General features: G+C 55.2%; 2 protein-coding genes across 6 annotated transcripts; both read left to right on the top strand.

Moving 5' to 3' along the window:
- Positions 1–10502: 10502 nt before the first annotated feature.
- On the top strand, positions 10503–15987 carry DRC10 (dynein regulatory complex subunit 10; the record flags this gene model as incomplete). The annotated part of the gene is made up of 4 exons (XM_082293139.1): positions 10503–11137; positions 12346–12579; positions 14742–14813; positions 15715–15987. The coding sequence occupies exons 1-4, from the start codon at positions 10550–10552 to the stop codon at positions 15985–15987; spliced, it is 1167 nt and encodes a 388-aa protein (XP_082149265.1). The 5' UTR covers positions 10503–10549.
- Positions 15988–17819: 1832 nt separating this feature from the next.
- Positions 17820–114135, top strand: OSBP2 (oxysterol binding protein 2). 5 transcript variants are annotated; one of them, XM_082293108.1, is made up of 15 exons: positions 17820–18131; positions 25662–25739; positions 45764–45972; positions 84157–84407; positions 98402–98600; positions 100969–101086; positions 101976–102042; positions 102380–102547; positions 105240–105485; positions 107742–107862; positions 108557–108660; positions 108942–109037; positions 109366–109550; positions 110481–110701; positions 111132–114135. In XM_082293108.1, the coding sequence occupies exons 1-15, from the start codon at positions 17866–17868 to the stop codon at positions 111272–111274; spliced, it is 2472 nt and encodes an 823-aa protein (XP_082149234.1). In that variant the 5' UTR covers positions 17820–17865; the 3' UTR covers positions 111275–114135. The 5 variants fall into 5 exon arrangements, with proteins under 5 accessions (XP_082149234.1, XP_082149233.1, XP_082149236.1 ...); XM_082293107.1 differs by having other exon boundaries at positions 100966–101086; XM_082293110.1 differs by lacking the exon at positions 25662–25739 and having other exon boundaries at positions 111132–114134.
- The last annotated feature ends 5353 nt before the right edge of the window (positions 114136–119488 follow it).

Below are 119488 nucleotides of genomic sequence, written 5' to 3'. Positions count from 1 at the left end.
AGCAGGGACAAACACTTGCTAAGCTGGGCAGCCTGAGCCAGGAAATTATATCATGGGCTGTGCTCTTAAACTTACCACATCCCAGTCCTCAAATAGTGTCAGGGACTGTCCCGGGTATGGAGCTGGAATTTTGGCAAAGCCTTTTTTAGGGTAGATGTAGGAAGATTGCATTTTTCCTGGTAGGACAGCCTGGCCCAGAGAGCTGAGGACATTTGAAGCTGCTCAAATGAGACTGGAGGCCAAGAGATGGACAGGATGACCCCTCAGACTTTGTTCTAACCCCACAGTCTCTGTTCCAGCACCCAAAAATCCCCTCCAGGCTTTGTCCTTAACCATTTGGTGGCTTCACTGCTGGCTTCACTGCTGGCTGTCTGTGTCACAGGCTCCTGCCCTGCACTGAGCAGGCTCTTGGCTGAGTAGCTGAGCTTCTAAAAGATTAAATCACAGGAGCTTAAAGACATTATTAAAGTCATAGAATCAGAGAATCATGGAATGCTTAAGGTTGGAAAAGCTCTCTAAGACCACTGAGTGTTCTGTTGCCCCAGCACTGCCAAGGTCAGCACTAACCCATGTCCCCAGGTGCCACATCCACACACTTTTTGAACATTTACAGGGATGGGGACTTCACCCTGGGCAGCCTGTTCCAATGCCTTACCACTCTTTCTGTGAAGAATTTTCCCCTAATATCCAACCTAAATGTCCCCTGGTGTAACTTGAGACCATCTCCCTTGTCCTGTCTCTTGTCCCCTGGGAGAAGAGCCTGACCCCCATCTGGCTCCAACCCCTCACATCTGTTGGGGCTGTGGGACCCCACCAAGGAATGGGGTTCTTCACAAGCAAGGAGCAGCTTGCTCAAATCATAAGACATGGAATGATTTGGGTTGGAAGGGACCTTAAAGTTCATCTCATTCCAACATCCTGCCATGGGCAGGGACAATAACCATGGATCTCCCAAGGCATCTCCTGAAAAACAGTTGTGGCAATCAGGTGAGGTAAGAGAAAGGGTTGTGACATCTTTGGGTCTCTCCCAACCAGAGATGCCAGAGCTTGTGCTCTTCCTTCCCTCTCTGGAAGGCAGCAGATGACGGGACTTTGAGTTGCTGTCTCAAATCCCATAGCTGTATCCCAGTTAGGAAAAACAAGTGTTGGTGACATTCCAAGTCTCCTGACTCACAGCAAGTTGCTGTCCTGCCTCAGCAGCACAGTTTGTGCTGGAATAAAACAACACTCCCTGAGCACGTGGTGACCCCAGAGTCCCTGTCAGGGCCCTGGTACAAATGAGATGTGAAAGCTGTGCTGATTTTATTGATAGCAAAATTTACTACTTGCTGGGCTATCTCAAATCCTCTGTACTTTCAGCAGCACAGACTTCATGTTCCAGCTCCTCAGATGTGAGTTTATTTTCAGTGCTCCAGCATGGATCTGGAAGAACTGCTGCTGGCTTTCCCTGGATTTCTTGCCAAGAGGTCACAACAGCTCGTTTGTACTCAGAGCAGCAGCGTTTCTCCTACTTCATTTCCATCAACATGGGCCACCATCCCGGCTGGAGAGCTGAGCATCCGGATCTGCTGATGCTGATCTTTGCACTGGCCTGACCTTGCTGCCAGGAGCTGCTGTTGGGCTTACTGATGGGATGGCAGGATTTGACCTCGGAGAAAGCCACCGTGTGCTGGGCTGATCCCCAGCGTGGGCGGCAGGGGAGGGGGGATTCTGCCCCTCTGCCCTGCTCAGGTGAGACCCCACCTGCAGAGCTGCCCCAGCCCTGGGGCCCAGCACAGGAAAGACCTGGAGCTGCTGGAGAGAGTCCAGAGGAGGCACCAAGATGATCAGAGGGATGGAGCAGCTCTGCTGTGAGAGAATTGGGGTAGCTCAGTCTGGAGAAGAGAAGGCTTTAGGGTGACCTAATTACAGCCTTCCAGTACCTGAAGGGAGCCAGCAAGAAAGATGGAGAGAGAAAGAAAGATGAAGAGAGGCTTTGCACAAGGACCTAGAGGGACAGGACAAGGAAAAATGGCTTCAAACTGAAGGAGAGTAGGTTTTGATTGGATATTTTGAAGAAATTATTCTCTGTGAGGGTGGGGAGGCCCTGGCACAGGGTGCCCAGAGAAGCTGTGGCTGCCTGCACATGCCTGGCAATGTTCCAGGCCAGGTTGGACATTGGGGCTTGGAGCAGCCTGGGCTAGTGGGAGGTGTCCCTGCCCATGGCAGGGGTGGAACAAGATGAGCTTTAAGGTCCCTTTCAACCCAAACCATTCCATGATTCCATGATTCCATGATTCCATTATTCTATTCCCACTGGGGAGAGGGAGCGGTGCTCCATCAGGCCAAGCAGCCATAGGGACTGGCTCATCCCTGTGTGTCCCCACGCTGTGGATCCCGGCTGTCACTGAGCCCAGCAGCTGGAGATGCAGGCGGTGGGGGTGTCCATCATGGTGACATGCAGGTGCTCCATGTCAGGGCAGAGGGTGGTCACTACTGCAGGCAGACATCGAGGACGATGCTGGTGCACTGGGTGAAGGGCAGGAGCAGCTGTTGGGACCACTGTGTCACTGAGGTAGAGTTTGGAGGTGACATCTGACAGTCCACCTGTCAAGGTCACCATGACGACAACTGACCACCACCAGCAGAGACAGGGGGTCATGGAGGAGCAGGGCCAAACACGGCCTCGCATCACCATCTTCGCACCGCCCCAGAGCCAGCAGATCGTCAGGCCCCGGTGCAGGGCTGGGGGACCCTCACACTGCCCTGGGGCTGGGGAACCCTCACACTGCCCTGGGGCTGGGGAACCCTCACACCAGGCTGGGGGATCCTCATACAGGGCTGGGGGCCCCTCACACTCTGGGAGCAGGTCTGTGGGCCTCTGACACAAAGCCTTTTCTTGACCAGAGCAGCCCTGCAGACTGGGACCTGGACTTGGACTACCCCCTGCCCACCTTAAGTGGCTCCACCTGTGCCCATAAGCTGCACGTCCTGGAAGAGAAGGTGAGGTCTCCTCTCTGCAGGACAAGGCTCATGGCCCCTTGTAGCACAAGGTGGCCTTTAGGACTTCAGCCTGCTGGATCAGGACGAGGTGCCAAGGCTCTTTCCAATGGTTGGGAAAGGCAATTGTTGGATTTGGGCCACCTCTGACATGAGTGGTTGTGTCTCCATCCTAACCTCAGGACACAGCTGTCATATCCTATCTCCAAGTCATCTGTGGTTTGGAATAAGCTACAGGCATCATTGGCCATGGACTTAATCTGGACTCAGATGTTGTTCCAATGATATCCTGGAAGAGAATACGTTTAGATGGGATATTGGGAAGAGATTCTTCCCTGTGAGGGTGGGGAGGGCCTGGCACAGGTTGCCCAGAGAAGCTGTGGCTGCCCCTGGATCCCTGGAAGTGTTCCAGGCCAGGCTGGATGGGGCTTGGAACAACTTGGTCAGGTGGAAGGTGTCCCTGTGGATTGAAGCAAGATGAGCTTTAAGTTCCCTTCCAGCCCAAACCATTCCATGATTCTGTGATTATGCATACTGGAGCTTTTTGCTTGGAGATCACCTTGGGCATGGTGAGGGATTTGGTGGGATGTGTCTCTTCCCGAAGACAAGCACCACTTTGGAATTCTTTATTTCATGGTTGAAGAGTGGCAATAAGATCTCATGTTTGCTCTCACAAAGGTAAAAAGTTTTGATGAGGCCAAAAAGAAAACTCATCGTCTCCACAAACACTTAAAGCAACAGTTTTTGAAAGAACAGGAGAGAAAGATGGCGTTGAGGAAGAAGACAGAGGAACACTTTAGGAAGTGCCTGGAAGTGTTTGATCGCAGGAATGGGAACGTGCCGGCTCCCACCTCGCGTTTGCCTGCGGATGAAGTGAAGCCTTCGGAACAGACGGGAGCTGCCGACAAAAAAGCAACCAAGAGACACGGCCAGAGAGCTCCTCCTGCAGGCCGTGCCCCGGCTCCGGCCGCGGCTTCCAGCACACAGAAACTTTAGGAAGTCAAGGCTGCTTTTACAGCAATAAACCAGCGCGATCATTCTGGTGTTGCTGCCCTTTTAAATCGACGGGAACGGGGTGGTTGGAGAGCCTGGGATGGGAGGGAGCAGTGACGCAGCTGCAGGAATGAAACACCTCTTCAAAGGACTGCTTTCCTGTGAGGCAGTGGGAAAGCGATGTGAAAGGGATGGAGTTTTTCCTTGGCACTGGCCCAGGCTCCCCAGGGAATGGGCACGGTCCCGAGGCTGCCAGAGCTCCAGGAGCGTTTGGACAGCGCTGCCAGGGATGCCCAGGGTGGGGTTGTTGGGGTGTCTGGGCAGGGCCAGGGGCTGGACTCGATGACCCTTGTGGGTCCCCTGTGTATTCCATGACACTGTGTCCCGGTTTTCCAGCCACCATGAGTGTTGGATTTCATAACATAAACCTTGTCTGCTTGAAATGAAGCTGCTTATTTTTCATGCTTCCCAGTGACCTTGAGGGAATAATTGGACCTTGGAAGATTGTTGTCACATCCTCAGTCAAGTGTTTCCTTCATTGAATTGAAAAATGCTTGGTACCTTCAAGCTGTGCCCCTTAGCTGTGATTTCTGAAGGGGATTCTCAAAACTGATGGGAAAGGTGTAGCTCAGGCACCAGGACAGCACAGGCAAGTCACACCTCAGTGCTCAAAAATCAGGAGCCATCAGGCCTTGGCAATGAATACTCCATTTACTGTTAAGACTATTATTTAAAGAAACACCAAACTTTCCCCTAACCTCTCCATAGATACAATTCAGGTGCTGCAAGGCTCTAGAAACACTCCATGGAAAATCAGAGTTTGGCACCTGAATTGGCTTCAAACCACAGATCTATCAAGTCTTGCTTCTCCTGAGTATTTAAGGCACCTTCTTGTTGTCTCTCATCCTCCCACCTGTGATAAATCTGCCCTGCATCCTTTCCTCTCCATGGACAGACTCTTCCTTCTTGCTCTCAGTTTTTGCCTGCTGGGTTTGTCCAGGAAAATGGGGATTTGCTGTTCACCAGGTGAACTGGATGATCTCTTCCAACCCAAACCATTCCATGATTCACTGTGACAGCTGCTGGACAGGGCAGGCAGGGAACATCTCTGGTCATGCAGGCACCAGTGCCAGGCTGGTGTCCACCTACACCAGCTGGCTTGGTGACTGAAACCCAAGAAGAGATGTATTGAGATGAATAACAACAAAATGGCAAAAAGCAAATAATGCCAGAAGTTTTCAGAGAGGAGCCTGGAGGTTGTCACCCAGGGGTGACCCATGCTGGCCACACCTGGGGTTTTCCTTGTGGGAAGATGCTGTGGGAAAAGCACTGGTTTAGAACCAAGCAGGACCCACCCTGCACACCAGGGGAGTCCCTGAGTGGTTCCTGGCATGCAGCAGCACCCCAGGGGGAGCAGGAGATGGGTCCCCCTTCTTGCTGTGGAAGCAGAGGGGCTGCAGGGCTCTAACGGAGCTCCTCTGTTGTGGAGGTTACAGAGCCCAGCCCCTCTGAGCCCCTCCCCGTGCTCCCCGTGCTGGGAGAAGCCTGTCACCAGTTTCTCCGGTCCCCCAGCTCGGTGCTGTCCTTGATCCCAGCATTCCCATGGCAGTCAGCCCTGGTACGCAGCAGCACCCCTGGGATGAAGAGCCCCAAGCCTGGGTGATGCCTGTCCCCCTTCGCCATCTCCTTGCTGCCTCCCCAGCCTTGTGGCCTTGAAGCCCCTGGAGCTGCTGGAGCTGGACCGTTCCCCAGGGCAGGCTGTGGGTATTGGCACACCCCGGGCCCGGCTCTGCAGGGCCGGGTGTCGGTGCTGATCGAGCCCCGTGTGTTCCCACTCGGCAGAGCCAGGAAGCAGCTGGCTTTTGCCTAGGAGATGGAGGTTGTGACTTGCTGCTCATGGAATCACAGAATCATTAAATTTGGAAAAGCCCTCTGAGATCCTCAAGTCCAACTATTCCCCAGCATTTCCAAGGCCACCACTGACCCCTGTCCCCAAGTGCCACATCCACGTGGCTGTTAAATCACTGCAGGGATGGGGACTCCACCATTGCCCTGGGCAGCCCTTTCCTATGCCTGAGCACCCTTTCCATGAGGAAATGTTCCCAATGTCCAACCAGACCCTCCCCAGCCCAGCCTGAGGCCGTTCCCTCTCCTCCTGTCCCTGTTCCCTGCGAGCAGAGCCCGACCCCCCCGGCTGCCCCCTCCTGTCAGGGACTTGTGCAGAGCCACAAGGTCCCTCCTGAGCCTCCTTTGCTCCAGGCTGAGCCCCTTTCCCAGCTCCCTCAGCCGCTCCTGGGGCTCCAGCCCCTTCCCAGCTCCGTTCCCTTCCCTGGACATGCTCCAGCCCCTCCAAGTCCCTTGTCAGGAGGGTCCCAGAACTGGACACAGGATTTGAGGTTTGGCCTCAACAGACAGATTAGGACCAAACTCACACACTTTGGTCTCAGTGGCCTAACAGCCCCAAGGACATTTTCCTGTGCCACAGCTGCCCAAAGCTCTGTGTCCCTCTGCACTCCTGCTCCTGCCACCCAGCTCCAGCCTGGTGCTCTCAGAGCCAGCCCAGCACCTCCAGCCCTCCTGTTTTCCTTGTTGGGTCCTTTAGCTCAGAGCTTACACCAAGCCCACTACACTCATCCCTTCAGCAAACTCTGTACTTCAGGGACTCCCTGGTTTCTCTGTGCCCTGCTTGGGCCTTTCTGACAGGCTCTGGGGGACAGGGCAGTGCAAACTCCTTCCCACCTGTTCAGGATATGGATGCAGTCATCCCACTGACAGCATGACATGGGAATGAGGGAACAGCAGCCAAAGCTGCAGGCAGGATGTGGTCAGGGATCAGTTGGCCCTGTGGATTCCTCCAGGGCTTGGTGTGGTGCCAGCTCCATGTTCCCAGCAGAGCACAATGCAAGGCCGCAGCCAAAGGACGGTGGCAGGAGGGGACTGTCCCTGCAGTGGCAGGTTGGGGTGCTGTTGCCTGCAGCAAGGCTTCATTGTGTGCTTCTGCTCTTTCACCATCATTTTGCAACCACTTTAAATTATCCCCCTCCTTGATGTCCCTTCCCAGGTCCCACGCAGGGGTGGGTGGTAGCAGGAACAGGGAGATTATTTGGGCAAACCAAGCTGGGGTGGATCATGGTTTTCCAAGAGGATTGGCCAGCCAGCTCCCACGCTCTGAGCTGTGCTTCCCTTTGCTGCAGAGGAGCGGGATTCAGCACCTGGAGAGGAATTTGGATGGTGGGTGAAGCCAGCTGGGGCCAGGGAAGTCTCTGGTGTTCAGGTATCTGTCACAAAGTCCTGCTGTTGGAACGCAGCTGGATTCAAACTGTGGGGGACGGTGTACCCAGGCTCTACCAGGGGCTCCCGGCTCTCCCTTCCCCGCTCAGACGTGCCCCACATACTTTGGACTCTTGGGCACCTCTGGCTCAGGCAGTGATGCAGTCTGGTGGGTTTGGGTGCAGGGAATTGTTTGAGGATGGATCTGAGGTTTTTCTACATCCTGGATGAGGTGGGATTGACGCAGGTTCGGTGATGTTTCATCCAGCTCCCAAACTGACCTGGTTTTCTTCCTGGCTGAAGAGCTGCTGCTGGCCTGGAGCAGTGTGTGGAGCTGCAGGACAAGTCGGGGCTGCTCTGAACGTGTGTCATCACCCCATCTCCTCCTGCAAGATGGGAATGCCTGTAATTACCCAGATCCAGGAGGGAGCAGCAGTGATCCACAGTCTTCCCTACTTTAGAGGAGGTTTGGATGCGACCCATGGCTCCACCCTTTTCCTCCTCTCTCCCTGGATGTCCTAAGGACTTGCTGTCCCTTTGAGCAGGCTGTGCACACTGGGACACAGGGGACTCTGGTGACAGTCGCTGGCCAGTGGATCCCATCTCCAGGTCGTGGCTGTCAGGAATTCCCAGTCTGCATTTCTTGGAGAGCAGTGGCACATTTCAGACAAAGCAATCAGGACACTCCTCAACTTTGGAAATAAAAAGACATTCTTTTCATGATGGATTTCATTGCCAAAATATCTGCAGGGCATGTGGCAGCCTTTCAGGGAGGTCAGGGATCCCTTCTGATGTCCTTGTCAGGAAAAGCAGCAGTTCTCCATGTCTCAAGGGCTGTTCTCTGTGCTACGATGAGCTCTGTGAGGGACATATCCAACGGACAGCACATCCCTTTGTAACCTCAAATCACAGCTCTGCTGTGCTTAAATCCCATGACTCTCAATCACAGTGCAGCCAGGAAATCACGAATCTTCTGGATTTAGATCCAGTGTGGTCCCAGTTGCCAAATTAGAGCCTGAGAAGTTGTTCCTGGGCAGGTCAGTGCTTTCCCTGGAGGCTACGGGACAGCCTGGCCCAGACTTGCAGTTTCAGCTGCTCCTTCGTCCCACAGTGGGCTGGACATGTCCCACCTTGGGGTGGACCCAAACCAAGACTCACCATCACACTCAATCCCGGTGTTGATTCCAATCAGTCCTTTGGCTGAGCCACTCAGGGCAGGAGGGAACCCACATGCAGGTCATGCTCCAGCTAATGAGCCTGGAGGAAAATGACCTGGGGGTGCTGGAGATGGTACCAGATATGCCCAGGTGGGCAGGAAGGCCAAGTGTCCCCTCATTCATCCTCACCAGTGCCAGGCCAGAAAGCCCTGCCCTGGTGGTCCCACTGCATCTCCCACCCACCACCAGCCCTCATTTGCTTTGTGTAGGGAAGCAGCTGGGAATGTGTGAGCAGTGGGCACTGCAGATTAATTCATGGACTTGGACACTCCCTGCACAGAAGTAAAGGTGCTGCTCAGGCCAGGAAAGGCTGGGACACAGGACAAGGCTGTCCGTGAGGGCACAGCCACCCCACCATTGCTCTGTGCCAGCTCCTGCCAGGGACAGAGCTGGCATCACTGTGAGCACGGGCTGGCATTCAGCATTTTGCCATGTTTCCTGCTGTAAACCAAATCCTCCTCTCCCGAGGGCATCCATGTCACTGCCTGGGCAGAGGGTGAGGGCATGGCTACACTGCAGCGTTCAGGGGGCCATCATGTACTTCGCAGACGTCATTAACTCACAGGTAACCAATTAACTCAGCCTGTGCAACATCACATCTTCATCAGCTGAGCTTCATTATCACTTTTATGGCCCTGTAAAACCAGTCACGTTAACAGTGCGCCTTAGGGGAACTCTCCTGCGTTCTGATGTTTCAGAACAGCTCCTTCGGGGCTCCTGGACACCCACTGGGCTGACCAGCGACTGGCAGACATGACCTCGGGGGGGGTAAAGTTTATTCCTCGGGTTATTTGTCCTGCTCTCAGGAATACAGGGCAGGGGAGCCCTGAGCGAACGAGTCGCCTCCTCTCTCTCACCCCCACCCCTCACAGCCCCCCCGGCCACCATGACAGCCCCTCCCGTAGCAGTCGCCGCCGCGGGACTCCTCATTGGACAGCGACGCTGCCAATCAAGCGATGGGGCGGGGCCACCGTCGCTGGCCGTAAACTGCCGGGAAAGGCCCCGCCCCCTCTGGTCGCCTGGCAACGGGAGGCGCTGACGGCGGGACCGGGCTCGGGACCGGGCTCGGGACCGGGTTCGGCCTCGGGATCGGGATCGGGATCGGGATCGGGATCGGGATCGGGATCGGGACCGGAATCGGAACTGAGTGCGCTGCAGGGGGTGGAGGTCACCCGGAGCCGGCATCTCCCAGTAGTCGACTCCTGAGACACCCCATCCCACCCCCGGGATGTCCCAGGGCCGCTGGTCCCATAGGCCCCCCGGATCCTCCCGCACCGGCCCCCGAGCTGCCCGCCCCTCACACGGGGGTCCTCCCCACCGGGAATCACCCCTCAGACGGGGGCCCTGGGCCTTCCCGCTGTCCCAAACCCACACCGAGGGGACCCTTCACTTCCTTTAAACTCCCTGTCGGGCCCCCCCGTTACAGCTGTCCCCATCTCCTCCCTCTCTCCTCCTCTTCCCCTGTCCCTGCCAGTCTTGCCAGATCCCCTCTCCCACCTCATCCCTCTGGCAGGGACAGGCCTGGAAGGGTAGAGGTTTCCCATAGAGGTTTCCCACTGGGAACCCTCCCCTTCCCTCCCAGGTGGCCCCAGGGCTGTCCAAGCCCCTCTCCAGACCCCTCTGGGGACTGCAGAGCTGCAGCTTGTGCTGCTCCACCTCAGCTGCTACTCAGAAGCTGTTGGGAGCTTCCTCCCCACCACCCTTTAAAGCCAGGAATCCATCACCCCCTTCCCATGGGTGTTTGACAGCTACTGTGGGACAGAGACCATCTCTAATCCACAACCCGATGTCCTGACCCCCTGCCCAGACCCAGAGAGAACTCCAGCATAACCTCGAACTCTCATGTTTTCCCAATTTACATTGTTTCTCTAATGCTGTCCCCGTGTTTTCCTTTTAGAGAGAAGGGAGATTACGTGACAGCAGCAGCACAGGGACCTTGATTTTCTTCCAGTCTCACCTTGTGTAAGAGCTGCTGTGTCTTTTCTAAACCTCAAACCACCCAGCCCACTGGTGTTTAACTGAATCCATGGCAACAGGGATCCAGCTGCATTCCAAGCATCCTCGTGAAGCAAAGAACCTTGGTGAAGGTCATGGCAACTCCAAGGAAGGCAGGGATCCCATTAAGTGTCATGAAGGTGTTAGATCCACGCCAGTTAAAGCCTGATAGCACAGAGACAGAAAGAATCCTAACTGTTTTTGATGAGGCCATTGTCAAGCTGGAGATCACCAGGTTGATCCCACGGATTATTGGCTCCCTGGAGAGGTTTGCTAGGATGCTGGGACCTGAGATCACAAGCAGCCTTTTGGAGCTTCAGAAGCTTTCAGTGGAAATACAGGACCTGCTCACCAGCCCTGGAGATGAGGAGAGAAGGAGAGCTGTGGAGCAACGCCTGAAATGTTCCCTGAGAAACACCCTGAGGCTCTTCCTGGCCAACCCCTTGCTTTACCATGGACTGAAATACGAAGTTTGGGTGAGACAGTCACCAGCTGATGTGTTTATCAAAGCTTTTAAGGAGTTCCGGGATTTCACACTTGAGAGGCTCCTGACTAGTCCTGATGAAGAGAAGGAAAAGATTCAATTCATGGAAGACATTTCCCTCCGGATTGAGAAAAACACAGAAACTATCTCAGCTCTACAGGCAGAGCTGGAAGCAGCCATCCAGACTCGAGATGAGGAGGTATGATCTTGTGGGAATGTGTTTTCCAACAGTGTTACTGGAGCAAAACTTTGGTAACTAAAACCTGATCCCTTTATTGCAGTTCCCAAAGAGCAAGTTTCAGAAATCCTTTCTAAACCAGATCTTAAACTCAAAATTAATATTTTTCTTGCAAAATATAATGAAAAGGGCTTATTGCATGCTTGATTTTTTAAAAAACTCGAATTTGGCATGTTTTGAACCTGTTGTCACCAGCCACCTTAAACAACGTAAGTCCCTGAGTTCCAGAGGAGTGTCAGGACAGGCACAAACTGCTGTGGTGGTATCCTGGCAGGGTGAGAGTCCCAGCTGCTTCATTCCCTGCTGCTGGAAGAATGAAAAGTCATTACGGGGAGGGATTGCTCTGATTAAAATCCATTTTTAATATCTGCTCTGTCTTCACTCTTGCTTAAAATCAACATTTCTGTGACTCCCAACTCTAACAGCTGCCTTGGAGCATTTGTGATTAATCAGTGATTACATGAATTACATGAATCTTTAATTTTATCTGCAGCTGAGGTGCAGATAATTGACTGGGTACTTCCCAGGCACTTTCCCAGCCTGTGGGCTGTGCCAAGCCCAGAGCTCCTGACAACAATCCTTTGTTTTCTGCCTGTGCTTCTCTTTCTCTTCCCTGCAAGAGAAGGTTGGCTGAGAAGGTTTTGTCCTGCACTCACTGCTGGCAGAGCCAAGGGCCTGCTTTCTCCTTTCCCTCTGCTCCTTGGAGTTCTAGGAATTGAGACGCTTGAGATTTTTATGTGCAATTTGGCAGCTTGTCCAGGACATGGTGAATAAATCTGTTTCACTGATCCCAGCTGGGGATCTCCCTCTCTGAGCTGTGTCCCCCAGACAGTCACTTGGAGCCCAGCCCTCGAGGGAGCTACAGGGCTGCTCCAGGGAATCTGTTTTGGCTGTGCCTCAGGTGGCAGTGCCAGTGGGGCTCGGGGTGGTTTGTTCACTCTGTGCCTTTACTAACAGGTTTCCAGAGGAGCCAGGGGAACATTTCCAAAGCTCCTGTGTAAATCTAACTCTTCCCTCAGCTGGCAGTGGCAGTTCCTTGGTGCTACCTGAGCAGGCTCCTGAGGGTTCCTTCTTGGATCTCCTCTGCCTTTACAAGGTTCTTTCTTCTCCTGCCCACCTTATGCCTCAGGAGCAGTTCCCAAAGGTATTCCTCTTGTTTTCTGGTCTAGATTAACAGCAAGGACAAAAAGATTGAAAACCTCAAAAGCAGCATGGAAAATCTGACCAAGGAGTGCAAGGCTGACATCCAGCAGATCACAAAGGAAGGGGAAAAGCAGCAAAAAGAGGATGAGAAAGCCTCCCAGGACATGTGTGCCAGGCTGGAGCAGGATGTTCTGCGCCTGAGAGCACAGTTCAAAGCACTGGTGCTGGAGCATCGAGCCTCAGAGCTGGTTCTCAGGAAGGTAAAGGGGAGGAAAGCTCTGGGACAGGAGGTTTAAGCCTGTTTGCAGAGCTGTCAGCTCTGGCTGCTGGCTGCTGCAAGGAGTTCCTTGGTCCCTGCTCGTTCCTGGCAGGGTGCACACGGTGTTTGTCAGAGCACACCCGCCCTGTCCTCATGCTCTGCTGATTCCAGTGGAAAGCAGCCCTGCAGCGACAGCAGGGACAGAGCCTGTCACAGGTCCTGCTCCTGCTGGCTGCCTTGGCTCTGGGAACACCTTCACACTGTGCTGTGACACTGGGCAGAGTTCAGGGCAGCAAGGCTGGAGCAGGACAGGTGTGGGATAGTGAGAAACCAGGGATCTGCTGTAGGGGGAGCAGAGCAAACACAATATGGCCTTGGTAGAAAGGCATCTTTTAGAGCTGATTCAGTGTTCAAGGTGGAAAGGGGCTGATGCTGAGGGCTCAGCAGGTCCTGCTCTGCCCAGCTTGGCAGAATAGACAAGCCAAGGAGTCAGGTTGGGCTAAAAGAGGGGGAAATGTGATTTCATAGAATCATCCCAGAATAGTTTGGGTGGGAAGGGACCTTAAAGCCCATCCCATTCCACCCTCCTTCCATGGGCAGGGACACCTCCCACTATCCCAGGCTGCTCCAAGCCCTGTCCAACCTGACCTGGAACCCTTCCAGGGATCCAGGGGCAGCCACAGCTGCTCTGGGCACCCTGTGCCAGGGCCTCTCCACCCTCCTCCCTCCTCCTATTGGGAACAATTCCTTCCCAATATCCCATCCATCCCTGCCCTCTGGCACTGGGAAGCCATTCCCTGTGTCCTGTCCCTCCATGCCTTGTCCCAAGTCCCTCTCCAGCTCTCCTGGAGCCCCTTTAGGCCCTGCAAGGGGCTCTGAGCTCTCCCTGGAGCCTTCTCCTCTCCAGGTGAGCACCCCCAGCTCTCCCAGCCTGGCTCCAGAGCAGAGGGGCTCCAGTCCTGGGAGCATCTCTGTGGCCTCCTCTGGACTCCTCCAGCAGCTCCAGGTGCTTCCTGTGCTGGGCCCCAGGGCTGGGGCAGCTCTGCAGATGGGGCAGAATCCCCCCTCCCCTGCTTCCCAGGGCTTAGGAGATTTCAGGGTTGAGGCATAGCCAGCTCTCAGCCACCAGCACTCCAAAGTCCTTGTCCCCAGGGCTGAGCAGATACAAGAGGAGGAATGGGAGCAGCAGGCCCTGAGCAGAATGTGCTGGTGACACAGAGAACTGAGAACTGGAAAAAGGGGACTTTTCTTCTAATTTTGCTCATCCTGGGTACTCTCTCCAAACCAGCACAACCTCCCATGGGCAGGAAGCCCATGTGGTGATGGGGCATCCGTCACTCTTGCATTGGGTGGTACAGCATGGAGGGCTGGGCACTGGCAAAGCATCAAACCCAAGGTAGAGCTGCGGTACAACCCCCAGAATCTTTGGCAGAGTGGGTGTGTGAGGCAGCTCCTGCTGCAGTTCCTGCCACAGCAGGGCTGCCTGTGGAGAGCTCAGCTCATTCCAGCACTTGGACAGATGCATTTGCTGACCACAGAGGCCTCCTTTCCTCAGCAAGTACAAGTTGTACTTGTGGTCTAAATAGGTCAGGTGGGACCTCATGATGGCCTGGGAGCCCTTGGGACATCCTGGGGCAGTGCCGCACAGGAAATGGAGCAGGAATGATTCCACAGAGCACACATCCAGAGCTGGAGGTAAACTGCCCCAGGTTATACAGCAGTACAGCCACTGCTCAACTGTTTTACAGCCAGAAATATCTCTTTATTTTAAAAGACACCATCTTCTGAGTACTTTCTGTCCCACATTCATGTTTTGCAGTTCTCTCTTGCTTCAGTTTCAGGCTGGTTGCCTCAATTTGTTGATGACTTGCCACATTCCATCAGACACGTTCATTTCCTCCTGCAGAAAGCAACTTCCCAGTGCTGTTCAGCCCCCCAGCTCCATGCTGTAAACCAAATAAAACCCTTTGGGAATGTCCCAGGAGAATCCTCAAACCAGGGCAAACCACATATGTGTCAGCTGAGGGAAGCTTGTCACGGGAGGAGGTGTAATACTCAGATATAAATGATGCTGGGGGTCAAAGCTTCCCTGTTTTCTCACTCAGGATACTTCTTACCAGGCCTCAGATGTCTGCAAGGATCTGATCTTGTTTTGTGTTTCAGAAAAAGTACAAAACAGAGAGGGAAACTGAGAAATGGGTCCAGAAATATGACACAGACATGGCAGAAAAACAGGTATTGGCTTTAAGTGCTTTGCTCTGCCATGAGGTGATTTGCTCAGGTAGATTTCTGTCCAAAGGGACACCTGGCTCTTACCCAGGAGGCCATGGAAATGAGAGGCAGTTCTGCATCCAGATGAACTACAGGAAAGGGATCTTTGTCCTGCCTGCATGTCCAGGAGTCCTCTGCTGCTTTGGCTTTAGGAAAAGTTACATCCTCTGCTAAATCCCACAGTATCTGAGGGCAAATGGGTCACCATATTCTGCCAGTGATGTCCACCTGATGCCAGGAAATGGGTTTTTCAGTTTTGCTCCATTCCTCAATCCCTGTGGTCCTACCTGGTGTCCAAATCCTGCTCTTGTTCCTGCTGGATCCTTGGGGGATGAGCTGGGTGTTAAGGAACCCAACAGCCTGCACCCAGCTGAGCCGTAACAGGCTGAGGGTCACATCAGCACCCCCAAAACTTGTGGCTTTCCTGTTCTTCTAGTATTTATGGGGTTGGATGAAAGCTGCTGGATTCCTAACAGAGCAAAATGCAGGGAAGGGCCTGAAAGCTGCTGCTAATTGTAAGGAATGATCCCCCTGTCAAATGTTTAATAATGGGATTATTTTCATTTCCTTCTCTGTGGAGAAGCAGAAGCCCCATGTTTGGGGCAGAATTTGTCAAGGCAGACCCACCCCCACACTCCTGGTTCCCCAAATCTTCCATTGTGGGAGCATTTTTCAGGGGAGCATCAAGGGACCCAGCACCTCATGAAACTCCCTGGGTACTGGGCACATGCCTTCCTTTTGAATCCCTTCGGAAAGGCTCCAACCAGTTGAGGTTCCATGGCTTTGGGATGGGTTTCAGGACCCTCAGCTGGGAATGTGGGGAGGAGCTGCTACCTGCTGTCCCTGATCCCTGCTGTCCTGCCAGGCCACGTATGAGGAGGTGGAGGCTGTCTACAACAAGGAGAAGGCCCAGCTGGCCCTGCTGATGGAGAAACACGCTCTGCTGCTCCAGGAGTATACTGAGATTGAGGAGGAGCGCAGGATGCTTAAGGAGAAGGCAGAGGAAGCTGCACGGGAAGCTGCCAGGAGGAACGATGCTGCCACCTACATCCAGGCCTTCTGGAAAGGCTACTTGGTGCGATCCATCTACAAGTCAAAACTGAAGAAGGGCAAGGGCAAGGGCAGGGGCAAGAAATAAAGCCCTAAATCTTTTCTCTCCCTGGCAAAACTGCTGTGTCTGAGCTCTTCCAGATAAAAGCATTGAATTTTTAAGGTTGGAAAAGACCTTTAAGATCATCGAGTCAAGCCAGTACCACCATGTTCACCACCAACCCAATTCCTCAAGTGCCACATCCACGTGTTTTATGAACGCTTCCAGGGATGGTGACTCTACCACTTCCCCTGGCAGTCTGTCCCAGGGCTTTAGGACCCTTTCCATGAAAAAAGCTTTGTTAATATTTAATATAAACCTCCCTTGGTACAACCTGGGGCCATTTCCCCATATCCTGTCAAGTCCTGCTTATGTGGATTTGACAGCCCACTCCTGACTTTAAGGCCCTTTCTTGCAGCCTCCCTTCCCAGGAGAGAGCAGAGGCCCCTCTCCCCTCAGATATGCCCAAGGAAGGTGTGTTCCCTTCTTGGCAGCCACAAGAAATGCCAGGATCTGTGAGACGTTGAGAAGTTGGTACCCATGTGGATAGTTTGGAGTGTAGTTACATCAAGAAGGACATTGCCTGTCCAGGTAGACTTCAGTTTCCAAACACCAACAGCCTCCAGGGAGATCTTAAAGCCCCTTACAGTGCCTAAAGGGGCTCCAGGAGAGTGGGAGAGGGACTTGGGACAAGGGCCTGGAGAGACAGGACACAGGGGGAATGGCTTCCCACTGCCAGAGGGCAGGGCTGGATGGGATACTGGGAAGAAATTGTTCCCCCTGTGAGGGTGGAGAGGCCCTGGCACAGGGTGCCCAGAGAAGCTGTGGCTGCCCCTGGATCCCTGGAAGAGTTCCAGGCCATGTTGGATGGGGCTTGGAGCAGCCTGGAATAGTGGAAGATGTCCCTGCCCATGGCAGTGGGTAGAACTGGGATGGGCTCTCTGAAAAACAGTCTTTGGAGTTCAAAGCACTCTCAGGCTGTTGCAGACCCCATGCAGGACTGGCCCCATAGGCTGCCTCAGTGTCCCTAGTGCTCCTGGCTGAAGGACTCTCCAGGGAGGAATGGCTCACCCAGCTCCAGAGGGGCAGGAGCTCAGCCCAGAGCAGCGCATGGGGTATCCTTCACCCTCGGAGCTGCCTAGCCCAGATCCTGAGGCTTGGAGTGCAGTGCCCTCTCTGGAGAATTCCCAGGGCTGGGGGAGCCCCCTGAGCCCCTGGCACGGCTGGGACAGTGTGTGAAGGTGATGGATAAGGATAATGGGATCAGGGGAATCAGAGCGGATCAGGCAGATGAGTGAGACATGATCTATGATGGGGGGGGTGGGAATGAAGGGGAGAGGATAAAGGGGGAAGAAGGAAAGGCAGAGGGAAAAGGGAAGAGGGAATGGGGAAGGGAAAAAATGCCTGTGAAGAGAAAGGGGAACAAGGAAAGGGAAGAACCCTCAGCAGATATGGGGACATCTGGCCGGGCAGCACCTGCCACAGGCCCACAGGCCTCCACAGTGCCCTGTGGAGAGGGTCCGCATCAGGCACAAATCCAGGCCCGTGTGCAGGTGGAGGGAGCAGGTGAGCAGGACAGTAGGATGGGGCTTTACTTCCAAGCAGGGCAGGCAGCACCCACGAGGATTTTTTACGGGAAGATTTATATGGAATAATTTTCAATCCTCTGTCCCCCCCCCTCCTCAGCCCCCCTGCATGAAATGGCGGCGGGGGGTCAAAATGGCGGGGGGGGGGGGTGAGGGAGGGGGAGGGCGGGGGCGGCGCGCGCCCCCCGGCGGCGGGGCGGGAACAGCGCGCGCCGCCCCCGCCCTCACCCCCCCTCCCTCCCCGTGGCGGTCACGTGGCGGCGGCGCCGCCCCCGGTCGGTGCGGACGGGCCGGGGCCGCCCCGGGAGCGGCGGAGCCTCGGCCGGGCCCCGCGGGGTCTATGGGGAAGGCGGCCGCGCTCTGCGGCGGCGGCACCCGCGGGCTGGTCTCGCTCCTCAGCGCCGTCCCCTGCCTGGCCTGCCACGAGCTGCCGGCCATGAGCGGCGAGCCGGGCGGCCGCGGCGGCGGGGGCCCGGCTGGGGGGCCGCCCGCCGCTCCCCCGGGCTCCGACACCTACAAGGGGTGGCTCTTCAAGTGGACCAACTACCTGAAGGGCTACCAGCGCCGCTGGTTCGTGCTCAGCAATGGGCTGCTCAGCTACTACAGGTACCGAGGCCGGGGGCCGGGCAGGGGCCGCCGGGAGGGGGGGACGAACCGCGGGGGCTGCGCTGCTGCACATCGAAAATCGCCTCGTATTGCTTAGTTTGGGCTTTTTTTCCTCTTTTAAAGCCAAACTCGGGTTTTGATCCTGCAGAGCCGTGGCGGGGTCCGGTGCGGGGCAGCGGGGCCCCGGGATCGAGCGCCCTGGATCTCCCATCCCTGTATCTCTCCATCCCTCCCCTCCTGCTGCAGCAGCTGCGGCTGCTACAACTGCCCAAATCGCAACCTTCAGCCAAACAAGCCGAACCCTCCTCCCTTAGCTGTGTAACCTGCTCCTGCTGCTGCTGTTTCCCTGCCAGAGCCTGGGAATCCTTCCCCCAGCAGTGCCAGTGGCTGCGAGCGCTGCGGTGGCGGTGGAAGGATGGCCTGGGATGTGCTGGGAATGTTGGGCTTGGGAAGTCAGCCCAGGCTGGGGGCTGCGTTTCTGGAGGACGAAGGAAGCTCCAGCAGTGATTCCGAGCTGTGCCTGGCTCCCTGCGCTGTCTGACGCGGTGGGTTTGTGCAGACGGGCTGTGGGCTCAGCGAGGAGCGTGTCAGACACCCCGAGGCTGCGAGGCTGAATCCAAAGCAGTGTCAGCTTTGTAGGTTCTCTTGTGCTTGTCTCACTTGAGTGGTGAAAATACAAACGTGGATGTTGGTGTTTTAATGCTCTAGAAAGGTGTCCCTGTGCATGGCAGGGAGGTGGAATGAAAGGAGCTTTAAGGTCCCTTCCCACCCAAACCATTCAAAGATTCTGTGATTTGGATCATGTTTATTGTCACTTGGAACACAAATGCTCTGTCACCCTCCGTGTTGTGGAGCAGATGCTGTCTGCTCCTTGTACTTGTTCCTTGTACTTCAGGACAAGGAAACAATCTTGGATATTAGAGATGGTTGAGCTCCATAAAATAATAAGTCTTTAAAGGGCCAAACCCCCTGAGACAGGAATTCTCTGTAAAGGTTATGCCAAAGCTGTTTTCCTCCCGATGTAAAGTTCATCAGCTGATTTCCTCTCAGCTCCAGCTGCTGACACGTAGCCTGAAGCAGATCCCAGAGCTCCAGCTCCATGTCAGGTGTGAATATAAACTCTTCCAGCTCTAAGAGAGACCGGGAACCTGGGTTCTGGGGTTAACCACAGCAGGTAACAGTGCAGAAGGTAAATGATGTGTTTATCTACTTGAAGTTGTTGAAAACCCTCAAAGAACTTAAGCCAGATAACCTCCCCTCCCCCCAAAAATGTAGTTGCCTCTCAGTAATTCAGCTAATTTACTGTAATCCTTTCTGGAATGCTTTAACTCTGCTCTAAAAGGCTGTTGGAGTTTAACACCCCACTTGTAACCATGTCAGAATATTATTTTTATGTGTTGATGCCAAGTCTGTCACGAGCAAACAAATGGTTTTCTTCAACAATTATTTTAGATGGGAACAACCAGGTTTATTTTAAGACCATTTGATCTGTTTTAGGCTGAAACAACAAACATAAACACCCAAGGAAATTATTCTGAGCAGCATGTGAAGGAGTTGAAACTTTGTGGAGCTTTCAGGCAGGGCAGACGTTCAGCAACTGCTTGGGAAAAGGGATGCTGGAGGGTTTTGTGCTTCTTTTCATCGCTGGGCTTGATGACAACTGAGTTAATTTGGTTGTGAGTCAGGAGTACAAAAATACAGTGCAGAACACGTGGTGACATCTTTCTTAAGTGGAGAAAAACCTCCATGATACTCTTCAAAACCAGCGCTCTGAAATAATGGCTGTGTCAGCTTGAATTGCTCATCTGGGAGCGCTCCTGGGAGGCAGTCTGGGGTAAAAACTGGTATTTCTGTTCTGATATCAATTCTAGCTCCATGACAGGAGCCAGGCAGGTGTCGGGCTGCTGCCTGTTCACTGATAAAGAGCATATATCTATATTTGTTTATCTGTCTATATTCTATAGAGGTCTCTGGCATTCTGAGAGTCACGGGTCTTGCTTTCTGCTGGCTCTTTGTGCTCTTCCCAGCTTAGAAGGTCTGTGCCAGAAGTCTCCTTTCCTGCCCTTGCAGGGAAACTGCTGCGTTCTCCTTGTGTTGTCACCTTTGTAACTCTACAGCTCATCTGATTTAGCTGTGGCTGCTCGGGAGTAGCTTTGTAGAAACTTCATTTTGCTTGTCTGCTAAAATCATCTAAACTGGGAAAGCTGCCCCCTGATGCCCAAGCCGCCTCCTTGCGTGGATTGATTTCGTTCCAGGTTGAAGCTTTTTGTTCCATTTGGATTTCCTGCCACTCACTCTTTAGCTTTAAACCCCAGCCTGTCACGTTGCCTGGGAGGATTTTGGTTTGCAGAGTTGAGCTCCTGAAATCCCGGGTGTCCCCTTGGTGTCCCTGGTCGTGCTGGTGTGTGGGTGGGTGCTGTGCCATCCTTTGGAGCTGTTCTGAGGGGTTTGCTCCAGCAGCCAAGTGCAATGCCTGTTTGCTGCCCAGTTGGTTTCACGGGGACAGTTTGCTGAATTAAAGCTTCTAATTAGAGCGTTTCTCCCAAATGGAGCATTTAAAGCCTCCTGGAGCTTTGATGCATCGATGAAGACATCAGGTCTTGCTGCCAGGGAAACTTCATGTGCCTTTGCTTTGTATTCCCTGCTCTGAACCTGTGAAAAATAACAACTGCTGAGGAATTCTTGAGGAGTTCCTGTGCAGTACCCTCCTGTGGAGTGAGGTGTGTGGGTTTAGGAAGCTCCTAAATCCACATCAATACGGTTGAACTGTTTTACTTGCCCTTGATTGTTCCTCTTAGGTTGTTTTTGACCAAGTTTTTTGGCTGATTCAGTGATGCTGGCATGGGAAGGCAGTTTGGGGATGCAGGACTAGTCTGCTTGACTTGCTAATGGTCCAAACTCTCTCTCTGAACTCCTCTGGCAGGCTGCCACTCAGATGTATCATTATCTATAATTAGCGGCTCTGTACGGGAGGATTTAATCACCTTGAACAGATAAGTGTTTTCAAGGAGGATTAGAGAGGATCTTCAGGTGAGTATTAATTCATCAAAGATCGGTGTTGGGTCATGTGACCATGGATGCTTTGAGAGTGTTTTGTTCTCCCAGCAGCTCCTTGACCTTTCCAGGAGCTCTGGGATGTGTTGGCTCCTCTGTGGGATGGGCTGAAGCTGGGTACAGGTGAATTGGGGGCCTGGAGAGCCTTCAGCAGTGCTTTGTGTGGGCACGGGGTGTAATAATGAAAGCAGTGACAAATGGAGAGGGGAAAACCATGTCGTGCTGTGTGTGGTGTGGTCATTGTTGGGAAGGGAAACGCTTCTCTATCAAGCAGCATTAACTTCCCTCTTAGAGCAGTGACGGGTGCCTGGGGCACTTTAGCTGTCTTGTCTGGGTCATCCTGCAGCTCATTTCCCTGGAGAAGCCGTGTTTCCCAGAGCAGCTCTTCACCAGCTCTGTTTATCCAGCAGTTAACTCTTGGTTGGCATCGTAAGGGCTTGAGCACAACCCAGAGAGGTTTTTCTTGTTTCTTGTGCTGAGACTCCACTGAAAGCTGAGGTGGGGAGTTCAGGAAGGAGCTTGAAAACCACTGCTGATGACAGAGATGTGGGGGGATTGAGGGAGCCCAGGGGAGACCTCTGGGAGCCTCTGATCCAAGTGTTCCCCCAGCACTGCCAAGGCCACCACTAATTCATGTCCCCAGTGCCACATCCACGTGGCTTTTAAATGCCTTCAGGGATGGCAACTCAACCATTGCCCTGGGCAGCTGTGCCAGTGCCTGACCACCCTTTTCCATGAAGAAATTTTCCCAGTAGCCAACCTGAACCTTCCCTGACACAACTTGAGGCCATTCCCTCTCCTTCTATCCCTTGTTCCCTGGGAGCAGAGCTTGACCCTCTCTGGTTACACCCTCCTGTCAGAGAGCTGTGCAGAGCCAGAAGGTCCCTGTTGAGTCCCTCCAGCTCCCTCAGCTGCTCCTCATCATACTTGTGCTCCAGCCCCTGAAATCTCCAAGGTGTGAGATTGCAGAGCCTCTCCAGGCCCCTCTTCCAGTGTTGGATTACCCTTGGAGGGGAAGACTTTTCCTTATATTTAGCTTGTACATAATAGAATGAGGCAATACGCTCTCCTGGAATGATTTTTGTGACACCTTGTCCCTCTGCAGACGAGTCCTGAAGTGTTTGTTTGTCACTCTTTGGGTGCTGGAGCGCACAGGTTTCCAGGGCAGCTCTGCAGCTCCTGGTGACTTTGAGCTACTTGTTTTTAAACAGTGATGAATAATTGGTGTTCCCAGTCAGCTTGTTTTCCCACGGCACTCTCTGGATCCATATGGTGCTTTGCTGTTGCTCCTTGTTATTTGCCCATTCTGGAGGCAGCTCCTTGCTGTGCTTTGTCCCTGGGGACACAATGCTGGCACAGCTCCGTGGGGACACTGCACGTCCACGTGACACTCGAGGGGTGCTGTGGGGCTGAGTGAGTGATGCTCTTTGGGCTGCTGGTTCCAGGCTGGATTGCTCTGCTCCCAGTTTAGTGCTGTGGAGGAGATCAGGCTCTCTTGACTCCAAACAGCAACTGCTGCTGACTCTGCAGGAGCGTGTGAGACAGGGATCTTATCCTTAAGGATGTCTGCATCGTGGCTTGGTTGTTGGTGCTGGGTCAGGGGTTTTACAGCTGTTGCCTGGTTCTGTTTGCTGATTGCAAACTGCAACAAGAGCCACAAACCATCTTTCTGCTTTATTTCTATCCCTATCATCTTCATTTGGCTATATGTGGTTGATGTAATCCTTCACCCCATCCCTGCAAGTGTTCCAGGACAGGTTGGACGGGGCTTGGAGCAGCCTGGTCTAGTGGAAGGTCTCCCTGTCCATGGCAGAAGGTGGAACCTTTAAGATCCCTTCCCACCCAAACCATTCCATGATTCTATACTGGCCAAATACTTCATCTGATGGAATTGTAGAAGAAATGACTGGTTTGTCTTGTGCAGAACTAAACTTTGATGGGGCAAAGCACTCTGGATCCATGTGGAAGCACAGCAGCCTGTGCTGCTGTCTCGAGGTTGGTCTCGTGGGGATCCCTCAGGTAGCTTGGCTCACACTGCAGTTTTCACTCTTGGAGCAGTTTGCAGAGTGTTTCTCGGCCCATCTGCCTGGGTCCTTACCTGAGTGAGGTGCCTGTCACCCCTTTCTGGTGACCCCTGGTGCAGCTTCTGTTGCTGGGGCACACACTGGTGTTCTGCTTTGCTGTCCTGGGCAAGGGCAGGGAGTCGTGTCCGGTCCTGTGTCTCTCCCACATGGTGCTGGAGCTGCCTCAGCTCTGCCTTTTTCAGCAGAGGTTGGTGTGGACTGGCTCCTGCTCCAGGACATCGATGGCTGTGCTCACTCCTGGAAGACCCTCACCAGCCCTTGGTCTGTCTGCTGTCATGTTCCAGGAGCAGGATGGCTGTCCTTTGCCTCCTGAGGTGACTGGCAGCTCCCCTGCCTGTCTTTTTCCGGGGAAATACGTATTCAGCTCCGACTTGGCTTGCTCCAATTACAGGTTTAAGTTGGTGCTTGTATATCCTGTCATCCTCTGTACCCGCAGTGAGTCACCAGGGAAGAAGCTGATCCCTCTTGTCAGGAGTATTGTGAGGAACCTGCTGTGCTTTTCCATGCAGTATCCCTTGTATCCTGCCTCATTTTCCCCTGAAAAGGAGTTTGCAATCAGTGCAGTGTGCTCTGAACTCACCTCTGAAGGATGATGACATTCATTGTCTGTAGGTTGAGTTATGGTGCAGCAGGTCAGACTATTGAGCTTCTCTGTATTTCATGCTAGTGTATCAATTGTTGTAGCTGGGTAACTCAGCCCGGTAACTTCAGGTACCTGAAGTGTTATCAGTGATATCAGAGCCCTCTGCTCCCTGTAGGTCTGTTCAGCTGATGGCCAACAGCTCAGGTTGTCACCCTGCAATGTGAGTTGTCCTAGCCTGCTGTCAGGAGGGCAGGCAGCATCCTGGAGATTTATCCCTACATAAGATAGTGCTTCCAAACCTGAACTAATTGGAGGTGTTAAATATCCCTTCAGGTCCTCATTATACCATTCAATTATTGTAGCAGTTTCTACAGCACTGTGGCAGGGATCTTTCTACACTTTACATCAGCCTTTGTTTGGTTTCAATCAAAAAGCTTGTTTAATAATTAATGACATAATATTCCCCTGTCTGCCGGCTGCAGGCTGGGCAGGCAGAGCTGAAGCTGGAGGAAAACAGAGCTGGATGTGTGTGTGGTGCTGGGGCAGTGGCTGCTGACTCACAGCCGTGTGTGCAGGGCCAGTGCTGAGCCTTGGGCTGCGAACGGATCAACGCTGGAATTAAACATGCAGATGGGAAGCGTGGGACTGCGTGCCGGTGGAGCTCTGTGATGAAAGCAGAACAAATGGGAACAGATCTCCTCTTTGGTCCTCTTCCAGGCACTTGGGATTTGCTTCCCCCTCTGCAAGCCAGGGCTCCTGGCAGGGCTGTTTTGTACCTGGCCTGTGCTGTCTGCAGGTGATGCTGCCCCTCGCTGTGAGACATCGCTGTGGGGTTGGAGCTGCTCACAGGTCACATCGTGACACGGGCGCTGATGGAGCTGTTGCTGTGTCAGCACTGTTGACTGTAGCCAAACCCTCTGTCACCTGTGTTTTCCCTGCCCTTCTTTTCACACCAAACTGTGTTAGTATGCACTTTCCTGGCTTTTTTTTATTTTTATCTAACTCTTCAAGGCTATTTCTGCTTTGAATCACGACTGGATAGATGTATGTCCCTGCAGTGACTCAGGGGGAGGTGCTTCGCTCCCTAAAAATAGTCTTAATTCTCCAAATCTTTCTGGATGAGAGCACTGTCTGGGCACGCGTGGCTGTTTAAAGCAGCTTCTGCAATGCATGTGGGGGTAAATATGGTGAAGTGGGAGTCAGTGCCTTTCTCTTTTCGTTCTTTAACACAAAGCAGTGATTCTTAATCTGTTATTAATAGCTAAAGCAGGTTTTTTCGAGGAACTTTATAAGAAACAGAGCAGGAATATATTGTCCTTGGAGCCTGCTGGTTGTGTATTGCTGGTGTGAGCAAGATCCTCTCACTTCAGGCTGGCTGGTTGGCACAGACACCCGAGCTCTGTGGCTGGGTGGGCTCTCAGAGGACAGTGACCTCTCCTTCCTGTGGCACAGCCTCAGATGTGACAGCAGAGGCTGGTACTGGTAGCCTGGAAGGGAGCAAAGCTCCTTTGGGGAGTCACTTGGCCTCCTGGTGCTGGTGATGTGTTCAGGTCCATGGCTTTGTTCCCCCAGGGATGCTCCCAGAGACACGGGGCTGTGCGTGCTGTGTTCCAGCCGCGCCGTGTTGCTGTTCCCAGCTGACTTGGTGCTTTGTGCCTGTCACTCAGCCCAGCACAGAATTAGAGTATTTGTCACAGCAGCAAATATCCATGGCAACTAATTCCCCAGCTCTGGAAATCTTCACGATTTTTGAAGTTTCTCTTTTCCTGTGAAATGCACAGGGGTGGTTCCACAAACTTTTTTTTTCAGGTCTTCTGCAACTGTCAGGAGTGGTGGCTCTTCTTGGAAGCGTGTGAAAAATACACCGGTCCCAGTTCGGAAGATGGGGTGAGTTTGGGTGGATTTGGCTGGAGCATGGACATGGGTGACTGGGATGTGCTCATGGCAGTGGGACACAGACATGCCCCTCCTTTCCAGAGCTGTGCAGGAGTGGAGACCACAAGATTAAAGAAGCAGATTTTTGTCTTCAAGATGGGGAGATGCTGTGTAGCAGGTGGGGGCAGCAGCTGTACCCACAGCTCGTGAGGAGTCAATGAAGTTGTGTCAGGGGAGGTTTAGGTTGGATCTCAGGCAAAGGTTCTTCCCCCAGAGAGTGCTGGGCACTGCCCAGGCTCCCCAGGGAATGGGCACGGCCCCGAGGCTGCCAGAGCTCCAGGAGCGTTTGGGCAGCGCTGCCAGGGATGCCCAGGGTGGGGCTGTTGGGGTGTCTGGGCAGGGCCAGGAGCTGGGCTGGGTGATCCCTGTGGGTCTCTTCCTGCTCAGGAGATTCTGTGATTCTGTGTTGTTTCAGCCTTTGGTTTGAAGCCCTTTTTGGAGGGCTCTGTCTGGGAGTGCTTGGGTGATGCTTGGTGTCAGGGATGTGTTCTCCAGCAGCCCCATCCTTTGTTCTTGGAAGACTGAGACCTTCCATCCTTGCTGTTTCCAAGCATGCACGTTCCTGTGACTGATGCTGGATGCTGTTTATCCGCTGTTTGTTATTCCCAAGTTGCCACTGTGATGTTTCCCAGCAGGGCTTGTGGAGCAAAAGGCACTGCAGGTTTATAGTGTGTGGTCAGGTGGAACTATTCCATGGCTTTATTTTATCCCAGCAGAGTTTTCCGTTCCTTGTCAGCTGCGTCTCTGTGGTCTGTGCTGGGGAGAGGCTGCTATGGGCTCCCTGGCTTTGCATCTCTGCTGGGATGGAATTTTTATAAGCAGGAGGAAGAGAGTGCTCAAACTAAAAGCTGTTTTGTGATGGTACAAAGGTGACAATCATCTTAAAACTGCATAGTTTACATTTGGCACACATGGTGCACTATCAGCTCCCACTTGGAATTGTACACAGCATGCAGGACCCCCTTTGGAAGCTGGGGTGGTGGTGGTGCTCCAGGTAGCTATATCCTCTCAGGAATTGATTAGGAGTACATATAATTTGATTGGTTTTTGGTAGCTGTGATAAGATCACAGTTCATTAGTCACAGTATTTGCTGTGTAATGTGGTTATTAACGGGTGAGCACCCTCACAGCCGGGCTGCGGGTGATGCCAAGTGGAGCAGAGAGGTCACAGGTCTGGATTTCAGAGGGACCATTACAGGCTGGAGCAACACAGTGATGGGCAGCCTGTGATGTTCAGCAGAGGCAAACACCAGCCCTACCCTGGGGTTGCTGCTGGAACCAGCTTTGCAGAAGAGCCCTTGGGGACAAGAAGGTGACCAGGAGTCACCAGAGGTCAGTGGTGGCTTTGGCTGCATTAGCAGAAGTGTTAAGAGAAGGGACTGTCCCCTGTGCTCAGCGCTGGGGTGCCCTGTCTGGGCTGTGGGTCTGGTTTGGGGCCCCCCAGGATGAGGCTGGAACAGAGGAGGAGACAGGATAACTCAGGTCCTTAATATCATAGAGCACATGGGAAATCCTGCACAGACACATGGAAACGTGCTGGCTTGGGAGTGAGGACTGAATGCTGGGATAGGGCTCTGGAGAGGTGCAGGGATCTCATGACTATTCCAGCTGTGGACAGGCAGGGTCCTGAGCAACCTGATCTGGATGCAGATGCTCAGAGCAGGAGACTGGACCTGAGGCCTCCTGAGGTGCCTTCCAGACACATTTCATAGATCATTCTTTGTTTATTTGGTTTCTGACACTTTTAGTAAGTTTGCCTTCATCTCTCTGGATGCTGATGGGGGTGAGGAAAAGCCATGTCCTGGCAATGGCTTGTCCTGTCAGTGCCAGGGGAGCCCTGGTGATTCCTGTGTCTGAACCCTTCAGGCTGTTTCACAGACCATCCTCCATTTCCATTGCACTCTGAATTGAGGGAGGAACTGCCTGACACTGGGACAGCCTGAGGACTGGCAAGCCAAATTCATGGGATTAAGCTGTGCTTTACTCCTCTATCAGGCTTTTATCTGTTAAAACTTATTGTAAGTACAGTGTTTTGCTGGAATACTTGGGGAAGCAAAGACCCAGTGGTGTTTCTGATCCTTTTAGCAGTGGGATTGGCTTAGGAGCTGATGGACAGGAATTTTCCTATTTTTTTGCCTGTGCATGCTCTGGGATGTCCCAGCTGGGTGCTGCCCTGGAACTGTTTTCGCAGGAACCTGCATTTTTTTTGTGGGTCAACAGAGAGTATGCGCTGGGTGAGGCATCTGCCTCTCCCTCTCTGTCCCCTTCCTTTTCACCACAAGGAAAGCAGTAAAGGTTTCTGCTTCAAAGTGGAAAAACCTATGGATGCAAGCTTCATGGAAATTTAAATTTGAAAGTTGACTTGTAGAGGTCTAGAAATTTGTGCTTTGTTGCTCTGTAACAAGCCCATTTTTCCCTCCTTACAGCTGCAGACATCCAGCCTGGAATTATCACTTGTAAGTACCTTCAGAGGCTGCAGCTCTGTATCCCAACACGAATAAGGTCTGTAATTACTGGATTGGATTGAGTTCTGCTGCACAACTGCAGCCCTAAGGTGCCTTTGCAGTGCGGGAATGAAACCTCTGTCTGCCCATAGCTGATATTCCCTGTTTTTGGAATGTTGCAGCTTAATTTAAGCACAAAGCACATGCCATGAGAATGGGATTGATCCCATCAGGATTTGTACAATTGATTTCCAAGTGCACAACACCTGAACAGGCTTAATGGTTGTGAGAGTCACGTTCTGCCAGCAGTGGAGATGGAGAGATTTAGGGAGGAATCCCTGTGGATGCTGCGGGGAGGCAGTGATGCATTTGTAGGAAGCAGTGGGATCGTGGTGAGGAGCTTCTCTCTGTCACAAGGCTGCTGTGCTGGGCCTGGGAGTGTCACAGGGTCAGGCTGGGGGGGAACATAATCATAGAATCACGGAATGGCCTGGGTGGGAAGGGACCTTAAAGCCCATCCAGTGCCACCCCTGCCATGGGCAGGGACACCTCCCACTGTCCCAGGCTGCTCCAAGCCCTGTCCAGCCTGGCCTTGGACACTGCCAGGGATCCAGGGGCAGCCACAGCTTCTCTGGGCACCCTGTGCCAGGGCCTCCCCACCCTCCCAGGGAACAATTCCTTCCCAATATCCCATCCAGCCCTGCCCTCTGGCAGTGGGAAGCCATTCCCTGTGTCCTGTCCCTCCATGCCTTGTCCCAGTCCCTCTCCAGCTCTTCTGGAGCCCCTTTAGGCACTGGGACAGGGGTCTGGAGTTCCATGGGGCTCTGAGGTCTTCCAGGAGCCTTCTCCTCTCCAAGCTGAACAATCCTAATTCTTTCAGCCTTAATGTAGTGAGGTTTTAATGTTGGCAACTTGGTCCAAAATGTTTCCATGAAGATTTACAATTTCTGTAGTTTAAGGAAGGAATAATTTGTAAAGTAGCTAAAACACCAGTATTAAGTCTGGCATTGCCCTGAAGTGAGGCACAGAGGGAATTAGAGTTTTGTTTGACATTCCAGACATCATCCTTCAAATATTTATGCTGTTTTCCACTGGCTTTGTAAAGGACATAAGTTAAATATAGTGAGCTCTTTGTCCCATGGAGCATGTACATAAACACCACTGGCAGCATAAGGTGCAGTTTTAATTTCCAAATTCAGAATATACCATTGCTATTATACCATATAATAGACCATTATACCATTAGGTTTAGTCTTGTCTTAATTTACAGATCGGTTTATTTATGGAACTGCTGGTTTGATGTAAACCCAGCAGAGGTGCTTAAAATCCCTGTGTGGGATCAGTGCAGTGCTGTGGTGGCAGTTTGTGGGGGCACATCCTGCTGCTGCACCTTTATCCCTTAAACACAACCTCATGAGAAGCGTTTGTGCCATGCCAGGTCTCTATAAAAAGAATCTGCTCCCATGTGCAAGTGTTGGAGTCGGAACAGCTTAGCTTAAGTGAGCCTGGATGCGATGTGATCCCGCTCCCTTGCTTGGGAAAAGGGCATCGTGCTGCTTTTCACTGCTCTGTGCTCCTTCATATCGTGGAATCCTGGAATGTCCTGAGTTGGGAGGGACCCACAAGGATCATCTAAGTCCAGCTCCCGGAGTATGTTCATATGGGAGGATTCCCTACAGCCTGGCTTCTGTCTCTTCTTACAGCATTTTTAAAAATCTCTGATAACATAAAAATAGATACAAAAGTGAAGGTTTAAACATGCTTTTCTTCCTGCAGAAGACTAAAGAAATAAAAATAGGTAGAGAAGGTAAGAAAAATGAGTTTTCAAGCAGTTTGGTGGATCTTGGGAAGAAAGGAGGAGGATGGTCACAGCTTTATTTGTCCCCTTCATGAAATCGTGCTCTGGAAACCAGCTGAGCTCTTCCTTCTCTCTTGGGACACTTCCCGTGTCCTCCCTTGCATGCTTTGGGCTCCTTTGGTGGAATCCTTCCAGCTGCTGAACCTGCCAGGGTGAGACCCCCAGGGCTGAGGGTCCTTCTGCTGGAGAGAGGGGCCATGAGTCACTTCAAGGAGCACATGAATGCAGAGAGTGGCTTCTAGGCCAAACTTGGCCTTTTATCTGTTTAAATATTTGTATAAACAGGTGCTCTTCACCACATGAGAGTTTAAAACTGGAGAGCAACATTCATCTCCCTGCTGTTGGCTGGAGAAGATGAAAAGCTTTGGAAAAGCTCTGGAGAGCTGGTTGCCTTGTGGTGCTGGCTGCACTTCTGGTGTTTGTTTGTTGTCTCACACCTCACTGGGAGCATGGATCACTGCACGGATCCTGCTGGGATGTGTGGTAAATCTCTCTGCTTCTCCTGGTTTCCCTGTTTTCCTGCACTGGCAAAGCACCCAGCCTGTGTGTGGTACCTCTCTGCTTCCTTCCTCGGGTGGGATTTATCCTGATGAGCAGCCAGAACCCTCCATTCTGTCCCAACAGTCTGGTTTTGCAGTTGTTGGAGAGGCAGGGGAAGAGGTGTTCTGTGGAAGGGACTGTTGGATGCGGCTCCTACGGAAATGAAAGCTGCTGAGGGCTAAAAATAAACCATTCCCAGCACTGTCCCTGTGGCGGGAACTGGGAACTGCTGGACACGAGCTCTTGGGGTCGGATGGTTTTAATGTCCTCTATGAAGGGCCTGGGTTGCAGTGGGATTTTGGGACCTCCTGGCACAATGCTGCTGCTTCCCAGGAGCCTGAGCAGCTGAGGGGGTTGTGGAGTTGTCTGGCCAAGCAACGTGTAAAATTGGGGATTTTCTCATGAAAAAACAACAGCTAAAGGGTCTCCAGGAGAGCTGGAGAGGAGGGAGTGCAAGGGCCTGGAGTGACAGGACATGAGGGAATGGCTTAAAGCTGGAAGAGAGTAGATTTAGATTGGATATTAAAAGGAAATGGTTCCCTGTGAGGGTGAGGAGGCCCTGGCACAGGGTGCCCAGAGCAGCTGTGGCTGTCCCTGGATCCCTGGCAGTGCCCAAGGCCAGGTTGGACATTGGGGCTTGGAGCAGCCTGGGACAGTGGGAGGTGACCCTGCCCATGGCAGAGGTGGCACTGGATGGGCTTTAAGATCCCTTCCCGCCCAAACCATTCCATGATTCTGTCAATTGCTTATTTGCCTTTGTGCATCCAGCAGGCTGCTTTGGAAGCCCTTTGACTTCCCAGAGTGGCTGCTGGAATGGGAAGGAGTGACTTTGGATAAAGTGCTGATGCTGCTTTTGTGGATGTGAACCTTTCCTGCGTGGAGGAAAGGGGTGGGATGGCAGCTGTGTGTTCCTGGGAGCTGTGAAGGTGTCCTGTGCAGGGGGATTATGGCCAGGCTTGGCTGCAGCCAGGGGAGCACGAAGGGGGTGGGAGTGAAGGGCAGGACTCAGATTGTGCTGAAACAACTCAAATATTTCTGCATTAAAACCTCTGAGCATTTATTGCACCATGCAAGTTGTCTTGCAACACAGTGCACTGAAATAACACTGAGAGTCTGGTCTGAGCATTGGGAAATTGGCTGAAAGCTGCAACTCATCCTTGTCTATGCGTGAGAGCCGTCCCTTGTGAAGGTCAATGACTTTCCCTTCTCTCTTGGCTGTTCCTGGTAACCCACAGTCAATATCTGTAGGGTTTTTGCAGAAAATGTGCAGCCCTGAACCCTGATCCCAGAGCATGTCTTGGATTACAGATTTATGGAATGGTTTCGATTGGAAGGGAATTGAAATAGCATCTTGTCCAACCCTGCCATGGCAGGGACACCTTCCACTGTCCCAGGCTGCTCCCAGCCCCAGTGTCCAGCCTGGCCTTGGGCACTGCCAGGGATCCAGGGGCAGCCACAGCTGCTCTGGGCACCCTGTGCCAGGGCCTGCCCACCCTCCCAGGGAACAATTCCTTCCCAATATCCCATCCAGCCCTGCCCTCTGGCAGTGGGAAGCCGTTCCCCCTTGTGCTGGCACTGAGGCTCAATGCAGAAGGACACTGGGTCTCACAGTGAAGCAGCTGGGATGTGCCAGGCCTGTCCCCACAGTGTTGGCCAAGATCACTTGGGCACCTGCAGGGTTTGATCCAAGAGCTCCCTCAGTCCCAGTCGTGGCCCAGTAAGTGGTTAACTCTTGAATTCTGTTTTAAATAAAGCTCTTGGCATCTCCAGCAGCTGGAATGCCAGCTGCCAGCATTTTTTATTTTATGGGTGGTGATGTAAGGGATGGGAAAGGTCTTGCACTGTGCCACACTGCCCCTTGGACCTGCTGCTGACAGAACTTGCTGTGCTGCTTGCATTTCCCTCCATTTCCTCAATTCTTATGGAAAACTTGCTCTTCCCAGGATTGCTGACCTCCACACTCCTCAGGAGCGTGTCCTGCAAGGACCATCTGATCGTTTCCTGGGTGGTGGAGGTCAGGGAGGCACCCTGTATGCAGTACTCAAGTTCATGCTCCCTCCTTCTGCTCTCCAGTAGCGATTTCCTGCCCACTGGAATCTGTTCTGGAAGCAGGCAGCTGCCTCCACTGACCACTGCCCCCGGGGGGGGTGACTGCTCCCAGAAGTAGGATTTCCTGATTGTAGAGCTGAGCATGGATTTGTCATGGAATAACGTTCTGGGTGGTCTCAGGAGGCTGCAGAAGCTGCTGCTCTTGGCTGGCGTTGGGTGTTTGCCTTGTGCAGAGGCAGCTGCATGTCCTGTTCAGGGAAAAGATGGAACTGGAGGAACCTCTGTCCACATCTGCACTGGACACACACCTGGAACCTGCCTCCACGCAAACCTGTAGGAAAGTGGTTGTTGAACTGAGGATTTCACAGTCAAGGGCTGAGAAGCAAGAGTTCAGATTTTAAATATGAAGTTTTATCTTTCTTCTCGTGCCTTAAAATAGAGGGAAAAAATATATTTATGCAACCATGTGGGTTTTGCATCCGGATATCTATCCTTAGGGAATACTTCATCCAGAAAGAGTTCCTGCGTCTAGATATCTATCCCTGAGAAATGCCTCATCCACACAGAGATCCTGGGCTATAATTGAGCATTGTTTGAAAGCTGGCAAAAAGTCAGGAGCGCGATGACTTTAAACTGATGTTTGAGGTCATGGACTGTAATTCATGTGCTGTCTCTGAGGGAAATTTATTGGGTACTGAAAACATTAACATTGACAGTAACTTGCAGAAGAGAGAGATGCTTGCAGCATGGAAAAATTCTTGGAAGTGAGCTGTTCTACCCACCCTCAATCTCGGAAAGATGGGATAAGTCTTGTGCTTGAAGCAAATGCATCCCTAAAGTCTGCAGTCTGGAAAACCAGGATTTTTTAGCCAGTCTGAATATTGTAAATGAGATGGGAATCGGTGGTTTAGGAATAAGAATTGAGTTTTAATGTTGACTCTCTGTGCCCTGTGTGCTATTATGTCCTTATGTGGTGGTGAGAAAAGATAAACACGAGTTGACTGTGGCTGATCTTTATGCTGATCATTTAACACAATTCCCAAGGGCTGAAGGACCAGTAAAAACTTGAAAGCAGAGGCTGTAATGAGAAAAATGACTGCTTGAGGCTCTCATCTGCTGCAGTGCATTTATTTCTTGTGCAGTAAACAGCACTTGTCAAATGAACCTTGTGTGTGGTCACGCCTTGTTCGTTCTTGCTTAAAAATGAGCCACCGAGCACGTGAGTTAGGCCTGTCCCAGGTCCTGGGTTATCCTGATGGCTGTGGAGGTGATGGGATCTGGACCAGACCTTCCATGACTGGTGTGATATCACTGGTGTGATAAACTCAGCAGCAGCTGAAAGTCTTGGTGAGTTTTTGCCCCAAAACCTTGGTGGGATTTTCCATGTCTGGATCTTTGGCATTTTAGTTTGGAAAGTAAAGAAAACAACAAACTGGGGTGACTGGGGGGCTTCCTCTGGCATTTTTGGAAACTCTGTGTGCAGAGCCCGGCTCCGTGCCCAGGATCCATCTCCCACAGCCATTCCCAGCTCCGTGCCCAGGATCCATCTCCCACAGCCATTCCCAGCTCCGTGCCCAGGATCCATCTCCCACAGCCATTCCCAGCTCCGTGCCCAGGATCCATCTCCCACAGCCATTCCCAGCTCTGTGCCCAGGATCCATCTCCCACAGCCATTCCCAGCTCCGTGCCCAGGATCCATCTCCCACAGCCATTCCCAGCTCCGTGCCCAGGATCCATCTCCCACAGCCATTCCCAGCTCCGTGCCCAGGATCCATCTCCCACAGCCATTCCCAGCTCCGTGCCCAGGATCCATCTCCCACAGCCATTCCCAGCTCTGTGCCCAGCACCCAGCTCAGCAGTGGCTCTGCTGAAGCTGCTGAGCTGGTGGTTTGGTTTCTGGGCTGTGAGGGACACCAGTGTCCCTGTGCTGGCTCAGCTGCCACCAAGGACACACTCTTAGAGCATTTCCTTCTGGTCACGTACTGAGATACTTTCCCCACGCCGAGTTCCTTTAATTCTGCTCTTGCAGGAAGGGGAGGAGTGAAAGCCCTTTTTGGGGAGCTGCAGGGTGGGAGTGAGGCCGGGGTCATTCCGTGTCACACCAGCTCAGGGAGCTGCCTGTGCCCTGCAGAGCTGAGGGATGGTGGAGCAGGTGAAGCCCCAAAGCAGTGCCTCCTGGAGCTGCCTGGATGCCCATGTTTGCAGGGCCGATATCCTTATCAGCCAGGGCCACCCCGGCCTCTCCAGAGGTGCAGAGGAGATAGCACGATGTGGTGGGAGGAGTGGGAGTGCTTGCTGGTAATTTTTTTAACATTAGTGTCATGGTTTAGCATAGTTTGGGTTTTTAGTTAAAGAGGGCTCCATCAGCCACGGAAGTGATTCTTTGCAAAGAGGTGCTTACAGCTTCCTCTAGACCCGACAGAACCTATCAACTGGCTAGTTTGAATATTGGCAACTTTTTAAAGCCACTTAAGAAGCTTGACACGCCTCTGTGGTTCACATTTAAGAACGACCAGAGGCCGGGAAAGCTCTTTTGTCTTTCGGCTTTTGGACAGGTAACTGGCGGCCCGCGGTGCGGCCCAGCAGGGCCGGGCTGGGCTCTGCTTGGTGCAGCCCGGCCGGGTCGGCTGTGGTGCGGCTTGGCTGAGATCTCAGCCACTTCTGCTCGCTGGACACCCGGCACAGCCCCTCAGTGCGGGCCGGGCCGGCCGGGAGACAGCCACCCTGGGGCCCCCGCAGCTCTGCTCCGTGCAGGCAGCCCCCGCAGCCCTGCTCCGTGCAGGCAGCCCCCGCAGCCCTGCTCCGTGCAGGCAGCCCCCGCAGCCCTGCTCCGTGCGAGCAGCCCCCACAGCCCTGCTCCGTGCAGGCAGCCCCCGCAGCCCTGCTCCCTGCGAGCAGCCCCCACAGCCCTGCTCCGTGCAGGCAGCCCCCGCAGCCCTGCTCCGTGCAGGCAGCCCCCACAGCCCTGCTCCCTGCGAGCAGCCCCCACAGCCCTGCTCCCTGCGAGCAGCCCCCACAGCCCTGCTCCGTGCAGGCAGCCCCCACAGCCCTGCTCCGTGCAGGCAGCCCCCGCAGCCCTGCTCCGTGCAGGCAGCCCCCGCAGCCCTGCTCCGTGCAGGCAGCCCCCACAGCCCTGCTCCGTGCAGGCAGCCCCCACAGCCCTGCTCCGTGCAGGCAGCCCCCGCAGCCCTGCTCCCTGCGAGCAGCCCCCACAGCCCTGCTCCGTGCAGGCAGCCCCCACAGCCCTGCTCCGTGCAGGCAGCCCCCACAGCTCTGCTCCGTGCAGGCAGCCCCCACAGCCCTGCTCCGTGCAGGCAGCCCCCACAGCCCTGCTCCGTGCAGGCAGCCCCCACAGCCCTGCTCCGTGCAGGCAGCCCCCACAGCCCTGCTCCGTGCAGGCAGCCCCCACAGCCCTGCTCCCTGCGAGCAGCCCCCACAGCTCTGCTCCGTGCAGGCAGCCCCCACAGCCCTGCTCCCTGCGAGCAGCCCCCACAGCTCTGCTCCGTGCAGGCAGCCCCCACAGCCCTGCTCCCTGCGGGCCAGCCCCCACAGCCCCGCGGCTTGGCCAGGCCCTCCCAGTGCGGCTGCTGAAATAAAATGCTACACCGAAATGAGCTCTGGCTGCCACCCGGCAGAAATTAGGTGACCAACAGCAAAAGGCAAGTTCCAGCTGTAAGGCCTGGGTGAGATGAACTCTCTTAGTGCTGTAAGATTCTCCAGAACAGATGAAGCCTGCAGACATCAATCCTCTCCTGAGCCAGAGGAGAAGGGAAGGTGAAGAACGTGAAGAAAACACCATGAAGACACCACAGTCAGTGAAGAAGGAAGAGCTGAAACCCCGAGAAAGGAGAAAGAGGAGATGCTTCAAGCTTAAAAGCTGAAATTCTGTTGTAAAGCTCTGGTGGTGATGGACTGTGATACACCAGAGTACCCGTTGTAATTTCATGAAAGCATGGAGGGTGGAGCGTTCAAACTGCAATCGTGAGCAAAAGTATCTGTGCTGAAACAAGCAAATGTTGAAGTAGCTGTGATTTGATGATAAGCTTGAACAGAGAGAGATAAAAGTGATGAGGACCCGTTTTGCTCCCAGGGAAGGAGGGCCTCTGTTCCTGGAGATGAAGATGCTCCCAGAGATGGGTGAAGAGAACCTTTGCTTCTGAACAGCTCATCTTTACAATGGTACCCCAGTAGCTCAAGACTGGACCCTTGAAAGCAGTTGTGGGGAAAGCTGCAAGCTGGGGGAAGGGACTCTCACGTGCGAGCAGAGAACCAGCCCGGGCAGCCGTCTTGCTGTGACATTGAAGCCACGAGAGAACTTCTTGTGGAGATGTCTCCATAGCATGAGCAAGAGAGACTCCTCTCCCTAAGTGAACTGAACAAGGTTATTATAGAGGTGGTAAACTGACTGAAAATCTCAGGGGTTGTCTTTTTACGTTGTCAGTGGGAGAAGGGAGAAAGGGGGGGGAGGAGAAGTGTTCTGAAGGTTTGGTCTGGCTTTTTTTCCTTTCTTTTAGGTCTGTTAATAAACTTCTTTCTATTCTTTTAAGTTTTGTGCCTGCTTTGCTGTCTCCTAATTCTTATCTCACAGAAGGAAAATAAGTAAGTAATGGGTATTTTGAACCAAACCACTACACTTAATTGGTGTTTCTGCCCGGTTTACGAACTGAACCTGCTACAATTAGTTGGGGTTTTTTTCTCTCCATAAAAACCCCAACACAAAGTCTCTTTGCCAGCCATATCTGCTGATATCTGCACTATGGCTTAGTTTATCTCTTGGCCACTGCTGAGGTTTCCTGGCAGAAGAAGAGAGGCAGAAATGTGGTATAAAAGCCAATCCTGGAGGTGTGCAGCGGGATGGGCTGATTTTAGGGTATCCTTGTGTTTGGGGTGGGAGTCTTGTCAGTGGGAGCACTGCAGAAACAACATTGAGGAATGAGGGGAAGGGAACTGTGCCTTTTGCTGTGATTCTGATTTTGGCAGGGAAAGCTTTTTGAGGTCTGTGTGCATTTGTGCAGGTTTTACGCAGATTTTTTAGGGAATGAACCCCTGTACTTGACACCCAGCTCAGATATGTTGTAATTGGGAGGCGCTTGCTCTGCTCCTCAGCCACCCAGCAGCTCTACCTCAATTTTATTTAGGAAAAGAGGTGAGGGGTAGCCTGGGTGTTGTTTTCAGAGCCCCTTCAGCTTGGCAGTGTTGGTTTTCCTGCCCACCCGTGCACTCCACCAGCAGGAAGTGTTCTGATGGAACTCTCTCCCATCGGAGATGCTTCTGACCAGGAGGTGCTGGTGTTGGCAAAACGTGCTCCTGGGATGTTGCATGGAACCTTCCTGGCAGGCAGTGCCAGGCCCTACACTGTGGCTTTAAGGGAGTTTGTCTGACAAATTTGCTGCCCTGAGCTCCTCTGGAGGCTTTTTCCCTCTCTGAAGCACAGGGAGACAAGGGCTGTTTGTAAATGATCTGGAGCAGAAGGCATCTTCCAGGTTTTCCTTTGTCCCTTCACTGGGGTGAGTATTGCAGCCAAATCAGAGTGGAAAAGCACTGGAGAAAGGAGTGGGAATTCCAGATCGCTGTGCTTATTGCTTGCTTACGGAAGAGCTCTATGGCCAAGTCTTCCTTAAATCCATGCTTGGGTGGTGTTGCTGAGGCTCTTTGGTGTTGGGTCGTAGCGTGGGCAGGGGTTTGTTCCAGAAGTCAGCTTGGGAAGCTGCTGGATAAGTGGTGGGGGAATATTCTCGTGATCTGTGGAGGTGGTGGGTACCCAAGCTGCAGACATCCCTCAGGCAGATGAGGATTGCAGCCCGGATTGCATCCCTCAGGTGGGTGAGGATTGCAGCCAGGATTGCATCCCTCAGGTGGGTGAGGATTGCAGCCAGGATTGCATCCCTCTGGTTGACAGGGATTGCAGCCCGGATTGCATCCCTCTGGCTGGTGAGGATTGCAGCCAGGATTGCGGGCTTTCCCTTAACCCTAATCATTCCCAATCCATGCCCATCCTGACTGCAGCCAGTTGCAGATTAGTTGGCCTTTAAATGGAACTAAATTGTGTGTTTTTACAGCAATCTCAGCCCAACACTTGCCATGTGCTTGTTTGGGGTCGGTTTGTGCTTCCTTGGGTTTTGGGGAAGGCAAAAAGAGGAAGGAAAGGGATTATCTGAGCTTTTTGTCACATGGAGCTTGTGGTTTGTGAGAGCCCTGCTGAACCAGCTGTGATGTGCTGAACTCACTGGGAAAACACCTCTGGAGCCACGTGCCTGCTTCCCCTTGGATATTTGAGTTCTGGGATTGAGTTGTCATAAACCCGCTTTTTCCTTGAACCTGGGGAGAGTAATAGCCCCAAGAGGGTTGGTTTCAGTGTTCTGTGCCCTGACTTCAGGCATGTGAGCTCAAATTCAAGTGCTTTTTGGGATTTCTCACGCCTTAAAGGGATGTAGAGATTTCACTGGCTTTAAACCCCCAATAACTGAACAAAGGACATGGGAAATCTCAGTTTATTGGGAAATGTGCCTTGCAGCACTTGTGCAGGTGGGCTCGTTGTATCTAATAGTTCAAGGATTGAGTGTGGGGTGGGGGTGACAGGGAATTCAAGCACCAGATGTGGGCATGGATGCTCTGGAAGCAGGAGCTGAGCCATGAGGGAGCTGTTGTGCTGCGCGGGTGACGCCGGGAGGGGATGGTGGCACAACAGCCTTTTGTTGCCAGTGAGCAATGGGGAATGCAGATCCTGTCCCTGAGCCCTGTGGAATGCTGTGAAGGATGGGAGAGCTCAACCCAACCCAGATAGCCTTGGTAGACTCTGGATTCTGCATGAATCCTTGTGCTTGGCCTGCATCCTGTGGGAAGAGTGAGCTGTGCTGCTCAGGCACAGCAGGGACTCGGGGCTGTGGCATCTCTTGTGTGCTGCCTCCCACTCTCAGGAAGGAAATAGAATACTGTCCCCAGCTACTGAATTGTCCAATTCTGCCTGGTTTGTTCCCTGTCCTTGATTTCTCTCCTTCCCTCTGCCTGCAGCAGTCCTTGCACCTGGCTCCAAAGGGCATTTCCCAGTTAGGCCACGGGTATAAATATTCCTCTATGGCTGCAGAGCCATTAATGTTACAATATTTTCCAGTATGATGAGGAAATGAAATTTATAAACTGGTTTCTACTTAGTCCATAAAAGAAACAGTAGAAAAAACAGGTCTTAATCTCTGAGTCTGGAGAGGTCAGTGGCGTAAGAAGCAGTGAGGGTGTCACAGAACCATGGAGTGGTTTGGGTTGGAAGGGGCCTTAAAGCTCCTCCAGTCCCACCCTTGCCGTGGGCAGGGACACCTCCCACTGTCCCAGGCTGCTCCAAGCCCCAATGTCCAACCTGGCCTTGGACACTGCCAGGGATCCAGGGGCAGACACAGCTGCTCTGGGCACCCTGTGCCAGGGCCTCCCCACCCTCACAAGAGAGGATTTCTTTCCAATATCCCATCTAATCCTGCCCCTCTCCAAGGGAAGCCATTCCCCCTTGTCCCTCTGGGTCCTGGTCCAAAGCCCCTCTCCGTGTGTTTTATGAAGCTGTTGGGTTTGTGCTGTGGGGAAGTGTGTTGGCTCCTGCCTATGCTTGATTGGGTTTTGGGTGTGATCTGCAGCAGTGCAGGAGCTTGGATTTGTGATTCTGTTGAGATCTGACAGCCAAAGAGTATTTCTGAGCTCCAGATACAGTGTGGTGGAGGAGCTCACTGGGGAAGTCCCTCGATGTGTCCGTTTGCCAGCTCCAGGGATGAACCTGGGATTGGTGTCCAGCTTCATCCCACATGTGTAGTGACAGTGCTGCTGTGAGGTCTCTGTACCTCACAACCAGACACTCAAAGCCCACCCCAAACAATTTCACTCTCTTCCCTGACAGTTTGTGACTTCCCCTTCTCAAACTCGTCAGATGTTTCTTATTTTCTCCTTGAATCCTTCCTGAGGGAGGAGGAGCTGGGAGCATCCCTGTTGGCTCTGCCCCGTGCTGTGTTGGCCATTCAGCTGAAGTGTGGGACCCACAGGAACGTGTCTGATTGTACAGGGGAGGCTGTTGCTGGATCTACACTCAACCCCCAAACTTGGACAGCAAAACTTCCTTGGAAAACAACTTAAATAACTATGTAAGGGAAGGAAAAAACCCCGAGATTGTGCAGCAACAGCAGGAGATTTTTCTGGAAATGCTGTTTAAATTGGGAAATATTCACTGGGTAAACAGTGCCCAGGGAGCTGAGTGGTGCCCTGCAAATGGTCTGGTGTGGCTGCTGGTGCCTCCTGCCTGTTCCAGAGCTCCCAGCAGGTCCCTGTTGGAGCACTCAGTGCTGCTTTCCCAAGGGAAGCCTGAATCAGAAGCTGCTCATGAGCCATTCTGGATCCTTCTGAGCCGTGCTGGCTCCTGGATAACGCTGGGGTGCAGTCCCTGGAGTGTGTGGTTGGACACTGGGGGGTTCAGATGCAGCCTCTGAACCCCTCAGTGCCCAGATTTCACTGGTTGTGATGTAACAGCAGAGAGTGAAAGCCCAGGTTGAAGGGAGACACTTGTGATAAGGAGGACAAAACCTCCTGAGTCTTTAGGAGTCTCTCCTGCTCACCTTGTGCTTCTCTGAGCCTGTCCTGGGGAGCTGGCTGAGTGTGAGCTCTGCAGTGACCTACATTTATGCCAGGAACCAGTGACAGGAGGGGAATTCAGCATGTGGACAGGCTGGGAGAGCTGAGGGTGTTCACCTGGAGAGGAGAAGGCTCCAGGGAGAGCTCAGAGCCCCTTGCAGGGCCTAAAGGGGCTCCAGGAGAGCTGGAGAGGGACTGGGGACAAGGCATGGAGGGACAGGACACAGGGAATGGCTTCCCACTGCCAGAGAGCAGGGCTGGATGGGATATTGGGAAGGAATTGTTCCCTGGGAGGGTGGGCAGGCCCTGGCACAGGGTGCCCAGAGCAGCTGTGGCTGCCCCTGGATCCCTGGCAGTGCCCAAGGCCAGGTTGGACATTGGGGCTTGGAGCAGCCTGGGACAGCGGGAGGTGTCCCTGCCCATGGCGGGGGGTGGAACTGGATGAGCTTTAAGGTTCCTTCCCAACCCAACCCATTCCATAATTCTGTGATGTAGAATCAGGTGTGCTGGTTTCTGAGGCTGATAGCAGAGCAATGGTTTTGAGATAATCAGGGAAATCTGTAGGACGAGAGCGTGAGTGTATTTCGGGATATAACTCAAACTGTGTTTGGATTTCCCTGTGGAGGTGCCTTAGAACAGGGCTGATACTGGAAACTGGCCTTGCCAGCTTTGAAGGGAAGCCTCAGCTCGGTGCTTGTGTAGCTCCCTGCTGGGGTTTAGGTGGATAATCCAGTTTGGAGACCTGTCCCTCACCACCCCAAGTGTTGCTGGCACCCTTGGGAAGCCGGGACAGAAGGCTACAAGGTCCCTCCAGGTGTCACACCCGCCCTGCTGAACGAGGGCAGCTGTTGAGCTGCCAGGATTGCAGGAACGCTCTGGTCCCAGGGCTGCTGGGAGCTCCCTGACCTCCTGTGGCTGCTGAGGCTGGAATTCTGCTGTGCCTGGGATGCAGGGACAGCCTCGGTTCCCTGCTGGGTTCCTCTGCCTGATCCTGTTGGAGCTGTTAGACAAGAAGTTGGGTTTTAGGAGGGACAAGACTACCCAGAATGGTGTGGAGCCTTGCTGGTGGAAAGGAAACTTGAAGAGAAATTCCGTGGTCATCCCTTGTGCTTGTTAAGTGTTGGGAGCAGAGTGTGAGCTGGGGTTGTTCATTCCTTGCTGTGTCCAGTATTAACTTCCAGCAGAGCCACACGGTTATAATTACAAATTCTGTATAAGCAGCATCTTCCCAGCATCCAGAGCTCAATCTCTGGCTGGTGGGATATCACCAAAACCACAGCTGTGGAGCTGGCAGACAAAAACCATTTTATTATCTCCTTTTTTCACCTTCTTCTCTTTGCTCTGTAGATAAACCTGTCCTGTGACCCCTTACAGGGAGATTTGTTGTTTATATCCAGGGAGATTTGGTACAGTTGTTAAAAATCGGGAGCATCTTTCTCCTGCACAGCCCTGGCATGCTGAGCAGCCTCCTGGAGCTCAAGTGTCCCTTCAGAACTGGGAAGCAGGTCTTTAACTTATAATTTGCTGCTCTTTTATGGCACTGCAGCGTGTAGCTGCTCTGTCAGGCTGCAGAATCCAAGTCACTGAAATTCAGACTCCAGGAGTTTTAGACTGAAGCCCTTTTAAGGAACTGATACTGTAAATTGTCTTGTCAAGCTCTCTGTGTTTAGATTTGTGGTGTTAAGGAGCTGAAGCAGCTTTTTCAGTTTAAAAAAAAGGGAGAAATGCTATAAATAATATTTTAAAAAGAAAATCTTTGAAGATTTTTGCAAAATCTGTCATTGTGAGGGGCTGGGATACAAGAGCTGTGCTGGGCTGGTGGGTAGGGTGGGTGATGGTGATGCCAGAATTTTCACCAGTCTGAAATTTCTATGACTGTGTTGAAATAAAAAAGGAAAATGTATATTCAGAGCAGCAACATCTGCTGGCTTGGACAAAATCCATGTGGGAATTGGGACCTGTGCATCCAGAAGAAGTTCAACAGCTGAAATAGGGTCTTGCTGGCATCGTGGTAAAGGATATCCATGGTTTTAGAGTAAGGAATCTCCTCTCTGATGATCTTAGCACATCCATAACAACCCTGGTCTTGCCACAAGCCTGATTTTGGGGAGAATCCATGACATCTGTCCATGATTCCTGGCCTGCTCTGTCTGGAGCCAGGTGCCCGGGCTGGACAGTGTTGCCTTGGGCTGATCACTCCAGGCTTCCATGGAGCATGTCCTGGTGCTTTGGGGATCTTGCTGCTGGGAGAAGGGATATATTGATGTTGATATGATGATGTTCGCTGTCCCCTGGCTGGGTGGGTGGGTGCTTTAGTCCTCCCTGTGGTATTTTGGGATATTTTTTCTTTTTGGTGTGTCCTGGCCAGGACTCTCTCCAAGGCTGTCATTCCCCCCCAGCCTCCCATGCACAGCTCTAATTCTGGCTTTCCGAGGGCGAATCCCGGCAGTTTTTGCTCCCTCGCAGAGCTAAAAAATCCCGGAGGCTCAGCTGCCTCCACCTCTGTGTGCTCCATGTCCACGTTTAACCTCTCTCAGCCAGGTGCTGTCCATTACTGCGGGAAGGGGAGAACCGGGAAATCTGTCGGGATCACCTTATGCAAGAGCCGAGTGCGAGCGGTGAATAAGCAGATGCAGCTGGCCAGGAGGGCTCTGAAGGGCACCTCTGCTTCTTTGCCTGTGTTTGGACATGGGAGATTGCAGTTGGCTCCAGGCTGGGTCAGGTGCCTGCCTTGTATGTGGGTGCTGATTGATAGGAATTGATTTCCCATGCAGATTGGCATGGGAAGGGAGCTCGGAGAGCAGCATCCCAGTCCCCTTGGGTGGGAGAGCGAGGCTGTTGGAACGTCTGCAGTTGATTTAGTGCAGTCACCTTGGAGACCTTCGCTGTGTGGAGAAGAGACGTTGATTTTAGCAGCTCTGTCAAGATGGGAAGGGATCCCTCCTGGGAACACAGCATGTGCTGCAGCATGAAAGGATGACTTGGGAATGAAAATTGGGACTTGATTCCTCTGAGGCCAACTCACCCCCCCCCACCCCCCCCGCAAAAAGTGTAACCACGCTGTGCACTGGGTCTGAACTTACCCTGTGGTGCTGAGAGACACGAACTGTAAGTCTTTAGGAGGCACCAGGAGGATTTCATGTCCGCATGTTGAGCTTGGATGTGGCTCTGGGATGAATCTGTCCCACAAAGCAGTGTCAGGGTTGAGCAGGTGAGAGATGTCCTTGAGATGTTTGGGGGCTTTGGGGATTTGAGTTCATGGTCAGGCAGAGTGGCTTCCTTCTGTGTAACAAGCAACCTCAGGAAACAGGTTGGCAGTGGGTATCCCTGGATTGCTGCCCATTCTTCCCGGGGAGGGACCATATCTCCATCCCATAATGAACTTGATCACCAACACTTTCTGAGAGCAGCTCTAGGCTGTGCCTGTAAAACCTCTCTCAGCACACCAGCAGACTCCCGTGCTGTGATGTTCTTAAGGAACTTGAGTCATGGAGGTTGGAAAAGCCCTCTGAGATCACTGAGGTCAACCATTAACCCAGCACTGCCAAGGCCACCACTGACCCCTGTCCCCAAGTGCCACATCAACACATTTTTTTGAACACTTCCAGGATGGGAACTCCAGCACTGCCGTGGGCAGTCTGTTCCAATGCTTGACCACCCTTTCCATGAAGAAATGTTCCCAACATCCGACCTGCCCCTCCCCAGCCCAGCCTGAGGCCGTTCCCTCTCCTCCTGTCCCTGTTCCCTGCCAGCAGAGCCCGACCCCCCCGGCTGCCCCCTCCTGTCAGGGACTTGTGCAGAGCCACAAGGTCCCCCCTGAGCCTCCTTTGCTCCAGGCTGAGCCCCTTTCCCAGCTCCCTCAGCCGCTCCTGGGGCTCCAGCCCCTTCCCAGCTCCGTTCCCTTCCCTGGACACGCTCCAGCCCCTCCAGGTCTCTCTTGTCAGGAGGGTCCCAGAGCTGCCCCAGCACTGGAGGTGCCCCAGCAGTGCCAGCACAGGGGATGGGCCCTGCCCTGCTCCTGCTGCCACCCCAGGGCTGGGACATGGGAGGTGTAAGCACACTTAGAAAAAAACACTGATAGAAGGGAGACGGTATAAAGAGCCACAAAATGCTGGATTCTGGAGGTGGGGCAGCTGGGAGAAGGGAGAAAAGCAGCACTGGAAATGAGATGAGAGAAGAGAGCCAGTGGTGTGTAGTTGGTAACTTTGCTTTTAGAGCAGCCAGAAGCAGTGGACACAGTGGGATGTGAATGTGTAAGGAATGATGGGGTGTTGCTCCTCCAAGGGAACAAGCTCCATCTAAACACCTCAGCCTGGCCTTGTTTCTCCGTTTGAGGACCTTGTTCAGCTTTAGTGATTTGGGCGTGAGTACTGCCAGCTCAGGATGTCTCCACAGGTCTGTGCTGTGCAGGAGGGTGCCTGGGAGGTGTTTTGGGGTCAGGTACAGGGGCACTGACACTTGCTTGTCCCTCTGTTCCCGTGCAGGACACAGGCGGAGATGGCCCACACGTGCCGGGGCACCATCAACCTGTCCACGGCCCACATCGACACCGAGGACTCGTGCAACATCGTGCTGTCCAACGGGGGCAGGACCTACCACCTGAAGGCCAACTCGGAGGTGGAGAGGCAGCGCTGGGTCACGGCCCTGGAGCTGGCCAAGGCCAAGGCCATCCGCATGCGGAACAACCAGTCAGGTACGGGGCACCTGATGTGCAGCCAGAGGCTCCCAGTTCCTCCTGGGCAGCCACTCCTCTGTGCCTGTTAAATGGTGCAGAACCCACCCAGATATGGTTTCATGCATAGCTAGAAGTTGCTGATGGTCTCCCAGGAACACAAAGGGTTGGACACAGCCCTGCTGCACCCATTGTCATCTCAGCTGCCTGGGCAGCTCTGAGCAGGTCTTTAAAGCCGTGGGAATGGCTGTAAATTGTGGAGAGCCAGTAACAATGGGCTGATGGTGCTGCTTCTGGAGGGCAGGATGATGTGTCTTTCTCCTGAAGACTTCGTGCTGGGAATGCTGCAAACGCCGTGCTCAGAGGCCTGGGAACACCACATGGGTGGTGTTCCATAGCTTGGGGAGGTTTGGTGGACGAATGACACAGATATTTAGTTGAGCTGTTTCTCTCTGTGTGCGTTGCTCCTTCTGCCCCTTTGTTGTGGTGTTTGTTGGAGTAGTTTTGGGACAGCTACACTTTGTAAAGCTGTCAGAGCCCTGTGCCTGCTCCACAGCTCCTCCCCAGAGTGACATTGTTCCTGCTCTGTAATGGGTCAGTGAGAGGCTTGACAAACAGAATGTTTTAGAAATATTTCAGTGATTCTGTGATTCTGTATTTCAATGTTTATAACTCTTCTGGGATTAACATTGGGTTTTCTTCCACAAGCAAGCACAGCTTCAAGCTGCAGTAAACAAACATCAGAAATGGAAAAGAGAAGGCTCCAGGGAGACCTTAAAGCCCCTTCCAGTGCCTGAAGGAGCTTCAAGAGAGCTGGAGAGGGACTTGGGACAAGGGCCTGGAGGGACAGGACACAGGGAGTGACTTCCCACTGCCAGAGGGCAGGGCTGGATGGGATATTGGGAAGGAATTGTTCTCTGGGAGGGTGGGCAGGCCCTGGCACAGGGTGCCCAGAGCAGCTGTGGCTGCCCCTGGATCCCTGACAGTGTCCAAGGCCAGGTTGAGTGGGGCTTGGAGGGGATAGAGAGGTTGAACTAGATGATACTTCAAAGTCCCATCCAACCCAAACCACTCTGTGATTCTAAGTGCTGTGAACTCTCTGTTCCTTAAAATTCCATCTCTGGAATATGCACGTACTGACAGGGAGCCCAGCTGACCCAGGAGAAGGTGGAACTTTCTGGGCATGCTTGTTTAGCCAGGCAGGGTGGGACACTGTGCTGGTCCCGGCTGCAGTGAGCTGGCTATGGGGGCTGTCAAGTCCTTCAGCTGGGTGGGTGTGTGGGAAAGGATCTCCTGGAAAGGGGGGTGTGTGGAGAAGGATCTCCTGGAGAGGAGGGTGTGTGGAGAAGGATCTCCTGGAAAGGGGGGTGTGTGGAGAAGGATCTCCTGGAAAGGGGGGTGTGTGAGAAAGGATCTCCTGGAGAGGGGATGTGTGGCTTTACCTTCCCTTTGGGGCCGTGGGGCTGTGGCAGCGCTGGGTCAGTGTGGAGCGGCTGTGGGGGGCTGTCAGCCACGCTGCCTCCCGAGTCAGGCACAGCTCTTTGGGTTTGTGTCTTCCCATAGAAACAGCAAATGCAGAGCCTGGCTGTCCTGAGGCTGCGGCTGCGCCGAGCTCCCAGCCCTGGCTCCAGCAGGCTCCGGGGTGAGGGCAGTGCTGCTGCCGTGGCTGTGCTGACTCAGCTCTGATCCAGGCCACGGAGCTGATGGGAGAGAAGATCCATGCCACACTCCTGCTTTTCCAGGCTTTCCTGATCTGATCAGAGAGGATAAGACCCTGTAAATGGGTGCTGAATCCTTGTGCTGTGGAGGTATAGCTGAGCACATCAGTGAATTATTTTATGCCTTGATGTTCACCTGGCTGATGGTTTGTCCCAATTAGAGATCTTTAAATTATAGTAAAGGGTGGCTGTGTGTAAGGTTTGGCTGTTTGGCTTGAATCAAAATAGAATTCCTCCAGTTGTGCCCCTGTGAGCACTGGGGTGGATGTTTACAAGTAAAGAGGAGAGGTTCTGGATTTGCTGTAGAAGTCCCCAGCCTTTCAAGTATGCTCATGTGTGGAATTGTTTGAGTTGCCTCCTCGTATCCTGAGTGATCCCCAAAACCTGTGTGTTCCCCAGGCTGCTCTGGGAGCCCAGGTGGGCTCCAGTAGGTGCAAAGGGTGGTGAGCACCTGGATGGATTTGTGCCCTCAAGGAGGAGCATCCGTGGCTCTGGGAGGCTGGAAGGTGGGAAGAGGGTTACAGAGGGCAGGTGAGGTGGGCAGAGGAGCAGGTTTATGTCTGATGCTGCCTGTCCTTCTGGGAGAGGACACAAGGATCATTCTTATGGCCATCTCTGCTCATGGACACTGCCTGCTGCCCTGCCTGCTGCAGTGGTCAGGGCCTCCCCACCCTCACTGGCAGGAGTTTCTTCCCAATATCTCATGCATCCCTGCCCTCTGGCAGTGGGAAGCCATTCCCTGTGTCCTGTCCCTCCATGCCTTGTCCCCAGTCCCTCTCCAGCTCTCCTGGAGCCCCTTTAGGCCCTGGAAGGGGCTCTGAGGTCTCCCTGGAGCCTTCTCCTCTCCAGGTGAGCACCCCCAGCTCTCCCAGCCTGGCTCCAGAGCAGAGGGGCTCCAGCCCTCAGAGCATCTCTGTGGCCTCCTCTGGACTCTCTCCAGCAGCTCCAGGTGCTTCCTGTGCTGGGCCCCAGGGCTGGGGCAGCTCTGCAGGTGGGGTCTCACCTGAGCAGGGCAGAGGGGCAGAATCCCTCCTCCCCTGCTGCCCACGCTGAAGGATCAGCCCAGGGCTTAGGGACTTTCAGAGCTGGGGCATGGCCACCCCTCAGCCATCAGCCTCGAAGTCCTTGTCCCCAGGGCTGCTCTCAAGGAGTTCTGCTCCCAGTCTGTGCTCATGGCTGGGATTGCCCTGATCAGCATGCAGGACCTGGCATTTGGACTTGTTGAACCTTGTGGGGTTCTCCTGGCCCCTCTCCAGCTTTCCACCCCCCTGGATGTTCCCATCCTTCTGTTGCGTCAACTGCACTGCTCAGCCTCGAGTCACCCAGAAACCTGCTGGAGCCTGAGCTGGGATTCTCCATTTGCTGTTTCTGCAGGAATCAGTGATCCCTCCGTGCTGTCAGGGTGTTTGAGATTCGATGGGAAATTTGATGGGTAAAAGGACTGGTAAATGGGGATAACACTGCACATATCTTCACTGCTGGGTCACCATTTTGGGGTGGATGAAAAGGGTCTTTCCCCCAGGAGTTCTCCTGAATTAAACAGCTGTGGAAGTGTTTTTAACTTGGCTGCTGGCTGGAGCTGTGCACCCCCAGGGGCCATTTCACAGGACTGCTCTTCAGGTCTGTTTTTAACAGCAAAACCTGTTCCCAGACCAGGTATGGGATGGGAGACTTTGCTGGTCTGTGTGTGAGGGAGCTCTGGTTTCCCCTCTGCCCACTGTGCAGGCAGGAATATTTTGGTAACAAGCTGTGACCTGGGATGTTGGTACTGAGAGATGTGACCTGAGCTCCCTGTCCTCATCCTGCTTCCCAGGGAGAAACCTGCCCGGGGATTCCGGGCGGATTAGCGGCAGAAAGTGAGAGCGGAGCCGAGCTGCTGGCTTAGCTCTCTCCTCAGTTACCACGTGTGCTTAATTCCTCTAAAACACTGCAGAGTGTGGCAGGAGCACAGGACAGTCCCAGACCAGACTCAGCTCAGCCAAACCTGGCATTCCTGTTTTTAGGTGGGATTGCAAAGTGTTGGTAAAGTTGTAGTAAACTCGATTTCTCCTCATCCAGTTCCATCACCTGCTTTTATCAGTGCTGGGTGTGGCCTTGTGCTGTTACCTGGCCTGAAAATCAGATTTCTGTATTCACCCTCGGTATGTGGTGACTGTGGTTGGTGGATTTTCTTTAAACAAATATAAAAATAGATATAAAACTATCCTTTCTTTTTAGAGCAGTATCATGACATCCAGGAATTGTATGAGTGCTGAATAGATGAGGATTGTTTTCTTGGCTCTGTGATAAGGGGATCTTTGGAAAAGTGTGCAAAGGAAGGGTGGAAATCTGTCCCTGGTGTTTTAAGCTCCAGGAAAACTCCCCAAAATGGACTTGGGCTGCTTGCAAAGGGAGTTAGTGACTCCTTTTGGCTCCCTGCTCGGGGATTCCTGGGAGGAGAGGGGGTGAGAGCTGTGTTGTGATTCCAGTGCTCGCCTGGTCAGAGCAGATTGCAGGCTGACAGAAGGTGATTTTGGTGTTCATGGTGCTGAAATCCAGGAGTTCACTGGAGAGGTCAGTGCTGGTGTCTGTGCCAAGAACAACCCACCTGCCAGCCACTCTCAGAGGTGTCTGGTTCCTTTGGCTGAGGCTGGAGTCAGTGCAACAGAAAAACTGGGAGTTGATAATCAGAGTGGAAAAGAGGGAATGCAGGTTTGCTCCCAGTGCTGCTGTGATCTTTTCCCTGGAGGTGCCCTGAAAACCCAAACAACCAAACAGGCACAAGATTAACCAGAGAAACAAAACCTTCTCCAACAAGGGAAGGAGGATGATGGAAAGGAAATACTTCATGGGAGAAGGACAGCTGACGGTGCCACATGGTGATGGTCAGTGGTGCAGAAAATGTGCTGCAGCCCCAGGAGTGGCTGAGGGAGCTGGGAAAGGGGCTCAGGCTGGAGCAAAGGAGGCTCAGGGGGGACCTTGTGGCTCTGCACAAGTCCCTGACAGGAGGGGGCAGCCGGGGGGGTCGGGCCCTGCTCGCAGGGAACAGGGACAGGAGGAGAGGGAACGGCCTCAGGCTGGGCTGGGGAGGGGCAGGTCGGATGTTGGGAACATTTCTTCATGGGCAGGGCTGTCCAGCCCTGGCACAGCTGCCCAGGGCAGTGCTGGAGTCCCCATCCCTGGGGGGATTTAACAGCCCTGTGGATGTGGCACTTGGGGACAGGGGTCAGTGGTAGATTGCCAGCCCTGGCAGTGCTGGATTGATGGTTGGACTTGATCTTAAAGGTCTTTTCCAACCTCAGCAATTCTGTGACTGAGTCTAGGAAAAAGTTGGGGACAAGTGCTTATAGCAAGAAGAAGGAGGGGATTAACAGGTCATAGGTTTAAATGGAGCAGGAATAATTAATATTTTGTAGAACACCCAATTAAATGGTGGCACTTGCTTCCAGGAGCCAGAAAATCCAGGGAGACTCAACAGATTTGGGCACAGTGTCATCCCTTGGGGTACAAGCTGTAACTGTCTGTGTATGCAGCGTGACCTGGGGGCTCCTCAGGCAGCACAGCTCCGAAAGTGAAGGATCAGTGCCCAGAGGAACCACTGCCTGTGCCCTGTCCCAGTATCCTGTTTCCAAAACACCAGCTGCAGTTTGCTTGCTGGGGAAGAGATGGAATTTCCTGGGTGTTTGGGCTGACCTTGTGCGACCATCCCGGGGAGGATTGACTCTGAAACCAACACCCTGTGGTGTGGGTCAGGGATCTGGGATAATGGGGTTTGACTGCTTGGGTTACCTGGTTATTCTTCCTGACTTAATCCGTTGTTTTCTTCTTGGAAAACAGAGAGCAATTGCTTTTGGGGGCTTTCTGTGGACTGCAGGAGGGTGGGAGCTCCAAGCAGGGGAAGGAGGAGGGTTGGTTGTTCTGATCCCTCTGCTGTGGTCCTGGGGTGAGTTCCTGTTGCAGCAGAGTGGAAAGGGAGAATCCAGCTCTGGAGAGGGACACTGGAGCTGTAGGGATCCCACTGCAGGGGTGGGGTGGGCAAGGGGCAGCTCAACCCAGCAGGAGTTCCCCTTCAGCATCCCAGGTCCAGCACTTATAGCAGCATTAAAAAATAGCCATAATTAATTATTCCTCAGCTTTCCCTTTAATCACTCCACTGATAATGTCACTTTTGTTGCTCTGCTCATTTTAGCTGGCTTTTGTCCTTTTTCCAAGGCAAAGGAAAAAGTTTTTTTTTGTTTGCAAAAGCCATTTTGACTTGGGCCTGTGACACTGCAAAGCATCTGGCACCTTCCCTGTCCCACCCCATGAATTATCCCCTTGTGCTCCCCCCTGGCCTCACAGAAGCTCCTGGCCAGGTGGCCTTGGCTTGTGGCTGTGCTGGGGTTGTGGCAGGACGGGACAATCCATGTCATTGTTGTCCCAGCTCATGGCTGGCTGTACCAGTCCTGCTATTCCCAGCTCTTTGACAGCAGCATTCCCTTCTCCCCTCCTCCCTGTGAGTCTCCCCGGCACTGTGAGCTGTTTTCCCTGTGCTGGAGGGCTCGTGCCTGGAGGCACCGGCTGCCAGCGCTGTCACCTTGCTCTTCTAATTGTCTTTTTATCCTTGGACTCTGGATTTTCCCAGGCTGTTGTTAACTATGCCAGGAGCTGCTGTCGTGGGAAATAGAATTGAGAGTGCTGCTGATGGAGTTGTGTGCTTGGATTTCCCACTCCTGATGATTCCTGTCTCCTCTCAGTGCCTTCTTCACTCTCTTCTGTTCCCTCCTGCAGCTGGCTCCCCAGTTTCCCATTGGATTGGGATGGGTTGGTCCACCTGCAGCCACCACTTCAGCTCCTCCTGCCACAGCCAAGGGGATGCTGGAGGGCAGGAAGGGTTTGCAGAGGGATCTGGACAGGCTGGATCCATGGGAACCTGTGCCAGGGAGAGGGACTGTGAACAAAGGGCCTGGAGTGACGGGTTAGATGGGATACTGGGAAGAAATTCCTCCCTGTAAGTGTGCTGAGGCCCTGGCACAGGGTGCCCAGAGAAGCTGTGGCTGCCCCATGCCTGGAAGTGTCCAGGGACAGGTTGGACGGGGCTTGGAGCAGCCTGGGACAGTGGGAGGTGTCTCTGCCCATGGCAGGGGGTGGGACTGGATGAGCTTTAAGGTCCCTTTCCACCCCAAACCAGTGTAGGGTTCTCTTATCTACACAGCCTCCAACTGCTCCCTTCTCCTGGCTGCTGCCTGGCGGTGCAAACACGAGGAGGAGGAGGAGAGGAATCTTTAGATTTTTTAATTTCACAAGCCAGGAACCACTTCCCTCCCCTCTCTCCCCCGCCTTGTTTTTTTCTAACCTGTTTTTAATTCCCTTGCTGCTGTTTTCCACTCCACTTGCACGTGGGGATGGAGTAACCCCAGAGCTGTGCTTCCCTCCTCTCTGTGGTGCCTCTCTTCCCGTGATTCCCAGGTACCACACCATGTTCCCTCTTGTTGTTTTGCAGATGTAATCCGTGATAATCATTCCCAGCGAAGGAACCCAGAAAACAGTACTTACATAACAGCATGAATTAAACGTTCCAGCAGGAGCTCAGAGCAGCCAGCAGTATTTAGGCCATTCCTGCTGCTCCTGCCTCATCCTCTGGAGTGAGTGAAGGAGCCGTGGCTGGTGTCCATGGTCCAGTGGAAGCTGCCCCTGCCCAGGGCAGGGGTTGGCACAAGATGAGCTTTAAGGTCCCTTCCAACCCAAACCAGTCCATGTTTCTGTGACAGGATGAGGAAGAATGGCTTCCCACTGCCAGAGGGCAGGGATGGATGGGATATTGGGAAGGAATTGTTGCCTGGGAAGGTGGGGAGGCCCTGGCACAGGGTGCCCAGAGCAGCTGGGGCTGCCCCTGGAGCCCTGGCAGTGCCCAAGGCCAGGTTGGACACTGGGGCTTGGAGCAGCCTGGGACAGTGGAAGGTGTCCCTGCCCATGGCAGGGGTGGGATGGGATGAGCTTTAAAGTCCCTTCCTGCCCATACCATTCTGGGATTCTGTGATTCAGAAGTGGGATGGGAATTGATGTCACAGCTCCTGCTGCTCTCCTGTGCTGCTCTTACCCCTGCCCAAGAGCACAGGCACATCCCCCTGCCTCCCCTGCCCTGTGCCACTGCCCAGGGAATCCTGGTGCTCCTCTCTCCGAGCAGTCCCCCTGTCCTTCCACCCTCTTGGCAGTCTCTTGGAATGTTTTAGGGCTGCTGAAATCCCTCAGCAGGGTTGGTATTCAGTTGTGTGTGGCGAGCCAGGTCCTGTGGTGGTTTCTCCATGGAGCTTCTTGGGCTCCTGTGTTTTCAGCATTCCAGGTGAAGCTGCAGCATTAACGCCCTGGAAATAAATATGGGAACGTGACAGAGCAGAGGAGTGGTGGGGGCGAGGCTCTGGGAAGGGCTGGAGCAGCAGGAGCCGAGCAGGGGTGGGCAGGAGGCTCTGTGCCCACGCCGGAGCTCGGGGAAAACGCTCCTGCAGCAGGAGGGGGGGTGGGATGTGCAGCACGAGGATTCTGGGGGAGGTTTAGATTGGATATTGAGGAAAATTCCTTCATGGAAAGGGTGGTCAGGCATTGGAATGTGCTGCCCAGATGGTGGAGTCCCCATCCCTGGGGGGATTTAACAGCTGCGTGGATGTGGCACTTGGGGACGTGGGTGGCCTTGGCAGTGCTGGGGAACAGTTGGACTCGATGATCTCAGTGGGCTTTTCCAACCTGAGTGATTCCATGATTCTCCAAACTCTGCTGGCACACCAGGCCCCTTCTTTCCTCACCAGGGTGACCTGGGACAGCTGTGGTGAAAGAAAGGGCTCTTTTTTGGCTGAGCTGATGCAGAAGGAGTTTGGTGCAGGAATACAGGGAGGAGAAATCTTTTCTGGGTCCTTGCTCAATCCTGCCTGGTGCCTGTGGGAGCTGGGAGGGTGGGCAAAACCCGAGGGCTAAAGGATCCTGTTGTAGACATTGGGCTCACTTCACCCCATCGCAAGGTGGAGAGCAGATTCTTCTCCAGCAAAAATGGGAGGGAGAGAGATAAATTCCTATGGTGAGGATTGTGCTACTGCTAGAGCTGATAAATAGCAGGGCAAAACTGGTTATAAATTGGTAAATGGATAAATACCAGGGCAGAATGGTCTCTGCTGTGCCGTGTTTGTAGGTACCACAAATCCATTCTTGTTTCCTGCAATGCTGTGGATGGTGTTACTGGTTTGTGTTTTTCCCATGCTCATCTCCTGTGTTTCTTTAAATCTGTTTTTTTCCCCTCATTTCATTATTTATGGCTCTTTCCCCCTGTGCCCTGGGCAAATACTGTGAGTGCGTGGCCTGAGTAAGGGGATTTCCATCATTCCATGTTTTCCAGCTGTTTAGAAATCAGTGTTTCCTTTCTCTAATTCTCAGTGCCTTTTTTTTTTTGTTGCTTCCACATGATCTCCTCCCTTCCACACATCTTTTTGACAAAAGAATTTCCTAAGGTCACTTGGCAAGGCTGCAAAGCCCAAACCAGTGACCCCTGGGCAGCTGTACCTGCATTTCACCTTAACTCGGGGCTAATTATTTCCCTTGGGGAATTGCAAGTGGCACTTTGTGATTTCCAGCCAAAGGGGTTGGAACAGCCTTTGCAGGGTCATAGAATCATGGAATGGATTGGGGTTGAAGGGACCTTGAAGCTCGTCTTGCCCCAAAGGCAGGGACACCTATATCCCAAGCAGGCAGAGCATTCCAATTCCCAGTGCCCGGCTGGTGCCCAGCAAGGAGGGACCATCTGCACTGAGTTCATCCCAACTCCAGCTAAAAGTTCCCAAAATGACAAACCCAGTTAATATTAGCAAGTGCAGCAGGGAAGGAACAACAAGGATCATCCTTCCCACTTCTGCACCCACGCAGGAAGGGGGATTTTTAAGATCTCAGGGAATACACAGTGCTTGCCTGGCAGGGACCCAAGAGAGACTCACCCTTGGTGCCAAGGCTTTGAGCAAGAAAACACTTTTATATACTACAAAGTTGTTCTTTTTCACAACAGGCAAAAAAATGTGGTTTCCCTAAGTACCAGTGACACACCAGGTTTAGCTCGGGAAGACTTTCAAAAATATTTGTGCTAAAAATAATATCAAAACTTTCAAGCACTTCTAGTGCTGTCTAAAATGGGAACATGGATCGTATTTATATGCTGGAAAACCTTATTCCCAAACTTAGATTCCCAGGTTTCTGGAGAAACGACACATGAAAAGGGAGTGGACACACAGATAAGGCAAAACTTTATCCACTGGGAGAACCAAAGGATGAGAGTACCTGAGGGGAGCCTACCAGAAAGATGGAATTTGGATAAGGGCTGGAGGGACAAGGGGGAATGGCTTCCCAGTGCCAGAGGGCAGGGCTGGATGGGATATTGGGAAGGAATTGTTCCCTGGGAGGGTGGGCAGGCCCTGGCACAGGGTGCCCAGAGCAGCTGTGGCTGCCCCTGGATCCCTGGCAGTGTCCAAGGCCAGGCTGGACATTGGGGCTTGGAGCAGCCTGGGACAGTGGGAGGTGTCCCTGCCCTTGGGATGAACAATTCCAGCACAGAGGATTCCCGGGAGGGTGAGAGGGTGTGGTGTCCTCATGGAGATGTGGCTGCAGAAGGGGACAAAGCCCCGCAGCAGGTCCTGCTCACCCCGGCTCTTGTGCCCTGAGCTCCCTCTCAGTGCTGGGAACAGACTCTTGTTACTGATTTTTAAGGCCAGTTCCAGCTTTAAGTAGTTTTTAATGCCGTGTTTAGCAGCACAACAGGGATTTTCATACAATTGGGAGCACCAAGGGGCAGCTTCCCAGCTCAGGGAATCAGTTCAGTATCTCACTGTTATTGTCAGTCATTTAAATTCCCACGGGCTTTTTTCTTTACCTGGCACAGAAAAAGGCTGTTGGAGGTAAATCCAGTTTGAGCTCTGGAAACAATAACAGTTCTTGCTAATTAAAAATGAGTCACTGGGTGAAAACTGATCCTTCAATGGGTCTGGCATCTCTAGAGGGTTGGGCTGGGGCAGAGGGGGAGGTGGCAGAGCTGCTGGACACAGAGGAATGAGGGACGGGCGGGAAACCTTGTGGTGTTTGTGTCTCTTGAAGCCAAACAGCTCCTGCTCCTGGCCGCAGAAGGGAAAATGGGATTTGGGCTGGTGGTGGGATACCACAGCTCTGTGCAACCCTGGCAGGGCACAGAGAGTCCCTCAGGGTTGCCCCTGCACATAAAGGAATTTGGGTTGGATGTTCATTTGTTACTCAGGGATCAGGGAATTGCTGCATCTCACAGCTTGAGGGAACAGAGTACCTGTAGAGCCACGGGTGGCTTCTGTCCCCATGGGGTTTCTGACATCCCTCTGGACAAGGTACATGGGATATCTGAGCATGCTGCACTCACAGAATCACAGAATTCTTCGGCTTGGGAAAGCTCTCCAAGATCACCCGAATCCCTCCATTCCCCAGCACTGCCAAGGCTGCCACTAATCCACATCCCCCAGTGCCACATCCACGTGGCTGTTAAATCCCTGCAGAGATGGGGACTCCAGCACTGCCCTGGGCAGCTGTGCCAGGGCTGGACAGCCCTGCCCATGGAGAAATGTTCCCAACATCCGACCTGCCCCTCCCCAGCCCAGCCTGAGGCCGTTCCCTCTCTCCTGTCCCTGTTCCCTGCCAGCAGAGCCCGACCCCCCCGGCTGCCCCCTCCTGTCAGGGACTTGTGCAGAGCCACAAGGTCCCCCCTGAGCCTCCTTTGCTCCAGGCTGAGCCCCTTTCCCAGCTCCCTCAGCCGCTCCTGGGGCTCCAGCCCCTTCCCAGCTCCGTTCCCTTCCCTGGACACGCTCCAGCCCCTCCAGGTCTCTCTTGTCAGGAGGGTCCCAGAGCTGCCCCAGCACTGGAGGTGCCCCAGCAGTGCCAGCACAGGGGACGGGCCCTGCCCTGCTCCTGCTGCCACCCCAGGGCTGCCACAGCCCAGGTGCCCTCGGCCTCTTGCCCACCTGGGCACATCGGGGCTCATGTCCAGCTGCTGTGACCAGCACCCCCAGGGCCTTTCCTGCCGGGCACTTTCCAGCCTTGCTGCTTTGCTCCCAGCTCCCGTCCCAGGCGATGCAGCAGGAGCAGGTTGCCCTCTCCTGGCACACTGCTTCCATGGATTCCTGGCTGCCCGTGCAGCTCAGTTTGCTGCGAGGTTTCCCAGCTCTTGCGTAAGCCCTGTCCTTGTGGAGAGCCCGGCCTTGAAGGCACCGGGATTATTTGCTGCCTGTGCTTGACTTTACAACTGGCCTTTAATGGATGTCTTGGAAAAGCGGGATTTGCCAGCCAGACCCTGCTCGGACACTCCAGTGCGGCAGGAGAGTCAGGGCTGCTCCTCCTCTCCCAGCATTCCAGCCCCTTTCCCAGCCCCAGGCAGAGCCCTCAGGCCGCTCACAGCATGTGGGGACCCCCAAATTCCCCCTGCACCGGCACTCCAGGCTGGAAGTGGCTCACCCAGCTGGGCTGTGCTGGCACCTTGTGGTGCCTGTGCTCCTGCAGCACCTTGGCTCCTCTCAGCGCTGGAATCTGATGCCAGCAGAGGCTCCTTTGGGGCATTTCCCCCGGCCCACCTGGGAAATTTATAATTATTGTGGAGTTTTTGGAGTCTTTAAGCTAAAATTGTCACTCTAGGGAGTGAAGATCCACTTGCAGAGGATATAATGCCGCTTTTTTTCTGCTCAGCTTTTTAATTTATTTGACGAAAATCTCTGTTGTGTAATAACTTGGAGCCTGCTCCATTGGCTCCGTCGGTGAGGGGTGGGATTCATGGAATGCTGCTCCTGCTGGGAGGTCTGCTGGAGGTCTTGGTCCTGCTGGGCTGAGGACATTTGGTTCCCCTGGGTGGGCTCAGCAGCCTCTTCTGCAGGAGCCCTGTCCTGGGATAAGTGTGAGCAGGGATCCAGCTCCAGCTTCCTCCAGGAGGCCGTGCCGGATGCAAGACACAAACTTAGCGCAGAGCCACTTCTCCGAGGATGGATGCAGCACCAGAGCCTGCCTTTTTCCATGGAAAATGACTTCTCGTGGTGCTGTAATAACATCATGTTGGCAGGGATGCTGCTCCTGGAGATGGATAACCAGGGAGTTTTGACCTCAGTTATTAGATTTGTAGCTTCAACTAAAAATTCAGCTCTTAGGAGTGTTTCCCATTTTAAATGAATCTCCTCAGGGAGCAGCTCTCCCTCCGGCAGTAACTCATTCACGAGGAACTCAAATATTCATTTACAGTTAAAGCTGGGCAAGGGAAGGGAAAACAAAAGGAGGACTGAAAGCATGACAGGATGACAAACACCCAATTTGGGATTTTCCCCCAAATGTGCTGATAGGAGCTTAAAGTGCTGCCAGAACCTCACTGAAGGGTCTGGTGGGTGTTAGATTTAGGAGCACAGTGGCAACAGCGGCACTGTGATCCCTCAGCTCCTGACAGGATGGAGGGAGGAAGAGCTGTGCAGAGCCCTTGGATGCAGACAGCAGCAGCAAGAAGGATCTGGTGGTGTAAGGTGCTGACTCTGACTTGGGAGAGGATGGAGGGACAGAAAAGCTGTTAATCCTTTTTAAACAAGGTCCTGGATGCTGTAGGAGGAGCTTTTCCAGCCATGGAGGTTGATTTATGAAGAGGAAGTTCAGCTTGGACATCAGGAAAAATTTCTCCATGGAAAGCATTGTTAAATATTGGAAGGGGCTGCCCAGGGAGGTTTGGAGTCCCCATCCCTGGAGTGTCCAGGGAAGGCCTGGATGTGGCACTCAGAGCTCTGGGCTGGGGACAAGGTGAGCATCAGGCACAGCTTGGACTCAATGGCCTTGGAAGGATTTTCCAGCCTCAGTGATCCTGGGATTGTGTGGTTCTGGGGAGGTTGGTGCTCCCAGTGCTGCCAGGTTCGGAGCTGTGACCCGCAGCCAGCCCCTGAGCACAGCCAGCAGCACCGTTCCCCTCTTCCCAGAAATGGTGCAGGGTGTGCTTGTTCCTGGCAGGATTCCCTGCTGGAGGAGGGATCCAGGGATGGAGCAGGGGTGCTGCCATCCCGGGGCACGCAGTTTCCTGGGTGCTGTGTGGGGAGCATTGGAAGAGGTCTCCTGCCTGAACGTAATTCCTGCAGACTGCAGGGAATGATGGGCTCCGTGGAGAGCGTCGGGATCTCTGTCTCTGCCTGTGGGACTGCCTCTGGAGCAGGGTGGTTTTGCTGGTGTTGTGACTCCACAGAACCAGCAATTCCCTTTCCAGTGGGACTGCATCTCCCTGCCTCAGCTCCCAGCTAACCCACCTCTCACCTCTCTTCCCTGTCATTTTAAGGCAGCTCAAGTGGCCTCTCCCTTCCTTCTCTGCCCTGGGGAGCCTGACCCAGAGGAGCATTTTCCTGCTCCCTTTCCCTCCTTGGCATCTTGTCAGTAAGCAGTGCAGAGAAAATGTGCTGGAGGGTGAATGTCTGGCTTTAAACAAGGAAAGGAATAAAAAAACCTCAAATTCCCTCCAGGTTCTGCCTCCGCTCTCCAGCCCCTGGCTGCAGGATGGAGCTCCTGGGTGAACCAAGTTCCTCCAGCAGTCTGGGAGCAGAACTCTTGGAGTGTGATGGAAAACTCACATGTGAGCTCTTCCAGCTGCCTATTTACACTAGAACAAGGATATTTTGATTATTCCACTGATTTCTGTCTCGAGGGTGAATGGTGTAACTGAAGAATCCCAGATTTCCATAGCACACTGTGGGATTCAGTGTCACCAACGTGGGGCACGTGGGGTTTCTCCCACTGCAGCAGCATTTTTAGGAGGAATACAATAAATGGAGTCAGGAGCAAACTGTAAAGAAAAAGCCAGTTGTTGGGCAGAGCTGCTGAAGAGCCTTCAGGGATCTGTTCCCCTGGAGACAACCTTGGTGGCTGGGCTTGGACCAGGTTGGATTCTGGGCGTTCCTGGGTTGAGGTTTGCAGCCTGGAGATGGCAAGAAGGGGCTTGAACTGCTCAGGATGTACAGTGGTGTTTCCTGGTGATATCCGGGGACTGGAATCCTTCTCAGTCAGGAAGGAAAACCCCGCACTATAACTTGGTTGGGTTTTTTCTTTACTTTTTACTATGTAAATAATTCTTTCTTAGATTGACTCAGAGCAACAGAGAAGATCCAACGTTCTCTCCCTGGCTGGAGAAGGTTTAAAGTGCTGAATATGTTTCCTTTTGAAAGTCCTAAGAGTTTTCTGACGATGTAGGCATGGGGAGATTGGCTTTTCCTGGGAGGGAGGAGACGAGCAGGAAGGGTTGGAGAAGAGGTCCTGGCACAGGTTGTCCAGGAAGTTTGTGGATTCCCCAGGATCCCTGGCAGTGTCCAAGGCCAAGTTGGGTGGGGTTTGGAGCAGCCTGGGACAGTGGAAGGTGTCCCTGCCCACGGCAGGGGGAGGAACTGGATGGGCTTTAAGGTCCCTTCCCACCCAAACCATTCCATGATTCCATGATATTTAAGACATGTTCACTTCACTCCTGTGTAGGTGAATTTATGTGGGTTTTTTTTGGGCACCATACTTTAAATAGCAGGAATTCGGGGAGCTGAGGGACACCCACCCCTTTAGAAAAAACCTGAAAGAATCAAATTTTATTAAATACCCCAAAAGCAGCAGAGGATGAAGATGTGTTGAGTGTTTTCCAATGCACTGAAGGTTTTTGCAGAGGGAAGTGGCCACTTCTCCGTTGTGTCTGCAGGGGGCAGAGGCAATCCCTGCAGTTGGAGCAGGGAGATCAATTGAGAGTTGGGAATAACTCCCTGCCTACAAAACACACGAATCCTAAAGCAGGAACACCTGGAATCAGCGCAGCTGCTTTATTTTGGAATATCTGGGCATTTCTGGAAAGAGTATTTCAAGGCAGTATTAGATTATATACAGTAAATTATTATATTTAATATCTTGTATTTAGTATATTATAAGGTATTTCAGTGCAGGCACAAGTCCCCAGAATTATTTTTAGGTGTTTTTTTATCATAAGATTTGAAGCAAGGACTTGAAATTGAGCAAGGAATGTCTGTGTGTCACCCTTGACATGCAGCTCTGCCCTGCTGTGCTCAGAAGAGACCCCAAAAAGGGGCTGGTTTGGGGCTTTTCCACTGGAAACTTGTAAAAGGTGAGATTTCCCGAGTTTCTGTTTTATCTGAGCCCATTTTCCATGTGCTGAGGCAGCACAGCTGCTGTGAGTGAGGTGCAGGAGAGGGAGGAGGAGGAGGAGGAAGAGGAAGAGGAGGAGGAAGAGAAGGAGGAGGAGGAGGCACTCCCAGCCCTGAGCACGGGGAATGAGAGCTGCGGAGAGGGGAAGGGAAGAAATGAGGATATGGAGCCTGCGGAGAGCATCCCGGGGGAAGGCTGGCCTGGGCTCGGGGCCGTCCGGCGCTGATCCCACACCCCCCGTCCCTGCTTCCCCTCCGGAGCGCTGGATAAGGAAGAGGTGCTGTGGGAAACGCAGTATGTAATTCCCTAAATCCAGCCTGGGAGAGGCAGGAGCTGGGCTGAGCTTTCTGGGTGCAGCGTGTGGGGCCGGGCTCCTTCCGGGTGTGCAGTGGGTTTGGAAGGGTTTGGGAGAGCCCCTGGAGTTGGTCAGACACTTGAACTGATTATAAATGGATAAAGTGATGGGTGTTCCCATATGTGAGGGGTCTCCAGAGGGTCCTGGTGTGGGGCAGCCCTTCCTCCCACCCTGCCCCGTGCTCAGGCTGGATGGGGCTTGGAGCAACCCCATGGGGCTGGAACGAGATGGGATTTAAGATCCCTTCCCACCCAACCCATTCCACAATTCTACCCAGTGCAGGGAACCTCTGAACCAGGGAGAAGTTATTGTAACTGCTCCAAATAAAGCGTTTCCAATCGATTTTAATGGATGAGCTGGAGTTTGAGGTGGTTTGGCCTCACTAATCCTGGCAGGGCTTTGTAACAATCACCTGATGTTTTTATCAGTTGGTTTGGGAGGTGGATGTAGCAGAGCTGTAAAGATGCTGGAAAATTAGGAATTATGGATGTTTTCAAGATTAACTGGATAATGATAAAGGAGATGTCAGGCTGGAGAGTGCAGCAGCGGGAGCTGGGAGTGTTGTTGGGAACGCTCAGGAATAGGAAAACAGAATTCTTGAAGTTCTCCAGTTTAGTTTGGCATTTCATCAGACTTGGAAGAGAAGTCGGACTAAACCCAGACTGCAGCCATCCTCTGACCTACCCTTGTTTTCTTTCAGGCAAAATATTTGGCAGGTAGAAGTTGCATTTTTAAATGGCTTTTTAAATTTGATACAGTTTCTGGAAGGTGAATGGTGTGGTGTTGCTGCGAGATCCGTGATCTGGGAGTGTGTTGTGGGACGCTGTGTGTGCCATGGGGAGATGGATGGTCTCCTCCTGCTTGCCCTCATTCATTGTGTTTATCCCAGCCTTTCCCAGGCCCCTCATCCAGCCCTGGGTGTTCCATACCCTCATTCCTGTTCCCACCTGAGTCACCTCCTGAGTTTCAGTTGCTCAGCAAGAAGTAACATCACGGTTCCAGCATTTCCCGTGGCAAGAAGGGAGAAAGCTCATCCTGATAGAGAGCAGCAGGGCAGGGAGCCTTTCCCAGGCACCTTCTGCTGTTCCTGGGACGGGTAACTCTTGCTTTGGAGCAGAATGAGCTCAATCCAGGAATAAACCTGCAATTTGTTGGTAAACAGGGAACTTCAGGACTGATTTCCAAATGTTCAGATGAGTGACTGGGGGTGTGACTTCAATATTGGCAGCAGGAGTTTGGGGGCAGCTGGCAGAAAAGATGCAGAGCTGTGGCGGTTTGGGAATATTATCCTGATGGGTGAGGATTTAGTTCTGTTTCCCATGATCCTGCCTTGAGTTCCTGGAGCAGGAGTGGGGCTGAGTTGTGTCTCCTCCATCCCTGCTGATCATAGGCACCCACAGGGGCTGGGATGAGGATATGACACAGAATATAAATGTGTGTGTGTACAGCCCTGGATAGATATTGGCTCTGGTCTCAGTGTCCAAACCCACATCCTGCCTCCAGCAGGTCCTTGGATCTGATAGCAGAGCTGGAAATGCTTGTTTTGAGCTAAATCCCATCAAGACCTCCCCCTCCTCTCCAATTCAAAATCCAATTTCTTGTGGTGGTCGTTTTCCCATTAAAAACTGCTGGTTCTTACCCAAACCATAATAAATATGCAAATAATTTCATAGAATCTGTGTGTGTATGTGCACTGCCAGCATTAGTTTCCCTGTCTTGAACGCACAGTGTAAAGATAGTGTGATCTTCCTGAATTTCTCCTTTTTCCACCCGGAATTCTTGCACAGTCCCTGCCTCTGTACTTAAATGTGTCCACAGAGAGTAGCTCCAACTTAAAAGCTGGAATAGAAACCTTTCCATCTTGTTGTAAAATCCTTGTAATCCATCTGGAGTGGGAAAAAAATGATCAAATGCAAACTGTTAATCCATGTGGGTCCTGGAGATTCCCAATTCCCACTCCGTGCTCTGGATCCCGCTGCATACACGCAGCAGCTCCCAGCTGCAGCTGCTGGGCTCACATTGGATTGGGATTTATGCCGCATTTTTCCTCTGGAATTACTCATTCCCTCGAGACTGGGAAAATTAAGGCTGGGAAAATCCAATGGTTTCAGAATGGAGGGGCGAGAAAATGGATCTCAGGAGGGCCAGGGCTGGAGGAGCCTCCGTGGGGGTTTGTTACGGAGCTGTTGGGATGTGAAATGTGGCCGAGTGAGTAAAATGGATAATGGACTTTCTGACTAAAAAAAAAAGGAAACTCTGATCTTTATTTTAAGCCAATGTCCTAAAAATAACCTCCAGCAGCATTTAAAGGGACAAGCTTCCAAATCTCCCCCTCCCTCCCCAAAATCAGCATCCGTTTGGGGTTTGGGGCTGGATATCCAACAGCACCGCTCCGGAGCCGGCCCATCCGAACCTCCGCGGGACGGGGCTGCTGGTGGCGTTCTCTATCCCGTTTCTTTTTGGCAGGATGAGACGGTTTTCCGGCAGGGATGGAGTTAAGGGCTGCTCCGTGGTGCATGCTGGTACGAGGCTGGTTTGATGATGGAGCCGTAGTGCCCTGCTAGCAGCATGTGCCGGGGATGGATGATGGGAAATGTGGCACTGGAATAAGGACATTTCCCTGTGCCTTTCTCTCTTCATTCCTGTGGGTTTTGCTCCATCCTAAAGCTCCCAGCCATGTAGGAGGCAGCCTCGGCGAGAGCGATCCCGCGGTGGGGATGAAGGGTAGGGGCTGCTGGGAGACAGGATCCCTCCGCTCCTTCTGCAACGCTGCCTGTCTGAATAAATTCCACAAGGGTTAGTGGCCTTCCCGGCGTTCCGGATGGATCCCCGGGGCTTCCCTGTGTGCTGGGGAGCGATGGAGGGGCTGCTCTAGTGGGGTGTCTGCCCGGGGTGGGGAGGGGGTGCTTGACCCCACACCGAGGAGTATTAGGAATGCACGTGTGGAATCTGCCCTGCAGGCATCACTGCTACAGACCTGCAGGGTTTGGTTGGAGATGGACAAAGTGTGGGGCTCGTCCTGCTTTATCAGGTGTTTAAAAAATCCAGATTGACTCAGATTTACTCAGTTTTAATACAAAAAAGAAAGTTAAATTTGCTGGTGATTTGTTCTGTTCGGGCACCTTTCGTTGCACAGGGTGTGGGTCTGTTTGTCATGGGTAAATCAGTCCCTGTGTTGGTGTCAGGATGTATTTTTTTAGTTGTAAGCCAGATTCCTTTGGAGTTGAGATGGAATGAGAGCGTTGCTGTGTCGGTCCTGCGCTGCTCCCTGCCCACGCCGTGTGAGAGGCAGAGATGTTCTCCAGGAACACTGAGCTGTGATTTAAGGTGTGCACTAAAATGTCCCATCTCTTACTGCTCCCTGCGTTGTTCCAGGTGTTTCCCAGTAGAGCTCAGTGCTGGGTGTGCAGGAGCACTGTCCTTTATGGGGCAAAGGATGCTCTTCCCAAATCTGCACTGCTTTGGGGCAGAAATGCCTGTTTTGGTGTTTTTTCCTGAGTGGGATGAAGCAGCATGGGCTAGGGGTGAGTCTTGCCTTTCAGTTCAATTTTGTGTTGCTTCATGGCAGCACAACAATTCATGGAAGTGTTCCAGGCCAGGCTGGACATGGGGGCTTGGAGCAACCTGGGACAGTGGAAGGTGTCCCTGCCCATGGTAGGGGTGGAATGGGATGAGCTTTAAGGTCATTCCCAACCCAACCCATTCCATGAGTCATCAGTGGAGGGGCCGAGCAAAATGCGGTGTCCCGCAGCGAGGGCTGGTGGTGAGAAATGAGGATTTGCAGGATGTTCTTTGCTTTCCTTCCAGACCAGAGACAGCTCCCCTGATCCTGGGCACTGGCAGCTCATCTCATCCCGTGTTTCATTTCCATCCCTGCGGTGCTCCGAGGGTGATGCCTGCAGGGAGCTGGGAGCACCGGGTGATTCACACCTCGGCCTTGTGGTGGTCAAATCCAAATGTTGCTTCTTTGATGTAGTTTGGGTTAACGGCAGGACAAGGGGGAATGGCTTCCCTCTGCCAGAGGGCAGGGATAAATGGGATATTGGGAAGGAATTGTTCCCTGGGAGGGTGGGCAGGCCCTGGCACAGGGTGCCCAGAGCAGCTGTGGCTGCCCCTGGATCCCTGGCAGTGTCCAAGGCCAGGCTGGACATTGGGGCTTGGAGCAGCCTGGGACAGTGGAAGGTGTCCCTGCCCATGGCAGGGGTGGCACTGGATGAGCTTTAAGGTCCTTTCCCACCCAACCCATTCCACGATCCCACAGTCCTGTGTCACTCTGCTCCCTCCTGTGGTCCAGCCCTGCTCTCAAGCATCACTTCACAATAAATTATTTTATCTAAATGCAACTTCCTTCCCCCAGAAAAGGGTGAGGAAGGGAGGAATGCAAATAGGTCAAATCAAAATTCAAGCAATTGAGGATTTACAGCTGGCTTCAGATGACCAAAAAACCCAATCTTTTTTATCAAATCCAGATTGTCCCCTTCCCTCTGGTTTCCTTCTCGAGCTGTTTTTCCAGCTGGGTGACGTAAGGACATGCGTGTTCCAGGAGTTCTGCACAGAGCTTTACATAACAAGGCTTCAGTGGAGAACAAAATGCCCCAAACCAGAATTACTCTCATCAAAAGCTGAAACCAGCCTTGTGTGAAAATTCAGGGGAAGGTGAGTGGTGAGCACTGGAGAAATGGGGAGTGGGCTTGGGAACTGCAGGGAAGAACCTGGGGAGATGTTTCCAAGGGTGTCTGAGGTGAGACTGGCGTGTTTCCATGGCTGGGCTGGTCTTCCTCTGCCCCCAAAGCATCTTTTTCCCATTTTATGGTGGTATTTTGGGAAAGCTTTGCAGTGACATGAAAAATTTTTCCCTGTCTGGTGGGGGAACATCCATTTCACACGTGTGGAACAAATTTGACATACCCAGAGGGTTTGGCCCTGGGACATGACAGACAAATGTTTTTCATGTTTTAACAGCAAACTGAACCCCAAAGCTGGGAAAATGTTGGCTTTTAAAAGCGATTTACTGCAAAAACTGTGATGTGCAAAGTGTGTCCCTCTGGTAAGCACATTCCCCATTGGAAGTGCAGTATTTTGGATGGGAAAATACATCCCAAGGAGGCTTTGCTTTTCATTTGGAAATCCTCATGCTGGGATTTATTTTTTCCTACCAAAATTTTGTCCTTAAATCCACTTAATCTCCTCCAGAGGAGCTGTCTGAGGTATGTTTAAAATGCTGATGACTTTTTATGAGCAGCCCAGGGAAACGCTGGGCCTGGCTCTGCTCAGCAGGAGATTCCTTGGGAACAAAAGAGCTCAGCCTGGAGGCTTTGGGTGGCTTTAGGAGTTCCTTTTGTGCTTGCAAGATAAAACTAATTATTGAATCTTTGGGTTGAATGAGTCAATATTCCTGAATGATTGGGTTGGAAGAGACCTTAAAGCTCCTGCAGTGCCACCTGGGCAGGGACACCTTCCGCTATCCCAGGGTGCTCCAAGTCCTGTCCAGCCTGGCCTGGAACACTTCCAGAGGTGGGCATGGCACAGCTTGTGCCAGTGCCCTTTTGATTAGCCAGTAACAAAGAAAGGTGAAGCTGGATTTAAGGAGATGTTTTGTTGTGTGTTTGTGTGTTAAGGGGCTGATCCAGTTCATTCAGAGCTGATGGGATCTTGGGTTCATGGACATCAGGCAAATTGAGGAGGAAGGACTGAGGTGCTGAAGTCTTTAGAGACAGAAATGCAGACACCTCACTTGCTGTGCACAGAAAGGTGCGTGGGTAGCTAACAGATAAAGATAATTAGCTTATCATTAGTTAATTATGACTATCTTAAAGCTCTTGCCCAGTAGAAGCAGTGCTGTTCCTGCTTTCAGAGGGCATTTCCATCAGGAATTTGCCTCTCCAGCTCCATGCTGTGTGTTTGGTGCTGGGCCTGGGTTTCTTACCGTGCCCAAATGCAATCTGTCGTTAATATTTGGTGGTGACATGGATGATTGTCCTCAAAGGAGTGTCAGATCCTGGGCTGCACCTGACCCATGGCTTCAGCACACAGAGGGGACCACAAAATAGATGGAAAAATGCATTTCTCTCCCTATAGACATGGCCCAGCTAGGAACCATCTAAATGAGCATTTAAAGTCTGCTCGGGAGTTATCTGGATTAAATTTCCAGGAGATCCAGGCACATGTGGCTGCTGGAGCGTTGATGATGGACAGGCTGTAGCTGTTCCCAAAGCAGAAGTGTTGGTTCAGCCTTTTTCCAGATTTATTTAGAAATTTCTTGATGTGGGGAGCTCTTTCCTGAGAGTTTTGACAGGAGGAGGTTCTGAATCCATCAGCTCCATCCTGGCTGTTCTGCTCCTGGGCTAAGAGTCTGGAGTTTGGACTGGGGCTGTGCCTGGCTGGAGCTGCTGGGGAGTTGGAGGTGTTTTGTTGTGGCTTCAGCAGTTGTGGCTGCTGATTTATTTGTGAAAAGCACTAAAAATCTCTGATCAGGGCTGTTGGATTCACCTTTTTGAAAATAAAGACTGGGTGCTCCATGTCTGAGTCATGGGTCACACAGGGTGCATTGACATGGGGCTCTGCCTGGTTTCCTTTGCTGTGGATGGTTTTTCCAGGTGAAATAGCAGTGCTGGAATGTCCGTGGAGATGTTTGGAGCTGTTTCATGCTGTGGAATCCTCGCATTTTAACCAGTGGGAGCTCAGCGTGAGCTGGCATGTCCAGAGCAGAAGTGGAAGGAAACGCTCCCCCCGCAGCTGCCCTTGACCCCCAGGGCTGGTGGAGGTGGATGTGGAGGTGTCTGTGTGCACTGGGCTGTACCAGGGGGGATTCAGGCTGGATTTTAGGGAAAGGTTCTTCCCCCAGAGGCTGCTGGGCACTGCCCAGGCTCCCCAGGGAATGGGCACGGCCCCGAGGCTGCCAGAGCTCCAGGAGCGTTTGGGCAGCGCTGCCAGGGATGCCCAGGCTGGGGTTGTTGGGGTGTCTGGGCAGGGCCGGGAGCTGGGCTGGATGGTCCCTGTGGGTCAGCTCAGGATATTCCAGGATTCTGTTCCATGATTCTGGCTGGGATGAGCTCGTAGGGCAGCAAGTGTGCGATGGGGCCCCCTCTGCCATCAGGGAATGTCGCAGTGCCCAGAGCTGGCCAAGCCCATCCTTCGCAGCAGGGAGCCCTGAACACTCAGCAAAGCAGCAGATCATGTGCTTGAGGGCAGGAAACGTTCATTTGCGTTCCAAATGATGCCCTCTCTGCCCTGTTCCCTTTCATTTTTAGCAACTGTGAAGGTGGATTCCTGCCCACATGCACATGTGGCTTGGCTGGGAGAGGATGCATCCAGAGGATACATCCCGAGGATGTGCAGGTGCCACGGACATGGTTCAGGAACACGGTTTAGGGTTGGGCTTGGCTGTGTTGGAGGTTAATGGTTGGACTCAGTGACCTTAAAGGGCTTTTCCAACCCAAATAATCCTGGGATTCTGTGACGTGGATGCACTGCCTGGGAGCTCCTGGTGCAGGCACAAGGCAGGAGCTGCTTTGCACCTCGGAGCTGATCAGCAGCAATCACTAATAACAGGAGTTTATTAGCTGTATCTTAATTACAAAGCACAGTAATTAGGGAGGAAGTGGCCATCTTGACAGCCTGGTAGTGTAATTAGAGACCAGGAACGCTCTTATAGAATTGGAAGGGAGATGAACTCCCAGCTGCATCAAATGCCTCTGCGAATAGAGGCCCTGGGTGCAGTAGGAGTGGATTTCTTTCTTTCTTTTTCCTCTCTCCCCTGACCTGGCTGCGCTGACAGCCAGCACAGCACTTCCTGGGGAGACTGTGCTGCATGCAGTGCCCTTCTCCCTCTCTGTGCCAAGCTGCTGAGCGATTCCAGGGATGGGTTGGTTGTTCCGAGGAGCTTCTGGCACTAAATCATTGACAGGACCAGCTGTGCAGGGAGCAGAGCCTCAGCCTGCCCTGCTCTGTGTCCTGCTGCTGGAGCAGCTGTCCCTGCAGGCAGTGCTGCTGTGCTGGTGCTTCCTGCAGGGATCAAACCTGGATTTACGTGTGCTCCCACAGCAGGAACTGAGCCGGCCCCAGGAGGGGGCTTGGGGCTGTCCTGGCTGTAAAGGAGGTGGGTGCCAGGCATGGGGCCCGTGGGGGATGGTCCATGGCTCAGCACAGGCAGCAGAACAGTGACTGCGTGCTCTGACTTAGGACATGTGACAGTGCCTGGGCCGTGGGGACAGCTCTGTCCCCGAGTGGCACCCATGAAATCACCTGTCCTTGCAGGGGAGGTGACCTGGGGGCGCAGGGGCTGGGAAGCTGCTGGTGGGAAAAGCCCTGATGACAGGGCTGGACAGAGCCCAGGTGGGCAAGAGGCCGAGGGCACCTGGGCTGTGGCAGCCCTGGGGGGGCAGCAGGAGCAGGGCAGGGCCCGTCCCCTGTGCTGGCACTGCTGGGGCACCTCCAGTGCTGGGGCAGCTCTGGGACCCTCCTGACAAGAGAGACCTGGAGGGGCTGGAGCGTGTCCAGGGAAGGGAACGGAGCTGGGAAGGGGCTGGAGCCCCAGGAGCGGCTGAGGGAGCTGGGAAAGGGGCTCAGCCTGGAGCAAAGGAGGCTCAGGGGGGACCTTGTGGCTCTGCACAAGTCCCTGACAGGAGGGGGCAGCCGGGGGGGTCGGGCTCTGCTCGAAGGGAACAGGGACAGGAGGAGAGGGAACGGCCTCAGGCTGGGCTGGGGAGGGGCAGGTCGGATATTGGGAAAATTCCTTCATGGAAAGGGTGAGCAGGCATTGGAAGGGGCTGCCCAGGGCAGTGCTGGAGTCACATCCCGGGAGTGACAGGACATGGCACTCAGTGCTCTGGGCTGGTGACAAGATGGGAATCGGGCACTGGTTGGACTTGCTGGGCTTGGAGGCTTTTGCTGCCTGTGGGTACTGAGGGAGCAGGATTTCAATCCAGAGGGAAAGCAGGTGTAAGCTGGATGCCTTTTTTGGGGCTGCTGCTGCCCTGCTTCTGTCCTCCCTGAGCGTGGGGGGCTGGGAGACTCCAAGGTCCTACACGTCTCTCTGGTGCCTTTGGCACATCCTGACCTTGGGGAATCAGAGGATGGTGGATAACCGACACCCCGGGTCCTCTTACCCTGGGTAAGCTGAGCCCTGGCAGCTCAGGAGGGTTTCAGTGCCCATCAGGACGTGTCTCCATCTCCGTGTCCACACTGTGGCTCAGCCTGGATGCTTCTCCAAAGCCTGGGATGAGCTGAGCTTGGGGCCTGGAGGGATGTGCTGAGCCCTGATCCCGAGGCAAGGGACACGTTAGCTGCTGGATTTGGGAGAAGAGGGGCTCAGGTGCCCTCTCTGAGCTGCTCTGGGTGGCACAGCAGCGGTTTGGGATGGGCTGCCCATCCCAGCACACCATCACTGCTCTTGTCCTGGTGCTGCTGGGTTTTGCTGTTCCCGTGTGATCCTGCACAGCCGTGGGTGTGACAGGGCCAGGGTCATCACAGCCCTGTCCCTTCCCTGCCTCCCTCTGCCTCTGCTCCCCTTCCCTGCAGTGAGGGCCCTTGTCATCTCCTTCTTGTTAACGGGGTTAGTGAGCAGGGAGAGCTGACAGCAATGGAGGAGTGTCCTTTGCACATCTCCCACTGCTTTCGTGGGCGTGAGGAAGCCTGGGGCAGGATGTGTGTTCCCTGCTGATGGGAGACTTCCAGAAAAAGAAGAAGCTCTTGGTAAAAACCATAAAATAAAACAATCCTGGGCCACATTCAGTGTGGTGAACCCCTGGGAGTGGTCCTGGATACACCAAGGATGACATTCTCCTCAGGGATGGCAGCTCCTGGGAGCTCTCCAAGGCCATCCGCTTCCCAAGTCTCCTTTCCTGAGGGATGTCAGGAGGAGAGGCCAGCCCATCTGTGAGCTCCCCTCCTCGCCCTGGTGACATTGGAGATGGACCTGGGGCTGGAAAATGTTTAAGCACCATAAAAAATGGATGTTCAGTGATGCAGGAGGAGACATCCAAGACCTGCGATGGTTTCGGTAGCAGCGTGCCAGGGTTTGCTGTTGTCTGTGGAAGAGCAGGGTGTCACCCCCCAGCTGTGACAGCGCTCCCTTCTGGGAGTTTCTGCTCTGAAAAAAACTCATTTGCTGCAAAATATTTGAATTTTAGTTGTTTCTGCCCTTTCCTGGGGTTGTTCCTGGCTAAGGAAGCTGCTTGTGCCTGGCCCAGTGTCCTGCTCCTGCCTGTCATCCCTTCCGGGACACAGGGACTTCTTGTCCCCAAGCTTGTGGTGCCAGCAGACTGTGGCAGCTGCTCCATTGCAGTGTGGGGGAGTGATGCAAATCCGTAGGAATCACTGGATACTGAAGGGTTCAGTGACTAAACCAACAGAAACCATGAATTAACAAGTTTTGTACAGTTCCTCACGTGCTTTGGACAGGAGCGAGTGACTGAATCATTTATGATGCCACTTGTGTCCATGGGCTAAATACTCACTTGGAGATATTCCTGGAGCTGCAGGTGGGGCAAGGGCTCCCTGCTGGGATGTCTTGGATCAGGTGTGGGCTGTGAATTCGGAGGGTACAGAGAAATGAGAGCAGGGCTGGTTTGGTCAAGGGCAAATGGGAGGTGTTCAGCTGGGTGTGGATCTTTCAGAGGCTCAGAAAGGGACAGGAGGTCTGTGCCTCTGTCCTGCTGATATGGATCTATGCAGGGATGAGAAATGCTTTGGGAGGGGCTGCTGGAGAGAGTAACTGGATATCCAGGCTGACTGTGCAGGATTTCGGCATGATGGGGCCTCCTGCAAGGTCACCAGAGCTCCCAGAGTCATGGAATGGCCTGGGTGGGAAGAGACCTTAAAGCCCATCCAGTGCCACCCCTGCCATGGGCAGGGACACCTTCCACTGTCCCAGGCTGCTCCCAGCCCCAATGTCCAGCCTGGCTTTGGACACTGCCAGGGATCCAGGGGCAGCCACAGCTGCTCTGGGCACCCTGTGCCAGGGCCTGCCCACCCTCCCAGGGAACAATTCCTTCCCAATATCCCATCCAGCCCTGCCCTCTGGCAGTGGGAAGCCATTCCCTGTGTCCTGTCCCTCCATGCCTTGTCCCCAGTCCCTCTCCAGCTCTGCTGGAGCCCCTTTGGGCACTGGCAGGAGCCACTGGGATCCCTGGTCACTTCTGGGCTTGCAGAGGAAATGAGGAGCTGAAGGTGATGCTGCAGGCTCTGAGGCTGAGTGCTTGCCTCCTGCCAGTGGGGCCAGTCCCGGCTTTTCCCACAGGCATTCCTGGCAGGGAAGCATTTTCCAGGTGTGACAAGAGGCAGTCACTGTCCCTGGCCCCAGCTCTGCACCCGAGCTGCTCCAGGAGTTCAGCACTTTGTGTGTCGTTGCTGTTCCGAGCTGGTGAATGAAGAAGTTACTATTTTTATCATGCCATTATTTTAAATTTTTTTTTCTAATTTTCTTTCCTGGCAATGAGCTGTGCTGCTGAGCCCCCAATTATCTGCTAATGAGCCATTATTTCCCTGTAATCACACCTTCCCCTCTGTGTTTTTGCTCATTGCCATTCACAAGGGGACAGGAGGGACATTTGGCCGTGTCCAGCAGGACGATCTGTGACTCTCCAGCGCTCCCACAAAAGCATCAGCTGGGTTTGTTTCATCTCCTCCTGCGTTCCCTGCCAGCTCTGCGCCTCAGTCTCTGAGATTCCTGTTCAGGAGGTTTCAGTGCTGGATCCATGCTTCTCCATAGGGCTTCCCAACTTCTTATCCTGTTGGAAATAGGGATCAGAGTATTGTAGTCAAAAGGCAGAGCAAAAAAACAACCACCAAGCCTGCACCTCCTCCAAAAGCCAGCAAAGTGGCATCTTGCAAAGCTCTCTTGGCTCCTCCTGAGAAGAGCTTTGGAAAGATTGGGAAGAAATCCACTGGAAAGACTTGTGGAAGCAGTGCTGATGCCTGCCTGTGTTACAGCCCACATACATATATATATATATATATAAATATGTATATAGGTATTTGTAGAATCACAGAATGGTTTTTAGGTTGGAAAAGCCCCCTGAGAACATCGAGTCCAACCATTCCCCAGCACTGCCAGGGCCACCACTGACCCTGTCCCCAAGTGCCACATCCACGGGGCTGTTAAATCCCCCCAGGGATGGGGACTCCAGCACTGCCCTGGGCAGCTGTGCCAGGGCTGGACAGCCCTGCCCATGAAGAAATGTTCCCAATATCCAACCTGAACCTCCCCAGCCCAGCCTGAGGCCGTTCCCTCTCCTCCTGTCCCTGTTCCCTGCCAGCAGAGCCCGACCCCCCCCGGCTGCCCCCTCCTGTCAGGGACTTGTGCAGAGCCACAAGGTCCCCCCTGAGCCTCCTTTGCTCCAGGCTGAGCCCCTTTCCCAGCTCCCTCAGCCGCTCCTGGGGCTCCAGCCCCTTCCCAGCTCCGTTCCCTTCCCTGGACACGCTCCAGCCCCTCCAGGTCTGTCCTGCACTGAGGGACACAGGGACACTGCTCTCCACCCCGCAGGGCTCCGTGTGCCGCAGCTGCCCCTCCGTGGCTGCTCCATTTTCCAGCTTTGTTTCCTGAGTATCTCGAGTTGTTCCTTGGGGACTGTCAGAATGTCTGCAGTTGACTTCCTCCCACTTCTGCCCAACCCTGTCCTTCCAGTCATTCTGTCCCTCTGGGATGTGTTTCCCAGCCCCGGTGCCATCAGGGGTATCCTTTCCTGGTGCACATCCTGGAAGTGCAGGATCCCAAACCAGGGATTTACTGGAAGATACCTCATGTCTCAAATTTGCCTTCTCTGTTCCTATAACCCTGAATTCATCTGCTCTTTTGGCTCACTTTTAAAAGTTCCTTTGGAATTTGCATGGATTTAGAAGCAGCCATGACCAGTGGCTCCCAGGGCTGCCTGTTGGGTTGGGTCTCTCCTCTGATGCCGTGAGGAATCTTGGATTGATCACATTCTGCATTTCATCTCCGTTTCTCCAGTGCGTCCATCCTATTTGGAGTTTAAACCCTGCCTTTTGGTGTGTTTTAAACTCAGTCTGTGACTCTGTAGCCTGAATTTCAGCTTTTTGAGGTTGTTCAGGTGTTTGGGTGTTGGGAACATCCCGTTTGTGCCAGGAAGTGTATGAGTGCAGTCCAGAGTGAGTGCAGTCTTTGCTGCTCAGGATTATTGACCAGGAGCAGCATCATTCTGTAATCTCAGCAATAAAACCTTCAATAGCCGGGCTGGGAATGCTGCAGTGATGGGAATGGAGATGCTTTGGGCTTTCCCACTGCCCAGTTTTGTATCCTGCTTATTTTCATAGAATCATGGAATGGTTTGGGTGGGAAGGGACCTTAAAGCTCATCCCATCCCACCCCTGCCATGGGCAGGGACACCTTCCACTGTCCCAGGCTGCTCCAAGCCCCAATGTCCAGCCTGGCCTTGGGCACTGCCAGAGATCCAGGGGCAGCCCCAGCTGCTCTGGGAATTCCACCCCAGCCCCTCCCCACCCTCCCAGGGAACAATTCCTTCCCAATATCCCATCCATCGCTGCCCTCTGGCACTGGGAAGCCATTCCCTGTGTCCTGTCCCTCCATGCCTTGTCCCCAGTCCCTCTCCAGCTCTCCTGGAACCCCTCTGGGCACTGGAAGGGGCTCTGAGGTCTCCCTGGAGCCTTCTCCTCTCCAGGTGAACCCCCCTAGGAGCGGTGGCCTTTGAGCTCTGGGTTTGCTCTGTGGAGCCCCATCACCAGGTGGGCGGCCCCCACCTGCTCCCACTGAATGTGACTTCAGGAAATGTCCCAGCTTGTCATGAGCAGCCAATTTTCCCTATTTTTAGGCTTCCATTTGCCTGAGCAGCTTTCCCTTTGCATTAGCAGGGAGAGGCAACAGCCCTGCCAGGTCGGTGGTAATTGCTGAGCGATCACCCGGATTTGGAATGATTTATGAATGATTATTTTCCCTACTATTTCGATGATTAATTCTCAGTGTAATTCTTTCTAACCACCAAAATTCCGCCTGTTCCTGCATCTGCAGCTGCTATAAACCTCATCCATCTCCCTGGCAGCCGGGCCAGGCTATTAAATATAGATCCCTGCTCCATTTAATATTCATAGCGATTAAAAGTGATGAAAGCAGTTGTGTCTGCCAGAGCCAGGGTGGAAATTACTCTGCTTCAGGAATGATGGGTGAGCTCTGTATCCCAGAGATCCGGATAATTCCTCACAGGAAGGGCTGGGGATTCTGAATCATACCCTTGCTTGGTGTTGGGATAAACAGGGAATCTGGAAAGGAGGTGGGATTGATTTCTGTGCATTTACTGTGAGGAGAAAGAGCTTGGAGTTTGGGCTGGGATGGCTGCAGGATTTGCTGCTGGCTGATCCTCATGGACATCTTGCACTCTGTCTGTGGGAGGAAAAAAGGCTTGTTCCCAATCTGTGGGATGTTTTTCATACTTTTAAATCCAAAAACTCCCAGACAAGTGTGGGAAAAGGCAGGAGAAAGTGTACGAGCGGTGGAACTGGGAATGGAGGCTCAATCCATGCTGTGCTGGTGGTTGGACCACCGGGGCACCTGAAGGCAGCTTGTTCCATGGATTGGGAACACCCAGCTGGGGACTCGGATGCTTCCAAGCTCAGCTCCCCCTGGCAGATGTGCAGGTCCTGCTGCCAGTAGGGAAATCAGCTGCTGAGAGACGCATTGTCACTGCTGCAATCTCTGGTGGCTTTGGGGGACCCCAGGAATGCTGCTTGAATGAAAGTCATCCACATTCCTTCTGTCCCGTCAGAGCTTTCCCTGTGGACAGCACTCAGGGATCTCTGCTCTGGCTCGACTTCACTCCTGCAGTATTGATCTGCAATTCCAACCCCCCATGAGCTCATTCCAGCTGCCTCCAGCAGAAAGCTGGGTTTAATTTCCAGCACAGGACCTGCCCTGCCTTTGGGAGGCTCCAGAGGCTCTGATGGACTGGTAGGAAAGCAGCTCAGGCTTGCAGGAGGACTGGGGAGAGATTCAAGGTGATGTAGGAAGGATGAGGACTGTTGCTGAAAATGAGGATACTTGGGAAGGGAAAGTTTTCCACTCACAGGGAGGAGGAGGAAGGTGAGGGATGGAGGATGAGGAGAGCTGTGCTGGACTTGGAGAGGAAGATAATTCGGGATGAACTGCCTGCCCCAGCCACGGTGTGGGGCTGGGGAGCTGTGGTGCTTTGGGCCAGAGACCCTGGATGCAGTTTGGGAATTTTGGAATAAAAGGTCTAATGCTGAACCTTTCAATCCCTTTGCCTCCTCCTGGTTTGTCCATGAAAAGGCTCTTCCCAGCTCTGCTCATCCAGAGGCAGCACTGAAACAGCCCAGCCATGAGCAGCAGCTCCCTGGGATTGCTCCCTGATGGTTTTGGGGTGGGAGCTCAGCGTGGCAGCGCCTCCCGTGGGATCCAGGTCCCTGGGATTCCCATGGACTGCAGTGCAAAGCCTGGGCATGTCCCCAATGTGGGGACGCTCCTCTGTTGTCCCTCCAGCCAGCAGCTTTCCCACCAGCTCCGGGGAAATTGCAGGCAATGGGAAACATTTCTCTGAAGGAGGATTTCAGGATGGAAAAAGGGGGTGGAAAGGGAGCTCTGCCTGCGTGGCTGCAGCGGGACGCTGCTCCAGGCACTGAGGTTTGTGTTCTCTGGGGCTGAGGAGCAAGTCTGAGGAGGCTTATGGCCGATGGCTGCCGATCCATTTTCCATAGATTAAATTGCATCACAGCTCCAAAAATAATCTGCCCAGCTTACGGTGAGGCTGCCTGTTCCTATAGCAACACTGCGTGCCCCTGCCCTGCAAACCAAACCCAGCCTGGATCCCGGAGCCGGTCCCGAGCCCAAACAGAGCACGAGGGGCTTGGCTTGGGGAGCGCTTAGGGAGGACTTGGGTTTGGGGTCAGAGGTGTAAAATATGAGCCTGGAATGTTCCTGGAGAGGGCATTTATGAGAAGCTGCTGTGGTTTGTGTCTCTGGGATTTGAGCCCGTGCTTGCAGATGTTCCCCGAGTGCATCGTGAGGAGAGCGGGAAGCAGCAGCTGCATTTGTGGAGCCTTCCCGGAGCGAGGGGGGAAGGAGGAGGGAAAGGAGGAGGAGGAGGAGGAGAGTGTTATGTGGGTTATTGCAGTGCCTGGGGCCGGCCCTGCTCTGCCACTCTTGTGTCGTGGCACAGGGAAGAGGGATGAGTTTGGAGTTGGGTGGCAATGGCTGCTCATGCTCTGCTCAGCCCAAATCCACCCAGGGTCCCAGAGATGTTGGCACCAAGCCCTGCACAGGGCCAGGGCAAAGCTTGGTTGCAGGATAGAGAGGGGGATGAATTCAAATCATGGATAGTCCCTCTGTGCCACTGGTGAGCACAGGGAAATCTCCAGAGCACCCTGGGAATGCAGGAAGCCTTAGGAGGATGCTGTGGAGGCTGGGCTGCCTCATCCATGGCACAGGAGCTGGAGGAACCTGGCAATTTGTTGTCAAATTTTTCCTGCCAGCCTTTCATGTTTGTTTTCTTGAGGAGCTTTTGTTCCCTGGGGACGAGTGACAGGAATTCCTACTGAATGTCTGTCTTTCATTCCGAGCACGGCTTGTGCCGAGGAGGAGCTGGGGTGAGCTGGGGTGAAGCCCCTGAGCCAGGGATGTGCTGCTTCCCCAGGGCATCCAGGGCCACCTGCATCCCAGCACGGGACTGGGAGCCCCCCTGCCACCCCCTGAGGGTTTGCTGCTTTAGGATCTTAATTCCCTGGGAGCAGATGGCAGAGCTGGAGCACCAGGAGGGATGAGGGCTGGGTGGGAGCCGCTGTCATCCTGCATGGAAAGAGGGGATCTATCACTGAGCCCTTCCCTCTGCAGGGACAGGGTGTGCTGGGGGCTGGAAACCATGGATTAAAGCACTCTTCGTGTCCTTGGAGGATATCCCCTGTGTGGAGGAGCAGGGAGGCCTTCCGGGCTCCTGCAGGGCTTCCAGGCTGTTTGCTGGTCCCAGACATGGTCCCGATCCACTTTGGGCCTGCCCTGCTGGGGAATGTTGGTTTGAGCTTTAATGGGATTTAGGAGCTGCTGGGAGCTGAGGGTCCAAAAGGAGACCAAACTGGGGGAAAGGAGCGAGGGCAGCATCTGGAGACAAGGAGCACAGAGCATTGGAATAGAATCCCAGAATCATTAAGCTGAGGTCATCGAGTCCAACCATTCCCCAGCACTGCCAGGGCCACCACTGACCCTGTCCCCAAGTGCCACATCCACGTGGCTGTTAAATCCCCCAGGGATGGGGATTCCACCACTGCCCTGGGCAGCTGTGCCAGGGCTGGACAGCCCTGCCCATGAAGAAATGTTCCCAACATCCGACCTGCCCCTCCCCAGCCCAGCCTGAGGCCGTTCCCTCTCCTCCTGTCCCTGTTCCCTGCGAGCAGAGCCCGACCCCCCCGGCTGCCCCCTCCTGTCAGGGACTTGTGCAGAGCCACAAGGTCCCCCCTGAGCCTCCTTTGCTCCAGGCTGAGCCCCTTTCCCAGCTCCCTCAGCCGCTCCTGGGGCTCCAGCCCCTTCCCAGCTCCGTTCCCTTCCCTGGACACGCTCCAGCCCCTGAGTATCCTCCCCCTCAGCCAGTCCTCACTTTCCTTGTTCTGGTTCCTTCTCATTCCCTGCATGTTTGGAACCCCCTTCAGAGCCATCACTAAAACTCCTTCTGGGCTGTGCTGGAAAATGTTTCAGTTGGGTTCTGCTGGGTGTCCCTCACCATCCCCCTGTCTGAGTTGTGTTTCCCCTCTCCCCCTCTTCCCTCTCCTAAATCCTCCCAAGCATTTAGGAATCTGTGTTTTTGCAGCTTCCAAGACGTTCTGTGACCTGGAGTGAGTGCAATTAGGAACCTCCATTCAGTTCCTAACCCAGTGCTGTGACCTTGACGGTCCCGTTGCACTTTGGCTTCTGCAAATCCCCCGTGGTCCATCCTCAAATGAGGAGCCCTGGATAGACTCTCTCTCTGTGGGTATTTCCTGACCTTCAGGGTGTTTTCCCAGCCTCAGCAAAGCCAAATCATTTTTCTCCCTGTCTGAGCTGATCCAAAAGCTGGAATAAGGGCAGGATCCCCAGACCTGTGGTGTTTGGGTGGGCTCCAAGCAAAGACCTCCAGGCAGAGGCTTGCTGCTCTTCCACCTTTCTGGATGAGTGAATCCTTCATCCTCAGCAATAGGAGAAATATTTCTGCTGCTCTCTGCTGCAGTCCTTGATGATAATCTTCAGCTGTACCTGCAGGAATTGGTGTGTCATGTGCAAAGGTCGGTCAGGGGTTGGACTCGATGGCCTTGGAGGTCTTTTCCAGCCTAAATGATCCTGTGATTCAAAGCAGCTTCCCTGAGACCAGCCCTGATGGGGGAACGAGGGGATGCCAGACCCCAGACCCCCTGTCCTGTGCTGTGTCACAGCATTCCCGTGGCAGTTTGTCCTGGTGGCAGCAAAAGCATCTGCAGAGCTGGTGGGGATGGCCTGGTGGGACCAGGGCTCCTCTGCTCGGATCTGGGGCTGCTGCTCCAAAGCTGGTGCAGATCTGAGTGGCTGCTGCTTGCTGGAGGAAACAGAAGGATTCCTGTTTCTGTGGGTTTGGGATTTGGTCAGCTTTCCCTGGAGCTCCCAGGAGAAAGATGGAAGCACCTTCAGAGCTGGTGTCAGTGCTCCACCTTGGGGGATGGATGGCAGTGAGGAGGTTTGGGTGCTCTGTGTGATCACTTCTGCTTTAACCAACTCTGATTTATTTGACTGTAGCTGTGACATTGGATTTCCTTCTTCCCAGGCTTTGATTTGAGGCAATTGCAGCAAGTTACGTTGCTTGAGATATTTTTATATAGATCTAGTATTATATAATTAATTATATATATATAAAATATATTATTAATTGGTTCCTGCTCTAGTGGAAGGTGTCCCTGCCCATGGCAAGAGGATGGATTGAGATGAGCTTTAATGCCTCTTCCAACCCAAGCCATTCCATGATTCTATGATTCCAGTTGCCCAGGCAGGAGGAGGAAGGTGGGATCCTGCTGCCCACCCCACCAGCATTCCAACATCCCACAGCAGCAGCTTTGGGACAGCAGGAGCTGCTGAGGGATGCTCAGCTCAGCCGACTCAGCTGGAATGAGCAGCATCCCTGGGCTGACCCAGGTTCCTTCCCCCTTTTCCTGGGCTTTGAGGTGTTTATATAATTCTGCACAGCGATAAAAAACTGGGCCACGCTGTGTTCCTGCCTCAAGCTGAGCACTCGGGCAGGGATTGTTCCCACAGCCTCAATCAATGGGCAGGAAATAATGTCCTGGCAAAGTGCAGAGCCCGTCCCTCTTCGTGCTCTGCCATCCCTGTGTTGGCACTGCCCAGGCTCCCCAGGGAATGGGCACGGCCCCAGGGCTGCCAGAGCTCCAGGAGCGTTTGGACAGCGCTGCCAGGGATGGGGTGGGAATGTTGGGGTGTCTGGGTGATCTTTGTGGGTCCCTCCCAGCTCAGGACATTCTGTGATTGTGTGAAAAATCCCCAGGCCGTGATCCAGGATTGCATCTGGGCAAGGTGATCCAGGCTTTGCTCTGGAAATCCCAGAGCACTGAAAGCCCATGGGAACCAGGACTTTGGGGCAGGATTTTGTGTAAGGCAGGAGGGGGGAAAAATGAGAGGGAGGGGATTGGGGGTTAAATGTTGCCTGGGGATGGGCAGAGGGAGGCTTCCTCTTGCTTGGCACAATTTTTGCACCACTTGTAAGCTGATGAAATTGTCTTAGTGAATTATTTTTGATGTCTGCAAACAGAAAATTGGGACATTAGGATTGTCCCGTGGGTTTTGCCATGTTCAGGCTCCTGTTGGCAATGACAGCGGGGTTGGCTTCTGCTCCTGGGAGCTTTATAAAACATGGGACTTTATTATAAATTGGCTATTAAAGTCCTCGTTAGTGATCAGATCCCAGAGCTGTGGAGAAGGCACTCCTGCCTTCTGGAGTGCAGGCAGCTGGCACAGCCTGGAGAGGCTGCTGGAATGCTGGTGGGAGGAGCACAGATTCTCACCTGGAGAGAGAGATGGTGAAGGAAGCCAGAGACTGCCCTGGAAAGAGCAGCCCGGTGTCCCTCTCCCAGCGAGTGTCCCGGGTGTGGAATGCTCTGTCCTTGGAAGCACCGCCTCAGGACAATATCCAAAGCCCAGGGAATGTGCCCACACTGCTGGAGACCCTTTGCGTGCCCAGCATGGAAGGCACTGTGGGAACACTTGAAACTTTTGTATCACAACGTGGACTTTGAGGAGGTTTTGGTCATTTTCTGTACTGGTAGAAAAGTGGCTTTGATTTTCTTGCCAGGTCTTTTGGAGTTGGGCTGTGATGTGAGCCCGTGCCATCGCTGTGGTGCCTCTGTGCACCCTCCTGGGATGGAGCCCTTGGAATCCCATTCTGCTTTCCCTACCAGCTGCTCTGGACACTCCCTTGGTGCTGTCCCCTGTCCAGGCTCAGCAGCTCCCCAGCCTGTCCGTGGGAGCTGCCCTGCTCCCAACACCTCAGCTGGCAGCTCACCTTCCTTGGGGAGCTCTCAGCTGGCTCCCCCAGCTGCTCTGACTGTCCTTTGTCCTTGGTGGCTGCTTCCTCTCCTGGCTCCAACAGCTGCTCCTCGTGTTTGTCAGAACTCTGAGCTGTGCATGCTCCGGGCTGGGTTGCAGAGGGACCAAATGGTGATGCTGGGAGATGCTGCTCTGGTGCTTCATGAGCCTCTTTGGGGTTTGCTCTGTGCCGCATTTCCCTCGGATTTTGTCCCGTTGTCCCTGGGCAGTGAGGTTGGTGCTGCTGTGGAGCATCAGCCCTGTCCCTGAGCTGTGCCCCCTGTCCCATCACATCCGTTCTGGGTAGGTTCACCACGAGTCCTGGTGTGACACCGAGCTGTGCTCTGCTCCTGCTCCCACTCCGGGTTGATGATCCTGTCACATTTATCCAGATCCTTGCCTTTGGATCCTGGTAATCGAAGGGTTGCTCTTCCTCTGGTTTCCTTACTGTGGATTCAATCTGAGCAGTGCCTGATCTCTCAGTACCCACAGCATTTCCAGAGCTCCTATCAATGAGCCAGGAATAGCAGCCAAACACCCACCTGCCAGGGAATCACGGGTTTCCTTCTTTCCTCGCAGCCCTGAGAGGGAATGTGCTGCTCCCCCGTTACACCAGAGCCATCCCTGAGCTCCGTGCCTGGATTGTGTGGAGAATGTTCTCACTCCCCCAACTCCCCCAGACCTGGCAGAGAAGCTGCAGGCAGGTTTTGCTGGTGCCCATCTCTCTGAAACCCAGAAATAGGTGACTGATGGAGGGGAGATAAAGGAACAGCTCCCTGCTCCGCTGCCTCAGAGGGTTTTGGGAGCACCTGCAAAACCCTTGGCTGAACTTTCGAGCATAATGATGGGGCACAGCCCCTGCCCAGGACCTGCTTCTCTCTCTTTGTATTTGCTTTGGGTGCTGCCATCTCTTGGGACCGATCACCTCCTTCCTGGGGGAGCAGTGGGATGATCAGAAATGCTGTGTTACCCTCGCTGCATGGATTTGGGTTCATTTCCTGGTTTTAAGTGTTCTGGAGTTGCAGCAATTTTTGCTGTAGCCGAGGTGCTGATCGTGGAGTTTTCTGCCCTCTGAAGACATGGTGCTGGTTTTGGGTAGCAGTGTTACTTTCCTCCGTGTCTCTGTGACCTCTCCCTTGGGTGACACAGTTTACCCTGTCCTGAGCAGAGCTGGCAGAACCCCCAGTGCAGAGGGGATCGACCCTGGTGAGCCTGGGAAGGGCAGGTTTGGTGTGTGGCACCCCCTGTGCCACCCCTCCACCCAGCCCTGAACCAGATCTCAGTCACAGCCACCGGAGCAGCCACTCAGGGCTCTGGGTGCCACCCCCACCACGCTGTGCTCGGGGGGGGGGCGGTGGGTGGCCACGACCCCCAGCCCGGCGCTGGGAGGAGGCGGGAGGTCCCTGGTCCCTGCCCGTGGCGCTGCTGGGCCGGGGGTAACCATGGAAACGCTCTTCTCTCCATCCCTCCCTTCGCAGATGACTCGGGTGACGAGGAGCCCGCCTCGCAGTCAGACAAGAGCGAGCTGCACGGCCCCCTGAAGACCCTGTCGAGTAAGCTGGAGGACCTGAGCACCTGCAATGAGCTGATCGCCAAGCACGGCGCGGCCCTGCAGCGCTCGCTCAGCGAGCTGGAGAACCTGCGCCTGCCGGCCGACAGCGGAGAGAAGATCAAGGCGGTGAACGAGCGCGCCACGCTCTTCCGCATCACCTCCAATGCTATGATCAACGTGAGTGCTGCTTCTCCTCCCCCTCCTCCTCCTCCTCCTCTTCCTCCTCCATCCCCCTGCCCTCCCTGTTTGCTCCCCGTTCCTTGGCGGGTGCCGCGGCGAGGGGATGGGAAGTTGGGAAGATGCAGCTGGGAAGAGGGCATGGATATGGACCCCACCAGGACACAGGTCTGCTGCATCCTTCCAGCCTGCTCCATGTAATGGGTCGTTTCTGGAAAGCTGGGAAATGTGGATGGTGGGAATGCTAAGGGGCTTTGTGCTGCTCCATGGGGGGAATTCTGACTGGCACAGCACTTTAGAGCCCGCTGCCCGCTGCAGGTTGAGACCCACATCCCACATCCCTCACATCCTCAGTGCTTCCATGAAGCTGCTCGTGCTCCACACGGCTGTGGGATTTAACCCCCTCAGGGTCTTGTGCCCGCTCTGCTCTCCCAGCTGGGTTGTCGGAGGTCGGGAAGTGGTGCCGGCACCGCCGCTGCTCCTGCCTTGTGCAGTCTCATGCTGCTTTCTGGTTGTTTTTTGGAGACAGCTCGTGTTTGGAGTGTGGCTCTGCCTCTATCACAGTGAGGCAGCTCTTCCTGGGGAGCCTGCTTTATCCCAGGGAGCTCTGAGAGAGAGCAAAACTGTGTAAAATATTTAAATGAAATTAAAAAAAAAACAATCCCAAAGCTTTCACGGGGCTGGAATAATGTATGAAGGCAGAGCTCAGGGAATTGTGAATGGAGCAGTGCTGTCCCAGCCCTGAGCAGAAGGAGGTTGGGTGGTGTTTGATGTGGGCTTTAAAAAATAACAATAATTCCCAGCAGGAGCCGGAGGGCACTCTGAGCCCCACGGTCGCAGCATCCTCCCCATTCCCACTCCTTGGATTCTGTAGCCACAGGGGGGAAAGGGCTTTCTGAGTCTCTCTTTTGTGTTTCAGAGCAATTTGGGGATGCTTGTGCAGTGTTCTCCCCACGGAGACTTTGTCCCAAGTTTTGAGAATGGGGTTGGCAGCGTGGTGGGAGGTGCCAGCTGACCCTTGGTGCTGCCCAGGTTTGCTGTCAGGAGGCAGAACGGCAGTGGGATGTGGGCAGGGAATTGCTGGGGAGAGGATTCTCCAGCAGCCTTTGGGAAGGGATGAGCAGAGCACTATTTGCTGTGTCCAGCCCAGACAGGAGGAGGAGGAGGAAGAGGAGGAGGAGGTTGTGGTTGTTGGACGTGATAAAAGCTTGAGCAAGGCTGTCTGGAGGGTGGGGAAATTCCACAAAAACTGTTGTGCCCGGATAAAACAGCAGGAACATGGCTTGTCCAAAATTCCAAGCAGGTAAGAGGGGCCAGGGGGGTGGCAGGGCAAGTTCTCACGTGGGTGCTGTGGATCTGTTTCTAACAGCAGCCTTTGGTACTTCGGCTCTGGATGGGCATCCTGAGGAGATGCCCGAGGGAAAGGCTGTGCCCTGGAAGGAGCAGGATGGGAGATGCCCGAGGGAAAAGCTGTGCCCTGGAAGGAGCAGGATGGGAGATGCCCGAGGGAAAAGCTGTGCCCTGGAAGGAGCAGGACTGGAAGGAGCAGGATGGCAGCAGTGTGGCAGCTCCCGGGAGGTTGTGGCTCTCCCAGCTCACCACTGAGCCCGTTGTTTGGGGAGGAGGTGACAGAGCTGTGGGCAGGGGGACACTTTGAGGGGCTGGGTTAGAAAGGCAGGAGAAGGACAAGCAGTGAGGGGGAGACCAGGAAGGAGGGGACCAGCCCGACCCCATGTCATGGGGACTGGTGGCTCCCAGCCACACCGTCACCTTTTCCAGCATGGATCCCTTTCTGTGTCTTGATTTCTCCTTTTAGATGGGGTGATGCCTTCTGGAGCTGCCAGCAGCCTCTCGTGGGGGGGTGGGGGGAGCTCTGTGCAGTGCAAAGACCCCAAAATCTTGTGTTGAACACTAAACATCACTCCAGGGAAGCACGTGGAGCTTCCTGGTGAAAATACACCTTGCTTGTGCCTACCTCCATCCCTGAGCACATCTCCTGTGGGAGCACAAGCTGCTTTCGCCAGGCCAGTTTCCTTGCAGGAGAAATTCAACTCTCCTTGCTGGCCAGACTTTTCCCGGACAGATCCCAGCTGGCAGCGCTGGGCTGGTGCTGGCACGTGGATGCTCCGTGGCCAGGCTCTGCCCTGGCTGCAGCACCAAACCTCACAGATCCACTCCATGGAAGTGGATATGGATCCGTGAGGTTTGGTGCTGTGGCTGTGAGCAGAGGGGGTTGGGTGCTCCAGGGAAGGAATGGGTGCTCCTGGAAAGAAGGGCTGGGAGCTCTGAGGAAGGGATGGATGCTCCAGTGAAGGAATGGGTGCTCCAGGGAAGGGAAGGGTGCTCCTGGGAAGGAATGGGTTCTCCTGGGAAGAAGAGAAGGGTGCTGCAGGGAAGGGAAGAGTGCTCCTGGGAAGGGAAAGGTGCTCCAGGGAAGAAGGGCTGGGAGCTCTGGGGAAGGGAGGGATGCTCCAGTGAAGGAGTGGGTGCTCCAGGGAAGGGAAGGGTGCTCCTGGGAAGGGAAGGGTGCTCCTGGGAAGAAGGGCTGGGTGCTGTGGGGAAGGGATGGATGCTCCAGTGAAGGAATGGGTGCTCCAGGGAAGGGAAAGGTGCTCCTGGGAAGAAGGGCTGGGAGCTGTGGGGCTGGCACGTGCAGTGGCCTCTGATCCGATTATGTAAATGGCCCCGGAGCCGCGGGGAGCGCAGCAGGCACAGGAAATAAATAAATAGAGATGGAAATGCAAGAGCTTTGCTGCAAAGGTGACCTTCCCTCTGTGCTCTGGGTGCTGCCACGGCCAGCACAGGGTGCTTCCCTCCAGAGGCTGGGAACATCACCTGGGCAGGTGGTGCTGGGAGTGATGGGGAAAGGCGTGGGCAGAGCCAGAGCGGGACATGCTGGGCTGTTGTGTTCCAGGTGAGGATTTCAGACGTGCAGGGACTGGCTGGTGCAGGGCTTAAATTGAAGCCCAGAGCTCTGTGAGCTTCCTGTTGGCTCTGCTCCCTGTTGGAATGTCACCAGACAGAGTCCAGGCTCGCCGGGATGGAGGAGCCCCGTGTCAGCAGGGCTGGGCAGCAGACGCACAAAGCCAATGTGCCACGGGGGAGGAGTGGGAGGTGTGTAAAAATAAGAAGCAACAAATCACCGGGATAATGAGAGGCCCAGAGGATCCGGAGCAGTGGCTGAGTTGTGTAGACTCATCCAAGGAGTGGGGAAAGCTCCGTCTCATCATTCAGCAGGAGACAGCAGGCAGGAGGGATGTGTGGATGCACTGAGGAAGCCGGTTTGGGCGTCAGGAAGAGCTCACAGGGCTGTGGGTGGTGATGGAAATAGGTTTTTAATGGGAATGGGGATGCTACGGTGGAACTCTGTGCTTCCTCGAGGAACGGGAGCGTGGGGAGCAGCAGGGCTTGGGCTTGCCTGTGTCATTCCTGGGTTAGTTTGTGTTTTTCCTTGAGGTTTTGGAGGAGCAGGGGTGCAGGAAGGCTCTGCCAGGCCAGGGCAGCCCAGACAAGGAAGGGTGAGAGGAGCAGGGGTGCAGTGCTGGGTGGGAGATGCTGCTCCATCAGGATTTGGTGAGAAGGGACCACCTGGAGCAGGCGGTCCCAGAAACAAAGGACTCAGCTGCCCCTGAGAGGCGCTGGTGGCCACCCCAGCCTGTCCTGCAGAGATGCCAGCACTTGATTTGAGGCAGGCTGATTTCCCACCCAGCTTTTTCTTTCCCATGGGAATGAACCCTCCTGGAGCAGCAGCACCTGAGACATCAGCACAGAGCACTCTCCATCCTTCAGATCTTCCAAGGGTGTGAAACACAGAGCTGGAGCCAGCGTGAGGTGGACAACAGCATGTGCTGCCTCTCCTCCAGGAAAGGGCCCAGGGGCTGTCGGTTTAAGCCTCTCCAGGACACCCAGCAGCATCCCAGAGGCTGCGTCCCCCAGTCCCAGCAGGATTTCTCCCTGTGGATCCCTCCAGGGCTGTGCTCCGGCTCAGCAGCAGTTTTGGGGTGGCCCTGTGCTACGTGCCAGTGGCTCAAGGAACTACTGGCCTCTCCCTGCAGCCGCACTGGGCTCCTGGCGACTCTGAGTGGCATCTGCCTGCTGGAGTAGGTTTAAGTGGAGCCTCTGGGTGCCTGTGCTGGAATGAGCTGTCTGGGCACAAGATGTGCTTCCCCAGGTCTGCTCCTCTGCCTCCAGCTTCCCCCTGGAGCACTGAGCCTCCCTCTGCCCCCTGGGAATGCTGCTGTGGTTGATCCATAGTCCCAAAACTGTTTCCATATTAACTCAGATGATGCTGAGCAGCCTCAGGTTGCCCAGCGCAGCGTCCAGCCCAGTGTGTGAGTTCTGGGTTTATCTAGTGGTGGATGATGGATATACCCCATGTGTGTGTGTCTGCTTGGAACACTGCTTAAAGCTGGGAGGCAACAGAGCCCCTGCCATCACCTCCCTGGGGTGACCGTGGGGCCGGGGTGATGCTGTTGGTCCATACCTTGGGCACGTCCCTGCGCTGAACTGGTTCCCAGTATAGACAGACATACGGTCTGTCCCTCAGGGTCCCCAAACCCATCATGGCACAGGCAGGATGAGGGACCTGGCATCCTCCATCTGGGCAGCAGGGAGGGACCAGCAGCCTGCTGGGCTACTCCCAGTTCACCCCAGTACAGCCAGTGGGCTGGAGGAGCTCTCCCTGTGCATCCAGGGGTTAATTCCCGCACTGCAACGAGGAAACTCCGTCTTTAACCCCCGGATTTGCTTCCTTAGGGCAGGGATTCCCTCCGTGACCCCAGGCAGCTGCTCTGCTGCCCAAAACCCCAGCCAAACCCCACAGGGGGCCAGGGCTTGCCCCCGTGCCCGTGGGAGGGTGATGGCGCAGGAGCTCTCGCTGGCATGTGGCACAGGCTGTGTTAATTATCCGTGCTGCGCTAACGACGCGCACTAATCAGCGCCTTGCAAACCATGTCACCGACCCAGAAAAGCCCCGGCAGTGGGATTAAATCCCTAGCCCAGCCCTAATCCCCCTCGGATGAGAGGGCTGCAACGAGGGCTCCGGGTGCCCTGCGTGTTCCTGCTGTGGATGCGCCGCGCTGACGAGGAAATAACTGGTGGGTGCTTTGCTCTTACTGGGGGAAGGGTGGGAGGCTGACAGTGGCCCCCTGGGGTCTGTCCCTGCCTGAGTGGGGTCGGGGGAGTGGAAATGGGGAGATGTGGAAGTGATGTAAAGATGAGATGAGGAGCCCGGGCCCTGCTCTCGGAGCTGCTGTGCCTTTCTCGGAGCATCCTGTGATGTTTTTTAAACATAGAGGTGTGAGGGTATCTCTGATCAGATCTGTTCAGACAGGCAGTGCCTTCCTCCCACTCCATCCTCATCATCATTCCCTGAGTGCTTCCAACTGGGTTTTATCAGGTGTGTGGGTGCTCAGCCCTCGTGTGTGGCCGTGGGGCCTCCATGCTGGCCAGAGCTTTCAGTGGGTGCTCACCCTGCCTTGGGGGTCTTCACCTTTCCATCTCCTCTTCTGTCTCCTCCTCCTCCTCCTCGTGTCCACCCTCCACCAGGAAGCTTCAGGCTGTCCCCGGGCTCCCCTCAGAACCTCGTGCGAGAAGAGGGAGGATGAATCTGTCCCCAGCACCCGAGGGTGCTTCTTGCAGCTCTTCCCTCCTGGATTTTTTTGGCTGAGAGGGATGATTACTTCTCCGCTGGGGAGTGTTGGGAGTGTTTGTGCCATGCTGCTGGGTCAGCAGGGCTGTGTTGGTGGGCTCAGCACAGCCCTGCACCGTCAGCAGTGCCTGGGGTTGAGCAGCAGCTCTGCTGAGCCAGGAGCCAGCCCAGGCAGGCATCACCTCTGCCATTAACCTGTCCCCAGGGATCCTCCTGGGATCCTCCTCCCTGCCTGGAGGCTCGGGCAGGATGGAGCCGCGGGGAGGGCAAATATCAAAGCATTGCTGGGTGAATCCCTTTGGGCTCACAAGGGTTGTGTTTGCCTCTTCCCTGGGCTGCTGCCCCGAGATGCTTCACTGGGGCTCCTTCCTCCAGCTTTTGTCGAAGAAAAAAAGCACTGGACTGGCAGCTCTGCTCTCCCGTGGATTTACCCAGGAAGAAGTTGTGGCACTGGGAGATGAGGGGATTGTCAGGGGCTGCTGCTGCTCCTGCAGCCCCTCTTGTACCGTGGGGAGGCTTGCACGAGGCTGAATCCGAGGGGCGATCCGAGGCAGCTTCCTGCACGTCCCGGGATTTGGAGCTGCCCTCGGGCAGTGCCAGCTGCTCCTGCCGTCCAGTGCTCGGACAGATGCTCCTCCAGCCTGGAATCTGCTCCATCAGGGCATGAGGAAAGCGGCCAGTGAGAGCCTCAGGAAATCTGTCGTCCTGGGAGCCATCAGCAGGACAGCTCTCCGGGCACACCAGCGCCGGGGTTGGGGCTCCAGGGGCCTGGAAGTGGAGACTGGCTGCTCTTGTGATGGTGTCCACCTGGGAGGGTCCCCCACTGCTGGGGTGGGTCTGGGGGCTTGGGCAAGTGAAGGACAGTGAAGGATGTGCAGCAGCCACCTGGAGGTACCTCCCTGCAGGGAAAGAGCCAGTGCCGGGAGCTTCCCAAGGAGGGGATTTTTGGCACAGGTGGCAGTGGAGAGGCCCCGCTGCTGTGCAGGCAGGTGAGAGCACCAGGACAAGGCTGAGACATGTTCATGGCTGGAGGAGAGCAGGGAAGCCCTGCAGGGACACAGTTCTGGGGTGGCCACTCTGCAGCAGGAGCTCCCAGCACAGTCTCAGCTCCCAGAGGGGTCCCAGCATGTCCTTGGCACCCTCTGGCATGGCCAGTGGAGGCTGCTGTGTGCTGCTCAGTGAGGTTTGGGATGGAAGGGTCGGTACTGCCAGCACCCTGGGGTATCCAGCAAATCCCTTAGTTGTTTTTCCACCAGAAACCAGACCCAAATCCTTCCCGTGGTGCAGCTCCGGGCTGGCATTGCCTTGGTCTGTAACCCGTGGGCAGCGTTGGCTCATTCCTGTTCCCAGAACCACACTGAACACGTCCTCCTCTCCTGCCAAGTGCCGCCGATTCCGGATCAGTCCCTGATTCCTCGTCCATGGAGGCTGTGTGGGGTTGGGATTAGAGCCTCTTAGCACAGCCAGCCCGGTGGATTTGCCACTGTTTCCCACTAATCCCCTCTTCATTGCACGGGGTGGATTCCACGGCGCTGACAGCGGCGCTGCAGGCGGGGTCTGGATGCTGTGCCGGCCCTGCAGCTTTGGGATGAGCTGTGGGATGAGCTCGGCTCTGAGGAACCCTTGGGCAGGGTGGGTCTGGTTGGAACACCGGTGTGTCCATGCTTTTAAGCAGATGGCCCAAAATAACAAGATAGGGTGGAAAAATTCCCAGAGATACAACTAGGAGGCAAGATCTGATCCCAGCACAGTGTGGATGTCTCTATTTTGGACATACCCATCCTGGACTTCTCCATCTTGGACATCTCTGTCTTGGGCATCTCCATCATGGACATCTCTGACTCCCAGGGAATCCATGGTCCCCAGAGAAAAGCAGGCTCATAAAGTGCCACATGGAATGGGACCGTCAGGGATTTTGGGTGCACCTTGTTCAGGCACTGGGGGTCTGGCTGAGCTGCTGACAGTGGCACCAACGGGTGGGCTGGAGCCTGCTCCAGTGTCTTCCGACTTCCTGTTGGGAGCACTTGGGATCTTTTCCATGTCTGTGCATTTTTGTAGCACCTGTTTTCCCTGGATGCAGAGGGAGTGGGATGATTTTGTGTTGAACTCACAGGGTTTATGCAATGTCACCTTGGTTTCTCAGGGTGTCACGACGTGCTGAGGCTCAGCCCAGCTCTCCCCTCCAGCCCTGCCCCAGGGAGGAGCAGTTCCTGGTGTTCCTGCATCCTGCTTCAGACAGCCGGGCTGCTGGCTGGGGGTCACTGCAAGGATTTGGGACAGATTTGCTGTTATTTAAGCAGGCTGTGTTGATGTGGTGCTGAGCAGCAGCCTGGCCTCGGGCCCCAGCACGGCTGTGGGTGCCATTGCTGTCGAGCAGATGACCACACTCCAGACCATGTCTCGTTGCCATCTGACTGTGTGTGGGATGATTTGGGATTCAGGTTGGCTCTGTTCTCGTGTTTCCCCTTTGCTTGTTGCTCAGAGTGTTTCTGGGGGGAGGAGGGACAAATTAACCCTCTCTCGGTGCAGTGGCAGATTGTGACTCTGTCTCACTGCTCTGAACCCAAACAGCTTCAGCCCCATCCCTGGAAGTGCTCAAGGCTGGACAGGGCTCAGAGCAACCTAATAGAAGGTGTCCCTGCCCTTGGAGGGGGTGGAACGGGATGAGCTCCAAGGTCCCTTCCCACCCAGCCCGTGGTGCTGTGATTCTCTGGTTTCGTGCTGTGCCTCGCTGTGTTCAGAGCCAAACAGAAGCTCCGCAGTCGCCCTTCCCTCCGGGGGCTGTTTTGCAGCAAGCAGCAGCCAGCTGTGTCCCAGGCTTTTGATGACTCCAGGAAGGAAGGGAGCACTTATCTCCCAGGCACTCGGAACGGCAGAGCTCTGTCCCCGCCGAGTGGAGTGACGGCTCCTGCTCTGTCATTCGCCCAAGAAGAGGAGATGATTGAGTGCATCTGGCAGTTGCCTCCTCTCGTGTCGCTCGTGGGCCATGAAGTGGTCCTTGTCCTGTGCTTGAGGAGCAGGAGGTGTTGGTCCCACGACAGCAGGCACTTCCCTGCTGGATTCTTCCTGCCCAGAGGTTGGATTTGCGGGGCTGATCCTCCGGGATGCTGGTGCAGGTGGGATTGCAGGAGTGAGTGCATTCCCTCGGCATCCATTGGCGTTGTGCTGGAGACTGGGAATGCTCAGCTGTGCTGGGGCTGCCCCAGAGGTTGTCACCCTGTGGTGACCCCAGGCAGAAATTGTTCCCTGGGAGGGTGGGCAGGCCCTGGCACAGGGTGCCCAGAGCAGCTGTGGCTGCCCCTGGATCCCTGGCAGTGCCCAAGGCCAGGCTGGACATTGGGGCTGGGAGCAGCCTGGGACAGTGGGAGGTGTCCCTGTCCATGGTAGGGGGGATGAGACAAAATGAGCTTTAAGGTCCCTTCCAGCCAAACCATTCAGTGATTCTATGAAGTCTGGCAGGCCTTGCTGTGATCATTTACCCTTTCAAGCTAATTAACCTCATCTCTTTGTTCCTTCCATCGGATTTTGACTGTTTGCTCCACTGAGGAAGCACAGATCCCCGCGGGTGTGTGACACCACCACCTTGGCAGGATGTGGTCGACCTCGGGTGATCGTTTTCTGCTGCATGAATAATCCCGGGGCTGCTAACGACGTTCCCATTAGCCAGCAACAAGCTGTGAAATCGGGATATTTGCCGTGACAAATGTGTGAAAGGTGCTAAATGTGCCCTTGGCGAAGCGGCTGCTGGGCACCGGAGGGAGCACAGAGCTGATGGCACCAAGTCTCACCTCCTTCTCCCCAGGAGGATCTCGATGGCGCTTTGCCTCTTCCTCCACGGGAATTTGCAGGAGCCTCGGTGGTATTTTTCCATTTCTTTTGGCCACCTTGGCTGTGGCTCCTTGTCTTGGCTGGGATTTACAGTTCCATTGGCCAGTGCTGGATTAGGACCTGCCACAACTTTTTCCAGCCATGGAGAGGAGGAGAAACCACCTCTGTCCCTCCTGCGACGTGGTTGCAGGTAACACTGGGGTTCCCTGGGATCTGGGACTGCACATGGATGGAACTTGCTTTTCTCTCTGGTCACTGATGCCCTGTCAGCCTGGCTGCTGCTCTCCAACCCCGTCTGTGCTGGGATGGTGCTGAGGCAGAACAGCCTTTGGGACTTTGGGATTTGATGCAGCTCTGACCCTGGGGCAAAATCCAGGTCATGTTCTGTCACCTGCTGTCCCTCTGTGAGTGGGAGGCTGCACTTTGGATGCTGTGAAGGATAAACCCAGGCTCCTGATGGGATGAGGAGCACGTGGGGATGGGCACAGCATCCTCTGCCCATTCCTCTTCTCTGCTTTCCAGAGGGGGATCCTGGGAGAGCTTTGAGGAGGGTGGTGCCTCCCGAGGCTGCACCTTCATGGCCTCGACACGTCAGCCCTACAGCTCACTCAGGATTCACTTGGCCTGCACTTTCATCCTTCAGCCTGGGCTCTGTGCTCTCCTTTGAGTGCGTTCCTCAAGGAGCCTCTTCCCGCTGTCCTGTGTCCCTGTGCCAGCCTCACGTGGATTTGTGGCAGAGTCTTGCTTACAGCCCCGAGCAAGTTCAGCTGGAACTAAATTTAGCCACCTCTCCATGAGGATTTTCTAAGCTGGATTTTGAGGTGTTGCTCCTGCTCAGTGGCTGGGATTGTTTGTACCTTGGGAACACCAAAGCAGGGGATTAATGCCACGAATGAGTGATGAGCTGGGGTATTTGTGTCTGAGATCCTCACCCCAGTGTCCTGCAGCCCTTGTTCCACACAGGGATGAGTTTTGGCTCAGGACTGAGCTCAGTTGACAGAGACTGTGAAAAACTATCCCCTGATCCCTGTTTGGTGCTGCTCCCCCCTCCATGGAGCATCCCTGAGGAATGGTGCTGTCTGACTGTAGGGAGTGTAAACCCAAATTAATCACTTTAATTTGCTTGGCTGCCACTGGAAATTGAGCTTGGCAGATCCCTCTTGCAGGATATTCTCCCCTCTCCACCCCTGGCATCGCTTCTCTCCCAAGGAGCAAACATCATCCTTGTTTGGGTTGATTCAGATCCTTTGATCCGGGTTTGGATCAAGCCATTGTCTGAATTACAGAGGAAGAGGCAGCAGAGAGGGGCCCTACAGCCTTTAAAATAAGGAATAATCCCTGCATGGATCCCAGCCAGCTCCTAAATCCACATGGACACCATTGTGGGATGCAGCCTAGACCGTGCATTGTCCTGACCTACTCCATGGAAGCTCCACAGCCCATGGTGGGATCTGTGGCCTCGTGGGGACCATCCTGCTCATCTCCCCAAAGCCTCCCCACGCTCTGCAATGCTGACAGCCATTCTCCATCACTTGGATATTTTTTATCTGGCTGTAAATGAAGCCTGTTGGTGCAGATTTCCCTTTGGGATGCAGCATGGAATCCTCTGTGAAGCTTTGGGATGGGACATTTCGAGGTGTTACCTGCTGGTTTTTATTAGGATGTTGACTCCCATCAGCTGCTGGAGCAATTTCTCCTCCCAGCTCCCAGCCTTGCCTCCCCGTGGCTCCTCTGTAATTACCTCCTTTCCCCCTAATTCCCTGTTCCACCTTCCAGCCCCTGGTTAATTGCAGTAGGATAATTACAGGTGATCTCGTTTTAAAGCGCTCAGCCCCTGAGCTGGGAGCAGCCGGCACTTCCCACCCTCGCTGCCAAACTGGGCATTCCTGTGCATGCTGCCTGTGGAGCTGGGCCTTTGGAGCAGATAATGAGCTTGGCTGGGATGGGAAGGTCAGGGCCATATCCCATTACTTGCCCTGGTTTCATCCTCTTAGCCCAGTGAGTCCATGGGACACACAGAGCCAGCAGCTGGCCCAGGGCGGTGTCCCTGGAAGGGCCAGGGTAGGGTCCTCGTGGGCTTTGGGTCGTGGGTGGCTCCCAGAGGGATTTTGGGGTGGGGAGAAGCTGAGTTGTTTCCAGAGGAGGAGGTGAAAACACGGCCCTGAGAATGTGGGGTCTGGTCTGGCCCTCTGAGAGTGTTGAGTCCAGCTATTACCCTGTGCTGCCAGGGCCACCACTGACCCCTGTCCCCAAGTGCCACATCCACGGGGCTGTTAAACCCCTCCAGGGATGGGGATCCACCACCTCCCTGGGCAGCCATGCCAGGGCTGGAAAGTCCTTTCCATGAGGAAATGTTCCCAATATCCACCCTGCCCCTCCCCAGCCCAGCCTGAGGCCGTTCCCTCTCCTCCTGTCCCTGTTCCCTGCCAGCAGAGCCCGACCCCCCCGGCTGCCCCCTCCTGTCAGGGACTTGTGCAGAGCCACAAGGTCCCCCCTGAGCCTCCTTTGCTCCAGGCTGAGCCCCTTTCCCAGCTCCCTCAGCTGCTCCTGGGGCTCCAGCCCCTTCCCAGCTCCGTTCCCTTCCCTGGACATGCTCCAGCCCCTCCAGGTCTCTCTTGTCAGGAGGGTCCCAAAACTGATCCCGGTTTTGATCTCATGTAGGATGGGAGCACAGCCAGGAATTTGGCGTGACTGGACTCGGCTCTCCCTGCCTTCAGTTGGAAAAGCAGCAAAGGGGGGATAGAGGGGGCAAACGTACGGTCTGGTCCTTCCACGTTCCAAGTGTACGTGAAGCAAAACCTTAAAGGAAAAACTTTCCCTGAATGAGTCTCAAATCCTGCTCCTATCCAAAGGAAAGGTTTGGTGAAGAACTGATTCATTAGAGCTTTTCTTGGACAAATCCTGGTAAAATCAGAGCAAGTCATGGAAGCTGAAACCCTGAACCTGCTACTTGACCAGGAGTTACCTCGATCCTGAGGTGCCACCTGCAGCCCAAATGCTGAGTAACCTGCCAAGAGCTGGATAGATCATCTGTGGAACCCTGGAATAGCTGGAAACATGGAAAACAAGCAAGTTCTGGGAATGTTGGAAGTCTGTCAGACATCCAGACTCTGGTTGTAGTACTTTGGAATAGGTTTGAGTTTTTCAGCCAGCCTTTATCCATTGGAATTCCTTGGTATGACAAGGAGCTGCATAAGCACAGTTAATTTCCCTTCGTGTTGCCCGTTGCCAGCTCCTGGAGAATTTCCATAAAAATCCTATTTTCCTACTTTGAAACATAAGAAGTTCAGTGTGTCGCATCTTGCAGAGATTTGGGCTGGGAGGAGCAGCTTTGCCTCCGTGCTCCGCTGCACGTGGCGCTGATGGCAAAGGAAGCAGCGAGGCCACGGGAACTCAGGGTTTCATCCAAGATGAAAAATAACCTAAAAATAGAGCTGTGAGGGCCAGGCTGTCCTGTGAGACCATTGTCTGGGATGAGGCAGTGTGGGACACCGGCCCTGGGCGGATGTCCTGCTCCCGGAAATCTCCCGCCGGGAATGCGGCGCAGCCGGGGCTGGGTGATGCCAGTCCTGGGGGGCTTTGGGGGAGGGTTTAGTGCCAAGGGGTTCTCCTGCCAGCCTGGGTTGTGGTGTCCCAGCTGTCCCCTGCCCAGTGGCCCAGATGGGGATGCTGTGTGTACTGCAAGGCTTCACTTGGAGCATCCCTGAGCCCTCCTTCCCTGTGCCCAGCGCACCCGTGGGGGCCCCACGGCTGGGGGGCCCCCTCGGCTCCTTGGGGAGGGAATGGGGGGTTCTGGCCATGGTGGATGTGTTGCAGGGGCCTGTGCTTGTCCTGGGCTGTGCAGCTCCGGGGAGGAGCTGGGCATCCTCCCTCTCTGCCTTCTTGGAGCATGGGGATCGCTGGCTCCTGGCTTGAGTAGCTCAGAGAAGCTATGGTTGCCCATCCCTGGAAGTGTCCAAGGCCAGGTTGGACAAGGCTTGGAGCACCCTGGGATAGTGTCCCTGGAAGGTGTCTATGCCCATGGCAAGGGATTGAAACTGGATGATCTTTAGGTCCCTTCCACCCCAAACCATTCCATGATTCTGTGATCCTCTCCTCTCCTCTCCTGTCTGTGTCTGTCACCACGGGGACCACTGTCCCATCCAGCTTCTCCTTAATTGCTGGATTTGGGGATGGAGGTGCTGCTTGAGCCAGGGCTTGGCTGAGAGCTGTGAGAGCCCAGCCTGGGCTCCTGAGGACCACAGCGGGATCAGGGATGGGGGCAGGGACAGGCTGTGGGCAGGCTCTGGCAGGCCAGGCTGCCATGGACAGTTGTCCATGTTGCAGCCATGTCCTTGGGGGTGGTTCAGCTTTGCAGGGCCGGAGCTGGGCCGTGGGTGTGGGGACTGAGCAAAGCTCCAGGAGCTGGTAAAACCACGCTCCTGGGAGAGGAGCAGGAGGGGGGTGTTGGGGAACCAGCCCCGGGATCGCCGTGCACCACGACACCTCCCAGCTGAGCTGTCCCTTCCTGCCACAGGCCTGCCGCGATTTCCTGGACTTAGCCGAGAGCCACAGCCGGAAATGGCAGCGGCTGCTGCAGCATGAGCGGGAGCAGCGGATCCGGCTGGAGGAGACCATCGAGCAGTTAGCCAAGCAGCACAACAGCTTGGAGCGCGCCTGCCGCGGGGCGCCCGGCCTGGCCTCGGGCACCGCCAGCATCTCCAGCACCACCAAGGGTGAGTGCCAGGGATTCCTGGGATGGGACAGGGCTGCTTGGGATTCCCGGGATGGGACAGGGCTGTTCCGTGATCCCCGGGATGGGACAGGGCTGCTCTGGGATCCCTGGGATGGGACAGGGCTGTTCTGGGATCCCTGGGATGGGACAGGGCTGCTCTGGGATCCCCTGGATGGGGACAGGGCTGCTCGGGCATCCCCGGGATGGGACAGGGCTGCTCTGGGATCCCTGGGATGGGGCAGGGCTGTTCCAGGATCCCTGGGATGGGACAGGGCTGTTCCGGGATCCTCAAGATGGGACAGGGCTGTTCTGGGATCCCTGGGATGGGACAGGGTTGTTCTGGGATCCCCGGGATGGGGACAGGGCTGTTCCAGGATCCCCGGGATGGGACAGGGCTGCTCTGGGATCCTGGGCATGGGACAGGGCTGTTCCGGGATCCCCTGGATGGGGACAGGGCTGCTCGGGCATCCCCTGGATGGGACAGGGCTGTTCTGGGATCCTGGGCGTGGGACAGGGCTGCTCCAGGATCAGGATGGGACAGGGTGGCTTGGAGACACCCAGGATGGGACAGGGCTGCTTTGGGATCCCCGGGATGGGGCAGGGCTGTTCTGGGACCAGGATGGGAGAGGGTGGCTTAGGGACACCCAGGATGGGATGGGGCTGCTTGGGGACCCTTGGGATGGGACCTCCAGGATGGGTCAGGGTGTTCCACTCAGGGACCCCCAGGATGGGATGGAGCTGCTCGGGGACCCTTGGGATGGGACAGGGCTGCTTGGGGATCCCCAGGATGGGATGGAGCTGCTGAAGAACTTCAGGATGGACCAGGGCATTCAACTCGGGGACCCCCAGGATGGGACAGAGCTGCTCAGGGACTCCTGGGATGTCACAGGGCTGCTCAGGGACCTCTGGGATGGACCAGGGTGTTCCACCTGGGGACCCCTGGGATGGGACAGGGCTGCTTGGGGACCCCCGGGATGGGACCGGGCTGCTCAGGGACCTCTGGGATGGACCAGGGCATTCTGCCTGGCTGTTCCCAGTGAGCTGCCAGCCATGGGAAGGATGCCCAAGGCAATGCCCTATATCCCCATGGTATTTTTTTAAATGGATCCCATTACACCATAATTATTCCAAATTGTCCTTGCTCAGGGACTTGGATGTCCCCAAGATACAGATGCGAGAGAGGGCTGTGTCCCCAGCTCGCCCCTGCTATTCCAGGCTATTTTGGGAGCTTTAACCCTTACTGGCGGGCACATCTCCGGGTGCTGGAGGGCAGCCACGGCACTGGGAAAAGGCTCAGGGTCCCCTGGCGCTGCTGAGTTGGCTGCGTGGGGGGGTGGCAGTGGAACAGCCGGGGCTCGTTTGCAATACGATCTAACAGCTTTGCAGATTCCTGCCAAATGTCCTTCCCCCAGGGAAGCAGCATTAGTTACAGCCGCAAAAACTGCTCATAGTGCTGGGTCTCCCTTTAAAGGAAATACAGACCCGAGGGAGAGAGCAGTGGCTGCTGGAGGGGGGGTGATGGTGGTGTCAGGCACTGCCCTCGTTCCTCTTATCGCCTCAAAGGGGGTTTAGTTGGGATATTGGGGAATATTTCATCATGGAAAGGGTTGTCCAGCTCTGTCCCCATCCCTGGAGGGCTTTAGCAGCCGTGTGGATGTGGTGCCTGGGGACACGGGTCAGTGGTGGCCTGAGCAGTGCTGGGGGAATGGACGGACTTGATGTTCTCAGAGGGCTTTTCCAGCCTAAACAATTCTGAGGTGCAGCTGGGGAGGGCAGGGTGGAAATGGCTGCGGGGACAGGCACAATCCATCCGCCTGAGGTGGTGGAGAGTGTGGGAATGAGGCAGGGAATGGGGTTGTCCAGGATGAGGTGGGGGGAGCAGGGAAGCTGCACCGGGACTGCTCGGTCAGCGCCTGTTCGGCAGCCATCGATCCTTCCCCCCGCAGCGGAGCAATGTTTGTAAACGCGGGGCTGGGAAACCTCTCCGAGCATCACCTGAAGCACGTGACTTTTTGTTTTCCTGCTTTAATCCAAACCGGATTTCCCGGCGGATGGGGCGGTTCGGGAGTGGAGCCACACCAAACACGGGTGGGGCGCGGGAGTGACGCGCCCGTGTCACCCTCAGGCAGCCTCGGGGCATTTTCGGGGGTGCTCCCGAGCGTGGCAGGGTGGCCTGGTGTCCCTGGCTTGGGGAGCAGGGCACTTTCAGGAGCTGGAAATCGGTACAGCATCCTTGGGGTGTGGGGTGGGTGGAGAGGAGGGGTCAGGCTGCGATGGGGACACAGTGGGGGCTGTGGGGACAGATCCTGCACGGTGGGCTCCGGAGGTGACCGGCAGCACGGGGTGTTTCTGTGCCTCTGTGCCAGCAGGGAGTGTGCAGTCTGCCAAAGGAGAGGCCAGTGATGAAGATGAGGAGACGGAGTACTTCGATGCCATGGAGGATGCACCAGCTTTTATCACTGTAACCGCGGACCCCAAGCACCACAGGTACCACCCCCGGCCTGCCTGGGAATGTGGGAAGGGCTGGGAAGAGCCGGTTTTCCTGCAGCAGCCTCTCCCATGAGGTCACTCTGTGGGCAAGTCCCCCAAAACTTTCCCAGCCTCTGTCCAGGCGTCCATCCTGTGTGCGGCTGCTCCTGCATTCCTGGAGCAAGGCTGAGGATAGCCCCAGTTGTAGTGGAGCAGGTGAGGAAGGGCAGGTGTCAGCCCATGCTGTGGGAGAGCTGAGTCCTCTGCCCCTCAGCTCATGGGAGCAGGGACTTGGAGGGAAATCCCTCGGGGTGTTGGGCAGAGGCAGGGAGCACCTTGCCTTCACAGAACCATGGAATGGTTTGGGCTTGGAAGGGGCCTTAAAGTTCCTCTCATTCCATCCCTGCCCCGGGCAGGGACACTTCCCACTGTCCCAGGCTGCTCCAAGCCCCAATGTCCAGCCTGGCCTTGGACACTGCCAGGGATCCAGGGGCAGCCCCAGCTGCTCTGGGCACCCTGTGCCAGGGCCTGCCCACCCTCCTAGGGAGCAATTCCTTCCCAATATCCCATCCATCCCTGCCCTTTGTCTGCTGTCACCTGCTCTTACTCCTCCGTGGACATCTGGGCTGGAGGAACCTGTGGTCTGACCCGTGGTCACATCACTGGGCTTGGTGACAAAAGCAGAATCTCTGTGTCCCCAGGGCTGGGGCTGAGCATCCTGTCCCCTCCTGAGCATCCTTAGAATCCCCTCCTAACACCTGTGCCCAGCCTCTGTCACCCCTTTCCTTTCCCGACAGCCCCCTGGGGTGGTGCAGGGAGCTGCTCTGGTGATGCTGCCCCAGCCCTGGCTGTTCTGTCCCTGCTCTGCCCTTTCCCGTGCTCACCAGCCTCTGTTTCCTTCCCACAGGCGCTCGGGCAGCAACCTGAGCGGGGCCAGCGAGGGCCACCCCGAGGACTGGAACCTGGAGGACAGCGTGAGTTGGCTGGGCAGAGCGGGAGGGATGGTCCTGGTGGGGTGGAACCAGGGCAGAGGGGATGTTGTGAAGGGACCCTCCAGCTGGGTCCAGGTGCTCTGTGGTGGTTCCTCTGTGAGTCACGGGTGGGGGACAGATGTCAGCAGTCATCAGCATCCTAAACATTCTCCTGAGGGAAGCAGGAAGGTGTTGGGGGGCAATTGTACCTCATTTCCCTGGAGAACAGGCTTCCAGCGATGCTCCTCAGGTGTCTCCTGAGCTGTGGTTGCTGTTCCTGGGAGCTGCTGGGTGCGGTTGGGTCCAGCTTAAACCTGAGGTCCTTCTGTTGCTTCCACAGGTCTTTGAGAGCTCAAATCAAAGCAGCTACAATGAGTCCACAGGCAAAGATCTCCTGCCGAGGAAAAGGAGACGGAGTCGCATTCCCGACAAACCCAACTACAGCCTTAACCTCTGGAGCATCATGAAGAACTGCATTGGCAAAGAGCTCTCCAAGATCCCCATGCCCGTGAGTCCCAGTGTCCCTGGCACCAGGGCTGGCACAGGGGGTGGGTTTGGGCAGCTCTTGGCTGTGCACAGGGTTTGGGGTACAGCTCTGGATGGTCCTGCTGGTGCTGTGGTGGCACAGCAGCCCCGAGCAGGGACAGGAGATTGTCACCAGGGACTGGATTCTGTGCTGGCAGAGCCCTCATGCTTACCCTGAAATTGTGGAATGGCCTGGGTGGGAAGGGACTTTAAAACCCATCCAGTGCCACCCCTGCCATGGGCAGGGACACCTCCCACTGTCCCAGGCTGCTCCAAGCCCCAATGTCCAGCCTGGCCTTGGGCACTGCCAGGGATCCAGGGGCAGCCACAGCTGCTCTGGGCACCCTGTGCCAGGGCCTGCCCACCCTCCCAGGGAACAATTCCTTCCCATCCATCCCTGCCCTCTGGCAGTGGGAAGCCATTCCCTGTGTCCTGTCCCTCCATGCCTTGTCCCCAGTCCCTCTCCAGCTCTGCTGGAGCCCCTTTAGGCCCTGCAAGGGGCTCCAAGGTTTCCCTGGAGCCTTCTCCTCCCCAGGTGAGCACCCCCAGCTCTCCCAGCCTGGCTCCAGCCCTCAGAGCACCTCCATGGCCTCCTCTGGACTGGCTCCAGCACATCCTTGCTCTAGGGCCAGCTGGAGCAGAGGGGACATTGCCTGAGTGTCCTCTACAAATCCAGCTGTTGCAGAGGCATGGAGGAAGCAGGACACCGTGAATCCCTGAGGATTTATGAAGAAGGGACCTTGTTGCTGCTGTTGTTTTCCCCAGGGGCTGGACACTCAGGGCTCAGCCCCACCTGCACCAGCCAGGGCTGGGTTCCACCCCAGGGACTCAGAGAGCCTCATTTTCCTTACAGAGAGCAGCTTTTTGGTGAAGGAGGTGCTGGGGCAAGGATTTAGGGTGCTGCTGGTTCAGCCCTGGGGGCAAAGGCTCCCTGTGATGGCCAGAAGGGGTTTGCTGGGGGAGCTGTGTGGAACAGCCCCTCACATGGGCTGCACAGAGCCTTATTTGTGGTCCATCCTTGGCTGGATAAAGGGGAAGGAGCACATTCCAGAGGCTGGGATGCTGGATTGGTTGTGTTTTGTCTCTTCAGACAGAGCCAGAGTGAGAGCTCAGAGCTCTGGCTGAGAGTGATGAGCTGTCTCTTCCTTGTGCTGTTTCCAGCTGGGATGCACAGCCCAACACCATCCAATTCTGCAGCAGCAGCACATCAGGGCGTGATGGGCACAGGAATAAGCTCAGGATGTGAAATTCATACTTTTTCTATCAATCAAATAATCCTGGGACCTGCTTGAGTCCAAACCTGAGGGCAGTGTGGAAGAGAGGAGGTTTAGATTAAATACAAGAAAATACTGTTCCCTGTGAGGGAACAGGGTGAGGCCCTGGCACAGGGTGCCCAGGGCAGCTGTGGCTGCCCCTGGATCCCTGGCAGTGCCCAAGGCCAGGCTGGACATTGGGGCTTGGAGCAGCCTGGGACAGTGGGAGGTGTCCCTGCTCATGGCAGGGGTGGCACTGGATGGGATTTAAGGTCCCTCCAACCCAAACCGTTCTGGGATTCTATGAAATCCTGAAGGATCCCACAGTCCCTATGGAATGAGAAGGAAGGTCCTGCCAGAGATGCACCAGGATCCACCCCACAAGCTCAGCTGCACGTGGGAATTCTTTGGGGGAGATTCCTGATGAATTAAGAGTATTTCTGAGATTCTCTGAGGTCTTCTGAGGTCCATCCCCTTCCCAGGGATGTGATGCACTGACAAACCTCTCGTGCAAACAGCTCCTTGGTGTTCCTCTGAAGGAACAAACCTGCAGCACTGAAAAGGAAGAAAGCAGTTGTAGGAATTTGGAATTTGGGTGGATTCATCTTCTTCCCCCATGGAAGGGTTTTGCTCCCTGTCGCCTGAGCAGTGCTGAGGATGCAGCTGCTGGTTTTGTTCTCTGCATCTCTCCCAAGAATTATCCCAAGTGATTTGCTCTTTCATGCTGCTCTTTGTCCCCAGCTTTCTCTTTCTGTGATGCTGTAAGATCCCTGCCACTTACAGGCTAAATCCCTGAGTGGAGAATCTAAAAAAAAAATCGAAATCTTGGAATCTGGAGTTTGTTTTTTCTACTATGAAATATTTAACTTGGCTTACAGAAGTGGTTCTCCCATCCTTCAGCCATCTGCTCCTCTTAATACATATTTCTTTGTTTTGAGCTGAAACTAAAAAGGCAGAAGACGTTTCCAGGCTCTGCCTTACTTTCAATTATTTTTTAATTACAGTATTTTCAGAGCGAAAAATAAGGGTGCTGTCGTGGGACTGGAGTCCCAGGAGCAGGGAGACCCCAAAATGGGGCTTTTCCAGGTTTTCTGGGCAGCTGGGTCAGTGTGGCACAGGGATGGCTTTCCCAGGAGGCGATGAGGGCAGGCTGGGGAGCAGCACATCCCTGTCCTGTGGCCAGTGGGCTGCTGGCTGAGAGGCAGCAGGGAGCTGATCTCATTGTTGAGGCTCATTTTGGGGTCAGGGTGATAACCTGGGGTGATCCCTGATTGATAACCAGGCTCCCCCACACCCCTTGTGCCAGCCCTTGGTGCTGGCTGGCACAGATCAGGGAGCAGAGCACATGTTCCATCCTTGGGCCTTGGTGGTGCCTTTTGGGGATCTCTGCTGCTTTCCTAACCCTGCCTTGTTCCCCTCCAGGTGAACTTCAACGAGCCCCTGTCCATGCTGCAGCGGCTCACGGAGGACCTGGAGTACCACGAGCTGCTGGACAAGGCGGTGAAGTGCGAGAGCTCCACGGAGCAGATGTGCTTTGTGGCCGCCTTCTCCGTGTCCTCCTACTCCACCACTGTCCACCGCACTGCAAAGCCATTCAACCCCCTCCTGGGGGAGACCTTCGAGCTGGATCGCCTGGAGGAGCTGGGATTCCGATCTCTCTGTGAGCAGGTGAGGGCTGCGGCTCCGTGGGAGGACAGCCAGCATCTCCCTGAGCCTTCCTTGGGCTCTTCTCCCAGCGTTGGAGGTGTCCAGGGAAGGACTGGACGTGGCACTCAGTGCTCTGGGCTGAGGACAAGGTGGGGATGGGTCACAGGTTGGACTCGATGAGCTTGGCCCTTCATCCCCAGCTTTGGAGCCGTTGCTGCAGCAGTGCCAGGCTCTGCCACCAGCTCCTCGCAGGACACCCAGGTGTGGGCAAAGCCCTCCCGGGCAGGGGGTGCCCAAACTTGTCGGACACCTGTGGAGCACTGGCTTGAGGCAGGACAGCACCTCCCGTCACCTCCTGTCACCTCCCGTCCCGTCCCATCCCATCCCATCCCATCCCATCCCATCCCGTCCCGTCCCGTCCCGTCCCGTCCCATCCCATCCCATCCCATTCCATCCCATCCCGTCCCATCCCGTCCCATCCCGTCCCATCCCATCCCATCCCATCCCATCCCATCCCATCCCATCCCATCCCATCCCACCTCTCCTGGCCGTGCTGCTCCGGGCAGTGATGGGGAACAGGCTGTGTGGGGTCTCCTGGCAGTGTGACCCTGTGCTTGTGACACAAGGAAGGTCCTGCAGTAGATAATCCCCAGAATTCTGGCTCTGCTGTCCCTCCACACTCCCCAGAGCTGTGTGCCCGATGTCACCCAGCTCTGCACGTCCCCACATGGTCCATCCCAGCCTGGACCATCTGGAGTGAGGTGGGACAGTGGCAGCCACAACCTGAGCCCTGGTGCAGCCCCCTGCCTGCTCTGCTCCCAGGAACAGGCTCAGAGGTGGCCTCATCCCTCAGCCACCCCAGCCCTGTGGCTGTCACAGAGCTCAGGTTCACCCACCTCAACAGTGTCACACCTTCACCTCCCCTTGCCTGGCAGCAGTTCCTGGTCTGTCACCTGGTTTAGTCTGGGCCATTGGAAGTGGATGATTCCTTGCCAGGATCCATCCCTTAGCCAGCAGCCACCCTGACCCTCCTGAGCTGCGCTTGGAACTCCTGGGTGGATTTATCAGTCCCACCCCAGCTGTGGTGCCAAGCCCAGGGCTGCCTGTTGGGTACCTCTGGATACCTCAGACCACATTATTCCCAATCCTGCCTGTCCAGTACTGCTGGACACCCCGACTGCATCATTCCCAAACTTTGTCATCCCTGTTCTCACTCTTTCACCCCCCTCTTCACCACACTCCTTCCTCCATCCCTGTTCCCTCCCAAATAAATAACCTGCCTGGAATTACTTTCTCCGGTTGGTCCCAGTTTTCCTCTCTTTGCACCCAAATTTGGTATTCCTGACCAATTCCAGATGCCTTTCCCGCTGCTCTGAATTTTCCGTGGATGCTGCCTGTGCTTCCCAGCCCGCCAACGCGCCCAGCCAAGCAGTGATAATCCAGTGCCTGAAATCCAGTTATCCAAATAGGATTTCCTGCTGCTGCTGACTGGGATTTAATGGCGAGGCCTTGGCCCTGCCCGTGTGTGTAATCCAGAGCCCGGGGCGCTCAGCCTGTATTTACAGCAGGGAAATCATCCCGGAGCTCCGGCTGTGCTGCGGGGCCCGGGGTCGGTGCGTGCCAGGCTGTGCCAGCAGCTGAGACCCTGCCTGAGGGCACATCCCTCTGCCTGAGGGCACATCCCTCTGCCTGGGATATTCCTGCTCCCACCTTTGTTTTGGGCAGCTTTTCCAGGGCAGGGCGATGTGAGCACCATCCTCTAACAAGTCACTCTCTGGGTTTAGGATGCTGTGGCCGCTTTTCCAGCCCGGGGTGTGTGAGGGAAAAGCCAAACTCTTGCTGTGTGTTTTGGACAACTTGTGGGCCTGTGTCCTCTGGGGTTTCCCAGGTGCTGTTCCACTGGGATTACTGGGGTGCCAGCACGTCCGTGTTTCTCAGCCAGGATCTCAGGAAAGCAGGGCTGTGTCCCGAGATCACGGAGCAGCAGGATCTCACAGCGATGGTTGCTCAAGTGGAGGTTTTATGGATCATGCTTTGGAATGAGCCTTAGCAAATCCTGGCAGGATCCCAGCGTGTCTCCCCTTGCTGCCAGGGCACCGCATGTTGGGTCCCTCCGAGGTTGTGGTGGCCAGGAGCATCCTTAATGCCAAAGCTGATGTGGTGTCCAGGGCCTGGAGCATCCTTAGTGCCGAGCTGGTGTGGAGTTGTCACCTCTCCGAGCACTCAGCGGGGCTCTCCGGTGGCCGTGTCCTCACAGGCTGTGTCTCCTGTCCCCAGGTGAGCCACCACCCCCCGGCAGCCGCCCACCACGTGTACTCCAGGCGAGGGTGGACGTTGTGGCAGGACATCACCATCTCCAGCAAGTTCAGGGGCAAATACCTCTCCATCATGCCACTGGGTAGGTGGTGGGTTCTCGGGTTATTGCCTTGCACTGCTCATGCAAAACCCAAGAGTTAAAGAAACTGGGTCCTTGGGCTTTAGGAATTGCTTGCAGTCACCTGGGGCTCAGAGAATCCCCTGGACTCCCCTGGGACTCTGGGAATTCCTTGGACTCACCTGAGGCTCAGTGAATTCCACCCCAGGCAATTTAAGGAGCCCAGATTTGTGCTCCTGATCCAGTGATCCAACGATAACACGTCTGCCCTGGAAGTGGAAATGATGCCAGCTGCAAAGGGAGGCTCCTTTCCTTTGGAAATACCCTGCTTGCCCAGGAATTGATTTCCCCTTCCATGGTGTTTAAAGTAACTTGCTGCCTGTTTTAAGCCTCTCCCTGCCAGCCAAGTGCAATAAACTGCCTCCTTTCAGCATTTTATTTTCCTTCTGCCTGTCCCTGGGCTGAGCAGCATTCCCAGAGTGCTTGAATCAACCAGGAAGCACATTTCTGACCTGCTTTTAAAATGAGTGTTTTTGGCGGAGGGCAGAGGACCTGGCAGGATTTGTACCTCCCTTCCTGGAGCAGACTAAGAGAGAGATTAATCCAGAGCCAGACCTGGTTGGGGGATTCAGCTGGCCCTGAGGATGAGCACAGTGCTGGTGGTGGGCTCTGGGGCACATCTGCCCCTGCTGAGCTCCGATCATTCCTCTCTCCACAGGCGCCATCCACCTGGAGTTCCACTCCAGTGGGAATCACTATGTGTGGAGGAAAGTCACCTCCACTGTGCACAACATCATCGTGGGCAAGCTCTGGATCGACCAGGTGGGTGAGGGGACAGGTCCTGCCTGGCTCTGGGGGTCTGGAGGAGCATTGCCCTCCTAGGGCACACGCTGCTGCCATGATGGGAGGCTGTGCTTCCCTGGCAGGGATGGGAGCTGCTTCCTGGAGCTCCTCATGGCTCCTCCCGAGGCCAGCAGGTGCTGGGGGTGGCTGCTGTGGGGGGACAGCCACTGGTGCTGCTGTGCCCGGTGGTGGTTTGTGCCTGCACTCCAACTAACGCCTCCTCTGTCTCTCCCTGCTGTGGTTCTGTGTCTTTTATCCAGTCTGGTGAAATAGAGATTGTTAACCATAAGTCCAAAGATAAATGCCAGCTGAAATTTACCCCCTACAGCTACTTCTCCAGGGATGTCCCCCGCAAGGTGAGTACCCAGCGATGACCCTGCTCCTTCAGGGGTCAGACCTGGCTCTTCCAGGCTCCCAGTTCTGCTGGGATGAGCCCCAGCATGGGGCCCAGGGACTGCTCAGGTCAGCAGGGAGGGCTGGGTGGCACCTCCATGTCCTGTGGTTTGGCTCTGATGTGCCGGAGCTGCAGCTCTGAGACCTGGGAGGGGTTTGGTGGGTTGGACACCCTGCTGCAAGGCCAGGGATGTCCCAGGAGATACAGCACCACATCCTGCTGGGTACCTGGAGGGGAAGCTGTCCCTCTGGGCATTCCCAAACACCACCAGAGCCGTGTCCCCCTGCCAGGTGACGGGGGTGGTGAGCGACGCCGATGGCAAAGCCCACTACGTCATGTCCGGCACGTGGGATGAGAAGATGGAGTGCTCCAAGATCGTCCACAGCAGCCACGGCAGCACCAGCACCGAGGGCAAGCAGAAAACTGTCTACCAGACACTGTCCCCAAAGGTCCTGTGGAGGAAGTACCCGCTGCCGTGAGTCCCCTGGGGTGGGATGGAACAGGATTGGGATGGGGATGGGATTGCCGAGGGCCCTGCAGGATGGGGGGGCTCATGTGGAACTTGTGGGGCAGAGTGGCTTTTTCTGAGGTGGGAGAACGGGTCCCTGGAAGGGGAGGGTGGCTTTGGGGACTCTTATGGGCGGGTTTGGGGCACCTGTGGGGGCTGGTTGGGTTTTTGGGGCAGTGGGCTCTGGCAGGGAGGGCTGTTGGCTGCTTTGCCTTGCTGGTCATCATGTCCCTGGCCATCATGTCCCACCGGTCACTTTGTCCCTCTGGAGGCCAGTCCTCCCTTGGCCGTGGTGACCATGGCAAGGCTGGGCTCAAATTGGTCTCTGAGCCCTGGGAGCACCAAGAGGCAGTCCCTGCTTTGGGGATTTTCTCTTGGGATGGGGACTCCACCACTGCCCTGAGCAGCCTTTTCCAACACCTGCCCACCCTTTCCAGGAAGGAATTTTCCCTAATATCCAATCTAAAACTGCTGTGGTGTGACTTGAGGCCATTTCCTCTCATCCCATCCCCTGTTCCCTGCGAGCAGAGCCCGACCCCCCCGGCTGCCCCCTCCTGTCAGGGACTTGTGCAGAGCCACAAGGTCCCCCCTGAGCCTCCTTTGCTCCAGGCTGAGCCCCTTTCCCAGCTCCCTCAGCCGCTCCTGGGGCTCCAGCCCCTTCCCAGCTCCGTTCCCTTCCCTGGACACGCTCCAGCCCCTCCAGGTCTCTCTTGTCAGGAGGGTCCCAGAGCTGCCCCAGCACTGGAGGTGCCCCAGCAGTGCCAGCACAGGGGACGGGCCCTGCCCTGCTCCTGCTGCCACCCCAGGGCTGCCACAGCAGGGGTGGATCAGTGGGGCCGAGGGGCTGTGCCTGAGGTATCCCCCAGCCCCCATCCTGACCAGGCTCTCTGGATTCAGGGAAAACGCCGAGAACATGTATTTCTTCTCGGAGCTGGCGCTGACGCTGAACGAGCCCGAGGAGCGCGTGGCGCCCACGGACAGCCGGCTGCGCCCCGACCAGCGGCTCATGGAGAGCGGCCGCTGGGACGAGGCCAACGTGGAGAAGCAGAGGCTGGAGGAGAAGCAGAGAGCCGTGCGCCGGCGCAGGGAGGCTGAGGCCGTGGAGGCCCTGGAGGAAGGTGAGGTGCTGTGGGATGGGTCGGGATGGTTCAGGATGGTTCGGGATGCAGGGACTGCGCTGTCCGTGCTGCGGGATGAGCGTGGAGGACAGACCCTGCAAGGGGAGGGCGGCTCTGGGGGGCTCTTGTGGGTGGGTTTGGGGCACCTGTGGGGGCTGGTTGGGTTTTTGGGGCAGTGGGCTCTGGCAGGGAGGGCTGTTGGCTGCTTTGCCTTGCTGGTCATCGTGTCCCTGGCCATCATGTCCCACTGGTCACTTTGTCCCTCTGGAGGCCAGTCCTCCCTTGGCCGTTGTGACCACACCAGGCTTGGGCTCAAATCAGCCCCCAAGTTCTGGGAACACCAAGAGACAGTCCTGGCCCTTGGGGCAGCCGTGGGAGCTGTGGGATTGCAGGTGGAGAAGCCCCCCTGACCCCCGTTCTGCCCGGCCAGGGAAGGACTACGAGGGGTACATCCCGCTGTGGTTTGAGCGCAAGGTGGACGCTGTCACCGGGGAGCTGATCTGCGTCTACAAGGGCGGCTACTGGGAGGCCAAGGACAAGCAGGACTGGAGCGTGTGCCCCGACATCTTCTGAGCCCCCCAGTGCTCTGGGGCCACCCCTGGGACACCGGCACAGCCCGAGGGACAGCGAAGACACGCCAGCAGCGTCCCGCCGGGCCGACACAGAGTCAATACATGCAGAGATCCAAACAGGGATTCCAAACCTATTTTTTTACGCACTAATAAATAGCATCTGGTTTTTTTTTGGGGGGGGGGTTTTTTTGTTTTTTTTTCTTGTTTCGTTTTGTTTTGTTTTTTGGTTTTTTTGGGGTTTTTTTTTGTTTTTTTTTAATGATGGCTTTTCCAGCGACTAATTAGGAACGAGGACACGTGGAGCTGGGTTGGGTTGAGGATGTTCATTGCTGTCAGGAGTTGCTGCCTATATCCTCCAGCGCCTCGGCTCCGGCGGCCGAGACGTCGACTTCCAAAGATGCCCGGGGTGTGGGAATGCCGTGCTTGTGTGAGCTCTTCTCTTTGCCATTTTCTTTGGGGTTTGCTTTTTTTTTTTTGGGACTCCATTTCTGTGTGGACTTCATGGAATTATTTTTTTAAAAAACACAAATCCTGCTCCTGGTTCAGGCTTCCTTCAAAGACGGACACGAACAACTCTGCTTGGAAAACTGTCCCCAGGGGCCGCGGCGCTTGATCCCAGAGGCTCTTGGTGGTTCCACAGTGCCCACTCATCCCAGTAACACCAAGTAGGATATTTGAGCTGGTGACTTTGGGGTTTTTGACCCTGTTTTCGTTTTTTTCAAGAGCGTTGGAGCCGCTTCCCCGCAGTTGGATGTGTTCAGGCAAAGCTTGGGCCTGTCTTTATCATGTGGGAGTGGTTTGAGTGAGGTTTTGCTTTGGTTTTCCTGCAACCACATCCGAAGGGGGAGATAGCCTCAGCGAGGCTGGGAATGCCGGGCAGAGGCAGGGAAGAGTTTGTATCCCAGTGGCTCTCCCGACTCCACGTCCCTGCTCCATCTCCCTGCACACGGGGGCTGGATCTCGATGCTGGCTTTTCCATGGGTGTCTCCCTGCTGAGCTGTGCCTGATGCCGGCTGGGAGAGGAGGGAATTGATGCCATGGGGAGAGGAGGGGAGAGATGCCGTGGTGCCGCTGGGATGGAGCCTTGGTCCTGCATCTCCCTGCCCAGTGTCTTCTCCCTTCAGCCAGACAGGCCTGGCACAGTCCCTGGCATGGGGAGTCTGGAGGGTCCCTGCACCCCAGTGCCCATTCCCAGCTCCCATCCCTCTCCTGGCTCCCGTTCCTCTCCTCCCTCATCCTGGGCTCTCCCTGGAGCAGCTCCAGTTTGTCAGGGCAGGGAACCTCCCGTCCCCCTCTCCCCTCCTGGGTACCATCACCCTGCCTGGCCCGGGATGCACCGGCAGAAGCGGAGCGAGCACTGTCGGTGACGGGCGAGGACCAGAGCACCGAGGGGAAGCAGGAGGTGGCAGCATCCCAAAGATGGGATCTGCTGGGCCAGGGAGTAGCAGGGACACCTGGAGACCTGCACTGGCCCTGCTGCATCCCATTTCTGCTGTCTCCTTCTCCGGCTCTCCATCAAACCACACTGACCCTGCCTCCGGGGCTGTCACACCCACGTGGAAGTTAATTAGCAATAACGAACCTCGAGGCAACGGTAACTGGAATATCCAGGCTGCACACGGGACACTTATGCAATCAGGTTCCTCATCCATCAGTTTCCTCCTGATCAGCTTCCAGCACTTCCATCCCTGTGACCCCACAGTGTACAGTCCCCACGGCGTCACCGTGGTGCGGGGCAGCCCCTGCTGCTCTCAGTGCACCCTTTAATCTTATTTATTTGCTTCTAATTTATACATATATATATATATATAATTATATATAAAATTATTTTGCTTAAATTTCTATGGTACACAATAGATGAAAAATGATGAAGACAGAAGGGTCTGTCTGAGTTTTTGCAGCACGAGTACGATTCCCCTCGGCTCGTCCCCGAGCTCAGGTGATGGTGATGGAATGATTCCCATTGCAGGGAAGCAACGTTTTGCTCCAAAGCTTGTTCCTGTGGCATGGAAAAGGTGTTCCAGAGACATTCCCATCTGGAAACGATGTGTTTGGGGTTTGAGGAGCGGCACTAGGGATTCCTGGGAGTTGGATGCTCCAAGCTGCTTCCCAGTGTGCCGAGTGTTGCAGCAGCTGCTCCAGAGTGTTCACTCCTTCCTGGAGCTTTGCCCTGGCTCGGGAAGGCTGATCTTAAATGATCCAGCCTGGGATTCAGCCTGTAGAGAGCTGCCCGTGTCCCGCCCCAGGTGTCCTGCCTGGGAGAGGGAGGATGCTCCACCCTGATCCCTGATGCCGCTGCCTGGGGTTGTGGCAGCACCGAAGTGTCCCGGGGATTTTCCCCACGCGAGGCCCGATGGGGTCTGTAAAATGGGCTGAAATGGAGCTCTTCAGGATGCCTTACTTTCCTTTCTGCTGTGTCAATGCAAGTGTCACCCGGGAGCTGGAGCGGGGAGAAGCTCCGGCACAGGCTGTTCCCAAGCTGGATCGGGGTGTTCCCGGGCGGAGGAGAGCAGGGAGCGGGATGTTGCTCCCGGAGTGCTGGCACCGAGGGTCCTGCTGGACTCTGGGGCCCTGAGGGGTCCCCTCTGCTGTGCCCCCATTGCCACGTCCGTCTGGGAATCGCCATCACAGACCCTGCACAGCTCCACGGAGCGCGGGGGAGCACGAGGAGCACCCCCAACCCAGAAATCCCCCGGATTTTAGGCTAATGGAAAAAAATCGCTCCATCTTCCAGAGATCATCTTCTCAGCAGCACTTAACCAGAGCACCATCTCCTGGTCCTTCTGTTCCTCCTCGAGGATTTTAATGTCATTCCACTGTAAATGCTGTTGAATGTATTTTCTTTTTGAACAATAATATATTGTGAGTGATCCCTCTTCTCCTACACGGAAATAAAACTTGGATTCGGGAGTTTTAAAAGCCGCGGTGCTGAGGCGGTCGCTGGCTCCCCGGGGCTGCAGGTGGGGGGTTCTGGAGGAGCTCTGGGTGTGAGCGGGGACACGGACAAGGGGTGGGGGACGGGGAGGGGTCCTGGAAGGTGGTGTGGGAAGGAGAAGATCCAGGGAATGTTGCTCAAAGGAGAAGGTTGCCCAAAGGACAGGGAGGTCCAGGGAAGTGGTGGTTCAGGGAACGAGAAGGATCTGGGGGGGAAGTTGCCAAGGGGAGGAGATGGTCCTGGGAAGGTGTTTGAGGGGCAGGAGGGGAGGTGATCCAGGGGAAGTTGTCCAAGGCAGGAGGTGCAGGGAAGCAGGAGCAGGGAAGGAGATTTATCTTGGAGCAACAGCCTGAAGGAGCACCAGGAAGGGGTTGCCCAGGGAGGGAGAGATGGGCCAGGAGAGGAGATCATCGGGACGGAGATGTCCCCGGGCAGCCTGGCCAAGGGGGAAGATGGTGGCCCAGAGGAGGAGGAACGGGGAATGAGGAGCAGCTGAGGTGGCTCAGGGGAAGCTGCCGAGGCACGGAGATTCCCTGGGGATGGTGGGGAGGAGCTGCCCCAGGGGACGCCGCGTGGGGCAGGAGCTGGCCCGGGGGAGCTGGAGGAGGGTCCGGGCAGGGGCTGCGGAGGCGGGTGGGGAATCCGGGCAGGCCGAGACCGGTCCCTGCGGGATGTTGCCAGGAGACGGGGACACACAGCCCTGCCCGGCCCGCTCCTGCCTCCTCTCTGCCGGCCCCAGGTGAGTGGGGCTGGGGTCGGGACCACGGCACTGGGACCCTCCCTGTGCGCTGGGCTCGGCGGTGGCACTGGGGACCCGCAGCTCCCGGGTGCAGCTCCAGTGCCGATGTCCTGGCTCTAAGGGAAAACACCCCCGTGCCCCATCACCCGCTGGCACCACAGCTCCGGAGGCGGCTGGGCCGGGCCGGGCCGGGCCGGGCTGGGCTGAGCTGGGCTAGGTCGGTCTCAGCACCTTCACTCAGCCTGGACCAGCACACCTGGGCCAGCACACCTTTGCTCCGGCACGGACTTGTCCCATCTCCTCCAGCTCGCAGAGGTTTGGGAGCCCAGGGTGGTGCCCCCCCTGCCTGGCCCCACTGGAGAACCCCCCTGGGGATTTCTGACCCACCCCAAGGGCTTTGGGACCTTCAGCGCTTCTTCCCTCCTCTCTGCACCTCTGCATCCCAGGGTTTTCAGGATCCTGGAGCTGGACCCTGCTGATGCCCGGCAGATCCAGGTGAGGGGTGTGGGAAGGGGGGGGTTCCTTTGCGGGGCTGGGCTGTGGGGGTGCAGATGCAGCACCAGCACCGGGGTGCTCCTGCCTTGTCCCCCCCGGTGAACACATCTGGCACTGCCCCATTCCCTGCCCTGTTCCCTGCCCCATTCCCTGCTCTGCTCCCTGCAGCGCCCAGGGGTGGCTGTGCTGAGCACTGGTGGCAGCAGGGACGGTGACATCCATCCCGACAGTGTCCTCGCTGGCTCGGGATGGCCGGTGAGTGGGGACGGGGCACTTTGGGGCTTTCTCAGCTCTGCTTTGCCCCCCATCCCCCTCTACCAGCTCTCCTGCAGAGCAATGCCTGGCTGGGAATGGAGCTGGAGCAGAGGATCAGGGAGCTGGGAAGGGGCTGGAGCCCCAGGAGCGGCTGAGGGAGCTGGGAAAGGGGCTCAGGCTGGAGCAAAGGAGGCTCAGGGGGGACCTTGTGGCTCTGCACAAGTCCCTGACAGGAGGGGGCAGCCGGGGGGGGTCGGGCTCTGCTGGCAGGGAACAGGGACAGGAGGAGAGGGAACGGCCTCAGGCTGGGCTGGGGAGGTTTAGATTGGGTATTAGGGAAAATTCCTTCCTGGAAAGAGCTGCCAGCATCCCTGCCCCATCCTGGATGCTGCCAGCCATCCCTGGCACTGCCCTCACTGCTGAGCTGTGCTGACCCTGGGAGCATCATTAAGGTCAAAACTGAGCCGGGTTTAAAATGAAAATAAAGATGATCTTGTGGCTTTTCCTACTGGAAGCAGTTGAGGATCTTGCAGGAGAGGGTGGGCTGTGCTCAGTGTCTGTGCTTTGGTGTGCTCCGAGTGCTCCCTGATGAGAACAGGAGCTGCGGGCCCCTCCAAGGTGGTTCAGATCCAGCGGGATGGGATGGCTCCTTCCCACCGGGGTGGGCTCATGGCTCTGCTGTCCCCTGCAGAGCTGGCAGGACGCCGTGCCGGCTGTGCCCGGGGTGACAGCCCTGTCCCACGGGAAGAGGAGCACTCCTGGGCTCAGCTCCTGGGCTCCCAACCCAGCCCGGGGCACCGGAGCAGCTCCAGCTCCATCTGCACCGAGGACTTCGCTGCCAGCTTTTGGGAGGGAATGGTGGAGCCCCTGCTGTGCCAGGAGGAGCTTGCTGGGGACGTGCCCACGGAGGGAGCTCATCCTGGGCAGGAGCAGTCCTTGTTGCCCGCAGGGAGAAGCCTGGACGTGCGGCCACAGCTGGCGATGGAGCCGGGCAGACATTCCTGGCAGGACAGGGCTCCGTCCCGGAGGAGGAGGGAGAGCCTGGAGTCTCTGGGAGCGAGGATATCCCGCCTGAGCCAGAGCCACGCGGGGATGGCCTGGGGGGTCCCCGGGCCAGTCCCCTCTGGGCATCCAGCCCTGGGCCGCAGGGACTCTCCCCTTGGGGACCTGTCGGCCATGGCCTCGCCTGGGAATTCCTGGAGAACTCCAGGGATCTCTGCTGGCAGGAGCAGGGCTGGGACAAGGACAGGCTCTCCTGGCAGCAGTTTTCCCAGGGCCAGCAGTGCCATGCCCAGGGGACATCCCGCCCTGGGCATGAGGCGACAGGAGCCACCAGCTCTCTGGAGACGTGGAGGGAATGTCACCTTAGCTGTGGATGATGTGAACAGGGCAGGAGCAGGCAGCAGCAGCAAGAGTGAGTCCGGGCTGGCCGTGGGGCACTGGGAGGTGCTGGAGGAGGGTGCAGGGCTGGGACAAGCAGGGGAATGGGCACAGCAGGGCCAGGGACACGGTGGCAGGGACCAGCCCCAGTTGCCTGTGGGGTTTCTGCGGGTTTGTGGGCTCCCCCCTCCCCCTAACGCCGTTTTCCCCGCAGGTGCTGGCACAGCAGTGGGAGCCCCCGGGCGATGGGGGTCATCTGTGTCTCCAGGTGGGGACCAGGAAGTGGGGCTGCCCTGCAAGGTACGACCCTGGGGTGTGGGGCTTGGGGTCTGCCACGGGTACAGCCCCAGCTGGGACAGGAGGCACGGGGGGGGGGGCAGGGATGGATGCAGGGATGCTCCTGGCTCTGCGTCCTGCTGGGATGTGGAGTGCAGCGGGATGTGGCCAGGACATGCACTGGAAAAGGGATAAATGGGTTTGTGACCCCACTCCTGGACGCCAGGGGGTGGCGGGGCTGCCGGTGCCACTGCGCTGGTCCCTGCGGAGGAGCCAGGAGGGGACAAGAGAACTGGGATCTGGTGCCAAGCCTCGGAGCCAAGGGGACAGAGCCAGGTATGGGAGCCCCAGGGACGGGTCCGGCACTGAGGCTGGAGCAGAGGGTGGCACTGGAAGCCCAAGAGGGAATGGGCACCCCGTGGGCAGAGCTGGGCCGTGGTGTGACCGGGGATGTGGTGACGGTGTCCCTGGCACAGGGCTGGCCTGGCACTGCTGGGACACACGTGGGACACCCATCACCGGTGCCACACGGACCTGCAGAGGATGGTGAGGTGACCTCGAGACGGCCCAAGCAGGGCCAAGCTGGCCTGGCTCTGCAGCGGGTGGCAGGGACAGGCCGGGGGGGCTGTGCTGGCACGGCCACGGCTCTGCTGCTCCTGGGTGTGATGGGAGGGCCAGAGCCGGCTGCTGGGAGAGGCAAAGATGTGGGAATGGGAAACAAGGGGGATTTTCCAGTCTTGGCAGGGGCAGGGAGCCTGTGTGGGCCGGGAGAGGCTGGACGAGGAGAAAAGGAAAACAGCGACTCCTCAAGAAGAGAAACTGGAGCTGCTGGAGGTCAGTGCTCTCCCGGTTTTCCAGAGGGGCCAAAATCACAGCGGAGGGGCCGTGGGAAGGAGCATGCACATCCCACCCCTGTCAGCAGCTCAGCCCCTTTTCCAGGCATGCACATCCCATGGGAAACGTTCTGTGCTGCCCAAGTTCCCAAAGAGCCAAACTGGATTTATCCACAGGGAGTTTTTATTGAGGGACTGAGGCTTTTAGGAGAAGTATTTCTTGGGAAAACCACCCTTGTGGCTGTTGGCAGACTGGGGTGACTGGTCAGAAGGTCCCTGGAGAGCCCCAGCAGAGGCAGGGAGAGCTGGAATTTTGGGAAGGGCAGGGAAGCAGGCAGGGCTTGATGCTGGGGTGAAAATTCCTGGGCACTGACCCACCAAACCCCAGCTCTTTTCCAATGGGCATCAAAGCTGGGGTGGTGCCACCCCAGCCAGGAGGGAGCTGGGTGTCCTGCCTGGACACCGCCCTTGGGAAGACCCCTCCAGGCCCTGGAGGGTGGCCCTGGGCAGCCCCAGGGGTGACTCGGCTCTGGTTCTCCTGCAGAGGCTGCGGGAGCTGGAGCGGGGCAGCCGCGCCCTCCTGGAGCAGAGGCTGCGGGTGCTGCACCGGCTCCACGGGCTGCTCCAGAGGGACAAGGTGGAGACCCTTCGGCAGCTCCAGGAGGCCCTGGAGCAGGTCAGGGAAGGGAGAGGGGAACGGGGGGAATGCGAGGCAGCCGCCAGGACACAGCCGAGCACCGAGCCGCGGGAGTGGGTCCGCAGGGAGGGGGCTCAGCCGGGGGGGCACAGCAGCCCAGATGTGCCGCTCCTCTGAGGCCGCCCAGAGGTTTTGACCCCCGCTCCAGGAGAGGAGCTGGTGGGGACAGTGGTGTCGGGGGCACGCGCTGTGTTCGGGGTGGCTCGGGGGACAGAGGAGGTGTCCCCCGGTGTCTCCGTGCTTGTTCTGCTCCTGCCAAACCTCTGCTCAGCCCTGGGGGCTCCAGAATTCCCCTGGAAGCTCTGCCCTGGCTCCCAAGCTTTCCTAGGAGCGGCTGAGCGGGCTCTGGGGCCTCTGGTGCTGGTCTGATCCTCTCCCTGCTCCTCCAGGATCGCGCTGCCGGGAGCGTCCGCCGGGAGCATCTCCCGAGCCGCCCACGGGAGCCGGCGGGGCCGGGGCGGGCTGGGGGCTCCCCGGCCGTGGGGACCCCCCCGGTGGCCCCGTGGGGACACGGCCGCCGCCCCAGCAGTGCCGTGGGACCGGGCTCTTCGCCGGCAGCCCTCGGGTGGGTCCCAGCGCTCGGGGTTCGGCGGGAGCTGCCCCAG

This window comes from Coloeus monedula (assembly GCF_965178545.1).
Source record: "Coloeus monedula genome assembly, chromosome: 18".
Taxonomy (NCBI): domain Eukaryota; kingdom Metazoa; phylum Chordata; class Aves; order Passeriformes; family Corvidae; genus Coloeus; species Coloeus monedula.
Note: the sequence above shows the minus strand (reverse complement) of the source record. Positions and strands in the feature narration are given on the sequence as shown.

Bases quoted from the DNA above. Each gene is read 5' to 3' on its own strand.
- OSBP2 (XM_082293107.1), top strand. From the start codon at position 17,866: ATGGGGAAGGCGGCCGCGCTCTGCGGCGGCGGCACCCGCGGGCTGGTC. The intron at 107,863-108,556 runs GTAGGTGGTGGG...CTCTCTCCACAG, and splicing joins CCTCTCCATCATGCCACTGG to GCGCCATCCACCTGGAGTTC. The intron at 109,038-109,365 runs GTGAGTACCCAG...TCCCCCTGCCAG, and splicing joins CCAGGGATGTCCCCCGCAAG to GTGACGGGGGTGGTGAGCGA.